This window comes from Chelon labrosus (genome assembly GCF_963514085.1).
Source record: "Chelon labrosus genome assembly, chromosome: 7".
NCBI lineage: Eukaryota > Metazoa > Chordata > Actinopteri > Mugiliformes > Mugilidae > Chelon > Chelon labrosus.
In genome coordinates, this window is record NC_140343.1 from 10,327,430 (window position 1) to 10,471,608 (window position 144,179).

At 41.0% G+C, this 144,179-nt stretch overlaps 6 protein-coding genes across 10 annotated transcripts; 3 read left to right on the forward strand and 3 right to left on the reverse strand.

Moving 5' to 3' along the window:
- Positions 1-903: 903 nt before the first annotated feature.
- Positions 904-12,330, reverse strand: zmat3 (zinc finger, matrin-type 3; the record flags this gene model as incomplete). Its single annotated transcript, XM_084548996.1, has 6 exons — positions 904-1,388; positions 3,747-3,850; positions 4,979-5,145; positions 5,662-5,802; positions 5,892-6,616; positions 12,207-12,330. 6 exons carry the CDS (start codon positions 12,328-12,330, stop codon positions 1,180-1,182), a joined length of 1,470 nt encoding a protein of 489 aa, XP_084405122.1. The 3' UTR covers positions 904-1,179.
- A 6,240-nt stretch (positions 12,331-18,570) lies between these two features.
- On the forward strand, positions 18,571-37,550 carry pik3ca (phosphatidylinositol-4,5-bisphosphate 3-kinase, catalytic subunit alpha; the record flags this gene model as incomplete). The annotated part of the gene is made up of 24 exons (XM_084548092.1): positions 18,571-18,626; positions 18,883-19,051; positions 19,290-19,416; positions 20,198-20,407; positions 20,827-20,921; positions 21,117-21,272; positions 22,225-22,470; positions 22,963-23,048; positions 23,529-23,634; positions 25,095-25,247; positions 25,405-25,539; positions 27,812-27,936; positions 28,133-28,214; positions 28,412-28,576; positions 28,878-28,981; positions 29,096-29,267; positions 29,772-29,878; positions 29,978-30,099; positions 30,561-30,639; positions 30,771-30,941; positions 31,102-31,219; positions 31,730-31,881; positions 32,380-32,542; positions 32,647-37,550. 24 exons carry the CDS (start codon positions 18,571-18,573, stop codon positions 32,752-32,754), a joined length of 3,207 nt encoding a protein of 1,068 aa, XP_084404218.1. The 3' UTR covers positions 32,755-37,550.
- A 702-nt stretch (positions 37,551-38,252) lies between these two features.
- kng1 (kininogen 1) lies at positions 38,253-44,896 on the reverse strand (the record flags this gene model as incomplete). The annotated part of the gene is made up of 8 exons (XM_084547614.1): positions 38,253-38,610; positions 39,885-39,983; positions 40,071-40,181; positions 40,289-40,458; positions 42,642-42,717; positions 42,871-42,987; positions 43,365-43,511; positions 44,831-44,896. The coding sequence occupies 8 exons, from the start codon at positions 44,894-44,896 to the stop codon at positions 38,284-38,286; spliced, it is 1,113 nt and encodes a 370-aa protein (XP_084403740.1). The 3' UTR covers positions 38,253-38,283.
- A 1,875-nt stretch (positions 44,897-46,771) lies between these two features.
- Positions 46,772-51,889, forward strand: lamp3 (lysosomal associated membrane protein 3). The gene is made up of 7 exons (XM_084548047.1): positions 46,772-47,113; positions 48,477-48,593; positions 49,558-49,640; positions 49,976-50,098; positions 50,700-50,772; positions 50,859-51,029; positions 51,402-51,889. The coding sequence occupies exons 1-7, from the start codon at positions 47,053-47,055 to the stop codon at positions 51,539-51,541; spliced, it is 768 nt and encodes a 255-aa protein (XP_084404173.1). The 5' UTR covers positions 46,772-47,052; the 3' UTR covers positions 51,542-51,889.
- A 129-nt stretch (positions 51,890-52,018) lies between these two features.
- mccc1 (methylcrotonyl-CoA carboxylase subunit) lies at positions 52,019-69,136 on the forward strand. Of its 2 annotated transcripts, none has more exons than XR_014699158.1 (20): positions 52,019-52,416; positions 52,947-52,990; positions 53,494-53,633; positions 53,781-53,876; positions 53,976-54,097; positions 54,247-54,394; positions 54,481-54,602; positions 54,689-54,800; positions 55,291-55,372; positions 55,459-55,586; positions 55,674-55,857; positions 56,080-56,189; positions 56,298-56,514; positions 56,611-56,697; positions 57,332-57,381; positions 57,585-57,722; positions 58,465-58,572; positions 60,656-60,727; positions 60,837-68,776; positions 69,104-69,136. XR_014699158.1 is itself a non-coding variant. In XM_084547913.1 (20 exons), the coding sequence occupies exons 2-20, from the start codon at positions 52,361-52,363 to the stop codon at positions 60,972-60,974; spliced, it is 2,154 nt and encodes a 717-aa protein (XP_084404039.1). In that variant the 5' UTR covers positions 52,157-52,174; positions 52,306-52,360; the 3' UTR covers positions 60,975-66,011. The 2 variants fall into 2 exon arrangements, 1 of the variants encoding a protein (XP_084404039.1); XM_084547913.1 differs by lacking the exon at positions 69,104-69,136 and having other exon boundaries at positions 52,157-52,174; positions 52,306-52,416; positions 60,837-66,011.
- atp11b (ATPase phospholipid transporting 11B) lies at positions 66,132-114,489 on the reverse strand. Of its 4 annotated transcripts, none has more exons than XM_084547911.1 (30): positions 114,063-114,489; positions 106,022-106,138; positions 103,329-103,418; positions 101,237-101,317; positions 100,819-100,926; positions 99,227-99,355; positions 97,033-97,136; positions 96,288-96,335; positions 96,040-96,104; positions 95,617-95,698; positions 95,373-95,523; positions 94,131-94,328; positions 93,620-93,778; positions 93,009-93,196; positions 92,159-92,227; positions 91,879-91,952; positions 91,612-91,715; positions 90,808-90,989; positions 88,390-88,593; positions 88,061-88,214; positions 87,870-87,972; positions 87,631-87,776; positions 87,340-87,399; positions 86,957-87,084; positions 85,600-85,738; positions 83,738-83,803; positions 83,031-83,134; positions 82,122-82,287; positions 74,168-74,325; positions 66,132-69,500 (listed from the first exon to the last, which is right to left on the reverse strand). In XM_084547911.1, exons 1-30 carry the CDS (start codon positions 114,087-114,089, stop codon positions 69,419-69,421), a joined length of 3,486 nt encoding a protein of 1,161 aa, XP_084404037.1. In that variant the 5' UTR covers positions 114,090-114,489; the 3' UTR covers positions 66,132-69,418. The 4 variants fall into 4 exon arrangements, with proteins under 4 accessions (XP_084404037.1, XP_084404036.1, XP_084404035.1 ...); XM_084547910.1 differs by having other exon boundaries at positions 74,041-74,325; XM_084547909.1 differs by having other exon boundaries at positions 66,132-74,325.
- Positions 114,490-144,179: the final 29,690 nt, after the last annotated feature.

Consider the following 144,179-nt stretch of genomic DNA (forward strand, 5'->3'; position numbering starts at 1 on the left):
ACTCAAACATACAGTGCCGATAAGTAGACATTCAGTCATTGCACACACTGTGTACAAGAGTCCTGATAATTATTAAATACATTATAAGAATTTACAATATATACTATAGGCTAACATTAACCAAAGAATCAATAGGATCCATTTATACTGTACTATATTTACATGTATCGTTAAGTTAATTTATTTACAGTCTTTGTGGATTCAGTACAAGAAGAGAGATGACACCGAATATAGAAAAGCCCAATCGATACTGCAGATTGGTTTCCACAATAAATGGCTAGCCAAAGCTTACTCTTTAGCCTAATCCCTTCCGAAAGGCACAAACAAGGCTAGCAAGGGCTTAGCCTTTAGCCTGATACACCCCAAAGGACCAGTAAGAGGTCGGCTGAAAATCATATAACACTGCATCTACTGCATGGTGTTCATTGTGCTTTGTTTTCTTTAATTAGCAAGTAGCGCTTTGGATTTTATTTTCTATTACAAAGATGCTGAATTGGCTCTTGTGTGGTCAATACGTGGCCCTGAAGTCCCTGTTGCAGAGGTGTTTAAAAAAAATGAATAAATAAATAAATAAATAAAAAGAAATACTTGTCGGGGTAATTAACACAGAAGAATATGTCTTAAACTAAAACTTTGTCCTCAGTGATTGTTTTCCCAAGGAGTCCTGAACCATTGCACGTCTTTCTTTCTTTCTTGATGCTTGAATCGTCTGCATGATTGGCTGTTCTTGCTCCTGATGACCACTGTTCCTCTCCTTGCAGCCCAAGTAAGCCAGCATATTTCTTTGCATTACATTTACATTCACTGAGTCTGAACGCACCCTTCGGAGGACGGACGACCTGAACAAGTATTGGGTCAAAAATATGTTTCAGTGCCTAGAAAATAGATTTTTTTTTTCTTTCTTAGTTGCATGTTAATTTAAATCCGATTATAGCATCATATGGTGGTTTGCCCATCAGGACGGACTTGGAACGACCCTCTACTTAGTGGACTAATCAACACCACAACCAATTTATTTAGTTGAGGATTTAATTAACTGTTTTCTAGGCCTGTTGGGCTATTCACGTGAACATGCCCCTCATATACGAGGCAGCATTTGGCTTTCCTGTTCTGTGGTCTATCTGCTCTATCCTCTAGTCCCTGTCTTCGCTCTTCCCGCCCCTCCCGCTCTCGTGTCTCTTAGCTGTAGCCGAGGTTCTCCATCTCGTGGCGGTATCTCAACTCCGACACTTTTGCCTTGTGCTGCTTGCTCTCCAGGTGCTGCCGGAAGTCTGTCTCCTGCTCGGCTCCGCAGTTGCACATGGAGCAGTAGAACTGTCCGCTGGGAGTCACGCACATGGCCAAGTCCCTGGGGATGTGCTGCCTCGGCCTGGGGTTGTAGTATGGCCCTGGGGGTGGGAGAAAGAGGAGAGGGAGACTGAATCGTCCCAGTTTTTGGCTACCTTGACATCTGGAAGGACGGTGCCTTCATTCAAATTCCGGGTCGCAGGGAGGCGGGGCTAGAGCCTGTCATTGGGCGAGAGGCAGGGTACACCCCAGGGCTACCACAGAGAGACAGACAACCACTCACACTCACACCTACAGCCAATTTAGAATCACCAATTAGCCTAACGAGCATGTTTTTGGACAGTGGGAGGAACCCGGAGTACCCACTCAGACACAGGGAGAACATGCAAACTCCATCTCCAGAAAGGCCGACGGATTCGAACCCAGCATCTTCCTGCTGTGAGTCATCAGTTCTTACCACCACGTAAAACACTTGTGATATTCCCATTAGCCGCTGTATGCCAAGCTAAGATTGCAGTCATAGTAAAGACTGACCATTTTAGCACGCTAAACATCACACTTACCCTTAATGTGTCAGCCTCTCATAGATCGTATTGCCGGCGAGGACTCTCGATCTTATTGCTCAATAAATTACTTACACAAGTTGATTGATCACCAGAGTGGATTAATCCACTAATTGCTTTAGCACAAATGTTAGGCTGCGGATCACAAAACCACCTTTCAAAACAGCTTTCGCAAACAGACCGAACGGGCCATTTAATTACAGTCTGATCTATTACTGCTGCGTGTGATAATGACACAGGTTGTCTGGGGTAACAGCAAGGTGGACCGCTGGAAAAGGCTTGTTTGTGTGTGTGTGTGTTAACGCCACAGAAAAAAAAAGAAAAGGAGATAGAGAGAAGATAAAACAACAGTGAGAACGCAACCGCGGGACAGAGAGCGAGCTATTTCAGGGTTTGTCCATCAAGAAAACTGATTAAATCAGAAGAGTGAGAGAGAGAGAGAGAGAGAGAGAGAGAGAGCGGTAATGTGCTGTATGATTTATCTGGTTTTATCTTGAGTGCTGAATGTTTTAGTCTGCGGAAGGAGAAGGAGTCAGACGCCTCAAGAAAGACAATTCTGACGTCAGCAGAAAGAAAGTCTGACGTTAGCCGACCTGTTACACAAAGTCTAAAGCAAACAAATGTGGTTAAATAAAGGAGCTTTCAGGTTAATAGTGTTGTTTGAACACTGGTGCAGCCATGTTACTCTCAGCCAAACAGTTGAGCAGCCTTGCTTTTCCGAAACACCAGAGGAGGCTGATAAGTGGGCGCTTGAAAATGAAATCACATGACAGAGATTTACATCATTATTTCTTCTCTCCTCTCGTTGCTGCAGTGAACAAATGATGCCCTCGAAGCCTGATGAAACTAGTGGAGTGTTAAATAAGAATACTCCGCTAAGCTGTCTGTCTTTTAAAATTAAAAAAAGTCTGTTTTCAATACAAAATTTCCACATGCAATTCTATGGTTTTAGGAGTATTTATTAGCGCTCAGCATTTCTTTTTAACCTATTCTGACGTCAGCGAATGACAGAACTGCTGTTGACTTTTTTCTCTCTCTGCCCCAAGGGCGCTCACTAGCGCTCAGTCAGCTATCAGAGCTGAGATTTCATTCTGGACTGGACTCCAGACTTCCCATTGAATGTACATACAGATAACACAGAGAGAGGATGTAGTGAATTAGGGAACATATCAAGTTTAATGCAACATAAATAAAGGCAAAAGGCAACGGAGAACTGGAGCGTCCTTTGAAGAAACACTCAGCGCCGTCGGGGAAAAAAAAGAAATACTTGACGGCTGACTGCTTCTCAAACCTACAGCTGTTTGTTTATGGTCAGATGACATTTACTCGGGTCACGATTGCACCATTTGTGCTTGCTTTAGTACATTTTATCCTGACATAATGTTCAGAGAAGAGACTGAATGTCAGCTTGTTGTTGTTCTGTCCCCCCAAAAAACAATACCATTGTGATTTTACAGATCATAATCAGCAGCTGTGAACGCTGTTTGATTGGTTAAACAAACAAAAAGCCTGTATTGTCAGACTCACACTAGCTGGGACTCTGTCAGTCTCCATATCCAAATGCAGGGAGCACTACTGAGGACCGTTTACGACTCTGTGGTGGCACCAGCCGCACCCTACGGAGCGGTCTGCTGGAGCAGCAGCATCTCGGCGGCAGACAAAAAGAGACTGAACAGACTGGTGAAGAAGGCCAGCCTCTGTTCTGGGTTCTGCCCTCTTGGGCCTGTGGAGGTGGTGGGTGATCGGAGGATGGAAGCAAAGCTGTCATCCATGATGGATAACCCATCCCACCCCAGCCATGGCTCTACAACCAAGCCTGTTTCCAGTAAACTCACCATGTGTATAATTTCTATCTTATCTTAAAAGATCTTATCTTTGTTTAGTTTAATAGTTTACCTGGCATGGAGGCAGGTATCTGCGGGCTGCGGCGGTTTTTCACCAGTCGGTACTCACTGCCGTCTTTGCGGTTTCTTCTCGGGACCACCTCACTGATGCTTTCTCTGTAACGGATGGAGTCAGAAACACAGCAGCTCAGTCGACATGGTGAATTCAACGCATTAAGTTCTATTATCTTGTGTAATATTATAAGTTGGCTGGCTAATTAATGACTTGTGTAAAATGTATCGTTGGATTTATGTTCCTCACTGGACTAATTTAAAATAATTTGTGTTATTTCCTGGTTTAATTTTGAAAGTTTCTTTCCTGGAGCCTCTTGTTATGCTTTATCACCAGCCAGTGAAGAGAATAACACTGATGAGCTCATTATGATGTAATGTTCTTCTGGGAAACCTGGGTCCTGGCATTTCTGTGGATGTAAGTCTGATACTGTACGTACAAGTGTGCCCCAGATGGCAACGCCAAGGTGGTGTTCTTGCCTCCTGCTGCTACGTGTTCCCCTGATAATTGACACAAAGGCAACCAGCCCTCCAGGTAGTGCAAAAGAAAACCTGATTCATCAGTCAAGATCACCTCCTTCCATCGCTCTGTGGTCCAGTTCTGAGCTTCACATGCTCATTGCGGGTGCTTTTAACACTGGACAGGGGTCAGCATGGACACCCTGACTGGTCTGCAGCCACACAGCCCCATACAAAACAAACTGTGCGTTCTGACACCTTTCTATCAGAAACTTGAGCTATGGAAGCTGGTCTGTTGGATCAGACCACACAGGCAGGCCAGCCAATTTCTAATAGATACTGACCAGTGCAGGCCAGAAACACTCCACAAGAGCTGCAGTTTTGGATATCTAATCTAAGTCACCCTAATGTGGCGCTTTCCCTATGGCATCCTGTTTCTAACATCGCCTTATGTATCGCACACACTGACAAGTGCCATGATTGTGACCATTGATCACGGCGAGTCGTAATGTGTTTCCCTTCCTCTTTACTTGCCTGAATCCTTGTGTCTCTCGTTAGCCCTTGTGGATTTTCTACGCTGGATTACTAATTATGTTTTCGACTCAGCCTGCTTGAACTTTGCAGTTTACTTCATTACTAATTCTACCTAGTTTCCTGAGTGCCGTCTTAGAACGGAAAACCTTGCAGAAGAAGACCAGAAAGATGCTGAGTAACCCCTGCAGACAAACACGTTTACGCTAACTTCTTAAAAACTAAAGCCAAAATCCAACCTACATGTTACTGGAGTTCTGCTGGGCCTCAGCCAGCCGTAGTTTCTTGGCGTGGTTCTTGCCCTGGTAGTGGGCCTGTGCAACTGCTGGTGAACTGAAGGAGGCGTCACACAGTTTACAATAGTCGTTCTCTGTGGCCAGGATGACCCGCGGCGCCCCCTTATACAGCGACTGCAAAACACGGGGACAAAGACGGACAGTGTTTGTGGTCAGAGGAGCCAGGGAGCAAACATTGCGAAAGAGAAGAAAGAAATGTTTAGGTCCAGTGGGAGGAAGAGGAGAACAACTCTGTATGATTTCAACTGGAAAACACTGCTTAAGCTTGAGAACATCATCAGGTAATAAGTTAAGGAAAGAAAGGCGAACGTTTCCTAAATGTTCACTAGACATATTTCAAAGATTATTAAAACAAGAAACATTTGGGACTTATTAATGTCAGTTACGTACAAAATGGGCAGTTGCAGGTTTATAATACAACACTTTGGAGAAGGTATTTTCTATTTAAAGTGCACCCACTATTCAGCGGCGAGAGGATGAAGTGAGAGACTCTGCTGTTCCCTTCCACCTCCTCAGAGGGAACAATTTAAATCAGCAGAGAGGCCACTTCAGCAGCAGAACGCCCACCTTCTCAACTAAAACTGTACCATTCAGGTGGCTTCGTGCTGAGTTGCGGGGTTTGAGCCTGACCTGCCTGCCTGCGTCACTGTCGCTGGATCCTGAGCTGAGGGCGGTCTGGCCGGACGTCTCCAGGACCTCTGGGATCCTGATGGCGGGTGGCTGTTGACTGCCAGCGTAGAAATTTCGTAACTTTTTACTGTGGTTCTTTCCCTTGATGAGAAGGAGACACGCTTGTGTTATATATCTTATGTTTTTTATATATAAGTTGTGCATGTTTGTAAGTGTGTAAGTCAACAGACCTGGTAGTGAGCCTGCGCCTGCTGAGCAGAGTTGAGGGTAACGTTGCAGAGTTTACAGTACAGTGGTTTACACAGCTCTTCCAGCCCCAGAGAGTCCTCCTGCTCCTCCATCCCTAGAGAAGAGCCCTCATCCTGGGGCTGCTCGCTGGCTGGGGCTGCTTGACCTGGGAGAGGACCACAGATGAGGTTGGACACTGGGGCTGGCATGAGCGCCAGTCCCGGGGGCCTTGGGGGCAGCTGTGAAGGATCAGGGCCGGGAGCAGGAGGTGAAGACAAGGGGCTGGGAGGGAGGGGAAATCGGCAGGCTGTGGGCGCCACGACAGGCGGGGGAATGAGTGCTTGGGCGGGGTTAAGATGTGGAGGCCCCAGTGTTTGTGTGAGGTCCATGGGTGGAGGCACTATTGCTTGTGTGTGATCTACAGGTGGGGGTCCCAAGGTGTGCGGCATCGGTGGAGGCCCCATTGGTTGAGCTGGGGGCATCGGAGGAGGTCCTAAGGCATGTGGTGGGGTAATGGGCGGCGGCCTTAATGAGTGAGCTGCAGTCAAGGGAGGGGGTCCTAGACTTGGGGGTCCAATTGCCTGAGCAGGGGCAATGGGTGGAGGGCCAAGGGGCTGCACGGGCGCCATCGGCGGAGGTCTCAACTGGTGCAGAGAGTCAATGTGGTGGAAAGGCTGCTGGGGATGGCTGAAGAGACTCAAGGGAGGCTTCAGCATGGTTTCTGGACCTGCGGACAGAACGAGACATTCACAAAAAGATTTGACGAGGAAGTCAGTTCCTAATGACTGAAATTGACATTAGCAATTTTTATATTGTGTTTGCTTTTTTTACATTATGGGTTTTTGTTAGATTATATTCAAGAAATCATTCAGAAATTAAATCAGGAGGTTCAGCCACTTATGTTTCTATCAGGATTAATTTAAACAAACTGAGGACTCCATTGGCTTTTTCATAGCGCCATCATAAAGACTTTAGTGTATGACCAGTCAATTGTTCTTTTTGTTTTTGGCCAAAATCAGAAAATGTCAGACTGTTAGAAGTCCAAACTGAGCTGGTTAACACGGTAAACCTTACATTGCCAGTTTGAACACGTTAGCATGCTGATGTTATCATTTAACACAAAACACTGAGATATTGATCTGGTTATAAATGTCATGTTTTCTGTCACGTTTTCTGTCATGTCTTCTGTTCTTGGGTTTTCTGTCATGGTTTAGTTTCTTAGGTTTGTTTATTGTATTTTGTTAAGTTCTTGGTTTTTTATAGTCATGGTTAGTGTTTAGTTTTTCTGTTCTGTTTCCTGTTTTATTTTGTTAGGTTCTGGACTTCCTGTTTTTGTTACTTCATGTCTTTTTTCCTTTTGGTTAGGTTATTGGTTTCACCTTGTCTACTTTCTTGATTTGCTTCACCTGTGTATCGTCACCCCTGCTCCTCGTGTGTGATATATAGCCCTGCCTTCCCCTTTGTTCCTTGTCGCGTCATACGGTTTGTTAGCCACGTTTCGTGTCACAGTTTGTTCATGTTCCATGCCACAGATTTTTCATGCCACGTTTTAGTTTTGATAGTGTTTATGATTTTTGTTTTTGGAAATCCTGCCACGTCGGCAGCGTCCTTGGTTTTTGTCAGTTTGGTCTTTTTTGTTAATTAAAAACCCTTTTTCGTCTACTTCTGCCTTCAAAGTCCTGCGTTTGGGTCCAAAACTCCCAACCTCAGCTACCCCTACTTGACAATAAATAATAAAATATGTCTAATAAGTGTAAAAAAATCCCCTATTTTGAGGGTTAACCACATTAGTTAAATACCAAAACTAGTAAAGATGGGATAAACTTTGTAGGATGAAAAGAGGAAAAACTAAGGTATGACCTAGTCTGTCAGATTAGCCTCGAACCAAAGATTCAGGGAAATGAATCAGTTGCACAGCCGAACAAAAACAAGTCATCTAAATGTCTCTTATTTTGCAGAGGCACATGTGATTTAATTATGGGGATCAGAGCGTTAATGAATGCGATACAGATGCAGATTTAGGTAAACATCATCCATTGACAAACCATGAAGTGGACACTGGCAAACAAATCCAGGGGCAAACGTACAGCGACGAAGAGGAGGCATTTGTTTTTTTGAGCCTCGAGGCAGGAGAGATGTAAAGAGATGGAGCAACAGAAAACACATTCTCAGACAGAGAGGCTTCACAGTCCAGTGGACATCACAAAGATTAGGCTCGAGCCGGCAGCCCCTGCAGTCACGCGAACGGGACTTTACGTATAGTATACGTCCGTGCGCTTGCACACAAACAAAGACAGTGACAATAAAATTCTCACAGCCTGAAGTATGACCATAATAAGCTCATACAGTGTGTGTGAATAGACTGTACTGTATAGGCATGGCTGTGCGTACTGTATCAAAACAAAGGCTAAAAAAAAAAAAAAATTGTTCATTTGTTCATTTGTGTTGCAATAAAACTCCATTTTGTTTGTGTGAGAGAGAGTATAATGACATATATTGTCAGGTCAGTAATAGGCCAACAGCTGTGTCAGAACTCACTGCGCTGGAAGCTTTCATCTGGAATCCAATCGGACGCCCGAAGGCAGTGAATCATGGACCCAAAATAACACCCTGGGCTGTTTGTGTTTCCGACTGCTGCTCGCTGTCAGCCCGTCCGTCCAATCTGTCTTGCCGCATGTCTGTCACCTGGCCCGACTGACCTCAGGAGAAAGGTATGCTGGACAAAGCACTGACCTTACTATAGTCCTGTCAACAGCAAGATGAGACTGTGGAAGACTGAGCAGACCCAGTGTGGCGCCTGTGCGTTAATCAGCCGAGCTTATGCTTATTCATTTGCCCGTGAATAAACATAAAATCACCACTTATTGGCATGTGCAAACGCTCTTTTAATATATCCTGATCATGAAAGGTTTCCCATACTTGGTTTCCTGCTTGGAAGATATTTTCAGGCATCCTCTGGGAGCATTAACAGTGATTTATTTGTAGTAAACAGTAGAAGATGTGGGCTGATATTGGCCAGCGTGGACCGATGGATGGACAGTTAAAGAGAAACAGCTCTCCAGCTTTCGTAAACAGAAAAATGAAAGAAGTAACAGCGAAAGTGCATCACGGACCCACCTAAGCGACGGCGAGTTTGACACCAAAGATGGAGAAAGCACTTTTTTAAAGGTTTGTGCTTCAAATCTTCATACGTTTTCACTGATTATTATTATTATTGCGATGTCGAATTAGACAACGCCTCAATCCGGAGCCATAGCGACCAACCAGTCACACACTGCACATCATCAGCCTTTAGCGAACCCTACGACCCTGACGGAGACAGCAGCGGTTCAGCACCCCCACACTGCAAGGGAGTTGACCCCGTTTTTTTTCTTCGTGATCCATTAAACACTTCACAGAGCACATTATGCCGCCACACAATAGATGTAAGTCTTTTAACTGCATGCGTTGCATTTAATTATGTCTGTTTGCTACACAGTTATGTCAGTTACAATGTGAGATAAGCTGGAAATTGTTGCGTCAGCTTCCTGCATAATATTTTTTCGTTTATTCCTGATCTATCCTTTGTTCCTTTATCTGAAACGTAACAACAACATCATGAAGCCATTACTGTGTCTGAAGCAGAAGCCAATAGATTAAACGAACCAACCGTTTTTGGTGTGATGAAATGATTGCACCTTTTTTTGTATGTACATTTCTGTACATTTGCCAGCATCACACTTCTTCTGTGAGAATTTACATACTCGACGTCACCGTGCACTCCCATCTTACTTTTCCTGCAATTCAGACCCTCAAAACTGGCAGATCTTTCCTTGCATCTCTTAACTTGAAGCTCCTCACTTCTAAGGGCTCCATCATTCAAATCTCAAAACATGGTCACTGGTGCTGAAGCCCTTACGGCCAATCTGTCTTTGAACTCAAGAGATAAAACCATCAAACCATCAAACAGCTTATTTTCCCGAGAGACATCAAGATTTGGGGCATGTGCAGTCTTTGCACACGCTAAACTCAAGCTGAGGGAAACTGGTCTTAATTACGACACACATTTGTGAACATATTTGCTTTTTTGTTTTTTTCTAACAAGGGAAGCAATCTTGCCGCGATGGCACTAAGCGCAGGCGAAAACCTGGAAGAGGCCAAAAAAACTATTTAGCAGATTGCAGACATGGCAGCCAGAATCATTAATAAATATGTCCCTGTTGGATCCAAACAGGATCCTCTCGCAGGAAAATGTTTGCAGAGCAAAAACATGCTTTGAATGATACCGCTGCGCACAAAAGTAATAAAAAGAAGATTGATGCTCGACCTTTACTCAGAACATTTCAAAGGCTGATTTGTGGCACTTAATTAACATACAAATAACAGAGTCGTCAGAAAAACCTAAATGCATATCTGTTATTTTATTGTGGCTTTTTTCTACATTGACTGTTTGCAGTGTATTTCTTGATGGCCCTGATGAAGGCCACGGGCCGTGACGCGTTGGTCTATTAAAGTCGTTCCACGCACTACAAATACTCCTGGAGCCATGACCTTTCTGCAATTTCTTTTCCTTCTCCTTCTTGCACCTCGGTAGTAGGTGAAGTTGCACCAGAAACAAAGACCCCTTTTGGTTTTTCATAGTTTTAATTTGAGCAAGATAGGTCAAGGTTAGTTTCCTCCCTTCCTCAGAGACCCGCATCCCCTCCCACGCAGTGCAGTCTACAGAGCTGCAGAACATACACATCATTACGCCACTGGATCTTGCTGCAAAATTCGAAAACATACGTCTGTCGCTTTGCATTTGAGGTTTTGGAGAGAATGCAATCAACTTTGCAAGTCATAATCAGGCTTGTGTAACTCTTATCTGAAAGGAGCAAGTTAGAAGTAGCTGCAAAATTCATCCTCTCTGCCAGAAAGTTGGAAACAATGAACGCCTAACTCGAAACAGAATTAATAATAATCACTTGTGAGATTTTTATTTTATTTTTATTTTTTGGCTTTAGTCGAGAGTTCTTGGTTTGCAGGTTTGGAGCCAAGACACACAAAAATGTCCTCTCCTAAAGCCTGATAATCTCATGGCCTCCACTGAGAATCTCTATATAGGCCAAGCATTCGTTTTCTCTGGAGTTTTTTCATGCAGTACTCGGTTGTGTCACATCAATTATGGAGCGATGAAAAGCACATGCCTCCTGCACTTATTCTATCTGCTTGATCTGAACTGGTCAAGCACTAGCACACTGCAAAGACCAAGTATGTCCAACTGTACTTTTACTGCGATTCACTTACTGCTCTAACACAGTAAAGCCGCTTTTACACGTCAGTAGCTTCCTCGCTTTCACTTTCACCTGTTTTTATCTAATGGAACCATCTTTGATCTCTTTAATGATTCAGAACAATTCACCTGGGCCGTGCATTAGGCTGTTATTACTACAGCTTACTGATTCGTATTCATTCCTCCTAATATAGAATACAACTAGACATCTCATCTGTCTTCTGAAAGGCTAGATGTCTTGATACTGCAAGAAACAAGCATGCATGAATTTATGAATCCAATTATTGATTTGATTTCTTAATTTATAACTCATTAAATATCTGAGAAGCGTAATCCAACTCAAGTTGTGTGCTTTTAAAATTCTAAAATGATTTTTTTTTCAGATGACTTGTCTATTATCCGGTACTTTTCCGCCCCCATAAGCATTTACATTGCAATAATTACAGTGACATTCATTCTCAATGTGACATTTTCACCATCACAGAGAAATATGTGTGCAGAAGACATATTTAACTGCATGCATCAATGTAGCTTCATGGCACATACTGGCCTCTAAGCCCCTAAAACCAACAGGGAAGCTAGCAGCCTATAGCTCTGCAGGTGCAATGAAGAAATACTTACTGTATAATTGCCACATGTCACCATCAGCTATAGATTAAGCAGTGCACAGGCTACAGTAGAGAGAAAATCTGACAACTCGAGAGATGAAAGTGAGCATTGCACTGAGGTTATACGCTGTTTCGTATTACAGGCAAACCTGGAGGCTCCCTGGAGCCTAACACACAGCTCTCCTGCAGTGCAAGAGAGCATTAGAGTAACTCGACATCCCTCAGATTTTTCAGAGCAGCCTCCATGCTTTAAATGCTGAACAGAATGTAGGCTGGTGCACCACTCAGCGTGACATTATGAGGATGACAGCAGCACCAGGGCAACCGGTTTCCTCATCTGCAAACGTCCCTTGCTAGATTTTCTCCATCCCCGCACATTAGCGCATATAGACTGCTGCTGGCAGTGAAAGGGGGGGGGGGGGGGGGGGAGAGATCCTGAATGGCAAGCCTCTCCTTACCTGGCAATCGGGCGAAATAATGGCTGCTGTCACCGTAGCTGACAGGCGGCGAAGTGTAGTTTCTGCAGTAATCTGCACTCTGGTAGTACGCTGCATCTCCGCTTTTAAGCTGCAGCGCCATCATCGCAGGAACATCCCTCTGCCAACTTCTCCTCTCTGAAAAAACCGGGCGGCCAGGCAGGATGACAGTCCCTACCAACGCTCAGGCACCGGGGGCTTTCACCGGAGGGGTGTCCTCCAGAGGAGCGCGAAATCCAGGAAGCCACATCAGGCAAGAATACATCTAAAATCTCAGCTTGTGAGCGTATTAAATATCTATTCTTATATTAAATATCTAAAAATATGCTTTCGCAGTCCAGTTTTCTTTTTTTTATCTCATAAAAGCTGCCGAGGTTCCTCCACCTCCCCCCTTTCCTACTTGGTACAGTCCATTTCCGATGCCACTGCTGCTTCTTAGCATGGGTGGCAATCATGACACATTGTATAAATATGTTACACCTCTGTGGTACACTAACATCACCCGTGCTGGCAGAGTCTGCAGAGAAAACAACCGTAATCACAATGTAATTAAAATGCTAATGTGATAGGAGGGAAATGTAGTAAAATCCTGTAATACTACAGGATAAAAAGAGCCGATTAAAAAATAAACTGTATTATTATTATTATTATTATTTGTTTATTTTTCTACTGCTGTTGTGTCCTGCTACATATATCATAATATTATATATATATGTATATATTTTAAAGATCCATCTCATGGGATTTTCCTGTTAGTGAAACCTTAAAATACTGTTCAAGCTTCCATGTTTATTGTAGGCCTAGTTGTATTTATTTTTCATTTTTTTATGTGTATTTTTATGCATGTTTAATGTATTAATATTAATAAATAATATTTATTTATATGTATTTTATGTATGTGCAATATTATTTTTTGTGTATGAGTAACATTGTAGCCCCATTTGAATTTTGTTCTTATTCATTCTTTTTTTTTTTTTTTTTTTATCTATTATTTATTTATGTTTATTTTATTTAAATAGTTTCCTTTCTTTTGTACGTTAACTTATGTTATAAATATTACCGAGTACTTTACAAAAACTAAAATGTGCCACGCCCACAAACACATACAGTTACTTTCATTTTGCAAATTGTTATGATTATATGCTACGTAATACAATAGGCAATGATTTATTTTTTATTTTTTTTTTGTGTGTGTGTGTGTGCGGTTTGAAATATGAAACCTCTCACCATAAACATATCGCAGCGATATATCCCACGCAAGTTTCACTCTCGGTATGTGTTTGTGTGTGTGTGAGAGAGAGGAAGGGAGGAGGGCCCCAGACAGACAGCGTGGCTGCTTTGTCGCAGCAAGACAACTTATTCAGTCGACCAGCGAGCTCATAACATCTTCAGGTGGGGGTCTCTTTCTCACTGAACATGCGGGTCTGTGTTTATTTTCTATAGCCGGACACCTGTGCGGTAACACTAGGAGGGGATTTATTGTCGCTGCGGAGGGAAACGACTGCTGCTGCTGCTGCTGCTGCTGCTGTCACGGATAACTGGCGCAGGAGCCGACAGACAGCTCCGCTTCGCCCGGCGCCGGGAGCCACCACCAACCGGCTGTTTTGGAACCGGAGGGGTGGGCTAGCTGAACGGCTAGCTAACCGTCATTAGCAGAGGAGATTCTTAAAGCGTTAAAACGAATTTCACGTGTTGACGCTCGTCCTAAATGGTGGGTTATTGTCCCAAAAGAGGTACATTTGTACATTTTATTAGACATTTTGAATTTTACGAATGAGTTTTCCAGTGAGAGGATGACAGGGATAGCATTAGCCGTTAGCTAGGCAACAACAGAGCTAACCGTTTCGAACTCATGTACGTTAGTCACAAAAAAAAACATATATATATATGTTTCTAGTGTGAAAGGGGTTGTGTGGCTACAGTGGCTGTGAATTGATTATTTTAATTATTTTATTGTTTTGTACGTGGATCGATGTTGTGCCGTTGTCATCTCTTGAGCTGTCATTCCCAAATAGCTAACCTGCTGCTGCTAGCCACTGTGCTACAGCTACTGATGCAGACTGTGTGTGTGTGTGTGCGTGTTTGTGTGATGTTGTTTGTGTTTTAATTAAAATCTTCCAACAAATATTTCAGTGACAGCGCGACGATGGATTGAAACATGAAGGGTGGAACTGTCCCATCATCTAAATAAGGAGGGCGTCTCTCTTTGGTATGTTTCACACGATCATCCCTCTTCTATCTTTATCTTCTGTTGACATTTAAGCAAATACATTTGTCTATAGTTGATATTGCCAATTTTATGGACTATAATATCAGAAAAAAAAAACAGAAAAACAACCACAGTTTCGCATCCCGCTGCTGAGCAATGTGGTGCAATGAAAAAAAAACACAAATTTATGAAGCTACAGTATATCTTCGAGAGACTGAGCCCACACAACTATTGTGTAGAGCTGTGTGTCTGTATTCAAAGCAAGCTTGTGTCTAGGCCAATGTTTCCCCACTCCCCACATCCTGTGTTGTGAGGAAGCTTCCTCTTTTGTCCTAAAGTGCTTAGCTGCATCCTGATCAGGGTCACAGATCGCAGAACTGCTCAATGGGTGTTTTGTTTTAACTCAGGGGTTTCTGATTTAGCTTGTTTTTTGGGCGCATTCAGTAGTACCCTTCTTTTGGAAATGGAGTTGGATGGTTTCCTTCCTTTCCACTTTCTTATATTTTTGTCTTTGGCACAGCTGAACTTGAAGAGGGTTCTACCGTCCCCTTTTTTCTCAGTATTGCATGTTATACTTAGTGCAGTTTAACCTGACCTTTGTAACACTTTATATTTGCGACACTACCACTTCCTAGTACTACCTACTTCTGGCTTTCCCAGCTTCTCCAGATTACAATTTCATTTATGTTTTCAAAGTTTTTAAACAAATTTAAGGGGTTTCATATAAGATTGAATCATTGGCATTTCTCTTTCAGTTTTATCTTCAACCCTATCTGAGCTTGTTGTCATTTTTCTGTGTTCTGGCACAAGATCGCCGTGTCTTCTTTCTTAGTCATAGCTTCTTTTTTTTTTTTCAATTATCAGTGAGCACAACACTACACTACTTCAAACAAAAACATGATTTGTGGTGATGTGACTTAGAAGCTGAAGGTTGTCCAAAAGATTTAATTCTGCCATTCTTGTCACGGATATGCCCTGTGGAGTCCTCCCAGCTAGGAAGACCCCCCCAAATAAATTTTCAAAGTCTGGCACAGGAGGGCATCCTGCCAGGGGCCTTAACCACTCCATCTGATCTGGAACACGGGGAGCGATGTTGTTGCATGCCTCTTAAACAGAGCAGGGCAACGTGAAACCGATATTGGTATTGTGAAATTAGATAAAACATCACTTGGGGGTCAGATTATTGTATTGATAAATCTTAAGTGTTGTTCCTTCGTGATCTGAAAGGCTGTATTACACTTAAGTGTTTCCTCAACTCGGTTAAGTGCTCTTGTTGAATGAACAGCTTCTGCCTTCTTGACTGTTATATCCTTATCATTAATAATATTTTTTTCACAAAGTATAAAAATCCACCAGCCCTACTTCAGATTAAATATTGTTCAAACACATGACTACTTCCTTGATCCCTTCATTAAAGTGTTACAGAAGAGTTCTTTAATGATTAAGTATTTAGTGATGGGTTGATTCAGTCCTCATAATCTTGTTATACATGCGTAGTCAAAGTGATGGAACATCAGGAAAGTACATGCCAGCACACTAGTATTTCAAGGAGTTGTGATTTGTCTTCTTCATTATTATTACTAGCTATATTTGCTTAAGAGATCTAGTTTTCCTTTTTTTTTTTTTTTTTTTATGATTTATTATTGGTCATAGATTGGCAGACATTTAAATGATGTGTAATATTTCTAAGAGCCTGCACAAACATGTTGTCCCTCCGCTGTGTCTCAATCTGCTGTTGAGTCACTGTGACTGTGTTGTTTTTGTATTTATAAGTGCCGGACCTCAGCTGTCTGTCTAAACTGGTTGTGTGACTGAAGTCCCAGAAGACCCTTCATTTCCTGGCACTCCTTGACCAAAGGTTGAATAAGCCAATATTAACTGGTAAAAAAAAAAAAAAAAAATATTCCAGCTATTTTTCATGACTAATTTTCCTTGAGAAATTGGGAGTATTGTATTCATCTCGAGAATACCTAAACTTTGCAATAAAGCAGCCATATTAGACACTAGAACACAAAAAATCATCTCCTGTTTCATGGTATTATTTAGTATTATTATACACCGATCAGGCATAACATTATGACCACCTTCCTAATATTGTGTAGGTCTCCCTTGTGCCTCCAAAACAGTTCTGGCTCATCAGAGAACAGACATGGGCCTTCTGAGGGTGTCCTGTGGTGTCTGGCAACAGGATGTTATTACTGGGGGCCTTTGGGTCCTATGGGTTGAGGGGAGGGGCCTCTGTGCATCATCCCACAGATACTTGATCAGTTTGGGATCCAGTGAATTTGGAGGCCAGTTCAACACCTTGTGCTGTTTTTCATGTTTTTTTTTATTTGTTCCTAAACCGTTTTTGTGTGTGTATCCTGCTGGGGATGGCTGCTGTCATCAAGGAGTGTCATTGCTATGGGGGTGGGGGTGCCTGGTCTGGTCTAGATGGGTGCTACATGTCTAAGTAACATCCACATGAATGCAAAGTCCAAAGGTTAACCAGCAGGACGTTGTATTGTCCCAAGATGGTCAATGTTATTTACTTCTCCTGTCAGTGGTCATAATGTTACGTCTGATCGGTGCATATTTATCTTCTGTGTATAAGAGGATGTAGGTAGTCTGTAGTCTGAGTCACTAACTTTTATTACGCCCCATTAATACTTTGTTTAACCTAATCATTTTTTAAAAGATCTTTCTTTTTATCTCTTTTTAGACATTTATTTTACAGTATATTAGTTCCCTGCTTCTCAGTCTGAATTCGTTTTATTCTCTTCCTTATATGTTGAGTAGCTCTGCTGATGTGATATTAGTTAATTACAGTCTTATGAAGACCTTTTGCACAAAGTTGTCATTTTTACATTCACTTCTCAAAGGACACTGTCATGTGCAACAAAATCTGTGTTTTTGACTGATCTGAATGGACATGAATCAGTCAGCGTGAGGACGTCTGGCCTCGCTTTTCTTAGCACTCAACAGGACTGAATTGCCATTTAGTTCCACTTTAACTCTTTTTAAATGACTGAACGCAGGGAGTTGAGGGCAGAGATTCACTGGTCTGAAACCAGACTGGGTCAATCTTCTCTTGATTGATCAGGGTTGAACGGAGGTCTAAGTGGCATGGTGCAGTTGCTTTGTGGCCGTCGTTACAGGACTTTCCAATCTTTTAGTAGGGATTGGTGTGGATGGTGTAGGAGACATAAAGCATTGTTAATGTTAATTTTATTGTAAGGTTCGTATTGAAGGTCTTTTGCTTGATCTCAATATTATAGTACCACTTAGGTGCTCTTTGTGCTTGGTGTCGATTGGGGAAGGACTTTCAGATTGTCCAGATTGCCATTCATCAGAATAAATTGGGTTTGAACTGAAAGGTGGGTCATTATCAGATGTCTAAAGAGCTCATACAGCCCCTTAAAAATAATTTGTCCTTCTGTCTGTCAGCCCTACAAAGGCTAGGTTTCTCTCATGATTGTGCCTCATTCTTTATATCCCGGAGAGAAGTTTGACTTGACTTGGACCAAACAGACATGATTGTCTGGTTCAGATTTATTGTCTTTCACAAGAGCAGTGGGGAACTGGAGTGACAGGCTTGTTTAGATAAAGTCATTGTTATAATTTCAGTTTAAAATGAATGCATAACAACATAGAGGTGTACAGCTGCCTCTTCACATTGCTCTGAAGATGTGCACTATGGGGCTTTGTAATTAACCCTTTAAAGCGAGTCTTTCTAGTAATGTCCTGCAATTAAATATAAATTAAACCTCTATCCAAAAACAATCAAACTTGCAGACTTTCAGTAATATAATCGAACTATGTCAGAGTCACACATGCCATTCGTACTCTACGGACAGTCCCCGAACTCGTTTTAGTCCTGCTCATGTGTGGTTGATTGAACTTTTCTGATTAATGGAGCGAGTGCAGCCGTCAGTTTTTAAAGTCACATGGGACAAACAATGAGTGCTAGTTATTGTACATAGGGCCGTCAAGTAAACCGTGCTGAATGAATATACTTAAGTTGTATTTATCAGCTGAAGAGGACTTTCAGCCTGCGCCTTAAACTTTGTTGGTTGGAACTTGGTTCTAAGTAGTTTTGTCTTTCAGGTTGTGCTCTGAAGCTTAACTGTGTGACTGAACTGGGAGACAGAGAGGAAGATGCCACCCAGGCCATCCTCAGGGGAGCTATGGGGCATCCACCTGATGCCTCCTAGGTATGACACACCACAGTGGATGCAAAAGTATTTCTGTAATTACTACTGATTATATAATTGCTAATTTTGTTTCTAAATTTTAAATAAAATCAAACTTTTCCATTTTGAATTTATATATCCAGTCTTGACCAGTTGTTATCTGCCCCGTTAATCAGTAAAGTGGTTCTGAATTGTTTGTTAGAAAAACACTTAATATGTTTGGTCATTTAAAAAGAGATATTGATCGTCTTCATAATTGTGATGTGCGTGTCTGCAGGATCCTGGTGGACTGTCTGCTGCCTAATGGGATGATTCTGACCCTGGAGTGTCTCCGTGAGGCCACGCTCATCACCATCAAACATGAACTGTTCAAGGAGGCCAGAAAATATCCTCTCCATCATCTCCTCCAAGAGGAGACATCCTACATCTTTGTCAGTGTTACACAGGTGAGAACTCACAATCTCAATTTGAATATCAGGTAAGGACACGTTCTAGAAAGAAAGAAAATACAGTTTAGCTTTAGAAATGCTCAGAAACGCAACATGTTTTCCTCATTTCCCAAATCATGTATTCTGCACCTGCAATGCTGTCAACTCCTACAGCAATTTATGACTGGCTTTTATTTTTAAAAAGGAAGAAACAAAGTGGAGTACTGAACACAGCTTGTTTTTTCCGCTCCTACAGGAAGCAGAGCGGGAGGAGTTCTATGATGAGACTCGGAGGCTGTGTGACCTCCGACTCTTCCAGCCTTTCCTCAAGGTCATTGAACCAGTTGGCAACAGAGAGGAAAAGATCCTCAACAGAGAGATTGGTGAGAGTTTATTTTCCTCTAATAGTCTGAGTTCTGTTCTGGCATGTTTATTTAAAAAAAGAGATGTAGTTACAGATGACAAATTCTAAGATGGAATACAGGAATAGTTCATTTTTGGTTCTCTATACACTATTTATAATCGGTCTAAATATGGAAAGAGGAAAAAAAAAGTACAGACACTAAATTTCACTTTATCTTCACTGTATTTTTTTTAGAAAATATACCAAGTAAAATATTTGAAATTATCTAGACAGGGTTTCCACGCGTCCTGGAAAACCTGGAAAACCTGGAAAATGATTGACCAATTTTCCAGTCATGGAAAACATATGGAAAATGAGAAAAAAAGGTCAAATGTCCTGGAAATTATTAAGTTATCCTGGAAAAATATTTATCCTTCCCCTGCCTTCTGACTGAATGCAAACGGGTTAAAAGTTATGCGCATGCATGTCTTCTGGGCAACATACGGCACGGAGCTTCTCTGCTTCTAGCCAGCGCAGTGATTTTGTCGCTAGCTTCAGCAGAGAATTTCTGGCTTTAGCGACTTTTCAGACCCCGCGCCTTGAGACAAAATTCGGGACTACGGTAAGTTGAAAAGTGCCAGTGTCGCTAATATCATTCCAAAGAATGAGCGGGACAGGGGAATGTATTAGTGTATGACATGATAACTTGTCTCTGTAGCAGCTGAAAATGTCCTGGAAAAGTCCTGGAAAATAATTTCAGGTCAGGAGTGGGAACCCTGCTAGAGGTTAAGCTGGCTGATTGTTTTTTTTCTTTCTGTCAGGTTTTGCCATTGGTATGCCTGTGTGTGAGTTTGACCTTGTGAAGGACCCCGAGGTTCAGGACTTCAGGAGAAACATCCTGAATGTCTGTAAAGACTCTGTGGAGCTGAGAGATGCCAGCGGTCCACACAGTAGAGCTCTGTACGTTTACCCACCCAACGTAGAATCGACACAAGAACTTCCCAAACACATCTATAGCAAACTGGACAAAGGTAGGCAGCCTACGAGACAAAATGAAGACAAAATTAATGTTTATTTTTACGTATTTATCGCTTTATTGTTGTTTCTTTGATTGAAACTCTTCAATGATTGTCTTTTATATAAAGCACATATGAAGCTCTTAAAAACGGTTGCAAGCAAGTGAGCATAGTAATCTCCTGTCATACCTAATTGCTGTAGCTAGCCTTACAGGTGATCTATTGTTATGAGTGTGAAAATCAATGTATTGATTAAAGAGCTTTTAGTGGGATGCTATTGTGTTAGAACAATAGTAAGGAGCCACAGTACACGCTTCAGTAGCCCCAGACCTCAAAATAATTAATGTCAGATACTGTGTTGCTGCAAAAAAATTTATTGATTTTTTTCCTCAACCTCTGTCTGTTTTTTTTTTTTTTTTTTGTCTTTTATATAGGTCAGATTATTGTTGTAATATGGGTGATTGTTTCTCCGAACAATGACAAACAAAAGTATACATTGAAGATCAACCACGACTGCGTGCCTGAACAGGTGGGGTGAATATGAAGTCATTCATTAGAGCTCTTTTACGCTGTGCATTTGATTTGAAAACACTACAAAAGTTACACCTGTTAGTTTGCTGAGTGTATGAAAATAGAAGTCCCTTTATAATTCAGTTCAGTCCAGTAATAAATACAGCCCTACCGACCTCAAATGTAAAGTGTCTGCATGTGTCATGTCCTAAAGGTGATTGCAGAGGCCATCCGTAAGAAGACACGCAGCATGCTGCTATCTCCAGAGCAGCTAAAGATGTGCGTTCAGGAATATCAGGGTAAATACATCCTCAAAGTATGTGGCTGTGACGAGTACCTGCTGGAGAAGTACCCCATCAGCCAGTACAAGGTAAGAGACATGTGGGCAAGTACAATATACACACTCAGTATGTTATTCATGGCTTCCCCAGTTAACTAAAAATATGAAAGCCGTTAAATTTGTAAAATCTAATTGCCAGTCTTGCTATAATGTAATGGTTGACTGATTCAGGCACAAATAAAAATGACTTGTGATGCTTTCAGACTGCAGAAAAAGATTTTTATAGTTCACATTGTTGGAGGAAGTGCTCCCCTGTTCGTGAGCAGTATTAGTTCTGAAACTACATTATTAGAGTCCTTTGTTCCTCCTCTATACATGACCTGTAGTCTCACATCCCAAGACGAACGCTGACATAAGTCTTCGCCGATTGGTTGAACGTGTTAATGCAGCACTGGCAGCTGGCATTTTAAAAATATGTGTCGACATATAAAGACACTGATCACACCCAGTAGCTCTTAAAATTAGCCTTAAGAAAGAGAGAAATAGTCACAGAGATAGACCGTCGGTGAAGGCCAGGCTTTATTAAGCAATGACGCATTGTTGTGTGTGGTTGTGTATTGCACAGAACTATGTGACGGTGTCAGATATAGTCATTTTCTCACTTCCCTTTTTGGTTTGGTGTTCCTGAAAGTGTCTTTAAATGACTATATATATATATATATATATATATTTAGTCTATACATTGGAAAAAGGGTATTTAAATTATTTTACACCAGAAGGTCTGTTTTAAATCTCTTGTTTATTGTATTGTGGACATGTTAAAATGTCTGCATTGGTTTCGTTAAAGCACAGAGCCAGATTTGAAAGAGACATGTCCACACGTGCCAGTGTTTCCTCTTCGGTCACTGGGCAGCTGCATGAAAGTTACCGATTGATATCATTGGTTACACTTGGACACGGTGTAACACTAGCAGCTCAGTGAGACTTTCAGCTAACCATCCTTCTCTGTGTCATTCCCCCCCTTCTCTGTCTCTCCCTCTAGTATATCCGTAGTTGCATCATGCTGGGCAGGATGCCTAACCTGATGCTAATGGCTAAGGACAGCCTGTACACCCAGTTGCCTACAGACAACTTCGTCATGCCGTCCTACTCCCGGCGCATCTCCACTGCAACATCGTATATGAATGGTGAGGCAGCTGCCAAGTCGCTGTGGACCATCAACGGGACTCTGAGAATACGCATCCTGTGTGCCACCTATGTTAACGTCAATATACGAGACATTGACAAGGTGGGGGCAACCAGAAATATACCAGTGTCTGTGTAGGTCAGTCACAATTAAACAACAAATACTTTACTGCTTATCAGACATGATGCTGGTATGGGTGGTAGGAGAATAATAGGTATGAATTTAAGTTAAAAAAACAAACAGTAGAGTGATAGGTATTCTAAATATACATTACACAACAACAAGATTCGGTTTTGGCAGTATCCGTTGACTGTTTTCTCAGTTGTTCACCATGTCCCATGTCCAACTTCCTGACATCCTGTTAAAACAAACAGTCATTGTCGAGGCTTCATGTGAACAAAGACCTTTACAAAGGGAAAGGAGGTCTGGTAGCTCATGTTTGTTTACTGTCTGGAATCACATGAACCTAACACCACTTAAGAGTAGTAAAAATTCAGGCTTACACTTCTAAGGTACCGGCCAGTTAATGATTGATACGTTATCTTGTTATTCTCTGACTGTCTCATTTGTTTTCCTCATTCTCTGTACTTTCAGATATATGTGAGGACAGGCATTTACCATGGAGGTGAGCAGATGTGTGACAATGTCAACACACAGAGAGTACCCTGCTCTAATCCCAGGTAACTGACCATTATTCAGGAAAATAACTTCTTAATTCACTTTCACGTTATTCGTCCTGCACGCAGTCTACACCTCTAATTTACCTAAATAAGTTGGAGGCAGGAGAGTAAGTTAACAGTTTAGCTGCTCGATAGTAACACTAAACTGACATATTATGTTACTGCTAAACCTGTGTGTCTCGCCACACTTATACTGGAGGACAGAAATGCTGTGTAGACGAATGCTCGGGGGAACAGACTTCTATTAAAACAACAGAAAGTATTGAGATGCCTGAAATTTGTTTTGCAGAATCCTGTGTATAAAGTTGCAGTGTTTGTGAGCACTCAGTTTTCTGTCAATAAGTCATGTGGTAGTCCTCAAAGATTCATTTTTTGGCCAGTCTTTGGTGATTTAGCTTGAGATTTAGACCACATATATGATATTTTCTTGAATAGAAATGAATTGGTTATCTTTGTATCTCATTGTCATACTCACTACAGGTGGAATGAGTGGCTCACCTATGATATGTACATCCCAGACATCCCCCGTGCTGCCAGGCTCTGCCTCTCCATATGCTCTGTTAAGGGCAGAAAGGGTGCCAAGGAGGTAAGACATAACCCAGTGACTGAAACGAATCTGTCATAGTTGCAGAGACGGAGTTGAATGTCTTTTTTTTGAAGGGCAGACAATGATCTAGCTATTATCACCTAAGAATAGCAGATGGCCTTTGTCAGAACAGTGCTCACCCCTTATATGCCTATAGGTGACGTTAGGCGGTCTGCCCGTTGTGTCAGCCTGACTCGGTATATGTGTCTAAGGAGAATGGAAGCTGTGGTATCATCTTTGGCTCTGTTTAATTACTAATCAGCCATGGGCACTGGGGTGGCAGAACACCTCGACAGAAACACAATCGGCAGAGAGACTTTTCCATACATGGTAGAAAATTCTTTGCTTTGTGCAGCTCACATTGAGGGCATGTTGTGAAAGAGGCGAGTTGCTCTATTTTGAACTCGTATTGGAGTATTTAAACGAAAAAACTGACAGCAGAAAAAGGGAAAAAATCAGATATAGCTAAATTAAAAGAAGAGCTGTCGGCTAAAAAAATTAAATCATAAAATGAAATGACGCAATCGACAAAAACAAGTAGTTTCATAATATATTTTTATAGTGAAAAGCTGGAAGAGAAAGGTGTGTGTGTGTGTGTCTGAGTGTGAATGGCAGACATGGATATTGTAACAGACACCCGGGGTGAGCCCTGTCTCCTGCCACGCCATGCTCGGCTGAGGTCAGGTTAGCGGATGCTCTTTCATGCCCCAGCTGAATTAAAGATAAACACTTTTTTTAACATCAGCCCTTTGTTCCAGCACTTACTATAAATAGGAGCATTTCGACTGGCTGTCTGCATGTAAATCTATCCGCCGCTGTCCTGGCATTTGTCACCTTGTTCCGTCGCTGCCCTTCGTGAGAACTCACTCCCAAGATTAAGATGTTATCCAAACATTTGTCTAGCATTTGTGATTGTGTATCAGATAAAAGCTTTGACAGAAATAGTACAGTTAAATTGTGTTTTAATTGAGGATCAAGAATCAACAACAGTATTAAAAAAGCAGCCACATTCACATACTCAGCCTTTCAGAGTCTATAATGGCAAACCTATCATTATAGTTTGGAAGCTGACATGATATTTAAATTTTGTTCAAGGACTTTAACATTAATTAAATGCTACTAAAACCACTGACAGCACAATAACACCTCTAATGATCCTGTCAAATCCCATGTATACAGTAATCAACAAACCTCTACGTTAAAGGTAAATACACACATACAGAGTTTCAGCAGTATGAGCAGTGAATTCCCAGTTTTAAGATTTAGTAGAGTAGAAATCTGAAATTCTCTTTAGTCCTCAATGACCCTGTTTGTGAATGTGAGTATTACACTAAGGATTATCTGATGTATACCTTAGTCTGAGTCGCTAAAGAAACCTTGACTTCCCAGATTTTGTTTTTGTTAAGTCTCTCTGATTCAGGATGATTGTTCTCCTCTGTTTGTCCGTTTTGTTTGACCAGGAGCACTGTCCACTAGCTTGGGGAAACATCAACTTGTTTGATTATACCCACACTCTGGTTGCAAACAAGATGGCTCTGAATCTCTGGCCCGTCCCTCACGGCCTTGAAGACCTCCTCAACCCCATCGGAGTCACTGGGTCTAACCCCAATAAGGTGATCAGCACCTTTATTTTTTTATTATTTCTACAAATTCATATGTGGATTGTACCAAAAATGGCATATAAGAAGGTATCAGATTTTCATATTTCATTGAGATTTCATTAATTATTTCATAAGATGACGGTATTTGTTTTAAATCTGTGTTGTCCAGGAAACGCCATGCCTGGAGCTGGAGTTTGACCATTTTAGTAGTCCTGTCAAATACCCAGATATGAATGCAGTGGAAGATCATGCAAACTGGACCATCTCAAGGGAACTGGGGTTTAACTACAACCTCTCGGGACAGGTAATATAAGTCACAGCTGTTGAAATCGTGTAGGAACCTTGCAGATGTGGGACTGCATGAGCGGTTTACTCCAGTAAACAAGGAGTGTGTGCTAAATGTTATCACTGGTGACGGCAGATTTGAGTGTGAAATCATACAATAAAGAAAAAATACATTAGTTACAACCTCAAGCATAAGAAACGGCCGACATGTGAACTGGGATATCTTAACACTGGGTTGTGAGGCCTCAAATGTGCTTGCTGTTAAAGGCATTCCTCTTAGTGGGACAATCTGCTAAATTAGCCGAGATAGTAATTAGATGTTATTATCATCACAGGACGTAGTACGAGTCGGGCAATCCTCACATGTGACACACGTGTCCTGAATAATTTAACACATCATCTCACACTGTTCACATCTTCTCTCTTGGTGCAGCGTAAGCACAGCACCATGTGTGTGCTGTCCGAGACAAGCTGTCACGTGTAATTATAGTTAGGTGTCATTGAGTCATCTGTATTATATAGTAGTGTATATAATATTATATAATAGTGTTTACAGTACAGCAGGTTTTGTGAAAGCGGTAACTCAACAGTTAGAACACACTTTAGGGCCGATTGGTTTGTGTATTTTTGGAGAATGGCTGTGACCACTCAAGACATTTACGAGGCTCTGCTAACTCTTCAATTATCCAAACCACCGAGACACAGAGGACTTTTCTCAATATGCATTCTTGCCTGAACACATCGTCAACTTGTGAAACATCCTCAGTCCTTCCCATTGGGCGGTAACTTGTGTGTTCCTGGGGCAGCCAGGTATCCCGAAATGCATTTTAGGGCTGGCGTCAAGAACACAGCTTTTTACCAAATGACCGTACTGTTGATAAGTTTGTAAATGCCCAGATATTCCAGAAAGACGCTTCCATAATTTTCTTACGTGCTCAACAGAGACTTTTTAGATGCTGAGGAAAGGCAAAGAGGTCGTGGTTTGGCGTGGCTGTCTGCTGGCTGAAGCAGGCTCCAATCATAGGAACAACCCTAAATGAATGATGAATCGAGACCTATAATTAAGTATAAAACTCACCGCTGACTCACACTTCGCAAACTATCCCTAACTAACCCGTCACTTTTTTTTTTTTTTTTATGCGTAACTCAGTAGAGTCGGTGTACGTTACTGTCTTCAGTTATTCATGACGGGGCAGATGATGCTCTGTCTTATCAGATTTCTAGATGATGTGTGCCATGAGGACGGTGACTTCTGACGTGTTGATGTGGCACATGGTTTGTTTTGCCTCGTGAGAATGTGATTAATGTGCAAAATGTGAGGAGTTCCCATCTTGTACTCTTCGGTGCAATGATAATATTATCTGGCTTGTTCCTGACCAGAAAATGACTTGATTGCACATCCAGCGTAGTTAAAATCTAAATTAGCTTCATATTTGTACTGTCAGGAATCTGATTGGTTTTTGATAATGATCGGGTAAAACCTCTTTTGCACAGATTTTATGCTTGGCTGACCAACATTCAGGATTAGAAAATATTGTCGGGGTATTAACCCAGAGCCCTAAAATGAACGGTTTGATTTTGGTGTCTACAGAAAATATTTCAGAATTGCTCTGTTATTCCGCAGTTGCATTTACAATATACACTCATTTGCCAGTTCATTAGGTACACTAGTGAAGATAAATGCAAACTAATGTCCTGTGCTAAATCTCAGCTTCATGAACGTTATGGTATTCAGCATTTGTTTAAAATAACTAAGAGAACTGTCGCTTCAACTGTGTAGTACTACTGAAGTGTGTTGTGATTTACCCACACACGTTTCTCTTATTTTGGCAACCCCATTTTAGTCAACAAGTTAAATAACAGAAACCCCGTAAGAGCACCTCTAAAATGATGATGATACTGTTGAATTACCACCTTTCTTACCGTCATGAAGGGGGATTTAGTGCCAGACGGTTGCATTAGACTGCATTTGTTTTCACCTGTGTACGTAACGAACTGCTATATGAGTGTAGATTGTGTTGTTTTGCAATCATAAATGCGTATTTACAGTTGATTTAGAGATGGTAAAAGAGGCTTTTTGTCTGTGTTTAATAAGTTCATTGTTACTTGTTTCTATCCCTCGCTGTGATGACTCATTTTAAATCATCCTCAAAGCCCCTAGCACGGTTGTTGATGTTGTGATTCTACTACAGATTTGTCTGCTGCATTGCAGCTTGATAACTGCGGATCCAGGGTAGATGTTTAATGTTGGTTGTGTAACAGTGTGGTTTCATTTCTGACGTGTGTTTCAGAGCAAACGTGTGGCCAGAGATCACGCGTTGACGGACAGCGACATTGAGCAGCTGAGGCAGCTGAGTAACAGGGACCCCCTGTCAGAAATCACTGAGCAGGAGAAAGACTTTCTCTGGAGACACAGGTAACCTTCCTACCTGGAAATGACTCCACACTACTTTACATAACTCTCAAACTCTCAAAGCGCCACTTTTGGTAAATCGAAGCTTACACGGCATGGAATAGATTTCAGTGACTCATATAAAGCTGTATGTAAATATTAAATTTGCTGTGTGGTTATGACATTATAAATCTAAATTTTAACTTTTTTGGTTTCTAAGGCACTACTGCATGAACATCCCTGAAATCCTTCCCAAGATCCTTCTCGCTGTCAAGTGGAACTCCAGAGATGAAGTAGCACAGGTAACTTCAGGCCATTTCATACTTGCTTGTTGTATAAATATTCTTACATATGACGTGTGTCTGATAAATGAGCTGGAGAGGACGGAGTAAATGATGGATGTACAATGCTCATCTGGCTCATCCCACATGGTTCATGTGGATATTTGTCTCCTCTTGATAAAAAGTCATTCATAGTTCTTGGCTTGTGTGTTTCCCAGATGTACTGTCTGTTAAAAGAATGGCCATCAATCCGTCCTGAGCAGGCCATGGAGCTGTTGGACTGTAACTATCCGGACCCCATGGTCAGGCACTTTGCTGTACGCTGCCTTGACAAATACCTGACTGACGATAAGCTGTCTCAGTACCTAATCCAGCTGGTGCAGGTATGTCTCATAAAGTGCTGAATCTATTGAATTCCCTTGAAGAGCTGACTGTTGGAAGATATTGAGTCTGTACAGTCCACTTGTGAAAGCCTCTCTTCAGCCTGAGTGCCTTTGACATCCTTTCTTATATCTGTCAGAAAGTGGATTTTGTTTGTCCTCTTTGTCTTTCTTGAAAACCGTCAGTGCTGTAATGCCTCAGGTTGTATTTGTGTGTACATGGAGGGGAGACATCATAGCGTTAGAAATGACGATGATCTCTGAGCATCTTGTTCTTTCTTTCCTCTCTCTCCAACTGTTCTAGGTATTAAAATATGAGCAGTACCTTGACAATCCCCTGGTCCGTTTTCTCCTCAAAAAGGCTCTGACCAATCAAAGGATAGGACATTTCTTCTTCTGGCATCTGAAGTGAGTCACCGCTCATGTGCCTTCCTTTCCTTTCACAGACTCATTCCAGAGGGCTAAAAAAAACTCATCTCTCCTCCCCGCTACTGTCTCATCTAACTCTTTGTGGCTTCACAGATCAGAAATGCACAACAAAACGGTGAGCCAGAGGTTTGGGCTGCTGTTGGAGTCTTACTGCAGGGCCTGCGGCATGTACCTGAAGCACCTGAGCCGGCAGGTGGAGGCCATGGAGAAGCTCATAAACCTCACTGACATCCTTAAACAGGAAAAGAAGGATGAGACGCAGAAGGTAAGGAGGCTGCAACACATCCAAACACAATGGAACAGTGTGAGTTCATTGAACTTCATAGTTTTTAAGACCTATATTAGGAAAAGTACGGTTGTATTAACCATCATACAAGTCTGCTGGTAAAATTGTCTAATGTCTATGTGCTGCTTTTATCACAAAATCCAGGATTTGTCAGTGGTTTCTCTAGTTAATTAACTAAAGCTAGTTCAGGAAATTTCTTCAAAACTGACACCATACATAATTCTTTTTAATTACGAGTCATTTTTATGTTGAAATAACCTAATAAACAACCTGGTTTTTATGTTTGAGATCTTTTGTACGTTCTTAAAATGACATCGGAATTCCTGACCAGTTTGCTCATTCAGTTACTCTCTGGTTTTCTATGCATACAGATGCGCTCTCTTTTAGAGGATTACTTTGTTGATGTGTATGGATGCAGGTGCATGTTTGTGAAGAGACATTTGTAATATTGTGGTTGTGTGTGTTTGTGTGTCTCTTGTGAAGGTCCAAATGCGGTTTCTTGTGGACCAGATGAAGAGACCGGACTACATGGATGCTCTGCAGAACTTCACCTCTCCTCTCAACCCTGCACATCAACTGGGAAACTTGAGGTCGGAACATAAATGGAGCTTGGGTGTTTATGTGCATAAATGCAAAAAGAAAAAGAAGAGATTATTTAACAACTAGAATCAATTTTAATGCGCGCACAGGTTGGATGAATGCAGGATCATGTCGTCGGCAAAGAGGCCGTTGTGGCTGAACTGGGAGAATCCCGACATCATGTCAGAGCTGCTGTTTCAGAACAATGAGATCATCTTCAAAAATGGAGACGGTAAACGCACACATACAAACACATGGCCTGTCTGAAACAACACATGCTTACATGAATGTCATTGAATTTGACATTTAACATAAAAGCAAATCAAATGTCTAAATAATGATGCTGATAACACTAACAACAACAACATTTTCATAAACCTGTTATGATATTTATCCATATTTAATATATATATTCTTTGTATTTAGTTGCCTCTTAGTTCACATTACAGAAGAAGCTCTGAAAGCTTCAGCTCTGTTTGCGCAGGAAGAACGGTTCACTTTTCCTTAATTGTGCTATAAAGTGACAATTCCCAGCTCCAAATATTGACACAAGGGCTGTTTATAGGACTGAAGAGCTTCTTGGCTGGCTTGTTTTCCTATTCTAATCAGATCGGCTCATCTTTATAGTGTACAGGTTGTGTTTAATCCCAGGATGTAATTAACTTCCTTCATCGTGTGTGTTTTTTTTTGTAGACTTGCGCCAGGACATGCTGACGTTGCAGATCATTAAAATCATGGAGAATATTTGGCAGAATCAGGGCCTGGACCTGCGGTACTACTTTCCCTCCCGTTACCTCCCTCTCTCTATCCCCCTCTGTCTTTGTGCTTTTCTGCATCCTCTCACGCTTTCTAGCTGCAGCCAGCGCACAAGCTTAAGAAACTCTGCTTTGTGTGCGTCTCCAGGATGTTGCCCTATGGCTGCTTGTCGTTAGGAGACTGTGTGGGTCTCATTGAGGTGGTCCGCAGTTCCCACACCATCATGCAGATCCAGTGCAAAGGAGGCTTAAAAGGAGCCCTGCAGTTCAACTCAAACACTCTGCACCAGTGGCTCAAGGACAAGAACAAAGGCGAGATGTGAGTTCTCCATATTATTTCTACAACATCTTCAATGTCCATTATCTGTGGGATATTAAGTTTTGTAGTTACAGCCCCAAATACTTCTTTCTGCACTTTTGTTGCGTAAGTAATTCACTGGTATATGTGCTTATTTGTGAATTTGTTTGTGTTTGTGCAGGTATGACATGGCTGTAGATCTGTTCACAAGGTCCTGCGCTGGCTACTGTGTAGCTACATTTATCCTGGGGATAGGAGACAGGCACAACAGCAACATTATGGTCAAAGACGATGGACAGGTGACTTGTACACACATCAAAATATGGACCAACCTGCACCCTCTGGTGGATTTTCATCAGTTTTAAAGAATCTGACAGGGATTTGAACATGTTTAAATACATTTGTGGTTTAGACAGTCTTTCCATAAATGTTCCCCATTTACCTCAATAATGTGATGAAGCGATAAAGTTTTTGCTTTTCAATTTATCCACACATCCTCTTTTCTTGCCTTTTCTATTTCACTTGCAGAAATGTTAAATATAAAAGAGAAATTACTTCATCATTTAGTCTGTTTTATTTCGTTTTGGTTTCTGTATTTCCCTTAATGCTTCATTTAACAAATTTGGTGATTTTTTTATTATTTTCTATTCAATAGAAAACCTAGTTTAAGCTTGGAAACAAAGTGTTTTTGCTCATCTTTATAAAATAACTTGATATTGGTGAGGTTTGTGCCGGTGTAGATTTGACGTCAGTGGAGATTTAAAGAACAACTTCCTCTACTCTCCTTCTTTGTTCTGCTCCTCTCTCAGTTGTTTCATATAGATTTTGGACATTTCCTGGATCACAAGAAGAAGAAATTTGGCTACAAGAGAGAGCGGGTGCCCTTTGTACTGACACAAGACTTCCTCATCGTCATCAGCAAGGGATCACAGGAGTGCACGAAGACCAAAGAGTTTGAGAGGTACTGCAGCATTTTCCCTCGTCCCTCTGCTTCATTCATCCAGTCCCTCTGTTAGTCGATGGTTCCTGTTTTGAGACCAGATAACATGAAAGGTTTGATGTTGTTTGTTTATCTTAAACTGGCTTTAAAGGACGACAAAGTGTCACGTTGTGCGGTGTTTGTGATACATTTTCCCCAGTTTCTTCTAAAGCCGATCCTTATATGTATATTTAGTAAATTCACAACATGCGAGCACGATTATACTAATGAAAATAAACATCTTGAAACCTATGCATGAGCCACTGTAGGACGAGGCAGTTTGATCATGATTTGTCTGAACCAAACTATCATAGCACTTAAGTCTCCTTCAGATGGCAGACTGGACATGAAACAGATGTCCTCAGCTGGCTTTGGGTGGGTGCCACTGCCCAACACTAAGCGTCATGTATGCTGTATTTTCTTGTTGATCACTTCTCCGCTCTGCAGCCACTCAGCAAGTCTTTGTTTGTCTCCCTCCAGGTTCCAGGAGATGTGCTATAAAGCTTACCTGGCCATCCGGCAGCACGCCAACCTCTTCATCAACCTGTTCTCCATGATGCTGGGCTCTGGCATGCCTGAGCTGCAGTCATTTGATGACATCGCCTACATCAGAAAGACGCTGGGCCTGGAGAAAAGTGAGCAGGTAAGTGTTTTTTTTTTATTTCATATCCTCCTGTCTGCTCTCATTATATCTTGAGGCCTTGGAAAAATCTCATACTTGGCTCTCTAAACTCTGCACCGGTGCAGGAGGCTTTGGACTACTTCATGAAACAGATGAACGACGCTCACCATGGAGGGTGGACCACCAAGATGGACTGGATATTCCACACAATTAGACAGCATGCACTAAACTGACTCCCACGCCGTCCCGACACACAAAACCCCGCCATGGTGTATGTACTTCGCCCAACACAGCAGTCTTTCAAGGAATTAAGCTTCACAGCAGACACCACATATATCTCACTGATGATGGACGTCAGGAGCTGAAACAGAATTCTTTCTTTATTTTAACGAGGTTCCCTTTTTTTTTTTTATTATCAGCGTTTTCCTTTGGTCCTGGAGATGCCCTCACGCTACCGTCGGCTTGTTTCATGGTCTACACGAGAGCATTTTCCTCGTAGATGTGTCCTACCTGGCTAATGCTCATATCGCTGGCTACTATGCTTCCTCTTCTTTCTTTTTTTTCTCCTCCCTCCAACAAGAACAACCTGGCAACCCAGGGAAGTCTTAACCCCTGCCTCTGCTGCTCATGGAGGAAAAACAAGAAATTGAACAAGCTTTATCTGCCAAGGTTTCTATGTAGCCACAAAGTAAGTTCAACTTCCTTCCCCTCTGCTGTGTCAGTACTGCACTGTTGCTTCACCCCCAAAAAGGAGTTACTTGTAAAACTTTTTTTTTTTATCTTATCACTGCTAAGAAGATGGCGGGCACAACGAACTGTAAATTATTTTACGTCATTCGGGTTTTACTCTTATTTGTTGTACAGTACAGGATTACTGGTGAATGGGAGCTTCTATGATGTCTTCCACCATCCTCATGGTGAAGTTGCCCTTTCCGAGATGATTGGACGTCCACTTTCCCACATGCTAACTCTTTGCGTGGAGATTTGAAATGCTCAAAAAGAAACTGCTGAAGAGTCTTTGGCCTTGTCGAAACAGCCCTCCGTCCTCGGGAACATTTATTTGTTGGTGCGGCTCTGGACTCGTGCGTAAACTTCAGGGTGATGATGCCTCTCCATCAAAAAAACAGCACTTAGAAATAACGAAGTAATATACAGATTTATTATGACTTTTTTTTAATTTATTTATGTGTCTAGTTTTTTTTTTTGACTTTCAAAAAAAAAAAAAAAAAAAAAGAGTCAGCCCCTCACTCAGCTCTTCAGAAACGTGCTATTGTTTTGTATATACTTTGAGTTTTATATTTTTGTGTTACCTTGCTTGCCGCTTCTTCTGACCACCACGAGTGCAGCTGCTCGCCCAGGTTCTCTCCATTATCCAGAGTTTTTCCTTATGTTCACAAATTCAAACTGCTGATGCCTTCCCTTTCCGCCTCTTCCCTGTTTAACTCAAACATCTAATTCGCCCTTACCACTTGTTCAGTTTGTTTCTTTGTGACTAGTTTGCAGCCCTGCTCGGAGTAATTTGTTTGGGAATGCAAAACGGAAAGACTGAAAGTGCCAGTCTCACATTTTGTGAATAATGGGACCTATATATATATATATATATATATATAAAAAAAAAGCCTCTGGCTGTCTGTTTTGTCGGCAAGCAGAGGCCCAGGGGAATGTCACGTCTTCCTCTTGATAAAATGCCTTGGCGTCACAGCGCAAACACTCCACAACACTGCGCACTGTTAAGCCTCACAAACTCTGCCTAAGCAAGTTCTAGTAAACAAGCCATGACAGCACCATTAAATTAAAAAAGTCTTTTTTTTTTTTTTTTTTTTTTTTTTAAGCTTAGGTTAGGTTGATGTCTTTAAAATCTTGACTCATGGACAATTTGTGTTTTATTTTACATTTATTTAATCTTTTTTATTATTATTGTTATTGAGAAGACCAGTGTTTGAGCCATGTTTAAAGATTAAATTACAGATTTTGTTGCAACTCGGATAAAATGGGAACGGTTACGCAAATATAAAGCAAGATGGAGCTGTAAAAGTATTACCTCCACCTGAACGTCCTTCTTATTTGTTGATCATTCGGGAGGCAGAGAACGAAGAGGAAAGAAATGGATTTTAAGCATCACTTTAGCCGTTTGACACCTTGGCTCACTGGGGCAGGGTCGGTTTGTCTAATTGACACAAACACATTTCATATGACTAATTGTTTATGTGTGTGTGCTACAACAGGAATTATACGAAATGCTTACAGGAGGAAAAGTGCAATTTTGGTAAATATCTAGAGAAAACTGAGCAGTTACAGATTGAAAATGTTGTCTGTATCTTTGGTGACGAAAGGCAGAAATCTCAGCTTCCTGGGTGACAGTCACCGGCTCCATCAGTTGAACTGAGAACCTCTCACCTGGTGCACTTTTCTCCTTTCTGAGGAGAGACTGACGTATTTCACGAGAAATGGCAACTTGGGAGTAGCTCTACAAGCCCCCGCACGCTCAGTTGGACGTGTTTAGTTTACCCTAGAGTGCTCGAGTTGTCCGTGGGTGGTTGGCGGTGGGGAAGTAACGGAAAAAGTTTGCACTTTGCCAGTTAAACTGCTGATTGTATTGAAAAGCCAAAGTTGTGGTTTGTTCGGAAGTGGCGCACATGTGTGATGACTGCAGCTTCAACGGCTGGAATGTATTTATTTGCTAACCCTATATGTGCTCGTCTTCTTGTGTTTTTATGTTTTTTTGCCTCCGTCAGGTTTTTCTCTCGAGTCAGATGCAGTGCCGCTAAAACAAACACACACACACACACACACACACACACACACACACACACACGTACACACACACACACTTACACACGTACACACACAGTAGGGTCATCAGCAACTATTCCTTTAGTTTTCTGAACGTGCCAAATCACTGACGCCTGTGAAAGCTAACCGCTGGAGTGGCATCATGCAGTAAGGCATATCAGTTAAAAAAAAAATAAATAAATAAATAAATAAAAAGGTCAGGGTTTGCACTTATTAGTAATTCTAGTTCTCAATGCCTTTTTGTCCACAAGGACTCTGTAAAGAAGAAAGTTAGCGTAGTGTGCATGTTTCTCAAGCAGCATAAACCTGTATGTATGATGTACATTTTTGAAGCAGCATTATTAAGCAGTGTCTATGTACAGTTACCTTTTTTTTTTTTTTTTAAATGATGGTAGGCCTCGTGTGTGACAAACCTGTAGAGCTGTGACTATTCTTTCCCATGTATCCTCCCAAACGATGCCTGTTTGCTTGCCCATATGCATCAATCAGCCTTTCTGCACGGGTTGCAGAGCTTCATTGGCGGGCCCCAATGAAAAACACAATGTATGTACCTACATGTCCACACGTCTGTCTGTGTGTGTGTGTGTGTGTGATGACGCTTGAGGTGATGGTGTCTTTAAATGTTTTGTAAATGTTTTCCCTGCTGGCTGATTTGTGCCAGAAAAACAAGAAAGATGAGAAAAAAAAAAGAAACAAGCTAAAAGTTTTTTCATTGTAAGGAAACATAAATGAGGGGAAACCTTTTTTTTTTTTTTTTTCTTTCATACACGCGTTTTACTTGAAGTGCCATGAATCGGACCCACGGCTGTGTTTTATGTGTGTGAAAGAAAGAGAGAGCGAGAGATTGTGACCGTGCGCTGAAGCTGTTTGATATCAGTAGTAGTGAATGTTGTTGAGATTCACAGTCCTGCATTTCACAGCGAAGACGCCAACGACTTCTTGAGCTGACGAAGGATTGAAGTTGTGTCCGAATTTCTAAAATCATACGACAGCTATTGGTAAATTATCTCACAGAATGTAACAGCATCAAATAACTGCAGATTTCCATCAGCGCCCTCAAAATCAGCATCCAGCTCGATAGCTCGCCTGGACCCAGACAGTTGCACTAGATTTCTTCCCTCCCTAAGGTTGAGGCTTTGATAGCACCCGTGCTTTTTCCCCTTTATTTATCCAGTGGCTCAACAAAGCTCATTATGACAGGATCAGGTTTCAGGAGACAGATTATCACGTATTAATACAAATGGTTCTTGATCGTCTCACTTCTCTCTTCCCTCTCGTGTGCAGAGAAAAAGTTGATCTCTTCAGTTTCTTCCTACAATCATTTGATCTGAGCTCTCATTCAAAGACAATGTGTGGACGTAATACAATTTTATCCAGTGCAATATCACTGCAGTGAGGTCAAGGTAAAGGTTTTGCCGTCACCTGATGGCCGGGTGTTCACGTTTTTGTGTCCACCACCTGAATTTTATTTCGTCCTTTTTTTTCTCTTTTTTATTTTTTTAAACACTAACTGTGTTTTGAAGAGCTCTCGAATGGGCTGTGGACAGAACGAATGTCTTGGATCAAGGAGAAAATATAATAATTCAATCAGATTTTCAGAAAAAACGACTAAATGTTCTGTTTTTTTTTTTGTTTTTTTTTGCTGTATGCAGTACTTAAACAAAACTCCCATTACACCGTGTCACTAATGTATTTCCATAACGTGCCATGCTGTCAGAACTTTAACCTATACTATGAATGAATGTATAACGGGCCAATGTATTGTTTCCCCATAGCCTACCTGCATGAGACTGGGTGAAGATGAATATTCTTGTTACATTTTCTTTTTCTACTTCATCTGAAGATCAGCCATACTGATGTTTATAAATGAATGCCTTGCGTTTGCTCCTTGTAGTTTCTAGGGACAACCCCCACTGTAACTTGCTTTTTTTTTTTTTTTTTTTGTCCTTTTTCTAATTTATAAATATATATTGTTTCTCGTTTTGACGCCCCGGTCACGGAGTAAAGGTTTGTACCCTGACTTACCGACCGACCGACTGACTGACTGGTCATCTGAGTGTCCTGTGAAGATGAACAAATAAATTTGTTAAAGATTCACCCGGCTGTGTTTGCTCTTTCACTTTGCCCTCTTTACAAAATAAGTCTTTACTGAAAACAAATCTGTAAATTTTCCTAATGATGTTAAAGGTTAAATGCATATTAGGGAATTTATTTTCCTAGAGAAGGATTTCCACCAATGTAACATTACAGGAACAAAGGTTTAGTCTTTTGTCTTCAATGTTTGTTGAATTATTTCAGTCCAACTGTGAATCTGATCGTGAATCGTTTAAAAAAAGAAAAAAAAAAAGGTTCAGTGACTTTGTTAAAGGAAGAAGTCAGTGGATTTTGTTAAAAAGGTTCGGTACTGATAAACGTCTCAAATAAAAACAGCACACAAACAGTTTTATAATTTTTTTATTATTAAAGATTTTCCACTTTGAGAGTGAAAATCCTTTTTGTTCTTTTTTGTTGAGTAAACTTAATCACTCAGAAAACTGAAACTGACGCTGCTTGCTTAACCAGCAATTTAACAATTTTTTTCTTTTGCTTTTAGATGAGTTACAAGAACTAGAAACTGGATTTCCTTTTTTGTTTTTTACCTAAATAGATTCTTTATAATGTTAAAAGTGACAATCTTGCTCTCTTTGGCAATCAATGGTAACTGCAGGTGTGTTTTTGAACCGTTTCACTGTCTGTTCACGCCTTGTAAATTTGTGTGTGAATGGTCATTTGGTGAAAGTAACTTAACAGATTTAAATGAAAATCTATCACTTTAAATCACATACATCAATGAAGGTGATCCTTCCCAAAAGAAATCCCTGCAGTATAATCAAAAACAAAAATGAACCTTCTCAGAAAGTGTGAAAGGTGAGATTTTTTTTTTTTTTTTTTTTTTTTTACACATTAATGTGGTTCTCTTGAGGATAAATTTACGCCAGCAGGTCTACATCACTGAAACCTCCCGTAGGTTGAGGGGCTGCCTCTCCGGCGCTTGTGGGGACTGGAGGCGGCCCCTGGACGGGGCGGAAAGGTTTCCAGGGCTTGGATGGGCAGTGGAAGGGGTGGTCCTTCCCAGCTTCTGCATCTGCATCGGGCAAGGCGGACGACTTGGAGGCTGTGGTGTCCTCCTCGGATGACTCGGTCTTGGGACTTGACTGTGGGGGTGCAGCTGTAGCTGAGTCGGGGGAGGAACTGGGACGTTGAATGAGCATGTTCCTGAGTGGAGACCAGCCAGGGGGGCGACGCCTGGTGAATACCTGAAGAGAACAAAGAGCCATTTATAATTTCTCAAATGGACACTGCTGTCTTTTGAAAATGAAATTTTCTGAATAAGTTTAAGTACAACATAGATTTTAATATCGCCTACAAAAAAGGGAAACGTTTTCAGTCACTGTCCTGCAGGTGACATCAGGACATCTAATTAAACCAGAGGTCAAACTCATTTTAGTTCAGGGGCCACATACAGCCCAATTTGATCTAAATCTCAGTCAACAGGAATAGGTGCCAATAGTATCGGAAAAATTGCATTTATGTTTTCTAAGCAATATTCGCACTTTGCAAATTCATCCTATGGGGCAATTTTGACCAGTGGGATATATGTTTTACACCCCGTATTATCTGATGCAGCTTCCTTTCCTTGGGTTTTGCTGACATCATGTTCTGGTTGCAAGCATGGACAAGTACAGAATGTAAAATAACCATAATCATAAGTATTTATTTCTTTACTAGCAAGCTTTTTGAGGAAAGCCATAGTTAGATGTAAAAATAGCAGCGAATATTGGACTTGTAGCCTTGATGACTTCATTCTTGGGTTTTCTAAAGAGTTGTTTTTTTGAAGCTCGACGTGTTGGATCCGGCTGTAGCCATCTTGGCAGCGGCCGACTCTACCTATCTCCAAGTTAAACAACCCAAATATCGGCTGGAGTTTGAGAGGATCTGAGACGACGCACTGCTTATTATGCGTAACTTTAGCTTTTTATATAATTTGAATTATTGTGTTGTATAAAATCCAACCTCATGTACAGTTGTTATAATTAGAGAACGTAGCTAAAGAGATCTGTACATGGTTATTAACATGTTTATTTCTGCTGTAAAGACATTTAAACACAGAGTTTTACAGGGAGGGACTCAGTTTAGAAGCCAGTCATTGAAGGATCTACAGTTTTTGGCACTTGTGTCTTAATTTTTTTGCCTGGAACGTGGCTGCAGGGAATAGTTTGCTAACCTGAGACCGTGAAATAATGTCAGATGTGCAGTTTTCTCAGCTTGCTGATTAGTTGTCACCTTTAACCACAACCCTGCCACCAAACAGGGACTGTCCAACCATAGCTAAGGAATAATAATCAAGCCCGGAAACATCTTTTATTTCTCAACAGCTGCTTGCTTTAGCGAGATGTCCACGTCAAAGCTGAGACAAGGCGACATCAAACCTTTCCATGACATGTTAGGGTAACATTTCTGCCCAGCTCTTTAGCAAATTTCTATAAAATGCTCTTTATGAGGTTGCCGGGTTGTGAAAAGCGTGTCTCACCGAGGGAAGAAGTGCTCCTGGTGCACACTGAATCTGTGCAAGTGGGGCCTCAAGTCTCCATGGCGCTACATCCACTGTGGAGTTACAGTTCGCAAACTCCTGCAACACGTTAAACACACAATCAAATAAGTTGAATAAGCCTGGAAATGATCATGTTGTGCGATTAAAATGGGATTTCTTGCTTACAACATTCTCGTCATCGGGGACACACAGCTCGTTGAGGTCTTTGTGTTCGGCCTTGCTGCATTTGGTCTTCCTCATATCAAATCTCAGCTTGAACCTGAAACCGGCAACCACCTACAGGAAGACATGCACACAGTGTATAGATAAATCTAAATATATAAATACATCTTCGTTATATTATCCTCCTCCTTTCCTCTGCTATCGGTTTGCCCAGCCCGTACCTGTCTGGTGGCGTGGGCGACGTCGTTAAGGTTGAACAGGTGGGCAGAGTTGGACATGGCGTTGTACTTGGAGATGGAGGCTGACAGAGGAACCTTGAGGTCCTCTGAGTTCTCGTCGATCTCCTCAGGGCAGCCCAGACAGGGAGCTTTCTCTGGAAAGATGTGGTCGTCTGGAGAGGAGAAAAATCGTGATGAGCTGAAGTAAGAGGGCAAAAATCGAGATGGCAGACAGCACCTGTAAATAAATATACCTAAAATTGTTTAAAATGTCTATTGGCGTCCACTAAGTTTGACTTTCTCATATCTAAATTATTTAAAGAGCCACAATTTCCTTCAACAGATGAGCTGAAAGTGCAAGACGGTACACCAAATAGTCACAATTCTACAACAGGCCTGAGTCAAATTGCAACTATTCGCATGCATGAAAATATGTTTTTTGGTTGTTTTTGCAGCCTGATAGTCAAACACATCTGAAGGCAAAAACAAAATACGGTGAGGCATAACATTATGACCACCTTCCTAATATTGTATAGGTCTCCCTTGTGCCTCCAAAACAGTTGTGACTCATCAGAGAATGGACATGGGCCTTCTGAGGGTGTCCTGTGGTGTCAGGCAACAGGATGTTGTTAGTGGGGGGCCTTTGAGTCCTATGGGTTGAGGGGAGGGGCCTCTGTGGATCATCCCACAGATATTTGATCAGTTTGGGATCTAGTGAATTTGGAGGCCAGGTCAACACCTTGTGCTGTTTTTCATGTTTGTTGAGTTGGATGCAGCCTGTATCGGCCTGTGTCAGGCTGCATGCTGCTGGGGATGGCTGCTGCCATCAAGGAGTGTCATTGTTATAGGGTGGGGGTGCCTGGTCTGGTCTAGGTGAGTGCTACATGTCTAAGTAACATCCACATGAATGCCAGGTCCAAACATTTCCCAGCAGAACACTGAATTGTCACAAGATCGTCAATGTTATTTACTTCTCCTGTCAGTGGTTTTAATGTTTTGGCCAATCAGTGTACAATGAATATGAAAATTCAGTGCTGAATGGATAAAACTGTTTCTTTCTTCCTGAGTTTCCAGCTTCTCTACGGCAACTAAAAAAAAAAACAGTCCAACGATCTTTTGTTCTGGTTTTGATCCAGACAACTATTTAGTCCAGTCTATAGGACATTCAATGACAGCTCTTCTTTGTACAATTACACAATTTTTTTACATGTATAAAAACTAAAGCAACACCAGCTCTATCACTGAAATAAAATGCTGCCAAGATATTCCAACACCTCCGTGTTTTAAAACCAGCCCCAGTTTTATTTCCTTAAGGCCATAAAACCCAACTTTATTCTCTAAAGTGATTTCCCAAGCCGATCTTTAAGAACCCGAAAGAAATTTTGGACGCAGGATAGAGAAACACAGAATCTATTTACTGTACGCCTACGTTGGGCAAACAGATTAAAGTCTACACTGCCTTTTAAGGAGCGATAAGTTAATATTGTGTTTTTCCCTTTTGCTGATAACGACAGATAATGTTGATGTATTGCACAACTGGCGGCCCTCTGTTTCCCCTGCGCCCACCAGTGCATATATTCCTCACTGACTCACTGTTTTCTCAATGAGAAATAGGCTGTCATCTGATAAACATGAGAGTCATGGGGGAAGAAAAACCCTCAAAACATAAAAAACATGCATTAGTTTCTGTTCGTTACACAAGAGGAGCCTTTATGGGTCGATTCGCACACAGATCCCAACATGACAGGCCGCTGGTTTCAGTTTTAAATGAGGTCCCAAGTGGAAATATCTGAAAATAATGAGCATTATTCTCAGAGATGTGTCCAAAATTATTTGGTTATATGTATATTTATACATTTTGGCCCATAGGCTATTTTACCTTTTTTTTTTTGCCACAAGTTAGATAAGAACATTGACACGACTCTGACATCTCTACAGCAAATATAAAACCAGTTAGCTTAGCTTAGCATAAAGCCTGGGAACAGAGGGAAGCAGCTACATGGTTCTCCCAAAACTGAACATCAAAAATTTAACATGTGTTTAAATCCAGAAGCTGGAGTTCAGCTGCAATCGTTGCACTATTATCTCAAAGCTTTAAAGCTGCTGAACCAGGCTAGCTGTTTCCCTCTGTTTCCAGTCTTTATGCTAAGCTAAGCTAACTGTCATTAAAAAAACACATGACAGCATTTAATTCTCTGCAAGAAACTTTTTTCTGATCAGTTAAAATGTTTCACTGCCATCTCTGTAGGCTGCACATGTGTGTTTAAAAACTATAATCTGACGCCAGAGGATTAAATTCTAATGAGATCATCGTGTTTATTCATTCATTCGTTCATTCATTTATTCATTCACTCACCCAGCACGCAGTCCACCTGTGTGGTGTCGGCTTCTGTCTCTGTCATGGTGACAGTGGCATTGCATGAAAACGGCTTCTGGAGGGGAAAAGCGGGGGAAGATGATGGTCCAGATGTTCAGTTGCAGAAACATGGAGTGTATTCATGTTTTTAAAAGACTTTATTTCCTCTTTTCTTTTTTTTTTTTCTTCTTTTTTTTTTACGTAAATAAATGGGGAACAGTTTTGTTACCGTGCGGCCATGTGGCAAATAGTCGCAGTCCGTCCAGGCTTTGCTGCTCCCTGCAGGGCAGTCACTCCTCCTGCTGGAGAACTGCAGCGAGTACACCGAGTCTGAGCCGTTCTCCGACTGGAGACACACAAACGCAATCATTATGTACCAGAGGTCAAAGGGTCATGGCATGTTTTCCTAGGATTTCTTGGTAATCGTCCCACAGCTTTGGTTCCTCCTGTTTCGTCACAGTCTAAAAAAAATACTTAAATCAGTTTGTAATCTTTAACACAGCGCTGACTTAACACAGTTTAGTTGATTTGCAAAGAGACATTAAACTTATAGAATAAGCAGGAAGTGAACAGTTGTATTTGGAGCAGTTATAACAGCCACAAATGTGAAGTCCGTGCACCAATAATGCAACAAGCAAACATATAAAGTCCAAACCAAATGATGAGGAATTAGTTGTTATTGCTGCTGTGACACATATCAGGGTGGGTGAATTTCCCTTGTACCTTGCTGGCCGTCAGGACCTGATAGAGGGCCAGCTTGTGACCGGTGCTCAACCTCTCGTTGAACTTTTCCAAGGCGCTGTCGACGGCCTTCTCTACAGACGGGTCGTCGCAGAAGATCAAGACCCCCGGCTGGACCTGCACGGGATCCTGCACAAGAAGAAGAAGAAGAGAGAAGAGTTCGTAGCAGCTGAGACAATTATTTAAAAATTCACATTTATTTTTGGTGAAATATTGATCGCATCAAAGGAAACCTATTCTTTGGTTAGATAAAGCATTTGGAACATAAAGCAGAGGTCGTTTACTCAAGTGCTGCACTAATGTGCAATTTATACTGTCCTTGATTACTTTTGTTATTTTAACTAGTTTATATTTTACTGTATTAAGTTTTAGCACCAAATTGGACCCTTTTTTTTTTTATTGTGCTTTCCTATAGATTAATCTTCGTAGATGTATGTGAGGCTGTTTAACATAACTGCTTCCTAAAATTTGTCTTTCTGTTGATGGATTAGTTATATATTAATATTAATTCTTATAAAGAATTGGTTTGAACTGATTATTTTGCTTAAAAAAAGACTTAAAGACTTTTAATTAACAAGTTAATCATAAACCACTGATTTTCCTCAAAATGAACTGCACCTCATGCAGATCTGTAGTGTTTCATGTAGGTAGCAGACATGGTTATCAGTCAGAGTTGCTTCATTTCAAAAGGTCACAACCCACAAAAGTTTGGAAATAAAGAACGTCACAGATTAAGAGGATTACTTTTAGACATTTCTTTGACACACTGGTTTTATGTCTCTTCCTATTTGGTGTTAAGACCTTAAGTGTTTAACTCCGTTTTACACAAACCATATAATCAGCTAATTGAATATGAAATAAATTGACCATTGTGCTTTCCATGATGACAACAATTTTTCAGAAATGTTATGTAAACCTTCATTTTAGGGACTAATTCTGCATCATTAATCACTTTCTTTCATTGCTAATGGGTTCTTTGTAATATAATGTTGTGTTTGCATCTTTATTTAAAGGAAAACTCTCCTTGTGTGTGCCTGGCTTTGGAGTCTTTTAGATCTGAAAAGGCTAATATGGCCAGAAAAGCAAAATCCCTATTATTTCGCCCTGAGTATTGTCTGCAGGCTTTGTATTCAGGGCCCCAACAACTTGACTGTTTCCACAAACACAAATCCAGTCTAATCTGGAAAACTGGAGGCTGAGCAATATCCAGAAAGTCTTTATTAATAAAGCCAACCAGAAACTATAAAGCTGACTGACCATACATCATCCTCAGAGGTCGTCTCTCACATTAATCTCTGATGCTGATTTTTTTAGCTCATCAAATCTCTGAATCTCACAGATTTTAATAATATATCCTCATTTTATTTAAATAAACAATCAGAATACATCATTATCGCGATCAGCAGATGAGTAGTTCATCCCTAGAGGTCCTGATAATTCCCCCTTACCTGCCCGAACACTGAGCTGTGAAGGCACAGCAGGCCCAGCACACACAGCCCCACACTGCTCCTCATCGTCTGATCCTGGTGGACGTTCTGCTCTGATCTGCTGCGAGACACGAAATAGAAATCAGACCACTTGATGAACAAATGTCGTGGCAGAAACGCAAGCGTGACAGCAATATTTGTGCTCACACTGTTCTAAAGGCCTGCTGTCGATCCTGCTGCTGGGCTCAGAGAGGAACAACTGGACTCCTGTCCACACAGAGGGATGGACGACTGAGCGAAGTTCTCCAGAAACTGTAGGCGGGAATCCCGAGAAAGACACACAGAGGGACACATACGCGGGGGACAGGAGGGCACAGAGGACACGTACATTAATGCTCACAACGCTCAGTCGGTAAAAGGAGAGTAAATGTTTGCTCTTTTGTTTGCTCTCCTACCTGCTGAGTCAATACAACAGTCAGTATCGGACAGAGAGCACGAAAGGAGATGGACTAATTATTTCTGCTTAGAGACACTGACAAGCACACGTCTCACACATTAAATCACGTACAGTACCGACTGTGTGATAGCAGAAATGGCCCCAGTGTATGAGTTTAGGGGCCACTTTGTGTCTCATCAGTGTTTTATGTGTGAGTGTGCGTGTGTGTGTGCGAATGCATGTGTGTTTTAACTAGTACTTTGTCCCTGTCGACCTTTAGCCCAAGCTGATCCGATTTCCTCACCGCTCGTCAGTGAAGCGAGGTGAAACGTGCTCAGATGTTGCTCTGCATGTGGTTGTATTGGTGCGGTTCCCAGACTTCATCAGGTCTCTCTGAGCACAACATGACAACATGGCAACATTACTGCATGCATCCCTGGCTCGTCATTCGCTCGGTCGCCCTTAAAGAACCATTTTAGCTCCATTGAGACGATCGTAGACACAAAGTTTGTCTCTGTTGTTGCATCTTTTTGTGAGAGTGTTAAGAAAAATGTGATGAAGTACAAAGCAGATTTATTAATACTGCATAATCCTGCCCCCTTGTGGTTACATGTGAGTATAACATGCAACACAGCTCATAAGGGCACTCAGAGAAAAATCATCTTTGTTTAAATGGATCATTTTACTTCTGCAGTACTTAAACAAGTAAAACTAGTTACTTTTTGTTACAGGTTAAGTTTAATATTTAGGCAGTTAGGAGTTAGATGTGAAGATTGGTGCAACTTTCATGTCTGTGCAGTAACTACCAGGCCATAGCTAGCAGCTGGCTACGCTTAGCATTCATAGAAACAAGGGAAACAGCTGGTTTGTCTCTTATAATCTACTTGCTGAAGGTCACAGAAATCAGTAATGGTATTAATATTTGTATATTAATACCTGAAAACTCATTTTTTTCTCTTTCTTTTTGTTTTTTACTTTTTGAGTTACAAAGACGTGAAAGTGCGAGCAATTATCTATTAACTCAGAAAGAGTACTCGACAAAATGTTATTTTCAAAATAGACAACAGACATATATATGCAACCTGCATACGTCACTTGACCTGTGACACATTACAGTCACTTCTGTAGCCTGTACGCCACAACCCCCCACCGTTACCGTGCACTGTGTCTGTGTGCAGTGGCTCAGTACATGGAGTAGGTTATTCATGATCCAGAGGGGAAGCAGTTTGATCCTCTGCATATGAAAACCGAGTTCCTTCCAATGTGCTCTGAGTACCAACAGGTAGAAAAGTGCCATATCAGTACGAGCCATTTACCAGTTTTAAAACATGATTGGTTTTGTCACCTTTACCATCGATTCAGAAGCTCAGACACCTGTTGCTCGAGTAACCCTTACGTGAAAGACACCTCTCAGCTTGTGCAGTGTTTTGGATTTGGTTTTTCATCGTTCATTTTTTTTCTTTCTCTGCTGTATTCTGCTGCAGATTTGGTGAGAAATGCAAAATCGAGCATTCATAATGTGAAACATTATCAATGAAGCCGGAGTAAATCATTGTTGAACTCAGTCAGTGATATGTGTGTCTGATTCAGCAACTTCTCTGTTAAACTGTTTTAAACTTTTTTTTACTCATCAGAGGTGTCGGTGCTGAGCCAAGTGGCAGTTTTTGTCCCGCCTCCCCTGACACTTCCTTTGCACAGTCACTTGAGGTGTTAAAGCATTTCAACAGTTTCACATTTACGAGTAAAACCACAGCTGCAGCTCTTCTTAACAAGTTCAGTGTTCTTCTTTCTCTGTTATTTCCTAACTATGATGCTGAAGGGTCACACGGGTGGATGGTCTCTTTTCTTCATGGCTGCCATTTTGCCAGGTAAGTTTGATAAATATTCAAATTTCATTCAATATAAACCTGCTCGACCTCGGCTTCGTCTTTTCTCTATAATTCAAACATTTCATCAATTAAAGCAATATTTGGGCATGATTAAAGTTCCCACAGTCTTACTATTCAGTGGGAGGTGCAGCTTTGTGACTTTATACATTCTGTACATAACAAATTTATATATATATGATGCTTTTCTGGTTTCCTCTCCCACACGGCAGCTGTTAGTTGTTGGTCTTTAGTCATCATCTCTCCACTGTGTGGTTTTAACATGACGATGAGCAGAAGCTCGTTTCACTGCTTCCACTAACTTACACTCAAATATCTTAGAAGAAGAAATTCTCACACAAAATAGAGGTTTTGCACTCGCAATACATTTATTATTTATTGTGAACTGTTGCGCAATTGCTGTTTTTTATGATATGCTTATGGTCTAATAACTAAATATACCCCAGACATTCACCTTCAGTCCAGACTTGAGGCTGTTGAGGATGTTTTTTGCATCGTTTCCGTTCCTAGCTTTGACCAGATGCACAACTTGCACACCCCCCCCCCCCCAAAACCCACAGAATCACCCCATGTAAACTGGCATTTATTTTTATTTTTTTTAAATAAGACAGCGTTGGAAAACACTATCATCTGAGGCTTGTTCATGCGATGTCACTCAATTGTGTGGCCTTGACCTTTAGAGAGGCTTTACACCAAAACCCACTGTGCAATAACGGTGAGGTCTGGTGAGCCTCTGGCCACCAGTGGGTTGGTAGAGATGCACTAATTGTACAAAGAAGATACAGCTCAGGTTAGTCTGAACAACATCCACTAATTCAGGTGAGTACTGGGTCGCTGACAGACCCTAGTCATTCAAAGAAAAGTCAAGAAAAGTCAACAAGTTCATTTGTTTTAGTTTTATTTTAGATATACAGTACATAATCCGGATTATGGATAATCGTCATAGACATCCCTGATTAAAGCTTTAATTGAATTGCAGTGCAGACATTGACATACAGAGGAGTCTGCTGGTAAAAAATAAATAAATAAATAAATAAAAGTTCTGGCTCATTTGAGGGTTGTTGAACAAAATACATAAATTGCAATGTGGAGTCTGCAGTCTGCGTTAGATTGCCAGTGTAGTGGATCCAGCACACTTTTCGCTCAGGGTTTAACTCATGTGTGATCATTCATGTGATCATATTTGTATTTGCATTGACAGAACAGAACCCTCTGCTACTTGAGTTTATTAAAGCACGCTGCAGTTTACCAACTACATGGTACTCAGTCTAAACGACCTATTTATGTAACAGTAAAAAGAGAACGTAGGTGATATATCAGAGTTACAAGTCTCTTTATCCACCAGGTGCCCACCTCCGGAGAAATGACAGCTCCGTCAAGCCTGCTTCCAACTCCGAGCCGCCCTCTGCGCCTCTGATCTACCGACCAGTCCTGCAGCCGTCTGAGTCCGTGCCCCCAGCAGGTACACACAAACAAAAGAACCAGTTCCTGCAGCAGAAAAAATCTAAAAGGTGTTGAAATGATGGCACACGTAGAGGTGGAACCAGAGGACGATGCAGTGAAATATTTAACACCTAAAGAAAATTTCATCTTAAAAGGATGTGAGATGTGGTCTGAACAATGTACAGAGATTTTAATCAGTGAGTGTGAACTGTGAGAGAGATTACACATAAACCCTAACCCTGACCCTAAATTCAATGTGGTTTGAAATAATCTGATATGAGTGCAGATATAGTTGTTATGAGTTCATATTCACTGCATGCACTGGTTGATTTAGTGAGAGCTGCACTATAGCTGAGATTGTGTGCTTTGCTATAGTGGCTGTCTACAGGATGTTTTGTCTAATACGTATCATAGCCTCCATTGACAAAACACGATACACGATTTAATGGAGTTTAACAGATTAGAGAGGTGCAAAATAATAGGCCAACAATTTAATTCTACAAAGACGTTTACACCGTTAACGACATTACTAGGAGATTAATCTAGATGCGCCGTTAGGGCCCTAAATGTTTGGACACTGACACATTTCTGTTCTTCTAGCCGGTTATTAAAACATACTGCGGTTAAAGTCTGAATATAGACAGAAAATAAAGACTTTCAGCTTTAATTGGATGGTATTCACATCTGGATTGGAGGAAAAATGTGGGAATTGTGATTTTTTTATGATTTCAGTGACAGACGTGGATTGTCCCTTTTTATATTTTTTTGTCTGTTTAACAAATAAAAGGGTCTGGGGTTGTTTCCAAGTGTGGCCAAGTGCACACCAGTTAGTTCACTTGCATTTATTGACAGGAAAGTTGACAGATGAGATTAAAAGCTGTGAGCAAAGAAGACATTTAGTTCATCCGTTTACCACATCTGTGAAGTATTCATTCAAATATACAGTACATATTTCTGTAGTCGTGTGTTTGCTTTCTGCGTAGGAACCTTCATGCTGAAAGACCTCTCTGGGAAACCCTGCATCAAAGCCACCCTGGGAGCGGAGTACATAGTCATCGAGAAGAAGGTCAGAGGCTGCGACTGGCTCAGCACTCTGTGTGTGATTGTGTGCATCCGTCAGCGTTGTTTTTTTGTCAATAGGATGCTGTCTCTCTGTGCATCGGTGTAATTTTCCTGCATTTCAGCATTAAAGTGTGTGTTTGTATCAGCATCTCTGAGCGAGGTGTTACAAGTTGGTCTCAACGTTCAAACTGAAAAAAAAACAAAGAACTTTTTTGAATGAGACGATCGTTGTGTTTTGGTGCAGATTTAGAGCACGAGCTACAGACGAAAGGGAGGAGAGATTATGAGTCGTAACTGTTACTTTTGTATTAATCTTTCTTTCCTGTGTGCGCTGAAAAGACCTGGTATTTCAACTTGGACCCATCCAGAGTCAGAGTCAGCGGTCACTGTGGAGGAGAATTTGCTATTCTCTCTCTCACTCTGCAAGACAACAGTGGCAGTCTGCAGATCAACTTCAAAAAGGTACCAACGTATTCATTTCTCTGTGCATGTTCTCACACAGTCTTCAATGGTTTCCTGCAGAATCTGTGTCTTTTCCCACAGTCTAATCGTGTGCAGGTTAGGAATGATATGTATTATCATATTTCTACTAGTATTACTACTATGGCAACAGAAAAACAATAAATAAATGAGGTATTTCATTATTGCATGGATAAAAATGACGCAAATTACACAAGTACAGATGCAGAATAGGGCAAAAAAAACATTAGTATGTCACCAGACTGATTACAGTTAAAGTTAAAATTGTTCAGTTGTTGGGAAAAAAAGAAAAATTAGGCTTACAAGCTTTTCAGAAAGTGAAAAATGAAAAACACTGTTAACGTTTCAGACTATCACATGATGGGAAATCGAACCATATCAAGAAAAAAGTGGTGTTTCTTTTGCTCGTTTATGGAAACCAAATAAAAATTGAAGTAATAGTTAAAGAATCCATGTTAATTTCATGTTATAAGAACATTTCAAGATTTCAGGTTCACGTCAGGATCAAAATGTTTACAGTCTGCGATGGGATCTCATTCGTTTGGTTCTGAATCCTCTTCAACATCTGTATTTTTCTCACCAGGAAAAGAAAGTTTTCTACGTCACCCAGCTGTATGCGAACTTGTCTCCTCAGCCCGTCTGCCAAGGATGTCCCAGTAAGAGCAGAAACATAGTAGATATTTTTGATCTGGGAAAATATCCTGCAGACACTGAGAACTGTGTTTCATCCTCTGCCACACAGATAAGACTTACATTGGTTTGTTGTCCAAAAAGAAGTTGTTCAAAACAGCCAACGGTCGAAGCTTCAGCTGCAAATCCGAGAGTGTATTTTCGCTGTCATCTCAGCTGAAGATCAAACTGGTTCCTCTGAAGATGCAGGCCTTCAGATTGCCCAGTGGACAGTATGGAAAAGGTGAAAGAGCAGATCGTTTGGGACTGGAACGACTCCCAAGGAATTAAGTTTAAGACTTGAGATCAAGTTACTCCTAAATAAGAATTTGGAGAAATAAACAAACATATGATTCTATAATTTCTGCAAACTTAGCGTTTACATTTGTGTTTTGTCTCCGAGGCTCATTGCAAGTAAAAGCACGTGAATGAATATGAGGTTTATAAGGTTTGTTATGCATAGAAATATACACATTTTACTTTGGACACATACATTGGGTCAGGTTTGATAAAGTAGACAAGTAGACAAAGATAGTGGCACCCCATGTTTTGCATTTGTTTGTATGGCCTTTAAGATGGGCTTGAATTTCGCGCCTCTACTTTTCTCCTGTTTCAGAGTGGGAGTGCTGGGCCGACTATAACAAGAGAGTCATTCCCATCATCATCGGAGCCACGGTGGTGGGTCTCATCCTGATCGCTGTGCTGACCTTCCTGATCATCAGAGATCGCCGCAGACGAGGATATGACAGTGTCTGAGCTTCCTGTGAAACTGGACGAACTTTATACTCGGAGCTACAAAAATATCTCCCACTCCTCTGTCTTGGATTCAAACTTTTAATTCAGAAAGTAGAAACAAAGACCGGCATTTCAATAATTGTTTCAGCAAGTATTGTTGGCCTCTGTAAACAACCTGACAGATAAAAATGATTGGATAACGATGTTTATCCAGGAGTAGCCCTCTAATTTGGATAGACACAGCAGCTGAGATTATTATAATTCGTGACTTGAATCGTGACCAGAACAAAAAGCTTAATAATAATAACAATAATCCACATTACTTAAATTATATAATACTAATGATGAGTTGGTCCTACAAAAGATATTACTGTTACGTGTGTGTAATTTCAAAATTAAAATCTGTTGAATGTCTTTGTTATTTCGTTTCTGATTAAATAAAATTAATGTTTTTATTTTTGTGTGATGTTTTTTAAATTATTCATTGGACGTTTAAAGGGGAAACACCGCCATCTTCCGGCCATATTTGGTAACTGCACCTTCCTCCCCCGCCTCCATATCTCCTATTCTGATTGGCTGAAGACACTACGAGTCCTCGGAAAGGTCATAAATAGTAATTATAAAGTTCAATAAAGTGTGACAGCGCGTTTTAGTGTGAGTGGAACATTTCAGTTGCTCAAATACATGTCGTTAATTTAATTCTACTGTATTTTCAGCCGTTGAATGAGTAACAAACGATATAGGAGCCGTTTAATATATAAACCGCTTCGCTTTTTCTTCCTCAGCTGGTCATTCAGCCAGGTAGCTAGCTAGCACGGCTAGCTTTAGCAGCTGGTAGCTATGGCTGCTGTTATTCTGAGTTTCCCTTCTCTGCATGGTTTGAGGATATTTACACAGTGAGTACATGAACGCGTTAAATTTCTGTTATGTCCGAAAGCACACTGCCTTCTCTTCGTCGCTCTTCGATATTTAGCTAGCTCAGTTTTAACGTTAGCTTAATGCTATCAAGTTTGCAAGCCAGCCAGTGTTATTCTGCGTCTATGCTAGCAACTCAGCTGCACTAAGATTATAATATATTCTGCACACGGTGATGATTTCTGACCTCCTCGAAGTGTCGTTATTTTTGCTTTAAACATTAAGACGTTTTTAAAACACTCTTCATCCCGTGAGCTGCAAGAACAGATAAGAGCAGAGCAAGGTTAAATAAAGGTAGCAGACTGACAGCTAGCTTGGCTAATGCTGCTGGTGCAACATGAATACTTCTAATGTCCTGTCATTCAGGAGTTTTAGCTTTATAGTTAGTATAAATTATTTAATTTGGCGTTTTTACTTAAAGGTGTGCAGTTTGCATTCGGTTAGCATCTGTCCATCCTTTACCAACCATCTAGAAATGAATGCTACTGATGTTGTTTCCTCCTCTTCTCAGAAAACTGTCATGGACCAAAAGAGGCGTGAGGCTTGCTTCAGGAGGTGAGTAAATCATAACACCTGTGTGATGCATGTGTGTGAGTTAATGTGTAAACTGAGGCTTCCTCCATCTGTTTGGGACTCAAACTTTAAATGATGTCTTCTCTGGAGACACACTTGGTAAAACATGTATGATAATTTTCTGCTAATACAAGAAAAGTCAACTGAACTACTAACTTATTAAGTATTCTAAGCGAAATAATAATTGTTAGAATTTCTAACACAGACACACCCAAATAATGGTCCACAAAAGAGAAAAGCAACATGAAGACCTGCTAGCAGAGCTTGTTTAGCATGTTTGTTTTGCTAACAACTTAAATTGCTAATCCATTATCAGAATTTTGTATTATGTATTTGATATTTTAAAAGCTTTATAAGTACTAGTTGGTGCAGCAGTATCTGTGCCGTGGTTGTTTTGATAAGTGTGACTGTGCAGATTAATTCCTAAAGACCTTGGAGAAAGCCTTTTAAAGCTTCTCGTGCTACTGAACTGTTGTACTCTACAGGAGTGGGAAGGATAGAGAAGGTGCTGATTGCCAATCGGGGCGAGATCGCGTGCCGAGTGATGCGCACAGCGAAGAAGATGGGGGTGCGCTCGGTGGCGGTGTACAGTGATGCAGACAGACACTCCATGCATGTGGCCATGGTGAGACACTTAATGTTTTTCTCTTCATGAAACACAGCTCTGTAATCTCCACTTTCTGCAGCTGCTTAATGAATATTAGTACAGTAAAACGTCATGTTGCTAATTGTTGTTTTACTTTTCTGTCTTCTATTTTTTTTATAAATATAGGCAGATGAAGCGTACCACATCGGCCCTCCACCCTCCCAGCAGAGTTACCTTTCCATGGAGAAAGTTTTGGAAGTGGCCAAGACGTCTGGATCACATGTGAGTATTTCAGCAAAAACACTTCTTTAAATGCAAAATATTCAGGGTTTCTTAGTTGCCTCTACCTATTCTTTATCTAATCTGTGCTTGTGTGTACAGGCGGTCCATCCTGGCTATGGGTTTCTGTCAGAAAACACAGAGTTTGCAGAGGCATGTAAACAGGAAGGAATCATCTTCATTGGGCCTCCTTCTTCTGCAATCCGAGACATGGGCATTAAGAGGTGACATAATATGTCCCTTGTTGCCAGTAATTATCACTTAACGATTAAATATAGTATAAATGTATGAGATTAACAGCAGCAAGTACAAGAACAAACACTTAAACAATGTGTGTGAATTAACTGTCATTATTTTGTGTCTTGTGTCTCAGCACATCCAAACACATCATGTCAGCTGCTGGGGTACCAATTATAGGCGGTTACCATGGAGAGGACCAATCAAACGAGAGGCTGCAAGCAGAGGCCGTCCGGATTGGGTACCCTGTGATGATCAAGGCTGTCCGTGGAGGCGGAGGGAAGGTGAGTAAGAAGAAGTTGCCAAAATAACTTTCAAAATAACAAAGTTTCTTCAGCAAACTTACATTTTTTTTGTGTGTGTGTTTTAGGGAATGCGTATTGCACAATCAGACTCGGACTTCTTGGAGCAGTTGGAATCGGCGAGACGAGAGGCCAGAAAATCCTTCAATGACGACGTCATGCTGGTCGAGAAGTTCGTCGAGGACCCCAGGTAACGAGTCGCTTGCTCACTGTTTACTAGACAGTGACTGAGAAGCGCATTTTGTCTTCAGTTTTGTATCGTTCCGTCTCCTGCAGGCATGTGGAGGTCCAGGTGTTTGGGGACATGCACGGTAACGCCGTGTATCTGTTTGAGAGGGACTGCAGCGTCCAGAGGAGACATCAGAAGATCATAGAGGAAGCACCAGGGGTGAGTGAGTGAGTGAATTAAGACAGTCACAGAGATACATTGTTGATGAGGAACCATTTTGACAGTTGCTGTCACCCGTCAGACTAAACCTAGTCAACACCAAACAGTGTCTAAGTTTGTGAATTTATCATTTGAATCAGTTTCTTTTGCAAAGTTAAGACACATCTAGCGAAAAGGATGCTGACCTTGAGTTTAACTTCTGGATTTGTTACATCACTTTTTAGGAAAAGTCCCTATTGTTGACATAAACGAACTGTTAGCATTGGCAACTCTGGTGATCAAACTATTCTTATGGTCAAACAAGAAGATGGAAATCAGTTCTTTCCAAATGCAATGATGTTAAATAAAAGCCCTTGGTTGGCTTTTTTGTTTGTCATTGGAAGAGGTGACATTGGTGTCTTTCCTTCACTGTTAAAATGTGAAGCTAGACCACTTATTTAAGCTCTCTGTTGAATCATTTCACTCTATCATCACACATGTACTTTTTCAGCCCGGTATAAGTGCTGAGGTTCGGAGGAAACTTGGAGAGGCAGCAGTTAAAGCAGCCAAGGCTGTCAACTATGTCGGGGCAGGTGAGATATCAAACTCCACTCGTCGTAGCTCAGTGAATCGGACGCAGAACATGCAGTATATTCATGCAATTTTCATTCCCATTCAGGTACGGTGGAGTTTATAATGGACGCACAGCACAATTTCTACTTCATGGAAATGAACACCAGGCTGCAGGTGGAACATCCCGTCTCTGAGATGATCACTGGAACCGACCTGGTGGAGTGGCAGCTCAGGGTGAGAAATCAAATAGATATTTTTTGCCTCTCGTTTAAAAAGTTTTATTGACAGAAATATGTTATGCTTTGTTAAAATCTCCTCCAGGTGGCAGCAGGGGAGCGTCTGCCTCTTCTCCAGGATGACATCATCTTAAGGGGACACTCTTTTGAGGCTCGTATCTACGCCGAGGACCCGAACAACGACTTCCTTCCAGGAGCGGGACCTCTGCTGCACCTCTCCACGCCTCCACCGGACCAAGACACTCGCATAGAGACCGGAGTCAGGGAAGGTGGGGAATGAATGGCGCATTAAAGGATTAAATTTCCCATTTGCAAATGTCTGCTTGATGTATCAAACTGGACGATCACACAAACAAACAAAAAAAATTATGTTTCATAAAAGATGGGACACAATGAGAGAAAGTAAAAAGAGATCAGTGTGTAGACAGTTCTCAATTTGTTCTTCAGGAAGATGCTAATAAAGCATCTTTTATTCTGTGTGTGTGTTACAGGGGATGAGGTGTCGGCACATTATGACCCAATGATTGCCAAACTTGTGGTGTGGGGAGAGGACCGATCAGCTGCTTTAAAGAGGCTGCGGTACTGCTTACGACAGTACAATGTAAGGCACTCATGCTCTCAATTCATGTTTTAGAAATTAATTTAAAACGAGCAAGGAGATACATGCACAATGCCTGTAATTCATGGTTCTGGTGTATTGTCTTATCAGATTGTGGGACTGAACACTAACATAGACTTCCTACTGAGTCTTTCGGGCCACCCGGAGTTCGAGGCTGGAAATGTGACCACCAGCTTCATCCCTCAGCACTACGCCGACCTCTTCCCCGCCCCGAGAGCGCCCTCCGGGGCAACGATCTGCCAAGCCGCCCTGGGCCTGCTGCTGCAGGAGAGGAAACACACGCAGGAGTTCACGCAGACGTCCACCGGTGAGGGGAGAACACTCTCTGTGTATAAGGAGATTATTTACAGCCCACACTGAAGCTGAGTAGCTAATCATATATATGTGTGTGTGTGATTTCCAGATCCCTTCTCCCCTTTTGGCCTCAGCAGCGGCTGGAGAAACAACATCCACTTTAATAGAAACATGACACTACAGCTGGGAGACAAAAGTAAGAGATGTGCTGTGGTCCTTTACTGCCCACTAGTGTTCAGAAAGGGACGTTGAGAGGGTGAATTAAAAGTCATACATCAGTTTTTCTTTAATTAATTTCTGCTAAAATAATCGATGATCAGATTTTTTATGACCAGTTTTCTGTTAATCTATTTTGTATGGTACAAAATAGCTGACCCTTTCTAGAGGGAAGTCAAAATTAAGGATATTTGAAACAAATTAAAGAAAATAATGGGCTAATTTAACTCTCTAGCTCTAAATGGGTAACTAGCATCATTTCTGCTAGGCTTAGCAACAGTGGCTAACTGGAAAATATTGTCCGTCTCTCTTCTGGAGACGTGAAGTGTGCAGGTCGACAGGCGTGAGTTAAATGTTGTGTTAAATCGTCTGGAGGACTGGTGCCGTGTGTTCGTTTTAATTAGTGCACGAGTACGGTCGGAGCTGACTCATAGCCGTGGATCTAATTTATTTAATGACTGAATAATTAAGTCAAGGGTTGGTCTGGTACGTGACAGTTTTTTAATGAACTCGTGTTCATTATTCAGAGTTTCTATTAATTGTGTCTCCGCATGATCTAAAGTAAACGATAAGTCAAGACTCTTAAAACCATTTCTTCACGTTTGTGTCTCTAGAAGTCGACGTGGTCATTACGTATAACAAAGATGGAAGCTACAGCATGCAGGTACTCCACTTTTCTTCAGTCATTTAATTTAATTTATTTTTAACTCTCTATTATTTTAACTCTAAACATATTACAAGAAGAGACGTGAATATGTATTGTGAAGCCCTGAGGTGTAGTAGACCTCTGTGGTTAGTAGCATGAGTTAATTCTGTTTGAACGAGAAGCGAAACTTATTCATCACACCTGCTGTCTGCTTCTTCCAGATTGGTGAGGAGGTGTACCATGTGACAGGGGAGGTGGAGGAGGAAGGCGGAGCTTCGTTCCTGCACTGTTCCGTCAATGGAGTGATGTCCCGTCCCAAACTGGTGATCCTGGACAACACAGTGCACCTGTTCTCCACGGTTTGTTACTAGCACTGCAGCAGACACCGGAAACACATACGTAATGTTCTCATCACTGTACTTTACAGATTTATGTCAGTGGCTGCGTTTGCGTGGATAATATATCTTCAACTTGATGGAAATCGTTCTGTTAGAGAACCTATTAGATGCTAAATAAAGGGGTCTGTTTTTATTCTAAACAGGCTGGACACAAATGTCCATGTAGACACATACAGGGATGCATGGATTTGTGTATTTAAACTAGATTAAATTAAACGAATAAATTCAAATTAAGACAAAAACAAACTCCGCGCAAGAAATCACTAATATACTATTTTACGAAATGATTTACCACAGTAGACCACAGCCCCAAAAAATGAAGCTTCGTGTCCCATCAGACAAAGCACAACATGAAGTGCACACAATGTTTAGTTTAAAGAAACATTCAGTTTGTGACAGGAAACAAAATGTGTTTTAAACGCAAGGTGACCACCGTTTAGTTCAGCATATTTACATCCTATTATATCCTATTTACAGCGTATTTATTTCAGATCATATCAAATGTCCCCAGTCCGTTCAGAAATAGATCTTCGCCTGTCACATCACGCACAGTCCCCGTTTCCTCTCTTCAGCTATTGTCATCCTCCGTGTCCGTTATCTTGAGGCAAACTCTCAGCGCCTGACATCAGAGGAAATTAGATCCCGTTTGGATCCTCTTAGCTCTGCTGTCAGTCACCTGTCGCTTCACTTTCTTTTCCTGCAGGAGGGCAGCTCCCAGGTGTCTGTCCCGGTGCCCAAGTATCTGGCTGGTGTGAGCGGGTCTGGAGCTCAGGGGGGAGCCGTGGCCCCCATGACTGGAACCATAGAGAAGGTGAGTTTGACTTTAGAGGGGTTTTCATTTGATCATGCCAACAGAATATGTTGAAAGTCCTTTTCGACTGTAGATGGGAATTTATTCAAATTATCCTTCACATCCTCCAATTCAACATACAATGCTGAAAAAAAAGCAAATATAACATTTTAAATATCTAGAGCCATTCAGTTATATGACCAGATTATAATACTGCATTTCTTTCGGTCTCAGGGCTTTGGACAGATTAATAAAGACTAGATTTTAAGGTGTCCTGATGTTTAACTAAATCTACACAAGACATCCTAAAATGTGAAAATAATTTGACTTTTTAGAAACTACACTAATTAATGTCTCTTGCCGAGAATAACATGAGATGGTTGCAGCCACTCTCGTGTGTGTGTGTGTGTGTGTGTGTAATTTTAAAAATGAGATACAGCCAGCAGGTGGCTAGCTTAGTTTAGCATAAAGGTTTGAAGTAGGGGGAAACTGCTAGCTTGTTCTAACTAACTACAATCTATCGGTACCTTCAAGGCGATTTAACTTAAACGGCAAGAAGCAACCTTCAAGTTATAATGTGTTTTATAATTAGCTTAAGATAACTGAGCATACACACAGTATATTAATTATTCAGCCTGCTCATCTATAATTTATTTAGAAGGTAAATCATTACATTGCCAGTTGTTTTGAAATATTAGGTTTTTGGTTTGTGTGCGAAGTCTTTTCATGCTCCAGTGTTTGCTTTAATGCTCAGCTTGTTTAACAAATGTGAAACGCCATTTTGCCGCACCACACACTGTGACACCACAGGGTTAGTTGGCATGATTTTAACAACAGTGGACAGTGAAAGAAGGATAATTAAAACTGGTGGTAAACGATGAGACAGGGGTTGAGGCTGAGGAGCAAAAGGGAGGTCACAGTTGCATTCCTTCTGAATGAAACAAGATTTACAGAATTAAATCAAAGAATAAAACAGTCTGTTGAAACTGTTGAAATAGAGGAAAGTACTGCTGCGCTGGCAAGCGGCACGCAAAATAAATGAAGTCCTTTGATGGGCACTAATGCAAGGGTATGCAGCAAACATCATTTTTTTTGGAGTAAAGCGGAGTTTACATTTTTACAGGACATAGACGGTGTAACCTACGCACGTAGCCTACGCCGGTACAAGCCATTTATACTTGAGTGCTCGTCAGTCTGGCTCACTCTGTAAAAACACCAAACAAACGCTAGTTGTCTGTGTCTTTTTTACCAGACGGGTTAATTTTTGCGTCTGCTTCCCGCTTCACTTTCAACAATGGCGACTGAAACTTTCACCGAAATTTCACGAAAGACGAGTCCTACAAATGTTTGTATCGCCGAACCTCCTCAGTTAACCTTTCCTTGCTGCAAATCCATCTTTACTGATCCAAAACAATCAATTCGAAAATTGCGGAGATGGAAATACTAAAGCGTAAGTACACTACCAACCAACCACAGCTCTCGCGGTGTTGGAGGTGCACGTCAGGCTACGGCGCTAGGGTCTGCGTAGGGTTGTCGCTGTAGCTGCGCCTCAAATTGACGCAGGAGCCTGAACCGCCTATAAGATTACAACGATGACAAAAAACTTTGAGTCGGGAAAACTAGTTGTTTGCTAATTGAACATCCTTGTGGACTAAAATAAAGTTTCATATATGTGCATCACGGTGTAATTTATAGAGTGGAGGATAATGTGAACACGTCTTTTAACTGTTGTAACTGGCTGCAATAGAATACTAAGCTACTGAGGATAAAATTGAATCTGGGAAAATGAATGCACTTCTTTGCCTCCACCTTATTATTATTATTGTTTGTATTTATGGGGGACATCTCTGAGGATATTACTGTGCAGCTCTGATGCTCTGGCAGCCAGCGTAATGAGACTGAAGCAGACGTGATAACAGCCGACCCAACAACTGGAAAAGTATTCAAGATGACCGGGCCACAAATTTAATATGAGAGAGCAACAAAGACATGAGTTATTCTCGTATTAATTCGTTGTGACTTTTTATTCTCCTGCGGAACAAAGACTAGATGTACTCTCTTCAAACGGACGCAGAGTAGTTTGAAGCTGTTGTTTTGTGTTCAGGTGCTGGTGAAGGCTGGAGATAAAGTGGAGGTTGGAGACCCGCTGATGGTCATGATCGCCATGAAGATGGAGGTGAGGCTCTCACTCTCTCACCTTTTAATCAGTCTGAATCACAGGGACACACACTCTCTCCGCTGAGCTGCTAACAATGCTGATGTTTTTTTTGTCTTGACCTCTGCAGCACACCATCCGGGCGCCAAAGTCAGGTGTGATCAAGAAGGTTTTCTTCAGCGAGGGCTCTCAGGCCAATCGCCACGCCGCTCTCGTCGAGCTGGAGGAGGAGGAGGTGGAGGAAGGGAAGGAGGGGAGCAGCCAGTAAACAGACAAGACGCAAAATGAAACCCGCAAACGTTCAGACAGGTAGGAGAAGAGAGTCGACAGGTGTGACAGCTGGAGGGGGAAGTCGGATTCCTGCTGCGCGTGAGTCAGGATCTGAATCATCTGATTGAGGATGAGTTTGGGGGTCGGTCTGAAACGGACGAGACAAAGACACGTCACTAGATTCAGCAGTAGAAAGAAGAAAGTATGAGAAATAAAACGTCTCCAGTTGCCTTCGTATGCCGCAGGTTATTGCCTTCATGCTGATTTCTGCTTTTTTGTTCTTTTTGCTGTTTGCATTGAATCAATTTTGTCCTCTTTATGTGTCTCCATGATGGTTTCTGTCTGTAGTATAATGTTAATTTGTGAGAGTACTTCTTTATATGTTGAAAGTAGCAAAACTAAACACTATCTGGGCACATTGGAGGCAGATGCTGGTGGGAGAACTGAATTATGGCTTTGAGGAATAGTTACTGAAAACTGGGAGAAACTCCTTCTGCACTTCAATTTGTTGATGTGCATTAAAAGCTAAATCTGTGCAAGTATTTGTCCTAACTCATGAAAAGTGAACGTTTTCAAATTAAACAACTGGATGCAAACTTTATTTTGAGCACGTAAAAGTATTTTCTACCGGGGTTTATTCTTCAAAATCCACCCATCCTGTCCTCCCAGACCGACTCCAACCTCTCCATCATTTACACCTGACACATCTTCTTCTTACAGGTGTCTGGTTTAACCCCTCATCATCATGGTATTATCAGTACAGAGAGGAGGTTTATGTTTGAATTGAGGGTTAAAAAAAAACAAAACACACTCCAGATTATTACTCTCTCTCTCTCCGATAAAAGTGACGACAGATTTGTCTGTGGGTTTTAAAAATAACCCCTGAAGGATGAAATGTCGGCCACAGAGAGCTTTGAGCTGACAGATGGCTTGTTCCTGTGTAAATCCACCAACGGTCGGCGATCCGTCGCGCAGATGTTTCTGCCGAGCCGCTCTCTTCTTACTAACTGGTGTGATATGAGGCCTTTTGTAGATTAAAACTGTAAACACGCGTGTTCATTTCCTGGATTGTTTGTATGACGGATGATCAAAAGAAAGTAGTGGAGTAGTTAAATACTGTAATAAAATGTTTTTTAAAAGTGTACACGGCCTCATGTCTTACCTGAGGGAGTTTTGTTGGATCTCAAATCTTTGTTTTGGTGAATTGTGGCATCTTCAAAGCCTTAAAGGCTGTTACATACGACACGAGACATGAGAAATTTGTTTTCTCTTCTAGGGCTGTGAGAACAAGAAAAAAGTTTGTTTTGGCCAAGTAATTTATACTTCACGAGAAACTCAAACGTCGAACTCTGGCCAGCTCCTCGTAGGGCTTCCCGCTTTTCTTACTATTTTCTGATGTCGGCCAGATTAGCTCACATATTAGCATCTGGGAGCTCACGGAGTGGCCGCTAGCATTTCCGTGTTTGCCACGCCCACTTCCAATTTCTGACCAAACACAGAATAGTGACTGGACACCACACAAGAAAAAAAGTTCTTCCCCGTTGATGTGTCAAGAACAAGCTGTGCGAACAAAATGACGTAGTTTTGGAGCGAGAACAAACTTCTCATGTATGTAACAGCCTTTAATCATCTGTGCAGAGGTCTAAATGTAGTGTTACATCTTTATTTTCATAGAAAAGCTCAGCGTGCTGTTCTTTGAGAGCTTGTGCAGATTACAGATTTAAAAAAAAAAAAAAAAAAACACTCTAGCAAAACCTGTGGATGTATGACATAGATCTGAAGATCTGATTTGTAGATGGTGTTTACCTGACACTTGAGTCAGAAAATCCCTTTCCTGCTGCTGGTTTTGCTTCCTCATACTTTCCCTTGTACTGGCTCACCATGATTGTTTCCTGTAACTGTTTCACATCCTGGTTTTAAACATGTAGTTCCTTCAAAACTGTTTCATTTAGAAAAAAATACTTAAAGTAGTAGAGGGATTAAAGAAAGCTGGTTTGACGTCCAGAAATCTAAAATAAATTAGTATAAAACTGAGAATTATGTGGCTTTTCTTGTATTCTGAATGCAAAAATGTATACCATATGCACTGATCAGCCATAACATTATGACAGGTGAATAACACTGATTATCATGGCGCCTGTCTGTGACTGGGATATATGCAGTATATATTATAGCCATGAAGTGAAAAAGACATTACTGTGTCCCAGTACGCACTAATTAAGTATTCAGTATGAATAACAAATAAGACATTATAAGATTAGTTACATTGTTAATTTTGTCAGTTTGTTGTAGTTAATTTTTCACTTAATTCCAGCTGATTTTACTTTTATATTCACTTAAAATAAACACCTAAATATTGATTTATTCAACCAGTGTTGCCTTTAAAACGCGTCTGACAAACAAGCTTAACATAATTCTCAAATTTGAAAAAGTTTTAGTTTTTGTCAATTACATATAGAACCTGTTTATTATTCAAACTGTCAGTTTACCAAAGTTAAAAACTTAATTTACAAAGGATTAAAATAGCTTTCCGTCTTCAGGGATCGTCGACTGACCTTAATGACATTCTATCTCTTATTCATTAACCGCTTAGAGCATAGTGTCAAACATAAGGCCCGTGGGCCAAAAGAGGCCCACCAGAGGGTTTAATCTGGCCCGCAGCATGAATTTGCAAAGTGCGAAGACTGTAATTTGTCCAGTGAAAAAAACAGATATCCCTAATTTGTCCTCTGTTTTAGTATGAGAAGTGGACAGAATACAACACTGAGACTAGACAGCAGACAGCAATGTGCCTAAATTACACTTATTTATTTTTTGGAAGGATACTTCATTAAATGTACACATTCCCCTAATTTACTTATTCTTCTTTGCACTAAAACAAATGGAAAACAATCTGGAGTTTTTGTTACTTATAGGTTATTGTCCTATCATCTTACTGTTACGGCCCACTTGACGAGTTTGACATCCCTGATTTAGAGATTTCTTGTTATTTCTGCTGTTGGATGCTTTGTTGTTGTTGTTGTTGTTTTACTTCTGGTCAGTTAATGTCAATTTTTCCTGATTGCACTTAAATGAATGAACTCCAAAAAAGCAATTAAACAAGTTTGTTAAAAAAATGTTTTTATTTTGTAAATATAGCGGCATCTTCAGCTATAAGATAGATTTGCAGACAGGAGGAGGACAGACAGGACAGACAGGACACATCATCAGAGATCAGTCGACAGAAGAAAGATGACGGTGGTTTATTAGACGATCGTCTGGTGCTGGAGGATTTACTGACGGGAGGAGGGAGGAGAAATTACAAACTGTTGAGCTCTGACATGATCTGGGTGAGCCACAGGACATCCTGCTGCACTAAACTGATGGGGTGACATTTTCCCTCTCTTCCTTTTTATCTGATTTGAGCCTTAATCTGATTCTGTCTTATTAAGAGCGTCCGTCTGCAGTCAAATGTTTCCAAGAGCAAAGATCACATGATGTCATTTGTACGCTTTTAAAGAGCAAAATTAATCAAGACTTTTTTTTTTCCCCCAGTGTGAACACCCATGACCGAGCCCCTAACCATTTAATATACGAGCAGTATTTCTGAAAGCAGGAACAGACTTTAACACAGCTCTTGGTTCCCAATTAAACTCGACTGCTGCCTCTGATGGACGACATGATGATAATCAGTGGTGATAAAATATTAAATCTCCCTTCTGAATTATGTGGCTGAGTAATCTCCTGCTTCTAGAAATACCCCATAGGTCCAAGCACTGCTGCTGCTGCTGCTGCTGCTGGATCTGCTGCTGCTGCTGCTCCGTCGTTAACAGAGCTCAGATGACGTCAGCGCTGCAGTGCTTTAGAGAATCTGGACCAGGTTTGCACACAACATCTTTCATTCTTTTCCTCGGGTTGAAACAGCCGTGAAAAGAGCCGCTTCTGTGCCTCAGGTGTGCAGTCTGCGTAAACTGTTACTATGCATGACATTTAAATGTTTTCTGAATTGCTACTAACGTGACTCAGGAGACTCAAATTATGGATGAAAATGCAAAACTAAATTATATTTTTATTAAAAAGTGTCGTCCTAAAACAAAGGAAAACTGGACTTGTGCCTTCTTCAGTTCTGAATCCAGTTGCTTTTGTTTTAGTTTTAGTTTCAGCGTCACCTGGATGACTGAGATTCTCCACAGACATGTTGACATTCAAAATAGTTTCATCCCAAATTGACCTCTTTATTGCGATGTGGCTTCCATTTTTTGTCAAATAAATGCAACTGACTTTAAAATATCACATTAAGAACCAAAACAATGGTAAATGATTGTGAATATTTCTTAATAATCCTTATTAACATTATTTAAACGTGCTCTATTTTTAGGTTTACTTGTGTGGCATTTATCGTTTTGAACGCCTTGTTGTGCGCACACTGACCACCAGGGGGCATCAGAACCGCACTAACACTGCAGGTGTCTCTTTGCAGCCTTCAGCCAGGACACTGACTCCTCTTCCCTTTTCGTCCATCTCAAGTAGAAACTGGGCAACACTGACACTCGTAAACACTGAGGTAAGAGGCTGAACTATTATTTTTTGACGTGGGTGAACTTTGAGCGGTATAACATCCTGATGTTTGGACCAGTTGTGATATTACAGGAGTATTTAGGTGCAACGTGAGTTTGTGTAAATGTGTAACGTCAGTATTAACTAGCCTCTGTGTGCAAAAAGCAGCACCAGTTTTGCTATTAAAAAGGCACCAAGCCCGTCTTCATCTAAAATCCAGTTCCTTAAAGTTGATTGTTTGAGGAAAAAAGTAAAGCAGTAACAAAAGATAAATGTTGACAGACAAAAACTAGATTTGTCGAAGCCAGACTGATGGATAAGGCAGGACTTGGAAAAGCTGTGAAAATATGTATTATAATAACAGGAAGCTCCAGGGTGTTGACTTAAGAAGATAAGGAAGCGCCAATAAATGCACTACAATATTTATATATATATTTTTTTAACCCATATTGTGGTTTAAAAATCAGGTTCAGAATATCTCAGTCTGTGCTGCATCAACTGTTTTTTTTTTTTAAAGGGGTACTCTTCGTTATATCATGCACCAAAGTGAGACAGTTAAGGCAGCAGGGGGTGAGACGTCCTGACTTCTCCTAAAAAAAGAAAACTCATTTACACGTGCTCTCTTCATCCAGGTGCAGATGCATCAAGGTAGATGTTTTAATAGCAGATATGAGGTCAGCTGGTTCAAAAGGTGACTTCCTCGGTAAATGTGTCCTAAAAGGTGCAACGGTGTGATGGAGCGACAGAACTGAAAGTGTCGTTTTAGCTCTTATAAATATATCACGTCGTTTACAGATACATAGATATGTAAAAAGGTTTTTAACACAAACACAGAAAAAGAGAAAAAAAAATAAACTATCGCAGTAATAAAGAGATATTCCACCGTTGCACCTGAACAGAAAGGAACAACATGTAGCATACAGAAAAATAAACAGAGAGATTATTTAATGAGTTGACTTACAGGAAGATGGCCGACTCCTTTTTAAACATTAAAAGGGACAGCCTTTAGCTGAAGTGGGGTTGTAAAGGACGAGATAATCATAGTCAGCGTGTTATCAGCTGTAGATGATGGTCAGCAGGAAATACGCTTAAAAATAAATCGGTAGCAGTTCAAATGTACAGTAAATTTAGAATATTATTCCTGCTTTTACTTTAATGTCAGACATTCTTTTCCAACAAGGAAGTAAGCCACCAGACTCCATTGAGAAAAACGGTAATTTTACCTAAAATAAAAGAACAATCAACGATCACTCGATCTGTTGTCATGTATTATTGTGACTTAACGTGCAGGTTTGGATTCAAACTTATGTGTTAAATCATTGAAGCATCACAGTGGTAAACCAGTCACTCCTCATGTCCTGTGAGGTAAAATCGTTGTTTTTCTAAATGGAGTCTGGTGGCTTTGAAGAGAGCGATAGAAAAGCTTCGGCTCCCCATTGGGAAAAGAAAGTTTGACAGTTCATTAGGCACACTTAACAAATGTTTTCTAATAAACCGTCCTGCACTTAATTTTATCTTCATGAAGCTTAGAATATTCTTATAATATATTTGTTTAAAGTAACAGAGAGCTCCTGATTCAACTGTGTTTTCATTTTAGAGGCAGTGGTTTGTGGTACTGTTGAATTATACTGTGTTGTTCTGACACGTTTCTATTATTTTGACATTGAAGCCAGTGGGCTAAGCTAAATAACAGAAACACATAAGTGTTTATTTCAACCCAGCTTAACAGCACCGCAAAGTACATCCTCCAAAATGATCCTCCAGTTGAATTACCACCAGTTTAACATGAACTGAAGCTAAAATTTAGTGCAGGAATGCATTTATTTTGGCTAGTGTACCTAATGTTTTGGAGAATGGGTGCATATCAAATATTTAAATTGATATTTTTGTCTCTTAAGAGGGTGTTTTGGTGGCTACAATACATTTTACTGTCTTGTTTGCTGCTTCCACCTTCTGCTACAGTTAATCCACTGACTATGGGTATCTACCAAATACAACTCCACAGCAGGAACGTCCCACGATTCTTCATGTACTGACCAATGTGTGGTTGTTGATGTCAAGTTTAAAACGGTTGTCTTGAATGATATTCTACATCAGACTTCTGTCAGTAACCTCCCTCCTTGAGGAGTGATTCTCCTCAGAAAAGTTTAATTTCAACTTGTTTTGTATAACGACAGAGATGTAACCCTGTAACCTACAGGCAGCATGCGGCCGCTGAGACTGTTCAACATGATGTACCTTCAACCAACATGGCTGCCATACAGAGAAACACAAAAAAGTCCACACACACACACACACATACACGCACTTCAAGAGCAGGTGGATAGAAACACACACAGCAAAAACAATGTAACAGCAAAAAACATGATTCAGATGATTAAAATGGTGACAATGATTATTATTTTTTTTTTTTCTCCAGAGAAAAAAACCAATAAATTCTGATATGTGACATGTGCAAATGTTCTGCTTTTCCTTTCCTTTCTCCGCTGAAAGTGAAACATATTTATATTTCTGAACGTAGAGACATTCTGCCGTCTGGGTCGACATGCGTCAGCCATGATTTGGAAAAGCATCTCAGCATTAAAGCCATTTTGGTACCATTACCCGACTGGACACTCGGGGGAAATATTTTTAGATGAAGGGTTCCAGCCTCGCGCAGATGTTATGAAACGTCATTACATCCATTTTCCTTTGCCTTGAATGCGATTACAACTAATGCTGAGATGCTCTTGGTCATCTGGCTGATTTAAATAAAAAAAAAAAAAAAGGCATTCAAGGGGGACGAGTACAAAAACAACAGGCTTCTATCTGCAGTACCTTCAATAATCTATCAATAATATAACTCTTCAAAAATGTTATGGCTTTTTAAACATCCGGCCTCTTTCGGAGCGACGCAGCGGGGACACGAGAGGCCTGAACAGTCAAGACGAGAAAGCAGCACGAACAACGACTTCCTAACAATATAAGCTTCTGTACAATCAGGCACAAAAATAAACACTTTCTCTTTTTAAACTCCAGTTTGAATCCTTTGGTCTTTGGTACCACAGCAGAGATGAAGCTCCGTGAGAGAGAGAAGCAAGCCAGCAGAACCTCAGCGTGGTTCTGGATGCTACGGGACTGTGGCTAATCCAGCCTTTTCCCTTTCCGTCCGAATGAGACACGAAAGTGCAGCAGTGGAGCCGGCCGCTCAGAGACACAACTTTGTGTGGCAGTTCATGGAAGCAACGTGACGCTGAGCCTCAGCTGCGAGCCGACACCTCTGAGGTGAACTCCCAATGTAGTCTGCAGAGTTTCTGTCCTCGCGCTACATGAATATTCCTGGTGTGACCAAACAAATGAGTCCGATGTTGAGGTTGATCATGAATAAACCAACTCGGTTACGCGTCGTCAGTCTGCAAGGCTTTGAGCAGGACTGATGACGGGCAATAGCTTACATTTGTAGCAAAAAGTGCAGCCAGGAATCTCCATTTTGTGTCTGTTCAGACGCAGAATTTGTTTAAGTAATGCAAGAAAATGTTCTAGAAAAATAAACAGCTCCATGAGATGGTAGATAAATTTGAACCACTTTTAATTTATGTGTGGTCTTTTCAGATTAGGCTGCAGGTGAATCGGACCATTGACAGGATCTTCCAACATGAGGTACCGGAGCTCCACAGATGTCACGTTTGATTTCCTTGAATAAAGCATCTCGCCTCTGATTCACTTGAGGACACAAGCAGACGATGGATAAATCAGCCTTTTGGTTCCTTATCCCTCTGTCTGTTGCATCCAGCTGAGTTTTACTCTTGAAGTAGGTTTATAAAACGGTGGCAGGTGGGGGTGGGGGGTGTGATTATGACTCATAGCGCAGTGGTAGCTCTCCCCCCCCCCCGGTTCTGTGTGTGTGTCAGTCAGCGGCCCTGGGAGTCAGCAGTGGGAGGCCTCGATGGGCGACAGCGTCAGGATGCTACGGTCGTTAGAGTAGAAGTTCTCGGCGTCGCTCCAAGACCTGGAAACAGGCAGCAGTGAGTGAGGGTTAGGAGGCTGCCGCAGCGTGGCTGGAGGCTGTCGCTAGCTAACACGCCGCTGTCCAAAGGTTTGAGACTAGTACCAACACAAAACCAGACTGGAAGTGAGCGACGGATGAGTGAGGAGTTAGTAATGGGTGTGATGTTGTTAGTGATGAGTATCAAAAGTCTCACCTCAGTAACGGCTCTCTCAGAGAATTAAAGAGTCTTGAAACTATTTTTAGTAATGGACCCGCTATTATTCACTTACGTTTTGGTTATTTTACATGACAAATTTACATTATTTAATCAATAAGGTGATGCAATCTATGTCAGATGTGAGATTTGAGTGCATTTCAATTAATAAAAACTATAAAAATAATAAAAAAAAGAATAATCTAAGGAATTTAAGCTTATTTAGAAGAGGTGCAGGATAAGTACAGTAATTTTTCAGCTCCAGGTGAAATCAGGAGGAAATATATGTGACCAGCTGAGGTGAGACTTGAGCTACTCAACTCAAATCAACACAATACTTAACTACAAAGAGAAAAGAAAACATGAGTAACAAGCATCAGCGACATTCTTGCCTCATTTATCCACTCCTGAATAACCGTCACTATTGCTGCATGTGAAATATCAATCTGAGCATTCTTTGTTCCTTCACTATAAAAATATATGCTCCAAATATATATATGGTATAAAATTATATATTCTAGGTATTTATTTAGAGATCAGTCCTTCCTTGTTATTAGCTTAGCGATGCTGGATCACCTTTGGAAACGTAAACCGCTGATAAACCTTTTCAAACACGGACACAACATGAAAGCAGCAGCTTGCCACTGTTCGAATCCAACGTTTAAGGTCACAACAAACCAACCCAAGCTGAACCAGAGCTTCCACCTCACAGCACTAACAGAGAGGCCGTGGCTTAACATCCCTGACGTTCAAACAGTATCTCTGTCTCATCTCCACGTGACTGCAGGAGGGAAGCCCTTAACGTCTCCACAGCTTCTACGTGCTAGATTGTTTTGCCAGGAGCTACACTCATTTTGACGTTGATTTTTTTTTAAATTTCTAAATGTCAACAGCTCCACTCGGAATAGTGACCTTTTAATTTTCACTCCGCTCTCTGAGATGAAGACAACCGTTTTAAGACCTGGTAAACAGAAAAAAAAAAACGGGGCCACCCAGGGACTTTAAATAGGCTCATGACTCAAATGTTGCCTCGACTGGAGGCGCTCTCACGTGCCAACATCGCCGGCTCGGCTGTCTACCAGGGCTGGGGTCAAACGGAAAACTTCTCAGTGCTTAAAACCATCTCTGCTCCGCGGGTTACGACGGACCGAGAGGACATTAGCACCCAAAACACTTTGGGGGATAAGCCAGTGGGAACATGAACCCATGAAAAGAACAGAACAGGCGGATTTCTGACAAGATCAAGCACACAGGGGACGTTAACAGCACATGAATAATTAATCTCGAAACAACATTATGTAGATTTCAGACACAGAAGGACAAAGACACAGAGAGGACAGGGAAAGACAAAGAGTGTGCGAGGGGCCACGAATACATACAGGTTTACATTGTATACAAAATACCAAAGGCAGCAGCAGCCCCCATGCAACAAGACAGAGTCCGGGCATTCTTGTTTTGTAGCCTCTAGTAGACAAGTGGAGTGGAGAAGGTAAACGCCACCCAACTGGAACTACTCCGGGTTATAAAACAAGCATGCCCTAAATGTTGGCCTCTTCTCAGAAGCACATATAAGGCTTCAGGATCCAGTAGAAAAAGATTAGTAGATACAGGAAGTAGCAGAAAAACAGATGCTCTCTGAGACTACACTTCCCAGCAGCCTCTCTGGTTTAGGGTGTGATCCCCGTGTGAGAAGGGAGGAGCAAGACAGCAGCTGACTCTCCATCCATTTCTTTTTCAAATTATAATTAAGTTAGAAAAGACAAACAAACAGCTTTTAATCAAGATATTCAAACAAACTAGAATCGAGTTTTTAAACTGTCTTCAAGTGAGTGAATCTCTCTTGACCTGCATATTTCCGTACACGTCAAAGGTCTCAGTAAAATTTGCCTGACATCTGGATGGAGACTCAGCTGCCTGGACGTGACAACGACACTCAGCATCTTTCTTCTTTATTCCGAAAGACATCTTTGACTGCTAACATCCGTGTCTGTTCCTGCTTTGTCGCTCCTAGCCATGATTCAGCTGTGGCCGGCACTCAGTGCTGCAAATACAGGCCAAGTCAAGCAGCCAACTACAGCTGGGCTTCCAATAAATATCAGATAAATACTTTATGTATTATATAAGTTGTAAATATGTTTGCTATATGTCCCTTCCAAGGCATTGAGCATACAATAAAGGGACAGGTGGATATATATATATATATATTCCCTTTCCCCTATGGCAGTATCCTAGCATTAAGGCCAAACGCGGGCTGAGTCTCGCTGCTTGTTAAATCGTTCATAGTACTTTCCCGTTTTGTTTCCCTAAACCCAAAAGGTGAAGGAGAGAGGGAGGAGGGACAGAAGATGTGTGAGGGGACGAGGATTAAAAAATAAACCCGCAGATTCAGCCCCAAATTCTGTTAAGTCGACTATAATTTTTCTATTTACAGAATAAAGCACGCCCCAAGCCAAGCATTTTATACATGTTAATTGTTTATGTCCATCCTTTGGCTGCTGTTTGCTCGCTTGGAAGAATCCAATTGGCTGCTTCGTGCCAAGGTCAGAAAACAAATCAATCACTCTGGCAGGAAGGAATTCATCTAAATTGAATCATGCTTTTAGTGGCAATTTCTACCCTGAAGCAAAGGGGCTTTGTTTCCTCCAGTGAAATGACCCTGACAATAACTGAGATGGATCATTTTATGGTCTGAGATATAATGGGGGGTAAAAATGTTAAAGCATGGGGCCCAAATTCTGCTCTCCAAAGGCTGAATCTAAGTTTTCAATGATTATCAGATTCCAAATATGTTAATTATTTTCATTAACACGTGACCGAATGTAATGTCATCAGAGCCACTTGCAGTTCTATATCTCTGTGAAGATATTTTCCGGATCTATCCGTTTCTGATGACAGTCCTATACTTGACCACAGCGAGTCTGCAGGTTGCTGTACAGAGGGGCTGAAGGGAGGACAGGGAGGACCAGTGCCTCCCCTGTTTGACCTGCATGCAGTCATAACCTTTACAAACACACATAACAGTCATGAACGAACGAACATGCTTGCCCACACCAACTCAAATCTGTGCAAGATCCACTGCAAAAGAGTCAAAGTACAAGAATGCTACATCTTCATTACGTTTCTGATCAATACTGAGCGTCCCAAGCTGTTTTGAGGATTATTGATTGCTCAGCAGAAAGGGCTGATCAGGTCGATTAATCAATGACCCCCACAGAGTCACTGGGATTCAGGTAAAAAGACACAATACAACACAGAAAAGTGCAGACTGGGCAGACCGGCAAACTGTGAACTCAGCTAACCAGCCTTAAAAGCTGCACCAGGCAAAAAAAACAAACAAAAAAAACAACTGTTGATGTTTTTATCATCCTTTATCACAAAGTGGACCTGCTGCACAGAAGAATGTTCAATCTGCAACTAAGAGATCCCTTAGTGCAGGAAACTGACATCATGTTTCATCATTACTGTGCAACGAAGGCCTTATATTTCAGTTACCCCTTTCTCTTTCAGGGCCACAAAAATGCAAAATTGCAGAGTGCAGCCCGAAAGCCAAGTGGCCACAACTTAAGAAGTGCTTTCACAGCGCTTCAATCACGTGTACGTCCACATTATGATTCCACCAGCTAATCACTGTCCGTCTAACCCAAGCACTCCAGTGAACAAGAGGAGCTGCTGGACAATACAGGGGTAAAGCTGCTAAGTAATATAGTGGTGGTGTCATCTGTTAAAGTGCATTACAGATCAGACAATTTTCCTCGAGAACTGTCTCATCGGACCGAGTCCCCGCTGGACACCACGCTTCGATTTTAAGAGTATTACAGAAGCGAACAGAGGAGGCAGACAGGACAGACAGAACAACAGATCATAGCACATGATTAGGACATGGACACATGGGCTACACAGACAAGACATAGTGAAGTATAGTGACCTATTCAAGCACTGGAAGGAGCTTAATAAAAAAATACTATAAATCAAATTCTCCCTGGCTTGACTGTCAAACATCCACATCTGCATGCTATGTAGAAGGTATGGACACTGTTCAGTTCAGGTCTCTACAGTTTTGGTTACAAGTTGCACTGATATATTTCAGAGAGCACACTCGTGTGGGTGTGAAGTTAAGCACAACCTTCTGTCTGGTTGATCAAAGTGTTCAGACTCCAGACTTTTCCCAACACCGACTTTGATGGAAAAGAGAAACTCATAAGTCCACGATGGCTCGGTCCACATACCTTCAGCCTCTAACCTTCGACGGCTGTCCCAAAGTCCTGATCATGCTGCACCCTAGAACCAGTCTATGCCCATCTGAAACCCGGCTTCCCATAAACTGCTATGAATCTGAGCAAGACTTACAGTAGAGTCGCTGTCACATTATGGACTGCTACAGTCAGGAGTGTAGCCCAAATTTATGACACCCAGAGCTGGACTGGGTTCATCAGGATTCATAATTGCACTTTCCTGATGTAGTGGTCCATCCCACCTGTTGCTAGATGAATGGCAACTGTTGGCGCTGGCCTTGCACTGTCCGGTCATTTGCTCCAGGAGGTGGGCCAGGCGGGAACAGCCGCTCTGCCCATGTTGGTAGCAGCACAGGGACTCCATACAGCTGAGGGACTGCGCCTGGGGGGCTGGTAGAGACTGGAGGGAAGGCAAAGATGGTGGGAGCGTAGAAAAAGATCAAGGTGAAGAAATTTATGATGTGAATAGTTTGAGAGGCATGAAGGGGGTGAGTGAGACAAAAAGAGAGCGGGAGAAATGAGTGGAGAGAAAGAAGAAAAGAGAATAAATTAAAACCAACACAATACAAGCTGGCTGTCATTTCTGACGGGATGATAAGGACGACTGCAGGATGACATATTACATGCTGTCACAGCAACAATGATGTACAGGGAAAACATTCAAAACATGCTACACAAGGATTTGAAATGGTGCAATGTTGAAATACAAAACTCATTAAACCTAAGAAGCAAAGAAATACTTGGGAAAACAGACCAAAAGACTCAAAACAAATATGAAAACAAAAAATGATACGGTTCTACTTAGTAAAAGTTTATTCTACTGGCTTTATTCTAGGTTTTTAATGGTCAGATATCTTATTGAAGTTATGCTGTGCAACATCTACAGCACAATGAGGATACTAAATGCGGTTTTCCTCTCTCCACACTTCCTAACAGTAGTCGATTTTTCTCCTCAGACAGCAAAGACATAATACTAAGAATATACAATTCCCTCTATAGCTGTCTAACGTTATAAACCTTTGGGCTGTGCATTCATTTCACGGCAGTGACTCAGAATGAACCTGTGGTATTATATTATTAAAATAGGATTTTGGAGTGGTCATTCAAAGCAAGATGAGCCGTGTCTTTTTAGCAAGATCAGATCTTTCTTGGAAATCTGCTGTTAAACCTGTGATGGCTCAATTCAGGGTCCAAACCACATCCATTAAGATAAACTAACAAACTTTTTACTGTCTGCATAACATGGCTAGAAACAAATTTCGTGACTAATCACATTTTTCAGTGTGTCAGCAGATATAGCTGAACGGAGCTGCCGCCTAGAAACCTATGGGATCAGGTGGATATGTTGACCTGAGTCAGCACCTGAGAGACAGTGTGTGACGGAGAGGAGACTAAGTGACGACCATAGAGACGAAGAGGAAACAGAGACAGAGGTGTGAGGTTACAGACATGTAGTCTGCGTTGTGTACTGGCCTTTAACAGGGCAGCAAAATTACTGACTAACCACAGACTTTCCCCTGGCTCTCGTTAAGTTTAAACTTCAAAATAATTCTCTCAAAAATCTGCCACTGAAAGTTAAGTTCAGGTAAAGTTTTAAATCCTGATATTTTTTTACCATAAGGAGAAAATACTAAGATGCTTGGCTGTAGTCTTGTAAACATTAATATTGTCTCCTCTACTGTAGTGCATAATTGTCCTTTATTTGTTTATTTGCTGCATGTGTGAGCCACATATTCCACATTCTCTGTCTTTTCTCTGCGGCAGAAATCTGAGACACTGCTGGCATGAAACCAAACTTCCGCTTCCTGGCTGGCAACAGGACAAAAACAGGAAATGAATGACAGTGCCAGGTGCTCTGAGGTCATACATGAATGGTAATCAGGCTTATATCACAAGATCTTTAGGAAATAAAAAAGGCACATTTGTGTTTCATCATAGAGACTAGACGAGCTGGGGCTTCAAAATCAGATTTTCCAAACACACATCGACTCCAAAACCACAGAACAAGAAGCCAAGCCACAGCTGCAACCATGGACGGTACTGAACCTAGATCAGTGTTTATTCGTTGGTGAAGTGTCCTTGGTGTTTCTAGGCTGGTGTGTCCATTAACTCGAAGATGACTGATTGAGCTTGCTGGAGCCAATGAACCACTACATCAGTGAATGGAAAACCAATCAGTCACCACAGGGCTTTAAAATCACAAGTATCAACTTCTAGACGACGTATCAGCTGAAGTGAAGATTTAAACAAACTTTTTAGTGCCATTACCCTTTTAGTTCTAGACCAGCCGCAGCCAAATAATGCCCACATAAAAACCAGGGTAAATCAAGTGATTAATAGTTCTCTTGTAAACATTTCTCAGGAACGGATAGCAGAATTGAAGGCTTCGCTATAAAAATGACCAAGGACTTAAGTGACAGCTATAAGGGTGACGTCATCATCTGGCTGACTGATTATAATAGTTATAGAGTTCAGCTCAGATCTTTTTTTTCTTTCTCGTTACTCAGCACATTCTGGTTTAGTCCAGGACCATGGAAGGAAAGTATGAAGAGCCCTGCAAGATTGTAAAACACATTGGTCTGCATTTGAAAGTGTAATTATCTTTGCTTATTAGTATGATATATGTTGCTCACGATGAACACAAAACACTGAACAAAACAATAAATCACAAATAAATCATACTTAAAGCCATACTTTAAAAGGAATCATATGGAATATTTACAAGCAAACAATGATATCTTATTAAGTATGGTGGGAGCAGACGGTTGAATGAAAACATGGCCAAGACAATGAAGTCTGCATGCCAACAGCATTCTCTCTCTGTCTACTCTGAACCCATACCTGATCAATAACAGTGAGGGGTGGATTGAGACCGGGTTAGGGAAAGAATGGGCACAATCATGGTTGGGTAAGGGAGGACAGGGTCAGTCACATCTGGGCAGGGAAGTATGAGGTTATCCATTGGAAGGTAGGGAGGGGTGGACTTAATCATGATTGGGTGGGAAAGCATGGGGTCATTCATATACAAAGAGGGACAGACAGAAAGACATATAGTATTTGTACATGTGTAAATAAAAGGGCAGCTGTGACATACAGCCATGGGAGAATGATTGAAGGTGCAAGTTGCTGTAACGTAAGGGCAGTTGACTGCAGCCATGGGGGGTGGGGGGGTGCGGAGGGTTGGTTGGTCGTCGGGTGAAGCCATAATGCCAGGGCAGTGACAGTACAAGAGGGGGGGGACAATGGGAGTGAAGTACATGTATGGTACTACCTAGGGGAGCATGGGTCTGGGCCGGGGGCAGCAGGGGGAGGATAAGCAGCTAGCAGGTGCCAATTGTCCTCCCCTGGGCTCCGCTGGGCTTTAACAGGGTCATATTCTGGGCCGACTGAACCCTCACCCTCTTCCATCTGAAGGACACAAGATGCTTACAGTGAGCCCTGCTGGCTAGTCAAACAGCTCATCCACCAGTCAACCAGGTAGACTGTTGGTAGGCCAGATAACGACATAACAACATAAGCAATCACACTGCGGATAAATCCATCTCGGTCATTTAGTCTTATTATTGAAATATGTCAGTTATATGGATGACCAGATTAGATAGTTCTCTTTTAGAGATTTTCTCTAGTGTGTACATGTGTCAAAACATGGTCCTATTTCAGGGAAGGATGCTTAATCTGAAAGTTTAGAAAGAGTCTCATAAAACATTTTACGTTTTAGAAACTTGAGATTTTCAGTCAAAGACTAAACGACTATGGACACAGTGGATACGTTTTTCAGTGCTGCTTGTTTACCAACTAGCGGATTAAATAGTCAGTAAGCAAGCGGTCGGTCAATCAGTCAGTGAGTCAGTCCAGGCTGCACTGAGGGGGCCAGTTAATTGATAAAAAAAAATCTGACCCTCGTTCCACAGTGTTCTCCAACACACTTGTACAGACAGTACACAGAGACCAAATCAAAGCTGGCACTTCACAAGTGACCTCATCAACATAACGACCAAGCCGAGAGCATTTTTTTTTTTTGGCTTACAAGGCAAAAAAGACCAGCTGCTTCCTGCTTTCTGAGCATCTCTGGTCTTATTCCCCTGCGTCTGATCAAAACCGCATTTTAATTGGGACTGTGAGATTACCATAAATCACTAATTGAGAAGAGGTCTTTGAGAAAATTTGAAGGGGCTGATTAGGTCACTGGAGGAGGGCTTTTACATCCTCAAATAAAAAGCAAAGACAACTGAATGTACTAGGTAGAAGGCCGGTAAGCTCAGAAATAGCTGTAAAACTAGGCGACAAATGAGAAGAAAGAAGCTTCAGGCATACAAACAATGTCTCGAGGGAAGTGCAGATAAGAGCAAATCTATTAGAATCCAAACCAATTAACCTGCTGCTGAATCTATCAAGAGCTACAGAGTAGGCAAACAAAGGTAGACCAATAAGAGCCCTCTGGGGTCTTTTGTGATTACCTCGATCTAATCTTATTAGGAGAAAAAAAGATTCTGAAAGGTTCTGGATTTACTTTGAGAGAACTGAATAAATTACATTAACATGAGTATAGCACTTTGCTTTTGAACCCAGTAAGAGCATCATGTATAGCTCTACCGATTTAACAAGCAAATTACTCAAACTGAGGCAATAAGACCTCTTTTGCATAATGTGCTCTGTGCCCTCACTCAACATAATGTGCAGGACACTCATGACCTGCAAATCTGTGTGTGTTGCTGCTCACCGAGCTTGTGGGATGAGACCTGCTTTGTCTACAATTTTAGGATGTCGTGATTTAACTTTATGCTCATTTTGGGGGTGTTTTTTTGTTATTTTTGTGTATCTGAACAACAATTGACTGAAATGTCCCCAATATACTATCAGTACAATTAAACCTGACAACTAACTAAAGTCTAAAGCCAAAATAATCATAAATTGGAATCAGGTAGACACCACTGATTTTAGAGATGTGTACAAACTATCAACGATCAACTACAAATCTGCAAAAAAACAAGAAACACAAGCTATTATTTTTATAAATATGGCAGTAAAACTTCCCAGTAAATTAACATGCTTTATCAGTGTAGCATCTGATTTAACATGTTATATCACACAATACCTTTCATAAAGGCTTGTTGACATGATTTGGACAATTTAAAATAAGTAAATTATCTCAATCAAGATCATGTCAAATTTTAAAACATAGTTTTTTGGCATCATCAAAGAGAGCTCACACTATTCTTCGGATTTTCCGTGCAGACGCTTCATAGTGATATGTGCTACGACAGCTTACGATCTTCAAGCCATCACTTTGAAAGTAACACAGCCGTTTGTCATGCTTCTAACATGACAGTATCATGCTGCTGTAGTAGACGGCCCAGACCACTTCACAATTCTGTCATGCAGCTGTAGTGGATTTACAGGTTATGTATTCTGTGGATCTGCTGAGATCATGCAGGTGGACAACTTTGAGGTGTGTAGGGCGTCTCAAGTGGTGGAACTATATAGCGTGCCTTTCGGCCGGGCATTCGTCAAGAGGATGGACCATGCTTTATAGAAACAGGGGCGGTTGGATGGGCTGCACCATGCGTCTGATTGATGTCTCACGTTTACATGTTTGTGGCATGCCAGGCTGTGGTTGGATAACCAGACCACTTGATAACGGCAGGAAAGGGGTGGGGAGGGGGGTTGGTCTGACCAGTTGCCCTGATGTAGGAGTACACAGTACACTGTTTGGCCTCAAATAGGGTTTCTGCATCACATAATTTCATCCACATTATAATAAGTCCTGGGGCAAAAGTCAAAATTAAGTCAATGAGGGTTGCCACGTGGTTTGACATTCATTCACACATCCATTTATCCATTTGCTCATGCACTGGGTGGGTGGGTGGCGGTAATGACAGAACCATGCTGTGACAGGCGGGAGTGAAAGAAGGTCCCAGAATACCTCCTCTATGCAAGTATCTGGCTAAAATGCAAGACATGCATTGGCTAAAATGCTTGATATCACATTCCTCTGCATGACCTGCAACCAAACAAGCCCTCCCCCCCAAAAACATATTTCTACTCCCCGATCACAGAGAATGCTGATTGGCTTGTTCAGAGCATGCAGTGACAGACATTAAAACGAAAGGGCCCTGCTCCAAAACTAACAGCACAGAACTCTGCAGTTGTGGTACTGTCAGTGTTAGAAAAAGGCCTTAAAGGAGCTTAAAAAACAGAAAAAAGTCCAGACCTGGGAAAGACAGCATTTCAGTTTTGTGCGTACCATCATAAACAGGAGCACTTACTCAATAAAGCAATGTTTTTCAACGTGTGAAACTCGATAAAATAAGTCAATGATTTGATCAATTCTGACACCTGTATGTCATATAAAACTCAAGCAAACAGAACTTGGTGGTTTTGATGGCTGGTTAGCATGACATGATCCAAATAAATAGAAATATTACATTTGAATGAAGCACTCCTGGAATATTTGACGCTTTAATTAAATAAATTTTGGGGATGTAATTTAAGCCCAGGGCTGAATCAGTCTCAGATCCTCTACCTAATTTTGCCCAGCTGGCTCTTGGCTCTGGACAAAGGCTGCAGAGCGATGAAGTCATCACCTATCGCCACACGGTTGGAATACATCTACACCAGGAGAGTGCAGACAAAGGATAGGAGGGAAAAACACACAGACAGGTTAGAAATCAAGCTCTCAGACACACACACACACACACACACACACACACACTCCTAATAATACTGAACTCACTCTTTGAATCACACAGAAAGACAAAACAGGACAAAGGTTAGAGTGGAAACCACAAACACCACATAGGAACGGAAAAGACAGTTCATTCTTTTTTTTTTTTTTCCAGAGAAACAAGAAGAGCATTTTCAAAGGAGGGCGGTTAGACTAAAACAAATTGTCTCCAGCTGGACAAATCAATACACTAACAGTGTGGGCCTGCCGAGAGCTGACCACACACACACACTGTGTCTATGTGGGTATATCTGTGATCAGAGGGGAGTCATGCGGTGTGTGTACAAACACCATGCTGTTCCTGTTAAGAAGTGAGTTACTCATGACCACAGAGGCTGAAAATAGTGAACTACATAAACTATGTGACACAGAACATTTTCTCTTTGTGTCTAGATTTTGAGTTTTTCTTGACATTTTGGTTTATTTTCTCCCTCCAGGCTCTTTTCACATTACAGGAAATATAATTTCCCCCTTTGCGATACAAGTAGGAATAAGTATTAAATCTAACACTGCACGCAGAAGACAGTTTAACAACTGGAAGGTGGCTTTTCCTTTGCCATTTCGAGACTTTAATTAGTTTTGAACCTTTAGACCTTACAGAAAAGTACCAAACCTATGTGTTGAGGTTTTATAGCGTTCTTCACTTAACTTTGGTAATGAACTAGCTAGTTCTCAACTGATTTAAATGTAAAAATCAAATGAAAATACGCTGAGTGCATTTCTGAAGATGTTGTTGCAGACACTTTTCAAAAGTACAAGAACGTTGGGAGTGTGGGGCACAACATTAAACACTGGCATTTGGTCATGTACTTGCAGCTTTTGTGTCTGTCGATCTCCTCAATAGGATATAATCGGTAAACCTACTTGTTACTACAACTCGTATTCAGGAGTGATGACTTAAAGACCACATATGCAAGAAAATCACAATCAGTGTGTGGCTTGAATCTCCTCGAAGCTTACTATTGTTGCAGTGTCGCACTGATACTTGTCAGTCCCTTTATATGTCACCAACTTTGTTGCATAGTTGTCTGCATTACCGCCACTTATTGGACTGGAGTGGTACTGGTTGTTGTACAGCTGGACTACTTTTGTCTACGTTCAGACCAGAAATCCGGACAAAGGGTCTGAAGAGTTCCTTGAAAGACATTCCAAGTGTTTTCAGTACTTTTGGTGGAAATACAAGTTTGGGGAATAAAAAAAAATCTGCTGTTCCAAGAGGGGCTACAGCAGGGGTTACACTGAAACTAAAACCAATGTTAACTGCTGTTACCAAGAATAACTAGAACACACCATGTGCTAAACACATCTCATTAAAACCCAGCCTGTTTATCTTGAACCCTTTGAAAGTCTCATCCTAATCCTCTATTGAAAAGACATTCATCACAGAGCTTCATAGACAATGACGAGTCAACGTCTTGCCATCACACCCTCCACTTTCCTTTTGGTGTTTCTGAACCTCATGCCCTATTTACCTGACTCTTCTGTGTACTGGTGGGCCGCAGATGTCTGTAGAAGACCTTCTTCACCACATCAGGAAAGAGGCATGTTATGACAATGATGATAATGGCAAACCAGGCTGAACCGCTGGACAGCAGCTGTACGAAGACGAAGTACATGTCCTGGGTATGGAGGAATGGCCTGGAGAGAAGAGAACACACCCAATGTTTATATACTCCAGACAAAAGAGGAAAGATAACCATTTCTATTGTTCTCAGTGTTGGAAAAAAGTCGGTCTGTCCACAAGTGACAGTAACATTCAAAGAAGGCTTTAAAATAATACTGGCAGCCAGGCTCGACTCATTTTGGCCTGTTGACCGTAAATTCTGGTTTCACTGGCAGGAGAGGTTGTGCTCTTAGAATAATTTTATTATTCCTGGACACCAGAGTTTAATAACCGGTGAAAATGTCAGACTACAAATATCAATTATTGTCCAGCATCATCAGGGTGGCTCCTAAAAGTCTGGAAGCTGAGCGGACTGGTTGAAGTGGTTAAGATTTATCGGATACATTCAACAAACTAATGGGTAATCACTGGGGATTCTAATAAAGACTCAGTGACATTTCTGCCATGGGACAAGACTGGTTGTTCCTTCTGGAGGCACAGCCAGACGCCAGAAGGTGATCTTTTTGGGAAATATTGAATTAAATAAGACTTTAAATATAGGTCAAAAATCGAATCTCACTTAACTATCACTGAGCTGTTGTTTTGCTGGTCTACATTATACTGAAATGGTACATAATACGACTCCAGACTATGGCACAACCTAAATATTAGGATCACATCATGGTAAATAATTTTTAATTGTCAACATTAATTTCAACATTTTAATTTTAGTATTCATTTACGGACTAAAGGAAACGTTGTAAGAGGCTGTTCTCACCAGATAATGCCTCCATAGAAGAGAGAGAAGATGAAATAGAAGGCAATTGAGCCCCACGTCACAAAATGGTTCATCCACGTCCAAAATTGAGTCTCCAATGCGAGCTGTCATCACATACACACATAGACAGACACACAAAGAGACACAGAAGCACAAGAGGAAGAGTTATAAATACATAAAAAAAAAAAAAGCTAGGTGTGAAACACTGATACCGGGACAGGAATTGCATCAATAAATACAGCAATCTGCCACTATGCTGTAAAAGGGACCTTGACCCCAACCTCTGAGAAATTACAGACTGCAGTTAATGGCCACTGACATCATCTTCATCACACCAGATTGTATTTCATACTGAGACTGTAAAAAACAAGTGTGTCTCTGTGGATATAAACATGGTTAGGTCCATATCATCCTAAAGGTGCACTGAATAGTTTTAACACTGCAGAGGAAAAGAGTCAAAACATGAATACATGTATAAGCTTAACCTGACATATGGTCAGTTTGTCCGCTTTTATTTTGTTTTGTATTTGTTTTTGTTTTTTACGAAGTCCTCATTGATTGCTAGAATTACGTCTCCAAAACCACCTTTCAACCCACTACTAATAGCACTAGTGACACATTAGTGATAAACCTTGCCTGTCCAGCTTTATCATAGTTAACATAGATAACATTCAAAGAAAAAGAGCATCACATTTCATGCAACTTACCTTTAATGTCACGGTGATGACCATAACCGTAAAGACCAGCGTTCCGAACGTCCAATTTCCAAACATCTACAAAAACAAACATATACAGCAGTTAATAGAAGTTAGTTGTATTTCTTGGCAATCCATCATTACCCAGCAAGACTTCATGACCAGAAACAGAAGCTTGCCATCATGCACAGACAAGCTTAGGAGCTGTATATCTGATAACAATCAGCCCCTGTGTTCACACTGAAAGTTTAATACTCAAAGATTATTTCTCTAAAGTTACAGTTGCTCATATTTACTGATGGAGTTGCCAAACAACATTAAACAGTAGTCGGGAGAGAGACAAGGTGAGCAGACTTATGCTTTGGTTCACACAAATGTAGAGACATCTTCTACAAGGTGGTGGCCTTGGTTAACAAGTTGTGTGGTATTATGGTGCCTATAATAAGATCACACCCTCCAGCTGTGTGACTGCCCCCAGTAGCTCCACTCATAGCTTGAGATCTGTGGGAGGCATTGTTTTTGTTGCCAGCCAATTCAGGTCTCTGCTGGAGTCTGAACACTGAAGGCTAATGGCAAGGGGGGTAAGATGTATCCAAAGAGACACACAAGAGGAGCAATTCAAGACCCCCTGAGAGGAGGCATTCTTCATTTCTAGTTTATTTATATCACAATTATAAATCGAACTAAGTTCCTTAGCAAAATACTTTACAAACACGGTCCCCTGGGTCTCAGTTATTGAAAAAATTACTTGTTGTAGTATATGAAAAAACACACATTGTGACACTTTTGATGAACCTGTCTGTTGTGCAGATTTGTCATAATCAATACAATAAGATTAACCCTTTTTATAGCTAAATTTGAAGCTTTGGTGTTATATATTTTGAACTAATAAATCTTAATCTAAGTGATGTCCTGTTTTTTTCTGTCAGTAACGTGACGACCTATTACTAGTCAGATACTCCTGATTCAAAGTGTGAATGGGGACAAAATTTTTCGAGGACAGATGTTAAGACTGTGTTGTAAGGAATTCCTCTCACTGCAGGTGAGAAGTTGGTTGTTAACAGACTGTAGTCAGGTAAACTGCAGGTGTGCACTATCCACAGTTTTTTCAAAAGAAACACCTGAATTCCCAATCAGTCATTTACAACTGACGAAGATACTTAGATAAATGGTGAAGACCTACTGTCGGTGTTTTAGCTTTGTTTTTAGATAAATAGCTGATTACATCAGCTTTCAATGAGCCAGTTTTACAACTGCATCACACCGAATATTTTCAGTGTTTGAATCATAGTGCAAGACAGGACACAAACCCAGCTAATATATAAATACAGTGCAGAGCAGAGGTATTGAAATACATCCCATTCAACAGCATCTTTATCAATATTTCATCATCCAAAAAACATGTAGAGGAAACTTCCTGAGGCTCCTCTTATTTACCCCCCAAGGAGACATGCATTCAACTGTAGAGCAGACTCTTACCAGCTGCCTGTTAGCTCGCAAGATCTGAAGACATGCACAGCGTGAAGGCAGAAGGAAAAAGGCATAATCAAGAAAAGATGGAAGAAAAATACAACCAAGAGAGAGAAACAAAAGTGAGTGCTTTCAGAAATACCGAACGTCACACAGAGACAAAGATGGCAAGATATGCTGCAAGACAGAAAAGAGAAGGAAAGAGGAGATTTGTTAAACAGTCAAAGAAAAAGAATGAGAAAGAGTTGGATTGAGAAAGAGCACGACAGATCAAGGGACGACGTGGCCGGCAGAAATACCAGCAGGTAACCGGGCCCATCAATGCAAATAACTCATGGGATTTAGGAAAATCCTCTCAGCAAGACTTCTAGGCGTCGTGGGATTCCACCATAAAGACCACATACCTGTCCATTGCCCATGAGTGAGGTGTCTTCTCCCATCAGTATGTACGATCCAAAGAAGAAGATGAAGGCGTGACAGAACCCCAACAGAGTCCAGTACAAGAACGTCCGGAAGGACAGCAGAGAGTTCTTGCTGATATCCCTGTAGAATATTAATAGTTTAATTTTTTTTTATTTCTGAGAGGATGCACTGTAACAAAGTACGCTTTCATGTTCCACTGTGATGAATAAGTTATACTAGTTTGTAATTTGGTGACTCAAAAGAAATTAATTATGGAACGAGCAGCTTACTTAAAATGTTACATAAAATACCAGTCTTTGGCCAAAAGCATCAGGTCGTGTACATTTGTGTTCACACAGCATAAAACCAAATAAACTCTAAAGCTCTTTTCAGGTTATATGGAAACAGCTGCTTCCTGCAAACAACAATCAATAATACACTGCCTGGCCAAAAATAAAGTTGCCACCAAATAAAAAGGTCACACACTCTAATATTTTGTTGGACCACCTTTAGCTTTGATTACAGCACGTATTCGCTGTGGCACTGTTTCGATAAGCTTCTGCAATGTCACCAGATTTATTTCCATCCAGTGTTGCATTCATTTTTCACCAAGATCTTGTATTGATGTTGAGAGAGTCTGACCACTGCGCACAGCCTTCTCCAGCACATCCCAACGATTCTCAATGGGGTTAAGGTCTGAACTCTGTGGTGGCCAATCCATGTGTGAAAATGATGTCTCATGCTCCCTGAACCACTCATTCACAATTTGAGCCCGATGAATCTTGGTTTTGTCATCTTGGGAAGAAAAAATCCATTGATGGAATAACCTGGTCATTCAGTATATCCAGGTAGTCAGCTGACCTCATTCTTTGGGCGCATAATGTTGCTGAACCTGGACCTGACCAACTGCAGCAACCCCAGATCATAGCACTGCCCCCACAGGCTTGTACAGTAGGCACTAGGCATGACAGGTGCATCACTTCATCTGCCTCTCTTCTTACCCTGATGTGCTGGTTCCCCACTATCCTTCCAGTTTTTAATAATGCGTTGGACAATTCTTAACCCAATTTTAGTAGTTTCTGCAATCTCCTTAGATGTTTTCTCTTGCTTCTTAAACAGACTAACATCTTTTCCGCGACCACAGAATGTGTCTTTCGACATTGTTGTTTAAGAAATGAGAAGCTACTCATTGCATCAGTTGGGGTTAAATAACGTGTTGCCAGCTGAAAGATAATCGCCGTATGCAGTAATTATCCAACAGGAAGCTCGTACCTATTTGCTTAGTTAAATCCAGGTGGCAAGTTTTTTTTGGCTAGGCAGTGTATATGGCATGTATCTGAACAGTACACACAGCCTCACCTGTAAAGGCCAGGTTTATTCTGCAGTACGTGAGGATGGACCAGCTGCTCAAACAAACTGTACACCAGGATCGGCAGCGAGGTGAAGCAGATGTTGTACAGTGTCAGATAAACACTGTCATACAGAGTCTAGGTTGAACAGGGACAACAGGTCACTCAGCACCAGCTCATTAGATAAGACTGATTAAGCCAAGTCATTCAACACAGACAGAACAGAGACAGATATGCTGGGGGAAAAAATTACAGTAACACTTTTGTGTGCCGGAGACATATCATATATTACAGGTTATTAATGCTGTATATCAAACATCAAAATCAGGAACAAAAAAAAACAACAATGATAAATGAAAAAAACAGAGAAATGAGAGCGATAAAGAGACTTACTTGTTGTGAAAACAAACAGAAGAACTGGTATAAAAACTGGGGCGTGATAAAACACACATTCTAGAAAAGACAGAGTGAAGGAAAGAAACATTAAAAATGTTGCACTGAAAGGAGACACGGCTGAACACACTTTTGTTAACAGCTGATGTGAAAGTCCATTAATATAATTTGTAATGCACTCCTTTAATGACCTGAGTGGCTATCAGGGGGTTGGTGTGAAAGGGAGATTTCAATACACCAATATTATAATAGCCACTGAAAGGAAAAATAAAACCCGCTGCCAGATCTTACCTTGTAGAAAAAGTACTGTACAAGCGTAGCTATTCGAATGTAGTAGAAGTGACCGTGGACCAGCAGTAGCTTAGCCAGGAACTTAAACCTGGCAATTGCATAGTCACTGTTTCTCACGGCCTGACGACCCTCCTTCCCCATGATACCTGGAGATACACGCATGTAAATATTAGAGATGAACGCAAATACAGGGGATCTTCAGACTATACTGTCGGTGAGTGTACGTGCTGAGTGTTTACCTATGCCCACATGGGCTTCCTGTATCATACTGACATCATTGGCTCCATCCCCAATAGCTAAGGTGATGGGTTTCTCTGGAGATGTCTTCAAAAGACGCACCACCTACACAAAACCAATTAAACTGGATGAGTTTTAGGCAGCCTCAGTTTTTCTTAAGATTCACTGTATGAACTTCTCCCTCAGACAATACCTTAGCTTTTTGCAGTGGGGCCATGCGGCAGCAAAGCACAGCAGAGCAGTTTTTACACACTTCCATAAAGAGCTTCTCGTGTTCCCTCAATGCTAAAGACAGACTGGCCCCATCCACAACCAGCCCATGCTGAATGACATGGTCCTCCTTTATCCTGGAGACAAAGAGCCCAAAAGAACCCAATATGAGGAGCTGAATGCAGAAAAATACTTAACTAAGCATGTAGCGAGCCATTTCTTTGAAGTCCAATACTATCCTCTTTCTTTCTTAACCGTTCACAGGTCTACATACGGTGAATGTAAATATAATGTAAGCAAACACAAACTCACCTTCTGGCCAGTCTGCGGAGCTGCTCTGCACACTCATTGTCAGATCGCTGCTGCAGGAGCTCCAAGATATTCATGGTTCTGTGGAAGTGGCCACAGGACAGGCTGACACTGACCGCCGTCTCATGTTTGTCTCCTGTCAACACCCACACTTTGATTCCTGCCAGCCGCAAAGCCTCGATGGTCTCCTGGACCTTGTCTTGAAGTCTGTGGGATACAAGGGAGAGAGATTATATAACTTGTAACACGTACTGTATGAGCAAAATATCCAGTGATTCCTATGGAACTTCATTATGTCGATCCCCAGGCGTAAAGAATATTAGAATTTAATTGTTGTTCTTTGGCCAGGCCTTAGGGTAAGCTTGCAACTAAACCACAGTGTTCATAACTCGATACACCCATTCAGGGACTAGAAATTACTAAATATTTCCCAAAGCTCTTTTTTTCTAACTCTAATATCAGCGAGTTTGAACGAAACAGCTTCAAAACCAAACACAAACTCCATTATGATTAGACTAGAAATATATGAAATTTCTGAGCACCGATGGCTGTGTGTTTGACCACAATTTAATAAACCCAAAGAATAATAACATTGATATAATCGAGTTTTTACCAGGCCCTATCACTGTAACATTCTCCAGATTAGAACGAAAACAGGAAAATGTTAGTCTTGTCTTCCATAATACACAAGGTCCTTTGATTTTGACTGTGTGTGCCTGAGGAGGAACTCATTCCAGATACACACACAGCAGTGGAGAGAAAAAAAGTAGAGAGATAAACAAAGTGTTAAACAAAGAGAGCCCCATGGGAGCAGCAGATGGTAAGTGGATGCAAACTCATATCAACGTTCATTGCCACAGAGATTCAGTGAGGTGATGTCTTCATCTCATTGCTGACTGTACATTGTTTGTTTGCGGGAGATTGTCCCTCCCACTGGGTCTATCTTGGTGTTTTCTAGTGTTTTACAATGCCTCCTTTTTATCTTTGGAGTCAAAGTGAGTTTGATTCCCAAAGCAACTATTTAATAAAACATTTACTGTTTTGGTTGCCTACTCATCGACAGTTAATAGCTCTAAAAGACTGCACACAGAAACTACAATGACAACAAAATAAGCTAAAATATACAGATTTTCTGGGGATAATAAATGGCGATACTAAATTCTATGTCTATCTATCCAATAGCTGATAAAATATCTGGACCTGTATTAATGCGGTGTATTAAAGTTTCGGTACACTAAAACCACTAGCCAGTGTGGCTAACAGGGCACAGGGTGAAGTTAAACAGTCAACTACACCACCATAACATTAAAACCACTGACAGGAGAGAGGCTGAAGAAGAGTTTCTACCCACATGCCATCTGCCTGCTCAACTCTGAGCCTTAACCGGACTTAAATACCACTGCACTTTACTCACATACCTGCTCAATACTGTAAATGTGTGTATATATACACAAACTACCCCCCCTCTAAGTTTACACTTGAGTTTTACCATCTATATTTTATTCTATATTACAATCTATATTTTATTCTATTTTTCTCGGTGTACATTTACACTTGGCTACAGGTACAAGAATAAATTTCACTATGCATTGTACTATGTATAACTGTGCATGTGACAAATAAAAACCTATCTATCTAACATTGACTATCTTGTGACAATACAATGTTCTACTGGGAAACTTTTGGACCTGGCATTGGTGTGGATGTTACTTAGACATGTAGCAACCACCCCCACCCCATAGCAATGACACTCAGCAGCCCAGCAGATCCCAAACTGATCAAGTATCTGCGGGATGCACTGGAACAAGCCTGATCCACAGAGGCCCCTCCCCTAAATCCATGAGACCCAATGACCCCCACAAACAACATCTGTTGCCTGACACCACAGTTGTGATGAGTCACAACTGTTTTGGAGAAACAAGAGAGACCTAAACAATATCGGGAAGATGGTAATAATGTTATCCCTGATCGGTGTACAGTACAACGTACTATCACATGACATAGTTTGCTGTTAAAGTTAACCATGCTGAAATAAAACATATGTTTCTTTCCAAACAATAACTACATGGGATTTCCTCACTGCCGATGGCAACGCACGATTAAAAAGAAAACACATCACTTCATACTGACGGCTGAATATCACAGTAATGAGGCTGTAGATTTCAGATGTTTTATACTATTCACTTACTCTAAAGGGATGCCAAATACTGTACTACTGTTACTTTTTAAAAGCCAGTAACTCTTAACTCAAAATCAACTGTATCAGTTAGGATACTGTAGATTGTATATACCCAACTATATTTAAAACAAGATGATTTATAAATCTCATCGACATATCCATCAGGGATAATTTATGAGGAAGAACTGTTTTTAGAAGGGACGGCACCAATATATTCAAATTTATACTCTGAGTCTGCATACTTGTCCTCCACCCCAGTTGCTCCCAGGAGCTGCAGGTCTCTCTCGATGTAGCTGAAGGCTTCCTGCAGTCTCTCCTCCCTCTGCTGCAGCGCAGTACGGGCAGCGGTCAGACGCTTGTCCACATCTATGTACTCCTCCGGACTAAAGTGGCGACACGCTACCACCAGAGTCCGCAAACCTTTCTGTAATGTAAAGGAGAGGGTGGGTTATGGGTCGAGAAAGATAAACAGGAGAAATAACAGAATTTCAGGAGAGAAAAAGTACATTTATAAAACAAGATCATGAGGAGGTCAAGAGGATGCTGATAGGAACAGAACGGACAGCAAAGCAGAGGGAGAATGAACAGAAAAACAAATTATCAAAGCTTAGGTTTAAACCACGAAACCACCCAGAGGGGCAGACGACCACAAATCAACCCAGTCCAGAGCACTGACTCCAGGGTACTGACGTCTGACGACATGATGTGGGGCCCGGATGCGTGTGTGTTTCTATGTGTGTGGAAGAATTTATAGTCTAAAGGGAACAGGGAGCGACAGAGCCAAAAGCAATCACTGTAAGAAAGTCCAGACGTACGCACACAGATGCACACAACTGTTAACATATGACTCAGCAGTCAAATATTTAAAGGGTTGATTTTTAAGTTAAGGAGGAATTATTCCTGGAAGTGGCAACTGTGGATAAAGTATATAACATTCAGCGTTCGTTCATTCATTCTTAAAGGACAGGCAAAATTGACTCTACCATACGCCCTATGGGAAAAAGCTTATTTATAATCCTATTAAAAGAAGAAAAGGTAATTCTCACCAAGGCAAACTCGTCAACGTGTAGTCTCGTCTTTTCAATCTCGCCACTGGTAGCGAAAGGCAAGATGGCCGACTCTGCCCCCTTAGTGAACAGCACTGTGCCTCCTAGAAAAGCAAAACAGTGAGAAGAAACCGTAATATGTAAGTAAGCACTTGATTTATTTAAGCAGCTTTGACGATTTGCAGTCTTTTCTTTGACTGTATGATTAGTCAATATTTTGTTGATATCGATAAAAATCTTGCACAGTTGTAGCAGCTAAGCCATTACCTGAGGGAGTCTGCAGTATGACGCTCATCCTCCTGCGGTCAGCATCAAACTCTAACACATGGAGCAGTTTGTACCTGAGAAACCAAATAAAGACATTGATGTTTACTTCAATTTTTTTGTGGATAAATCATGAAACAGTAGTTAATTGCCTTGGATTGGTAGGTTTAACTTTCACTTTTGTAGATTGCACAAACATTGAACTAATGTTGAAAATACCAAGAAACACATTTCTTTATATGTTAGGAGATGCAAGAAGTAGTAAAAGAAATAAGTGACATACTTTTCTGCCTTCCCAAATGCTTTGATTTCCATTATATCTCCGTTGCTGCCAGTGAAGGCCACACCAATCCTGAGAAAGCAAAAAAAATATTTGAAGAGTGAAAATGTTGCTGGGTGACAAATCAAGTTGGAGTGGTTTTACATTTAGCTATAGCACTCCCCTTAGGATATTCAATCATTCATATACACATCAGCTGACTATGGTTTATGGTGTATGTTTATAATTCAGGAGCAAAAAGTCTGGGCGTTGTAAAGATGCGATAAAAGTCGAGTAAAAGAGTGTTAACTGAAATTAAAAAAAAAATAGCTTAGTCAGCTATTAGCTATCAGCTTAGTGGTTTGAAACACTGACTTCCTGAATCATCATGAAACCTTAATGTTTAGTAAAACAATACAGTACAATGGGCCTATTTTTAATCATTACAAGCTATTTTCCTGCTTGAGGCTTTTTGTAACCACTCCCTCGACACTGAACTGCTGCCTGTGCTATATATCTGTGCCACAGAAAGGAACAGGTGGCCAACAGTTCAACCTCCACAGGTATTCCAATGTCATTTAGCAGCTGACACAATCAGCAGAGGTTGTACAATTTAACACCATGTCAAAAGTAAGGATTTATATTTGTTAAAAAAGGAAAGAAGCGGACATAATAGCTCGTGTTCAGCTGAAGCAAAGCCAAAAAGACTCTGAAACAGATCAGGACAGACTCTCAAAACATATGTTCTTGCATTATTGGAGGTCCACACATGGATAATAAAGACTAGAGTGTGAAACCACAGGCCCTTAAGAGTAAAACTTAAACTTAGACCATTTCCTATCTGAAACTAACAAAAGCTGTAATGCTACTGCACCTCTTTGTTGCCTCTACTAATGCTTTCTCATCTGGTGAAGAGGCATAGTATTCCATGTGACTGGAGGAGAAACCGTTGGCGTGGGAGAAAGGGTCCCCTCCACCAACGAGACAGTCAGGCTGGTCGTAGCTGATCTGAACCGTGTGACACAATGACACCGCCTGGAGAAACAGCAATTCCTCACCAATCTGGTTGGAGGGACAACAAAGAAGAAAGATGAGGGGGGAAGAATAAATAATATAAAGTCTTAGACAGCGAAGTACTGTGTGTCACTTTAACCGTAAGCCAAATAAGATTCATAGAGGAAGGAGTAGAGCCTATAATGCACACACTGAATGTAAATTTGAACACTCTGTCCTTATGTTTACAATGATGAATCATATAAATTCATAGGCCTTTTAACATTTCTACTTCTGAGGAGCACAAGTGCACATTTCTTTTACTGATCACCTGAATGGCCTGAAGTAAAAAAGAAATGCATACATTTTTAAAATTAATCTTTTAACATGCTATGGCTCTGCATGCTTGATTGCAGCAATAGAAAACAGTGTATAAATACAGCATATGTGTGCCAAAAGAAAATGAATGTAAGGAGTATGCATGCAAGTTACCAGGCGAGGCGTAGAACCATCTGGTGAATCATCTGTCATTCCCTCTGGAACTAGTTTGCCATTAACTTCCCGGTACTTGGTTCCGTTAATTGAACACTCGCGGAACTGCATTTCATTTTCTGTTAGCGTACCGGTCTTATCAGTGAACACATACTCCACCTAGGAAACAGAAACACACAGATGAACACAGGAACTGAGAATAAATAGTGGTAAGAATAACATATATATATATATATATATATATATATATATATATATATAATTATACTTAGAAATTTAGTATGACCAAGCAGTATGTATACACAAACAGAAACTTGAATTACAGATTAATTGTATGTGTTTTAAATCTCTTCGTATGTCCATATTTATTGCAATACTTCCTGCTGTGAAGTATATTACTAAGGGACACACAATCCAAACTTTTTTTATGCACATAGCATTTTAAAACACTCATTTATTTGTTTTGTTTATACATATTAGAGTAAATGTATGTATCTTAACTTCTCCATACCTGCCCTAACTCCTCATTGAGGTCAGAGGTGTTGACCTGAGCTTTCTGGTCACTTTCCTCGTGGTAAAGGTCCAGATCCCAGCCGATGAAAAAGGAGCCCAGGAACTTTTGCATCTCCACAGTAACATAAAGTGAGATGGGGATGATGAAGTTATAGAGGACCAGAAAAGCCAAGAAGTCTGAGATGAACTTTAAGATCTGAGGGAGGAAAAGAGACATTTTATAAAACTGTGGCACAAGAAAGAGTACAATACAGCAAGAGAAGTCAAACTAGCTGTAATAAATCTAACAAATGTAAGTAGTCTGCATTGTTGTAAACTATAAGAATTTAAAGGAATATGTTTCTTTATAAAGTGTTTCTTTATAAAGTGTCCCTTTATAAATCTGAGCCACACACAGAATGATGGGACCACAGCACTTATCCTTCTAAATTAAATCAGACAGAGTAATTCATTCCCATTAAGGAGTTAATTACCTCATGTGACAGGAAAGGAGAGTGAGAAAGAAGCAGACAGAAAGTAGCAGCTATACAAAAAGACATGTTTATGACATGCTAGACAAGGAATGAGTTCATATCAAGACATTATAACAACTAATAATGCTACATTGTGGTGCGAATTGTTTTGGTTGGACTTGGAGATTGTAATCTTCAGGATTTCAACTTATAAAAATTCCCTGGAGAGAGGAGACAGTCATTGATAGAGAGTATACCACTGTTTACAAGGCTAGCAGGGTTTTGGAGCATCTGTTATACTAAATCTAACAACACGGTCATTAATTTGTTGCTGGTATTCCTCTCCGTCTCCAGGGAGGAAGCTGGCTAGTGCATAACTGTGACTTTTTATCTCTCCCTTTTCACAGCACATACAGACTTCTGTTCTCTCTGACTGATTAGTGCTGGCAGGTAGGCTGATACGCCAGCAGGACGTCCTAGTGACAGGCGCTTCCCTACTTACGCCTTGTCACAAAATCTAGAGACACTAAAAGCAGCCCTCTAGCACCCTTCTAGGTTTTTGTGTGTGTGTGTATATGTGTGCACATGTGAATTCAATGCAAGCCCTAATTTTTTTATATCTTCACTTTTATTAATTTATATCAGCAAAGAGAACCAGAGGACGTGACACGGGAACAAAGTTCCATCAAAAGCCCATCTTATCTCTGGGCCTGATAGCCTGCGCTACGTACAGAAGCAAACCATTAAGAATGCATTCCTCTGATACTTTAAAAGCAAAGCAGACTAACCGGACTGCTGTTTCTTTCCTGCTCAGTCTTTTGGTTGTAGAAAGGCTCATTCCATTTCTCCTCAGCCTGCCAGGCATATTTGAGGATGGTGCTCAGGATGGCCTCGAACAGCAAGATGACCAGGTAGATGATTAGGAAGGTATTCATTGACCTAACACAGAGGGATATTATACAGTTTAAAGTTTCATTAAAGCACATCCTAAAACAATATTTTGCTTACTCTGAGAAAGCAGGAAGCACTCACTTCTCTACTGCAGAGCGTTTCTGGGACTTGCACTTATAGTTGAGTGCCATCTTGGACTCCATCCCCGTGTAAACTGCCACACCTGCAACACAGCAGTTTGTTAAAATATGTCTTGTCCATTATACTTGTGATTGATTCATGAGAATGTGTCCACAGTAGATAGTTGGCTATGCAAAAGCAATGCAACATTATAAACAAATACTTAAAGCTCTAGCTTCTATAAAGCCTGCAGATGAATCCCTTTTAAGATTTAGCTTACAGAAAAGAGCCTCGCCCACTGAGCTTGGCTTATTCCTAACACCCAATTCATTTGGGTGTTTTCCATTAGAGAAATGATTAATTTGCCCACATAGATGCTTCACTTTTGGGTGAAGGTCTGCGTTTGTAGCACTGTTTCTTTTCAGTTCCTTGATTATAACTTACCATAAATCTCTTTGGTATTTTTCAACCTGGCTCCGCGCAGCAGCAAATTCTCTGGACCCAGAGGCCTGAGAGAAAAGTAAACAAACCGTATAAACAGAGATAAAGATGGATATTGTTATAGCTTTTACATACCCTGAACTAACATACCATTGCATTTACATGATAGTGTAACCTTTATATTAGTCCTTACACTAATACCAGTCATACTGGGATGCTAATTTAATAGCATTGGAGAAAGCTGGTCTTACCTGACTATCTCCTCCCCATGCTGAGTCACAGTAATACGACCAACAAATCTGGAAAACACAACAGGCATTTCAGGTGAGTGGACTGACGAAGAAAGTAATTGTGTGCCCTCATAGTACTGGAGAAAATATCATGTGAACACAGGAAATCAGAGAAACATCTTTACATGCACTTCAGTAGCCCAGCTACTGTAAAAGGCTCAGTTTTCATCTTTATTGCATTTTCTCTGACATGCTGTAACTTTATTAGATGAATCCATCTGCAGTCTGAGCTGGTTCAGAGAGTGTTAAGACAGTGACAGCACGCTGGAGGAGGGGGCAGGGAGAAAACTGCCACAGAAAGAAGCGGCACGATCTAAAAATACACTGATCGATCCTAAAGCAGCTAGCTTAATGACAAGAGGAAGAGAGGATGTTGAATGGGGGATGAAGCAATCTCACCCCATCATACATTAAATGACACATCACTGGCAGGACATTTACGCCGAGGCTTAATTATAGTGGATTCTACAGTAGGTTCAGAAGAAGATTGTCCTAAAGCAATCCCAGAAAATGGAAAGAGTAAAATAGTTTCCCAGTCTATAGAGAAAAGAGAAAATACTATTTTCCAACATCCAAGAACAATCATTTATTTGTCTTTATCTTTCTTTCTAATGTTCTAATGTTTAATTGGAAGTATGATATAAATATATTGTGTGACTTCACAATGGGTTTTTTATACTCTCATCCTGAAGGTTATGCATGTTACCTGTACAGGTCAGCTTCCGGTTGTTGACACTCCACCACTGCCTGCAAAGCCTCCAGCTGGGACACTGACTGACAGACAGATGTCTCTGCCACAGAGTAATGGGTCTACAAACACAAAAAACTCAGTCAAATGCTATTCAGAGAAGTATTGCTAATAAGTCAGTTAATAATGTCTTAAACCATGACATCAACAAACAATATGTGGGTGAACTATACGTTCTCTTTATAGTATCTCTTTACCGGGGGTTAAAAAGTCTCCACCAAAAAAAAGGTCACACACTCTAATATTTCGTTGGACCACCTTTAGCTTTGATTACAGCACACATTCACTGTGGCATTGTTTTGATAAGATTTATTTCCATCCAGTGTTGCATTCATTTTTCACCAACATCTTGTATTGATGATGGGAGAGTCTGACCACTGAGCAAGGCCTTCTCCATCACATCCCAAAATTTTTCAATGGGGTTAAGGTCTGGACTCTGTTGTGGCCAATCCATGTGTGAAAATGATGTCTCATGCTCCCTGAACAACTCTTTCACAATCTGAGCCCCATGAGCCTCTGAGCCTCTCTTCTTACCCTGATCTACTCTGGTAAATCTGGACTCATCAGACCACATGACCCTCTTCCATTGCTCCAGAGTTAATCCCTTGAGTTCCCTTCTCATTGTACGTGTGGAAATGCTCTTACTTTCACTATTAAACATATTCTTCCTCGAAGACGATGGTTCCCCACTATTCTTCCAGTTTTTAATAATGCATTGGACAGTTCTTAACCCAGTTTTAGTAGTTTCTACAATCTCCTTAGATGTTTTCTCTGCTTGATGCATGCCCATGATTTGACCCTTCTCAAACAGAGTAACATCTTTTCCATCTTCCACAGGATGTGTCTTTCGACATGGTTGTTTAAGAAATGAAAAGCTACTCGTTGCATCAGTTGGGGTTAAATAATCTGTTGCCAGCTGAAAGACAATCACCCATACAGTAATTATCCAATAGGAGGCTCGTATCCATTTGCTTAGTTAAATCCAGGTGGTGACTTTTTTTTTGGCCAGGCAGTGTATGTACTAAGTCATGGGTTGATTTTCCCAACTGAAAACTCTGTATCTTGAACAGTATCCTCAGTGTTGACTAAAAGGGCAAAAAGGTGCAGCAACGTAACTTTTCAAAGGAGACTTTAATGATTAATTCAATTCTTTTATTTGATTTATTTTATATGTGAAAACTAAACTGTGCAAACTACTCTTTTTTTAACAGGATGCTGTACTGGAGTGTCTAAACACTTACAGTAGGAATTCTGGCCAATTAGGCCATTTTGGATATTTGCATTTTTTGAATATTACTGAAATCATTATGCATATCATACTGTAAATTCTGAATAATGTGCCATTAATAATAATATTCGCTATTCTGTAAAAATAAATAAATCACTCAGTAATAATTGTTACAGAGGGAACCAGATATGGGTAGAACTTGCTTTGGCAACTGGTGTTGTCCAATTACAAGAAGTACTCTTTTGTCTGAGTTCAACTGCAGGAAGTTATTGCTTATCCGATTTTTAATGTCATAGAGGCAGTTGCCATGTCTCCAAATTATGTGTCCAAGAGGAAGCACAGATAAATAAGGAAAATAAAATTGGTTCTAGGCACTAATACTGTGCATTACCCTAACAGATGCAACTGACAGCAATTCTATATCTTACACTATGTCTATACCTTAAAGTGTAAAGACTGTACACACACGTTTCTAGGTCAACAATAAAAACCCACCACGCTGTGTAAATAAACTGTAGCTGAAGCAGCTGGATTTCATTAGAGAGACAATTAAGTTACATATCCTTTGGCAAGACTGGGGGTTGTGGGGTGGTGTAGGGAGGAGAGAAGAGGATACAAGAGGAGTTTCTAAATACAACATTAAGAAGTGTAAAATTGTTAACAAATGAAAAATTGAATGAGCATCAGTGGAACGGTCTCCATGTACAGAGCTTTAATATCAGGATAATTAGCCTTAAGACCCAGGAAGCAAGTATATCATCAATTCTATTTTCCTGTGCACCACCCCAAATACTAGTTGGACCACTCACTTGTTGCAGTGGCTCAGACCACACAGCAACCTTAATACGTGTACTATCTGACCACTTTCTGCATGTACTCCAGGATGCCTGAATGTGAGTTATGTGATTGACATCGCATACAGACCTTAAGATTGGTCTCTCCATCGAGGCTGGCTGTGGTGATGTGACAGGTGCCATCTGCACGATCTGACGACAGCAACGCCAGGTCAGCTGGGAACGTTTCATCTTTAGCCACACGTACGATGTCCCCTACCTGCAGGAACACTCGGGTTAATACTGGTCAAATTTTAAAACCATGACTTAGACAGAAAGTTAAATTAATGTGCGAAAAAAAAAGACCATTCTCTGCACTTGTATGAGGCTGTTTAACTGGGTTAAAAGATAAAAGGTACACATTTGCCTTAATTCAACAACATACACGTTCCTACTGGCATTTAAATTGCCCCTTGGGGACAAATAAAGCGACTTCAGTAGTTTTGCTTTTCCACATATTCTAATTTCTTTATAAGATAAAACAGGGTACTCCATTTGTTACTGTCAATTTCCTTAGAAGCTATGTGAGTAAATGTTATCTGTGAGTAAGAAATAAAAAATGTCACACTGTGACTTTGACTCTGCTGGCACTGCAATCTCAAACCTCCACTGACACATAACAACTCCGTACACATCTGTGCCTTTGCAATTTATAATCTCACTCCTGTAGACAGCAAGTCTCTTGGCTGTGACTGGATAAACAATTCAAAGTGTACTTGACAAGTTTTAAGGTTTATTTACCTTTTTAGAACACACGTCATTTAAGCAGCATGTGTGCTTCAAATATACTGTGACCTCAGAGGATTTGTGTCCACTATAATGTTCTGAATAAAAGGCATAGCATGGCAGAAAAAAAAATATTGCATCTTTGAGAAAAGAGGAAACAGCAAGAACTGTTCATGCTAATATAGTAGGTATATTAGAAGCATGCAAAGTAGCTGAAAAAAATCTGCTGATTGCCTCACATACTCATTTACTACTACTTAAGACCACGACAAGTGCGGGCTACAGCAACAAGTAATTTATGATTATGTTGCCACCACGTAAGACCTGGGCAAACATATAATCAGGACACAACTAGACAGCTGTATTCGTAACGGCTCCACAAGGCAAAGCAGGCACGGCCCATACAAGGAGAGAGAAGCGTTTCATTGGAGGCAAAATTAGTAAATGCCCCCGGGTGCAAGATGAGTCGTCTTCTTAACATACCATTAAAAATGACATATCCTATAAAAAGAACATAAAAAAACAATTTCATGTGGCCTTAAATGGTCATTTGGCGTGTGCCACATTGTTAGAAAATACTAACCTAGAGCATTTGTAGTTAGATGTGTTGCAAGCACCATTAACAAAGCATTCCAGTCACGTTTTGTGCTCAACACTGTGAATGTCTCAGGTTCTTTCAAACGTAACTCAAGACACAGAGCTCCTTTCATTGGTCAGATTATATCTTTCTATGTCTTTCTATCACTAGCACTAGGAATTTAACAACCAAGTCAAAGTTAGTGAAAGTTAGTGCAAAAATCAATTTTAAGAAACTTTAAGGTAAAGCATTTCCCTATTAACAAGCATAGCGATTTACTTTGGTAGAAACTTTTCTGCTCTTGATCAAAGAGGACATCTCTGAACTGGAATAACTGGCACAACAAAGTTCCTTCAGAGTGTAGCTTTTTGAGATCTTACCCTGATATTCTTTGATCTTGTCTGCACCAGACTTCCACTGCGCACCACAAACACTGGAGCTCCATTCACCTCATTGTCGGCCTTGTGTCTCAGCCAATCCTCATAGCCCTATAAAGACATCAACTGAAGTCACATAACGCAAAAGACAGATGGTTTATAGAATTTATTGTGTGACATGTTCATGTGTTGTTGGTATGACTAGTCACTGATCAACTGACCAGTTGCTCAAGTAATTCAAAAAGCACCGTTTATAATGTCAAGGTCATTACTTGACCGTTGTCAAAATTTGTTTATATTTTACTGTGGAAAGTCGTACCATGTACCAAGTCAAGAGAATATTGAATTTAGTTGAAACTTTATTTTAGTTCCCCATTATCAGGCCAACAAAGAGGAAGCTACCATGTTTCTGTGTTCTCACCTGTTTTATGGCAGTTACTGCAATCACAAAGAAAAGAGGCAGACCACTGGTGATTGGGGAAGTTGGGGTGTCTATCATTAACTGGAAAAGAAAAGAGAAGACAGAATTTAAAAAAAAAAAAAAAAGGGCGTGACCTATTTGAGAGTAAACAAGCAAACTAGAAAGACAACAGAGAGAAGTAGAGGCTGATGTGTCAAACAGGAAACCAGCTTAACTTCCCTCAAAGGTTAACCGTCACTGAACACAGAGCTAGTCACATTTGTACATCCATCTTTGTCAGGAGTGTCACCGATATCACGCCCTCTTTCATCCCTTATCTTAACCATCAAAACTAAATGCCTTCACTCAACCTAAAAAAAAAAAAAAAAAACTTTAAAAGACTATCAGGAAGTCACAGTCAGCCAAAACATCGTCACTTTCCTCCAACGTCCCAAGACCAAAGTATAAAACTGAAAATTAACCAAAAATCTTAGGGAGATTAAAAGCTTCAAATACAACATTTACTGATACATATGGATCTCAGCTATCTCACCTTTACTTGGATCAGCGAAGGACACACTTTGTTTAGAAAATTTAACACAGTGGTTTACAAAGAGTTCCACAAAAACTGCTGTGATACAAAAACTGAAAGGCAAGGCCTCATCTTTTGTAAGTGTTAGTATTTCTTTTACTTTTGAGTCCTTTTTAACAGTTAAGTTACATTTCTAAAATACAGATTGTTTTCGCAGTTGACCTTTATTGTATGGCTGAGGGTACTGAGAGACAGGAAATAGGGTTACACCGAGTGTCTATGGTTAAACGGTGAACTATTGCACTGAACCACAAGAAGTTCCCATGGAAATAGAGGAGGTTTTGCAGAGGAGCTTCTAATCATTTAGAGAAACACAGAACACGAGTCTTCCTGGTGTTTCTGTCATTACTTCCTGGATTACGTTTTAACATTTTGTTGCTTAATATTAAACTACCAGTGCAGCTGTTAATACCTCATCTGCCGCCTTTAATAGAGAATGTCACTGCAATCATTCTCACATTCGCTTTTAAGTTGGTTTGTCATTTACAAATAAGTGAACACATATCTGTAAGAAAAATTACACAGGATAAGGCATTGATGCCACTTATATTAATGCAGCCAACTCTCATTTTTCAGTTTTAATTAAACCTTTTTGAAAATGCATATAAAAATTACGGCGGTGCAAATTACAGATACCCTTGAGTTTGTGACCACTAGTGCTATAATGCAGTGCTTTTATGAGTTGGTCCCCTATTTTATTTGCTCTCATAAGAGGGTTAGGCAATTCACATTCCTTTTATTGTGTCACACTGTTGCCCTGATGTGCAGGTGGCTGTAATAAACAAAACAAAAACAGCACAGGCAGGAAAAAGGAAGAATTATAGGATTGGGTTACATATTAAAATGTGAATCAGTCATTCAGATGTGTTAAGAGGAAGAAAATGTACTTAACTTGTCTGTTAGGTCTTAGAGAAGAAATGAAAGACACTGAGACCTTTTTTGGATTGTTAAAGAAAATACATTCATAGGAGGTCTTCTTATTAGAAGGGAGTATAATTGAAGCCTTTCAATGGTCAAAATGCCATCTAAGAAAAAGTCATGTTCACATTGCCAAGATAAAAAGAGGTCCTTTGTCCGTGATCTAAGACTAAGCTGACTTCAGCTTCAGTGACAAGTTGAGTGGTGAAAAGAGGGGCCTTTTTAGATGGAGTCAAGTCAATTGCTTTGGCTCCACTACACAGTCCCAAATAAATCAGGAGAAGGCTGAAAATGTGAAAGCCACATCCTACTTCAGCACAGGATGACTGATGCATAGTGAAGGCCCAATGCTGAGGGGCTGGCCGTAAAGACACACATATTACTAAATGTGTGGATGTTTTAATATAAAGACAGACGTGTCTTTCTTGTGGTCTATAGAAGTCGATGAGTCACTTTCACACTCGCTCATGCTCGACAGACACACACAAGTTTGTATTTAGGGCAGGAAAATTGAGATCACAGTTGACTGCTCACGATTTGAATGAGGAGAACGTCTATGTGCAGGAACAACTCATTCATGTGTTGCTTTGTGAGTGTTATTACCTGTACAAGGAAGATGATGAGAAAATAGAAGTTGGCTATTCTTCTGAACTGCTCGAACAGATTCTTGGGGACAAAATTCCAAACTGTGTACTGAAAGAAAATGAAACAACACAACACTTCAGTCATTATTTAAGACCTTTAAAATCCCCTTTGAATGACAGATGGAATTGCATTTGAAAAGTATGTATAAATAGAAGCATGACAGTCTGAATATTATGACCATGTGCATCCTGGTGCCATATGTGCCCCAGGTCAGTGACACACCCGGCCGTCCACGGGATGTGAAAGAAAACGTGATTCATCTTCCACTGCTCTGTGGTCCAGCTCTGATGCTCATGTGCCCTGACTGGTGAGCAGCAATGTAGCCCCATACAAAACAAACTGCAAGGCACTGTGTGTTCTGAGATACAGTAGCTCGCCTGTTGGATCGAACCACACGGGCCAGCCTTCGCTCCTCACATGCATCGATGAGCCTTGAACGCCCCTGACCCTGTTGCTTGTTCAATGTTTTACCTTCCTTGGATGAATTTTGATGAGTACTGACTACTGCAGTCCAGGAACACCCCACAAGTGCTGCAGTTTGGCGATGCTCTAAACCAGTCATCTCGCCATCACAATCCTTCCACTTATCCATATTTCCTGCTTCTAACATCAACTTTGAAGGCAAAATGTTGACTTGCAGGTAAATACACTATATTACCAAAAGTATTCGCTCACCCATTCAAATGATCAGAATCAGGTGTTCTAATCACTTGGCCTGGCCCCAGGTGTATAAATTCAAGCACTCAGGCATGCAGACTGTGAAACAAGACATTTGTGAAAGAATGGGCCGCTCTCAGGAGCTCAGTGAATTCCAGCGTGGAACTGTCATAGGATGCCACTTGTGCAACAAATCCAGTCGTGAAATTTCCTCGCTCCTAAATATTCCACAGTCAACTGTCAGCTCTATTATAACAAAATGGAAGCGTTTGGGAAAAACAGCAACTCAGCCACGAAGTGGTAGGCCACGTAAAGTGACGGAGAGGGGTCAGCGGATGCTGAAGCGCATAGTGCAAAGAGGTCGCCGACTTTCTGCACAGTCAATTGCTACAGAGCTACAAACTTCATGTGACCTTCAGATTAGCCCAAGTACAGTACGCAGAGAGCTTCATGGAATGGGTTTCCATGGCCGAGCAGCTGCAGCCAAGCCACACATCACCAAGTGCAATGCAAGGCGTCGGATGCAATGGTGTAAAGCACGCCGCCACTGGCCTCTAGAGCAGTGGAGACGCGTTCTCTGGAGTGATGAATCACGCTTTTCCATCTGGCAATCTGATGGACGAGTCTGGGTTTGGAGGTTGCCAGGAGAACGGTACATTTCAGATTGCATTGTGCCAACTGGGAAATTTGGTGGAGGAGGAATTATGGTATGGGGTTGTTTTTCAGGAGCTGGGCTTGGCCCCTTAGTTCCAGTGAAAGGAACATTGAATGCTTCAGGATACCAAAACATTTTGGACAATTCCATGCTCCCAACCTTGTGGGAACAGTTTGGAGCGGGCCCCTTCGTCTTCCAACATGACTGTGCACCAGTGCACAAAGCAAGGTCCATAAAGACGTGGATGACAGAGTCTGGTGTGGATGAACTTGACTGGCCTGCACAGAGTCCTGACCTGAACCCGATAGAACACCTTTGGGATGAATTAGAGCGGAGACTGAGAGCCAGGCCTTCTCGACCAACATCAGTGTGTGACCTCACCAATGCGCTTTTGGAAGAATGGTCAAAAATTCCTATAAACACTCTCCTCAACCTTGTGGACAGTCTTCCCAGAAGAGTTGAAGCTGTAATAGCTGCAAAAGGTGGACCGACATCATATTGAATTCTATGAGTTAGGAATGGGATGGCACTTCAGTTCATAGAATGAGTAAAGGCAGGTGAGCGAATACTTTTGGTAATATAGTGTATATCACACACTGACAAGTGCTACCAAGATGAGCAGTGTTTTTATAATTCACCTGTCATAATGTTGTGGCAGATTGATTGTAACTTTTCAGTACAGAAGACATGTTTGCATATTGTTATAATTACTATATACTGGCACTGCACAGTTGAAAATAAACCTTTAGTTTAACTTTTTTTAACTGTTCCTATCCCTCAAATCTCAAGACTTATAATCAGTTCTTCAATAATACTGGTACTGTGACTATCCGCTCAGTCATTTAATCAATGACAGCTATCACTGCTGGAGACAGGCAGGAGCCGCTTAGGATTGTTTGTCCAGTCAGTGTTCAAACTGACCTCCTAATCCTCTCTCTCTATCTCACACAACGTTTTCTGTTTTTTTCTGTACTGATTCTGCTATCAACAAATCACGTGGAAAGTTTATCTCTCTCCTACTAGAGAGATTCACACTAGTGCATTTCGAGGCGGCCCTGTGGGTGTAAGCAATCAGCTCATGGGTTTGGAGTTTTTGTAGGTGACACATTTTATTCAGCTATGTTTGATGTCGCTGCACTGCCAAAACATTGCAGGTCATTTCTTTCTGCAACACAGAAGTCTTTTGGAGTAGTGACACATAATTACTTGTTATAGTATGCAAGATAACACAGCTTCCAGTAAAACATGTTGACTACAGGATTCTGGGAACCTTCACAGTCCAAGCACCATGGGGAATATGTCATTAGTAAAATATTTCAGGCAGTACAACTTTTGGTACCTTGGATGAGATGATTCTGTTGTCAGCAAAGCGTTGTGGTACGTAGTGGCCATGCTGCGGGAAACGGTTTGCTACATAAACCGTCCTGGTGTCACTCTGATGAGGGGGGTCAAAGCCCTGAGTGAAGGGAGGAAACGAGAGAGAATGTGGAAAAATGTGGAGAGGGTGGGGCAGAAAAACACAAGGAAAAAAACAAGTTATTTTATAACTCTTAGTACATTCCTTATACTAGACATTTTTTCTTTCTTGACAGGCTTTCTTGAATATTAAATACAAGTCTACTTTAAATCAAAAGATATTTTAGTTTCATCTAAGTGGCTTCTTCAATGGTTTTCCCACCTGAAACTCATATGACTAAGATCTGTCAACGACCAAATACTTTATGGACATTGATTTGTCCATTAATAGAGCAATAACAGGACTGCAGACAGATTGATCTCAGTAACCTCTTCAGCAGGTGAGGCAACAAAATAAGGTTTCACCGTAATCTCTCCTAAAACCATGTAAAACACAAATACAGGCAAGGAAAACAAGACTCAGCTTTTCCTCGAAGATGACACACTTCAAATCCCAAGGACTAATCGCGGACTAAATTAGAATTGCAAGCAATTAACTCAAATGAGTGTTGGCTGGTGGAATATGAGACTGTGACCATACTTTAAAGTAAGTCATTTTATAGTGTTGACACTGGAGTGTGTCAAACTACTCAAAGTCTAAACCAAACTAAAATTGTCCCGGGGCAACATTTTGTTCTTCTGTTTAGTGCGGTTTCAGTCACTTTATAGTTGGGAGCAAAGCTATTTTTAACGTGCTATTAGATTTTCTAGAGCAGCTGAGGTTAACCGGGGCCCTGACGGATTCAACAATAAGAAACATAAAGAGAAGCAATACTAGATACCGCACTAGTGTTGTACGTCATACAAATGCAGTTCAGCATCAAAACAAATCCTCCTAGTCATCTTATCCTGAAGATAGTTTACATATACACTCGTTTGCCAGTGCATTAGGTACACTTGTAAAAACCAATGCATTGTAATATAACACTCCTGCATTAAATCTTAGCTTCACAAAAGTTAGTGTATTCAGCATTTGTTCAAAATAAAGAACTGTTGATTCATCTGTGTGTTTTGATTTTGGAGGATGAGGTTTGCTAGTACTACTGAATTGTGTTGTGTTGTACCGACATGTTTCTATTATTCTGACGACTCCATTTTGGTCAGTGGGCTGAGCTAAATAACAGAAACACCTTTGTGTTTAATTCAATTCAGTTTAGTAGCAACAAAAACTACATCCTCCAAATTGATCACACAGTTGACTTACCACCTATACACAGTTTCTTGAAGGGTGATTTAGTGCAGAGTGTTGCATTCGTTTTCACTGGTGCACCTAATGTCTTGTTAAGTGAGTGTATGTGTATGTGTATGTGTATGTGTATGTGTAAGGCCCTGGTTTAAGTTTACACCTGAATGAAACAAAAGTCCTACTCCAAAACAAATGTACTGTGAAAAATAAAATCATTCCACACCGATTAAACTAAGTGCAGGCAAAAAAGATTAGGTGAACTGTCATGAGTTCATCACCAGTCTTTTCTTCTAACCACAGAAATTCAGTGACATCTGTAAAGTCTTAAGAAGTGGGTCATAGTAACAGTCAATGTGGGAAATTTAGACACTTTTATCAGATTACTGTTCTAATATATTCTGATAATGATTTCTCTGTCACACCCTACCCAACTGCTCTACTAAGGTTTCTTACAAGGCTGCTCACAGTCATGTGCAAATGTTGCATGACGTAGGTTTTAACACACACCCATGTACACACACACACAGGAACACATCCGGGCCACGTCACTCACTCTCACACCGATTCACCTCTGTTCAGGGACACATGTAAACTATTACTGCCTTTCTGTGCAACTCGCTCCAGCTCTCCATATTCTGCTTCTGTCTTACTAGTTTATAAATGACTGATCTCTACCTGAACCCATTGTGTATATATTCTTCAATGTAGCATTTATAAAAGTCACACAGTCTTTAATTTTTATGGTCAACATAATGAGTGCACAAACTTTGATGGCTTTCCTTAGCTCTAAGTTAATGTAAATGATCTTATCTATATTTATATGGAACCAGTAAAACCAACCATTTCTTTTTCACCCAGTACTTTCTCAATTAAGTTCATTGCACACATTCTGGGCAAAAACAGTTGTCTTAAACTCCTATGCTAAAACATTCAGTGGCTGGTTTGTGGTGATTTAAGAAACTGCAACTCTATGCATCAATTCTGTTCAACAATTAAATTGCATGGCTCCTTTTTACCATGCTCTACAATTTGCTTTGTTTCACAGGTTTAACACAGGGAACCACCTACTCAAACACACAGTATGTATACTGGAACCTGTCTCACCAGCGCACTGACCCAGTCAGCCCTGGCAAACAGTGGCCTTTCTCAAGTTTCTGACCAGGGAAACACACCCACAAGTAAGAAGTTCTCACAGATTTCAAGTAAATGAATAGCCTCTGGTGAAACCTTCTTACTGCAAGTGTAATAATATATCTTAAAAAACACCATAGTGAAATGTATGAATAGTAGAAGTTTTACAAATGAAAGTCAACAGAACATGAGAGCTATGAAGAACGTGATCATCCTGCATTGAATTCAGGTCAGCATACAGTACAGCACAGCTTAGAGTTGCTTCTTATAGTCAGAAAAACATACACAATACTATTACTGATTGCCAAGCTCTCCAGAAGCTGTTATATTTAAATATAATGCAAGTACAACATGACCTATCAACATATATAAACTACACAACAATTGCAGGTGCTGACAAGCCAGGAAGCGAGTGTTGTAAGCAAGAAAATCCAACATCTAGCAAAGCAATTGTTGAGTCACTGACATTGATCAATGAGCTATTACATCTTTGCAGACAGCTTATGGTAATTTTGTACTTGAAGACCGTGAACATCTTACTTAATACACCTTTACATAGTTGCTGCAAGGAACCAGACATTTGGTTGCCTGAAGATTTCCCACTCACATTCACCACCCAGTTTTCCAGACAGTCTGAGGAGTCAGATATTCGAGCTATGCACCACATCAATGAGCTGACGTTTAAGTTGCTTAATCATTGATAGCCTTCCTAACAGTAACTTAGTCTAACTGCTGGCATGTTGCACATAAACTGGCCTGTGTAACTGTAAGAAAGACGTGGACTTGAGAAATTAAGGGAAGCACCGTACTCAGTGCTTCCATAAGCACCCCATTGCAACTTTAAGACAGTTAGTGGGTGTGCTTTCATGAACTCCAGTATCTTGGATAAGCCTTTGTTTTGAGATAGTTATGCTAGCTGGAGTACTCTGCATGTATTTATCTTATCCCAGGTTCTGACCACTATCGACTACCCACACAAGCAATAGTGACAATACCAGAAACAATGGCCGAAACAAAAGCATCTCACTTCTGGAGCAATGATGAAACACATTTCACCCTTGGTGACAGAATTCATCTAGAGTGAAGTAATATGTGAGTTAAAAAAAAAAAAAAAAAGAAGGCTGTAATAAACAGATTATAGGACCCCTACTCAGTGGAGAAAGTCATAAACAAACATCAAAATTCACATAAGCAACCGTGATGCAGCAACTTCCATTTTTTACACAATTTTTAAATGACACGCTTGGTCACCTTCCTCTTTAGACTAACAAAGTCTGTCTTGAAACTGACTTTCCTCCACAAAAACACAACAAAAGCAGGCGAGTTACTTGCATATTTGTCATTAATTGCTGATTCGTGTTGTAAATACCACAAGCCCCTGGGAAAATGGCATGCAGTAATCAGTAACCAGGATACTATTAATAATCATGTAAGGAGGGGTATGAATACCCACATTCAAACACAGGCACTGTTGTCCATGCATTAGTGACACTTCACAATGAAAAGATGTAATATTTAAGAGTTTCTGGATCATATTGTTGGGGTTACAGTTGTGTCAAGGTTTTAGTACAAAGAAACAAGGCGGTGTGGAGGCTGACAATGTGGAGAAACAATGTCTAAGACTGATAAAAACTTAACCAGTGCCACTGAAAATCAGCAGTTTATTATTTTGTTGATCTACAATGTCTCACTTATGTGTAGCATAAGTGAATTGCATGTAACACAAGCTGTATTTAGCTTTCACAGGTGTCTACATTTACAAGGGGAGCTATGGCTACCAAAAGAACTGTGAACACATTGCCTATTTCCATGATATGCCAATTATCACTAACTGAAGCCTGATAAATACATCACTCATTAAAAATAAAATACAACTAGAGCAGCACTCAGTCGCATCATCTACTTTATTAATCCGCTGTTCATGTTCCAGATTAATCAGTTATCTGTTTTGTGAAGTAAAGGTTGGAAAACTTTTGCATTATAATTTCACCGAGCACAAAGTGACATCTCCAGGTGTGTTATTTTATCGATGACAGTCCATTGTCACGTGCAACAATGAAAAATATCAATGCAGATGACGGCTTATTTGACAATTAAGTGGTTCTTCAACATCTTGACATATTAGACAACCAGCAGTGATGATGAGCCAAAAATCTTATTAATGACTTTATGAAACGCAAACGTCGGAAGACTAAAAAAAGTGCTGATGTCACATTTGGCTAGACAGTGACCAGATAGATGTACGACATTAATTACGCCAATCAGCAGAAGCCCCAGAAATTTTAGCCCAATCAAAACAAGTAGATGGATTTAACAGGAAGCAGATAAGTTGCAGACAGATTTCAAAGAGGGACCAAATTTGTGTCAAGGAGCCATTGTGTGCTGTGTCACATATTGTTGCACAGAGCTATTAAACATATTAAGTGTCTGTAACACTTCAGCAAAATAGAAATACAGACAGTTTACTAACCACTACACTGGCTAACTTGTTAACACTGCACACAGCAGAAATCACACCTATTATTTCGTCAGCTAACTCTTGTGGCCACATCACTTTGAAGGCTGACAGGCAATTACTTCCTGCTTAAAGCCTACAAGTCCCAGAGTGCCTTGGGCGAATCATTGCCATGAACACTGGCACCGCAATACAACCAAGGCAATGCACTGAGACTTAAATCAAGAGGCGTGTGATGTAATGAGATGAGCTAATTGGAAAAGTAAAAGGGCAGAGAGGTAGCTGCATAAAGATCAAGTGACAAAGACAAAGAAATACAAAGAGGAAGACGGCGGAAAAGCACAGAAGCACAGAGACTGTCGGTAGTCAAATGTTCTGGGCGGTGCTTTTGATGGTATATGTGATGACAACGGCAATAATAACCTGACTACAGACATGTCGAACTGCTAACAAGGTGTGACAGAAAATGAATGCCCAGGAGCAGAGTTACATAAGATAAGGAAGTATTCTATTACGAATGACAACGGATAGTTACTTACCAGATGTTTTACTTCTTTCATGTTCATGAAAGATCCTTAATATGAATATGACTATAAAAGTGTAGGATTTCGTGTCAGCTCACCAGGCTTAGGTGCAAAGAACATGCAGTTGTCTATATATATTAGTGTATTTTCATTGAGGTCTGAAATAAAACTCATCAAGCAGAAACTGAATCAATAATTGATACAGAGGTAATGCATCAATGAGAGCTAATATCCTCTAATAAGCTCGGTTATCAGAGGATATTGCTCTCATCTCATCAATCTGCCATCAGACAAGCAAGATGTTAACGGATATTTACAGTTAACAGCGATTAAGGTCTTTGTCAAGAGGCATACGTCACATTTTATAGAAGTGAGAGGAACTAGCCTAGAAGTTAGCCCCGACTTCCCCAGCCCACAAATTTGTAGTGGGAGAAAGTATGTCTGGAAAACACTCTCTTTTATGAACTTTTTATGCCACGGCAAAGATCTCTTGGGGTAATAAAATAATTTTGCCGGGCTTTATGCGGTGATAGAGAGAAGAGTAACAGCAGCGTAGTCATAAACGTCATGTGAGCACCGTTGGGCTGAACAAAAAAGCTCTGGTTGTATGACTACTTCATTGAGTGCAGATAAATATTTCCGCAGTATTTGTCGAAACTGGGCCCATAATGAAATCCAAATGGGGTGTGACCAAATTCCTACTCTAGTGTGGCTAGAAATTGGTAGTCTCTTGCATTAAAATGGAAGCTGTCCGGCAGCAAGATCACACACACACACTTTTAAGATCTCCCGAACATCCCAGTGTTCTTTTACATTGTTGTGATGGGAATGAAACTATTGCTCCCTTGGAAGAAGTAGGAAATCAATATGAAAACTAATAGTCAGCAATAACAATAATGGTCAGAGAATGGTCAGCAATAACATATTGGCTGCAATTAGTGATTCTCCAAGGGGAATACTGGCGTGGACAAAGGTTGCCATGTCTTGCTCGCAGAATGATATGTCAAGAGTTTTCCCACATGTAGGGCTTTTACGATGTAAATGCACCAGCACTAGAATGATGTCAGAACCGCTTAGGGAAGAAATCTGACATTAAAAGTCAGCCGTACTGCCATTTAGGGCTCTCATACATCCCCTTCCTTCTTCCTTTTTCCATAATGGGGACCCATGTCACTATAGAGGAACCGACGAACAATATAAGCGTGAATAAGCGTCACAGCACTGCCTGCCAGCTGATATTAAGGTCAGAAAAATGTCCCGCAACAAACTTTTCATTTAGGCCAGTGTTAAGATGCACTTTAATTACACTTTTAATTAACCGGGCAGGTCAATTAGATGGGGATGGGTCAAATGAGCTGAGCTAACTCAAATTAGGGGGAGGCTACCATTTCTAAATGGACAGAAAGTCTCTGCGGTGCTCTTAAAAAAAGTGATGGCAGCATTTAATCTCTTAAAGCAGAATGAAAAACTGTACGTCCTGCAGACTGCAGCCAAGCAAGAGTTAAAGGGTTTATTGAGTGTCTTTATAACTCAGCCGCAAGTACAGAGGGTAGTCAGTGAGTAAAAAAAAATAAAATAAATCAACCTTAACATTGAATAAACAGTGGCTGATCTCGTGACACGCACTCATTCATTGGTTCACATGCTCGCATACCACCTCTGCTTCAATTCGCATTAACTGTACGCTGACGCTTATCCAAACGCTACGATGTTTAAACATACACCACCACAACATCTTTGTAAGTATAACTACTGCAGGATGCCTGTGCTGGCAGCACCAGGTAAAATCAGAATGAAACAAGTCTCATTTCCTTGACATGAACCATTATTGTGGTTTGAACGCTCTGCAGATGCCTTTGCCCGCCGATGCGTCATCACAGATATGTTTGCAGGAAAACAAAAGGAGACTTCAGTAAAAACAGGCTGCTCTCTACGCGATAGGTTCTTTATTAAGAAGCTTGTTAAATATTAAGCCGGTGTTGAATACAGACACCAGGTGAATGTTTTAACGTTACAACAACAATAGGAATAGGAAGTCAAAAGTAGAGTTAAAAATAACACAGGTTAATGTTGGTTATTATCTTCTGGAAACTGAAATGACACCTAACCACATATTAAAGTTGTTTTATAAAATCTTTTAACTTGAATAAATGCGTTTATATGACTTTTTTTTTTTTAGAATAGTTCGTGAACACTTGATAAAGTGAAGTTAGCAAAGTTTTACCGTTGTTAGCCGGTAAGCTAACAACGGTTGGCTTAGTTAAGTTTCAGGTACATTTCATACGGGAAACCATTCAACAGTGGCTATAATGCTAGAAAACTTCCTAAACTCACATTCAAACCCAGCCCTTGTCTGGTGTTAATGTCTTAACTAGTTTGCTTTTTTTAAAAAATCTATTGTTTGGTAAATTAACGACAGCTAGCTAGCTACCGTAACCTGTACCTGACTGACATCTTGAGCAGTCGAATGTTTTGGACACATCGACAACAGCTAATTAGCTACGTTAGCTTGCTAAATTTTACCAAAATAAAGTTAATATAAATCTCCACAGGCTAAACCTTTATTGTGTTTGGCGCCTGTCTGGGTGAACTGTAAAAAGGCTAGCGTTATGAGGAAGGTAGGCTTTACCAGCTGCTGCCGTATCCACCGTAGCATCCTCGCAGAATAGGCTCAAAGTAGCCAGCACAGCCGCTAGCCGAGCGCTAGCAACGAGCTACTCCAACAAAACCGTCCCGAAGCATAAATATCTCCACCGAGAGGCAACTCTTGTCGGTCGCATTACGCGGCGCACTCAGGCGGTGCAACGGCGCAGAGATACACATCCAGTCTCTGCCATTCCGCGGCGATGTCGCCACAAATTATTCCAGGTAAAAGTGACAGACGGCTGGCCACGGAGTCCCAGTGAGCTACGCTGCTACATCTCTGCCCACTGCCACGATCAGTTTCACCCTGCCAGCACAAACACTGCTCTGTGCGGATACACAGTGCTCTCTGACGGCCTTTCAACGCCCCCTGCCTGTCTGTGTTCACCACAGATAGATACATAGACAGATAGATAGATAGGATTTACTTAAATACTTTTATCTAACTGCAACTGTAGATACATCAACTATATTTTATACAGTTACAGGTTTCATTTATTGTCTATTTGCAAGGTATATTCAATGAAATCCAAGTGCACTACCTGCAAATGGTGCTTCTGCGTAAAAAGAAAGATATAAAAGGAAAGCGCATTGCACAAATTAAACAGATAGATGCCCTTTTGAATAGGTCAGAATAATATTGCACAGTTTTGGGATAATGTTAAACAGTTAATATTGCAGAATAATGTTGCACAGATTAATATAATACTCTATGGGTTGGAGTAATGCTGCACAAGTAAAATAAGAAAAGAAAATAAGCAGCTAGGGGTTTATGAAATATAACTCAGGTGTGAGGCTTCAGTGCAGAGTTATGTTGGGTTAAAATAAAATGTTCCAGTCACATTAACTGGCATAGATAAAAATACAGAAATGGATCACACAAAGTTTAGAAATCATAAGTAAAACGACAAGAAAAAATCCTAGGTATCGGAAGTTACTGTAAATACTGATTATATAAGTGTATGTGTGTGATGCAAGACTGTGCGTAAACTTAAAGGACAGAAAAATAATCCTAATCATCATAGGGACAAATGGTCAAATTCAAGAAGATGCAAGTTGTGTAAATCAGCAAAAACTACAATTAAATTCAGGTGCACTACCGGAAACGGTGCAAGCATAGACAAAGACATTCGAAGATATGAGAAAATGGCCTGTTGCACAGTTCAGAATAATATGGCAGAGGTTTGGGAAAATGTTAAACAGATTAAACAATATCGCAGAGGTTATTGCACCGGTTGGAATAATATTGCACAGATTAAAACAACATTCTATTGGCTGGAGTAATATTGCACAGGTAATATAATAATAATAAAAAATAGCCAGGGGTTCATGAAATATAACTCCAGTGTGAGATTTCAGTGCAGAGTTCAGTGCCATGATGCCTTCGGGGTAATAACTGCTCATCAGTCTTGTGGTCCGTAGCCTGTATTGCTTCCCTTAGGAGAGCAATTCAAACAGTTTGTGTGCTGGGTGGTATCCTTTAAAACGCTGGATGTCTTTCCATAGACATGTTAATGGTATCCAGACTGGGCAGCTGTGGGCCGGCGCGCTCCTCTGCAGTTCTTATGACACTTTGCAGGGCCTTCTTATTTGGTGCCGAGCCACAGGAGGATCCCGCGGGTAGGGACGCTCTCAACGGAGCAACGGTAAAATTTAATTTCAAGCTATCCTCACTGTGTGATTTATGAAGCCCACAGTAAATGTGTGGACTAGGAACAAACTCAAAAGTAAGACTCAGACTCACTGTACAGCAATTAGTTTGTGGTAATTAAATTTTTATTTTGTTTTGGAATATGAAAACACACACACCACTAAATCACAAATAAATTTAATGAACTGGAGGGAATGAGCCCCCTATTTGTTTTTGAAATGTTTTCAGTAAAATGCTTTAACATCTCAGAGGACGGAAAAACTAATAGATAATGTAATTATTCCCTTTGGCTGCTTCAGTTTCGGGATCCTGCCGATAAAATGATTAATATGTGTAAAATTTGCATCTAACTAACTACTGTAACACTTTCTTTTACCTGTTAAAATCTGTCATCTTCATAGTGTGCTGCATGGTCCCGAATCCATACTGTAGATGCTGTGCATGCATACAGTATATTGCAGTGGTGCAGTCACAATGCAGAGTTCTCTATAGTGCAAATTGCTAATACTATATACACCAAAAAAGAGATAATGCAGGACTCTGAGTCAGATTGCTTACTTGGCATGTTTCTCAGGACTGTTAGAGATAGAGCCAACAGATCTAAGTAGTGTTTTTTAGATTTCTTGTGCCAGGGCAAATTTGTTTCTCATCTCCTGGGGCAGGTCCTAACTGAAAACGAGCTGAAACAATGGTCCTTTAAGCTTTGTGTCTTTCTTTCTTTCTTTCTTTCTTTCTTTCTTTCTTTCTTTTTCTCAGCCATGTTTTCCAGTCCCCTTGTTGTTCCAAGATTTTGCTTGTAAGGCGTCTCACATAAAGTGAGGTCACCCCAGTATTAGTCTCTCTCTCTGTCTCTCTTTCTGTCTCTCTCGCTCTCTCTCCTTGATGAATCCATTCGTGTCCCTCCCTCTTTGTAGACTTGGCTTGCTGTACATCCCAATCAGTCAATAACGTATAGAGAACAAATGAAAGCAGGCAGGGATGAGAAATGTTCAGACGATTGGAAATCCCAGTAAGTGCTGCACCGTGTGCTTCTTAAATAGCTTGATTATCCTGTATGCGATTGAAAACATCGACATGATATTCCCACCAACTGCAAGGAGAGCAAATGGCAAATGATAATGATCCAGTGTAATCAATGTGTTCCAGCAGCTATATTTGGAACAGAACAGCTGCAGCTGCTCAAGCATGTCTTCTCGCTCTCCGGCCCCTTGTGAAAGTGAATATAGACATGCATTTGCCTGTTTCTGAATTGTTCCCTGTACCCTCACCTTAGGTCCTTGAGGTACTAGTGTGACTCATCTGTTAGTGACACGTATCCGCCTCACACTGGCCTCTCTGTCACGAAATCCCTATTTTAAAAAAGCTGAAAACAGTAAAGCTAAGCCAAAGGCCACCAATATGCATTTATCTCGAGGATTAAGACAGCTTTAGGCCACTCTGCGAGTCAGCAGAGTCAGGCACAGTGTTTGTAAAATCTTGCCCTCGAAGCCCTCTCATCTATCTCACACAACAACCAGTGTTGCGTGCCTTATTGTGTTTTTTTTTTTCTTCTGCTGCGCATCCAGTAACAGCAGAAATGTCATAAAACTCATCTTCAAAAGAGTGATTTACTCTTGCAAATCCAGTGGATAATCCGCTATCTGCCTGTGCTCGTATGTGAGACCAGAGGCCAGCGGTTCTGCCCATGTGACTGTCAGGGAAATCTGTGGTTTACACTGACTTACATAACGCCACTGCAGCGGGAACATCTGGGAACTTCTTCCTCACAGCTGTCCCTCAAACAGTGTGTTGTTTTTTAGTGAGAGGCTGACAGGGACATGCATATTATTGTTGGTGTTAAGATGAAAACTTCTCAAAATGTTATCATATTCAGGGAATGAGAAAAGGCCGCTGAAAGGAGCACATCAGAAGAAAACATCAGTGAAGCCCTATAATTTGCAGTTAATACTAATAACGATTATTCATTTGCACCACATAATGTTTTAGACTCTTCTCACAGACATTGTGCTGCATTAGCTGAAGTAATTTCACATGTTTTAAGCTTCGCGATGCATAAATCAGATCATGTACAGCGGTGACTGCCAGTTGAAATGTGTGCTTAATGCACATCTCTGTAGCCGAGACGAGAGTGCAGGCCAGTGATCCATAATGCCCCCAGTGTCTGTCACAGAAATGGATGGCAAGGCCCCCGATAATGTCTGGCTTCCCTCCCAGCTTTGTATTGAATTTAACTTATGCTGCAATCTTGCGAGTGCTTGTAATGAAGGGCCAACAGGTTAGAATGGTTTACAACACCGCACAGTGAAGGATCAAAATCACTTTTCCGAAGCATTCTAGGGAGTGTAATTTTAGCTGCAGCTGGGTGATCCTGACGAAGCGTGGCGGCTTCGTGCTTTTAGAAGATGCAGCACAACAGTACCTCCGTGCAACGATCTTGTGTGTTGTGGCAGAAGAATCCACATCACACCCAACAGTGTACGTAGAAATACTGAAAAGAAAGAGCTGCATTATTATTACTGATGCATTAACAAACAAGCATCTCTTTAACATATTATTCCTCTAGAATGAGACGAAAATGCTCAATTTACATACGCCAATTTGCCATAACATTATGACCACTGAGAGGTGAAGTGAAAAACACAGATTATTTCTGTATCATGGCTCCTGCAGTGGGTGGGATATATTAAGACAGCAGGACAAGATTTTGTCCTCAAAGTTGATGTGTTAGATTTGGGTAGCAATGGGCAAGTGAAAAGATTTGAGCGACTTTGACTCGGGCCAAATTGCGATGGGAACCTGGGTCAGAGCATCTCCAAAACTGTAGCTCTTGTGGGTTCTTGCCGGCCTGCAGTGGTCAGTACCGAGGAAGGTGGCAAAAGGGGGTGACTACACGATATTTAGCAGGTGGTCACAATCGTATGGCTGGCCAGTGTATAAGTGTACATGTTTAATTACTTATCCAGTTCTGCTGACCAACAGGTAGAGGCGTTTAACGGTAATAGAGCCTATAAGACCAGGACACCAACAGGTTTTTCTGCACAGGCTGAGACTTTAATTCCCTAATGAATGGAAAAGATGATGACTGATATATGTGACTGATTGTGAAATATAACCCAACCGTCTTGCAGGGTGTGAGGCAACTGCTGCTTCTTAACACACCCAAACCGTTCCCATCGTTTCCTTCATGTGCAATAGAGTATGCCGTATGGAGAAACACATAAGCATGAATTCCTTTCCTTTCCTGTCCTTTCCTGACAATATTGAGTTAATTCATCAGGCGTGTTTAACCATGCCATGTCTGATCCTCTTGGTAAATACACCAGCGCTAAGTGGCTTTCAATCATTACCACCAAGTATCCCTAATAGTACTAATAGGCTTAGGAACAAGTTCTCCCCCTCAGCCGATACCCCCTCTCTCCATGTAACGCTTGCTTGCTCAGGCCGCAGCTTCCAGTGTGTGCATTAGCGTCTGTCTTGTTGTGTTAGGATGAAGATCATTCTCACCGTGAGGACAGGGACTCGGGGGAGCCTGACTGAAACGGTTCTGCTGCCTCTTAGGGAAATGGAAAATAAATGGATTGGCTTTTAAAACCTGACGGCGGGATCAATAGCAAATGAGCATTAGTCCATGCTAAATAAATAAAGAAAGAAAGAAAACAGTGTTTTCAGATCAGGATGAGCATTTAAGACATTGCAAAAGGAGGTGGTAGAAGAAACAATGGGGGAAAGGGTTTATTCTTGTCTGGTGGTAATAATATTTGCAAATGTACTGGTCTTACCTTTGAGTATTTTCAAAGTAGGAGATCTGATGTGTGGTGTGAGTCTCCCTCTTGAGGACAAACGGAGGAGGTGCAAACATGAGGCTCAGTCTGCAAACATGCAATAAAACATTTACAGGCATTAAGCATGGGTAGCATTTGCAGTAGTCATCAGATGTTTGTGCCAACACATATCTGCTTATGTGTGCGATTCCTGCTTCCAGTCGGCTCGATTCTTCAAGGTTGGTCGAATCACTGCGGTCCCAGCATGTCTTGTGTGTGTTCGCTGTCTAGGTATGTGTGCATTAAGTGTGTGTATGTGTGGCCAGGTGGGTGGTATTGGGTTTCCTAAGCAGCTACTAGTTCTTCACCTTACACCCTGACCTGCTTAGTCCGTGACCCGGAGAGACGGGAGAGGGGAAGGGAGGGGGGGCTTCATCCACTTCACTGGACTTGGTCATGGATGACAAATTGTGTGTGTGTACGTGAGACTGTGTGTGTGTTTAATGAATGAAGTTGAGTCTTTATAAATAATCCAAATACAGTGCGGGGGGGGGGGGGTTCCTTTCACTGATGACCGCCAGGAGAGCCAGAGGAACAGCCAGAGTCCTGTCCAAATAAAATTATTCTTGGAAGAAAGGTGGAGACTTGATAAGAATATGTTGATAGAGAATATGTTTGTAAAAAGTAACGGTAATTGTTTGATTTCTGCCTTAAACATCTATGGGAAGTTCAGTGACATCTGGGATTTAAGGGGAAGGTAACGAAGGCCCTGGTTGGTTTAGTCTGCTTTTCAAACAATGAATTATGACATGATAAAACTGCAGCTTCCTCCATCTTCTCCTTCGTGTGCGTGGATCTGATGACGAAGTTGAGCCATCGTAGGTGAGCTGGACTCCGCAGATTTCACAAACCAGCTCTTAAATTGTTTCCATCAAATAAGCCAAAACATTAGTTACAATCTGTTGCTCGCATTTAAATCTCAGAGATAACTTTTTGGGGGCGATTCCGTGTCCAGATACCATAAGGCCATGCTGATACAGCACCCAAAGCCACCCACCGAGCTGGCTAAAGCGCTCAGTATCTCATGTCACAAGGTTCCCTCTTGAGTAAGGTGATGGTGAAGGTATGTGCGTGTGGGAAGCTGCTGCCTGGGCTTTTACTGCTTTTCGATCTGCTTCATTTCTACCAAGACAAGCAGCTGCTTGAAAGCGCGAACCCTCGCCCCTTCCATCATCCTGACACACACAAACATTCAAGAGAAGTTTGGTTAAGGGGCGAACAGACGAAATCCTTTTTGCCGCCACTGTCACACAAATGCAATCAGAGAAGATGATGTGTAAATACTTCAGAGTGCTCAAATAAAATCCCTATTTGGTAATGCACAAACTTTTAAAGTGATTTTCATTTTCTGTAACCGCTTGTCCTGTGAAGGGTCACGGGGGGGCTGGAGCCTATCCCAGCTGTCATCGGGCGAGAGGCGGGGTACACCCTGGACAGGTCTCCAGTCTATCGCAGGGCTAACACAGAGAGACAGACAACCATTCACACTCACATGCACACCTACGGCCAAATTAGAATCACCTAAAGTGATTATCAATAAAAATAAAAAAAGGACAACATGGTTACACTTCCTTTTGTTTCCACACAAAAACCACACTGACTGAAAACGACAAACAGAACTGGTAAACTCTGCGACGGCTTTAGAAAAAAAATAAACTAACCGACTGTGATAGAACCACCTGTGTCAACCATTCTCTTCTAGAAGAGAGGTGTATGTTGTTTTGTATTAAGTTACTGTGGCAACCCTGTGGCTCACCCACGAATGCGTGTGTTTGACGTTGCCACAGTAACATTTGACCCTGGCAACCTTGGCCTTTGGAGGCCCCTATGTGCTCTCTCTCTCTCTCTCTCGCTCTCTCTCTCCATCTCCGGGCCGCCCGACTTGCGGCTGACTGAGCGGCAGCTGGTTTGGACGGGTGTGTCTTTATGAGTTCAGACATGCTCAGTGGCATCTGGTTTGTTTTAGCAGATGGCTAGCTTAGCGATAAGTCGTCTGTGCTCAGCAAGTGCTGGAAGAAGTTCCCGATCTCCCACTCTCCCTCTGCTTTTAAAAGCGAAAACAGCTTAAGAAAAAAAGACTCTTATTTGTGTGCACCACCCTTTTTGTAGACTGTCTTGGTTCCACTGTTCTTGTTAGATTTAATATATATTCTGTAGTTTTATCAGCAAATATACTGTATTTATCAGGTAGAAATGTCCAGATCAAACTGTAGTTATAACATCTTGTTTCATTAAAAAAAGAAAAGATTATTCATAATGTGCTTAAAACAATAGCAGATGATAAATGTTGCAGATGGATAAGAGGGCCCTGATTTTTACCTAATATTTTTTAGTTTATTCCAGATTTTAACAGTTGTTCATACAGCTGTAGTGAAATCAGTAATAGTACAACAAAATGCAAGTTTGTTTGAATCGTGGAAATTCCCAAACAGTATATGGGGCTCTATTATGCCACTCTATTTGACATGTATGATGCCATTATAGTGCAACGTAGCAAAGAGTATAAATACTTCTTCTCTGAGCACAGTGCACATATATATGAACGTTCATTGAAGAACTAGAACTGTTTTTGAACACTCTGGGGTTTTTTTTTAGGAGACACAAGGAAGTAAAATATGTGTGTGAGTGTGTGTGTGTGACACAATAGCCAGCCAGATTACCTGTGTGCATGTGCGACTGTGCACATGTGTAAATGTTATCAGGGAAACCTCTGGTTGAACTCTCAGTGGATTGCGCAGATTCAAACTAAGTCAGCAGGTGTGTGTGTGTATGTGTGTGTGTTAAGGACTTGGCTAACATGCCAGTCGTCGATCATACATGTGGAGTTACTCTTTACCACAGAGCAGATTTCGTGATGAGCAGTGATTTTAAAATCCAACAAATAAGCGATTCCTGTGCTGTATATTTAAACCTCCTCTCCATGTTAGAGGCCTTCGCGCCCTGCATGCCTGCGGCGGCAAACCTGTCCGTCAATCAGCGATTATGAGCCTTCTAATAGTTGTTTAACTGGCAAGCCTTTCATCTGGCTGCTCTCTCCAGCTACATGACTTTAATGGCCCTGACATCATGTAAGCCGTAGCAGCTGGCTGTTTTGGAGCTCGAGTGTTCGTAGGCCGTGTGTGTGTGTGCGCAGATGAATGGGGAGTTGTTGGTACCTGCATGGTGGTGTGGCTCTAATCCATGTTTGTTATGCTCCAGCACCAGAAGAGAATGTCCTCCTCACACACTTACGGCACACCTGCAACTGAACGCACACACACACACAGACAGACTGAACTCTGGTGTATGTATAAAAAGTAGAAGTAGTTAACACATCCTGTTTGTGCAGGAGAAGCTATTTTATCATCAGAGGCAGTGATTAGGATCTTCAAGGGACCTACAGCTCAGTACAATATATTAGCAGCACTGCGACACTTTATGCAAATAAGCCTGAAGCTGAAACGTCTTCGCAACAAAAGTTCTGCTCAAGACGTGCTTCTGTGTAAGTGCACTACCTTCGGCCTAACCTTCAGCCCCTCAGCCATGTTAAAGTCTGACTCTAATGTCTGAGAATTGAGACATGCATACCAGTCAGTCAGTGGGCTAATCTAAGAGAGTGGCAGACAAGAGGGGGAGAGACCACCAACATAGTTACCGAGCCTATCTAAAGCCGTGTGTGCGAGCGGGAGACAGAAAGAGAGCTGTTATCGCTCCACACCTTTGATATGAGACCGAGTTTGAGCTGAAGTGGAAAGATTTGCACAGTTCGTTTCACAACTTCTCTTATCTGCACTGACTGAAGTAATGCCTGATACTACGGTTACTACCGCTACTGTGTATGTGTGCGTGTGTGTGAGGGAATATGAGTGTGTGCACGAATGAAATTTATGTCGTATTGCTGCAGTAGCACAGTATATTACATGGATGGACATGCTAAAAGTAAAGAGAGATCTCACAGGTTTTTGAGTTCCAAAATCCTGATTTTGTGCTGTTGTAGTTTCCGAGTGCGTGATAACCCTCGAGGGGACGATGATAACCTTTTCCGGAGGCGAACATGGCTCAGAAACCACTCAGATCCAGGTGTTGGGGTCAGATTTATTTCACAGACACAGATTGCCACCTGGCAATACTTGTACGGCAGGGTCAGATTCAGTGGTATGAGTGTAATTTTTAAACAAGGGTGCTCTGGGCAACTGATACCTCTGCTTGTTGCTTTAAAAAAGTGACCATTCACAGTTGAACAGTTTGACTCACAGATTCATTAATGCTTAAGTAGGTCATGTTTTTGCTCAGTTCCTTAAAGGGAAACCACGTTATTTTTTACATCCTGGAACTTATTTCTAGCATAAAATACGATTGTTTATTCACCCATATAACTTATGTGTCATTTGGAGTAATTCGGACAATATTTACATCTGCGTATATCCATATAGTGGAAGTGACTCGGGCACCACAACGTAGCTTCTAAATAACGCATTATCTGCCGCAAAACTCGTTCATTTCACCAATATTTTGTTATGAAACGCTTGTGCTATTCCCCGTTGAGTCCTGAGTTAGCATCTATTGGTTCTGTTTCATGGCAATTTTCTATTTTTGATGCATGTGTCATAGATCATAGCTTCTTCTCATTTAAAAGCTGATCCAGTAGTCCAGAATTTTAAACTTGCTAATTGAAGATTTTTGAATTAAAACCGGTTCAAACTAAACAGATTATTAAATTTCCAGCCAGCATGGAGCATGGTTGACACATCTGACCTTGCACTTGATATAAACTGGATCTTTATTACGTCACAAGTTGCAGCGGCCACCGTTTGTGAAGTCTCTTCCAGCTATGAATTGTTTAAGGAATCTTTAATTGTGCAACATATTTTAGGACATCTGAAGGTAGGCAATGTTACACACAGACTGACACACAAGCGATTACATGTCTGCTGCAAAAGAATCCACATGCAGACGTCACAAAAGAAGGTGAGTGAAGATTTCTCTGTTAAGACTGGACTAAACTAAACCAAAACACTTTTCTTACAGCGAGAGTATAAACATTTCCAGCCAGTGTGGGATATGGTTGACACATCGGACCTCACACACAGAAAGAAATAAATTGTTTTTAAATTACATTTTGCAAAATAAACACGTCACACCTGAAATTACAACTGAAAGTGTGCCAGCAATATTCATGCATCAGCTTCCGCACAATGTCTTCCTGTTTGTGTAGCTGATTGCTTTTGACTGACCGGTGTTACATATTTTTTTTTCTAGTGACATCTAAAAAGATTAATGGTGCACCTCTGTTGAGGAAATGTCAAACTTTGTCATAGTTATTAATGAAAGAATTTTACTCATAAATGTGTATACGTATATATAGTTTTTTTTTATAGAGTCTTTGCCAGTGCAACAGAATCCACATTTAGACAACGTAAAAGGGGAAATGGAGTTGTCCTGTCTGCTACATACGGAGTCAGGTGTGAGTTCGGAGGCAGACGGACCAGCATGTTTATCCGAAGCCTCTATCAAGCCCAGACCAAACATGTGCCGTACCTGCTTCTCCCTCTTTCCCTCATTTCCCCCCGTCCCTCTTTTCACCCCCATATCTTTTCTTATGAAGAGGCAGCGTGCCGCTAAACACCCACAGCAATCAAAGACAAAGCAGGAAAGCGAGGTGGAGACGGGGCTTTATGAAAAGTGTGTGTGTGTATATACCTGTGTGTGTGTGTGTGTGTGTGAGGGCTGCTTGGAAAGGCCCAAGTCTTTCAGTGGTAAATTGCATTATCTTCACGCTGTTTGCAGTGATTATGTGAAGGTGTGTGCGGATGTGATGAATGAGTCACATGTGCATATTGTTATGAATGTGTTTTCATTTTTTTTCCCCCTTCTTAAAAATACCTGATATTTAATCTGTTGACAATAATCATTAGTTTCAAGTTGCTCATGTCCTTGTGTTTGTTCGCGTCCCTTTGCTGCATTTTAATTGCATATTTGAGATGGTTCCAGCTGAGCACACAATTCTTATTTTTGATGTATTTAACAGCTAAAATTACAGCATTCCCAAATAATATTTCATGATTAAAACAATCCATCAAATAGGGAGTATTAAAGTAGCTTAAACTTTATAAAACTTATTTATATTGTTTATACTTGTTCATCTTCAAAGTGTAGATAATGTGTATTTGTCTCATTACTTCATTTACTTTCCTCTTTGTTTCAGATATTCTTCAAACAAGTACTTTATTAGCGTCCCTGGCAGCTTTTAAGATGTTTGCACTGATGTAAAACACAGAGCCTTTGCCTTTTGTGACTTTCAAGGCCTTAAACAGACCTTGATAGTGAGCAGTGACGAAGAGGCAGTGAGCATTTATTCAGCCGCATTGGCTGCTGGAGTACACACTAACTTTACAGTTCATCAAGTACACTGGTGAAAATGAATGCGCTCTGATATAAGGGTCCTGCACTAAATCTAAGCTAATGTTCAATTTGTCTAGAGACAATGTCAGAATTCAACTGGATCATCATTCTGGAGGATGTAGTTTGTGTTTCTTTTAGATTCTGTTATAGCACAACGCAATCCAATACAGCCTCAAACAAGACCCTACAAAAGGAAAACACGGTCGAATCAACGGCTTTCTCAGTTATTTTTGAACGCTGAATACCAAAACCTTCATGAAGATAATGAAGATTTAAAGAAGGTTATACTAATGCATTCGTTTTCACTGGTGTACCTAATGAATTTGCAAGTGAGTGTACTTAAACCATGAGGTTACAGATAAATCTGCTAGTTTCGTCTCCAGTAGTTCTTTTTCCAACCACTAGATGGTGACAGACACCAACCAATGAGCACAGGACAAGAACTGCTGTGGTATTCACCTCACTGTCTGGTTCATCCAGGTTTCCTAACTCGCTGACTTTTAACAAATGGATTCATTGGTATAGAGTTATACTTTGGCAGCAGCTGTCTTCAGTGACAGCCGCATACACACGATCAAGTTTAACGACACTGTTACAGATACATCTTTACCTCCTGTTGTGCTAGCACTCAGTGATTTTTATGTTTGTGCATGTCAGTCTGCCAGTTGTAACTGTACACCTGTAGGTAGCTGCTCTCTTTACACTAGCTTATACGTGCACACAAATGCACAGGAAATTCTCTCTCTGTGTGTTTACTTGCTGTTTGCGTGAAGCAGCTGCTGTCTCTTTGTGATGATGTTAATCCCAACAAAAAATGGAAACACACACACACACACAGTATGTGCATTGCACCTGAATCTATGAAACCCTGCCGTCTCTCCCATTTCATCCTGAGTAAATATTTGCGTCAAAAAGCTACAAAAGAAGATTTTTGTTTCATCTGTTGTAACTTGAAATGACTTTGTATGGACTGCTATAGTGTTTTTTATGGAAAAGAAAAGAAAAGGAGCTATAAGCAGGTCATTTTATTGTTTTAACATTGTTTTGACATTTGGATGAATGTTCAGGTTTTACACTCTTCCTGCCTTCACGTCCCACCCATGTGTGCCTCAGTGCGCCTGTCGCTGCAGTTGACCTAGACTTTAAAGGTGTTCAGATTTTTATTTTGCTGAGTTCTAGTTCTGTGAGAGTCTTTGGCCTAACAGCCAAATTTAAACAGAATAAATAAATAAAGCAGAACTTGACACTGCGCTCAACAGCCGCGCAACACACAGAAAAATCCAGATATCTGGACGAGATTGTGTCTGCGACTGGTAAAGTGATCTTCCCAGATTCATGGAAAAATAGGCGGAACTGCACAGAAAACAAGTTATTTCACACCACTGCAGAGAAACTGGCAAAACTAGTTTTGTGTGAAATACCTCTGTTCCCAGAAATCCTGATGCTTCTTTGCATAAAAAAGGGTATTGCAGTTGTGTTGATCCTCTTTATGTAAATCTGTCAATCTATAAAAGCCCTTTTTAATGTATGTCAGTATGGATTCAGACTAAATAAACTAACCTGAGGCTGAGACTAAGGGGTACAAATAGTGCAAATACAATGCGATTTTGCATACTGGTGTCAATGAAACTACAGGGGAAATGCACTCTACTAGTTGGAGTTAATTAACTCCTGAGATTTTCTAAAAGATCACACACCCATATTTATTCTAAAGTGCCCTTCATGTGTCAGTCCACTGAGTCGGTCACTTCCTCAAACTTTCCTTTTTTCCTCCCAAAATGCCAGTAGTGTGTAGCTGGAGTAGAATCTGGAGCCTGTGACGGCCAGCAGGAGGAGAAATTAGAAGTGGTGATTAAAGATGATGGTTGTTAAGGAGAGAGGAGAAGTGTCTTCTTCCTTCTCACTTTACTGGTCTCTATCTCTCTCTTTCTCTCTCTCTCTCTCTTTGCCTGTCTTACTCTCATCTTGGTCTGGCTCTACCATCAATAGGAGCTTTCACTTTGCTTTGCATGATAAATATGATGGTTGTGTGTGTGAGTGTGTGTGGTGTGTGTGTGTGTGTGACCGACAGAGTCCAACAGTCCACTCCAATGCATGAGTGGCTTGGAGCGTTGCCAGCATGTAAAACCTAGCAACAAGATTTGACTTGGCCTGCTGGGAGAGAGAGGGAGAGAGAGAGGGAGAGAGAGAGCTGGCATATACACAGCATGGGCATATGGATCTTTGTTTGTCCGTTTTGGACCATTTAGTCATTCTGTCACTCCAACTGGACTACTTAGCGAATTGGTGCTACTTCTGGTTTTGAATCACACACACACACACACACACACACACACGTACACCCATGTGCACAAACACACACACACACACGGCCGAGCCAAGGCTTGACTCTGCTGCTTTACAGTCTGTTACTGTTCACATGGGCTGAATGAAATGAAGAACCTTTTCCAATTAATCCTTTTAACCAACATGTGTGATCCCTGGCTCGCGCTGATGTGGCCTTCAAGCAAAGCGAGTCCTCGCCAAGTCGAGTCACTTCATAGCCTCTGGGGCCTTCCCTGACCGTCAACACTGAGCCGCTCCAGCATTTCCATCCACTTCTAAAGCCTCTAACACAAATGTGATTCATTCAGGTCTGACTTTTTTTCTTCTCTTCTTACCTTGATATGAAGTCGGACAATTTTTCTAAGTACTACCAAAAAAATAATTCTTGATATTGTTTCGTAAAACATGAAGGTTCAGTTAACCTACTCATTTTCAATATACAGTAAAAACTAACTGCTTGTCAGACTGATGTAAAGCACACGAAACCACCTCCGTCTGACTGTCCACGTGTGCTGAGGTGAAAAAGTAAAGGATTTGAACTTCTCTCTCAAGCTCTCTTGGTGCTGCTGCACCCTTTTCAGTTATACTGTACATGTGCATCTTCATGAAAGCTGAGGTTTGTGGACCATTTTCTCCATTTGAAAGGCTACTTTCCATGGTAAGCATGTTGAATAGTGTCATAACTGGCCTAGGCTGAAACCAGTACGTAAAATAAAGGGTGACTCCCCCCTTTCCCCAGCTCCCAAGAAGAACCAGAGCAGGATGAACTTGCAGTCCAGAATAATCTTTAATTTGCTATTATATTAAGCTTCAGGATGAGCATAGCCAAAAACAACAACCACAGAAGTTCTACCTTACCTATGGCCTACAGTCTTTCTCCTTCTAAATGCTGAACCTGTTTGTTGAGGGCAGCAAATCTCTGAAATGTACAAACTCTCTTATCAATTTCGTATCTTAAAGACTGATGGGGATGGTAACCAAATATGTGTTACGTGCAAGCGTCAACCTCAAGGGTTGCAGTTCCTCCAATGACCACTTGAGGCTGGCTACGAAATTGAGTAAATTCCTGCAGACCTCATTATTTAAATTTTACAACTTTACAGCAGAAAAAAAATGGTTTAGAGTCCGGTACAATAACGGTTTCAGTCTAAACACGTAGCTTTATAGCTAACTTGCCGATTCATGGCACCTTCTGTAACATGCTTGTTCTTGTTAAGGGTCGCGGGGGGGCTGGAGCCTATCTCAGCTGTCATCGGGCGAAAGGCAGGGTACACCCCAAACAGGTTGCCAGTCTATTGCAGGGCTAACACAGAGAGACAGACAACCATTCACACTCACATGCACACCTATGGCCAATTTAGAATCGCCAATGACCTAACAAGCATGTCTTTGGACAGTGGGAGGAAGCCGGAGTACCCGGAGAAAACCGACGCAGACACAGGGAGAACATGCAAACTCCACGGATTTGAACCCGGGACCTTCTTGCTGTGTACATTTTAATTAACTCACGCATAATTTATACATAATTAAAAGCTTTTAGCGAAAGACATGTCACTGACCTAGCTTTCTACCTAGGCGCCGCCCGTCCTCCTCAGCTCCACTTAAACTCGGCTTGTTTAGACGTTTTTTAATTAGCCAGGAGTCGATAAGAGTCAGGAAAATCCAAGATGGCGACGGCCAGAGACGTCACACTGAGCCTCAAAACTGCTTACCAGGAAACCTAGGTCAAGTCACACAAGTTTTGTCCATCTTTAAATACAGGGGTTGCATGTGTTTTACTGTGTTAGCGAGGGTCATTCCACACTAGTCTTCCTCTCCTCCTGCTGTTGTTGGACTTGCTAACACCATATTTTTACGGCATCAGAAACACATTTTAAACACATAACTTTATCTGCAAATACGCTGGCTGCACTTCCATCTAATCTACCAGACAGAATCAGATTTAAAAAGTTGCTTGAACTCCTTGGTGTGCCATTTACTCAGCGCGGCAAGGCGTCAAACAATCCCCCAGGGTTCCTAACAGCTCCAAACCTCTGCAAGAATTAAACCATTTCTAAATTAGCCCCGTTCAGAAATACTCTAAATCTGTCATGCTTTAACGTGGTGTCACATTCCCTCAGATTACCATCATTACAGTAATTAATGCTTTAATTTCTGGGTGTGTTTTGAAATGAAACCCAATGTGCTGTGATTTTAATGTAATATGGGACTAATGTGGTGCGGAACATTTGGTAATCTGGCTCCCACATGCCTTGGATCCGACGAATGGGTTTTATCTGCCGTAATGCCGTTCAAACACTGAGCTACTGTCTGTTAGGAGGAATATAGACTGTGAAAATAAACTTTGTGTACAAGTACTGGGACAGTTTTTCAGCATTTCTGTTTTTTTCCTGTGCAGAACAAGAGGAGAGATGAACCTGTATGATGTAGATTTTGAAGCAGGCGGAGAGAAACTAATTTGGAGCTTTAGTTCAGTGCTTCAACTAGCTTTTATATTTTATCCAGTTTATATGTTTGTGACTATTTCAACATCACAAAGGGAAAATGGATGAGAAATAATGGAATATGCAGATTTCATTACCTGTGATTTCTCTTTTTCCCAAATGAACCAACCAAACCTCTGAGTGAATGAAATGAATAAGCTCTTTTCTTGTCACCCACAGATGATTCGCTAACTAGGTTACAGTTTCACATAAATGACTTAATGGGCTGCACTTCGTGTGGCCTTCCCTCTGCCTCTCACAAAGTGTCTAATATACCCGGTTCATTCAAACACTCTTAGTCATAATGAATATTGCCAGTCGCGGGGCTACTATTGAAGCATACTATTAATAATCCAGAACACATGAATTACTCTCCGTCTCATTCGGTAGTGTAAATGTAATCCTTTGTCTGTGCTGGTTTGTGCCTTTGTTGTGAGGCTTTGTTTGGCTGTGGTCTGTTCATCTCACGGTTATTCTGTACACTAACCACTTAGCACTGCTCCCATTGGATCCACATCTGTCTTAATTCACTCGGGTTTGGTTTATGAAAACCTTATCCCGGACTTGATTAAGTGCTTTAGATGCTTAATTTAGTCTTAATTTAGTGAAGATGGCAGATCTTCGCTCAACACAGCACGGACACAAAAGTCATCTTAGGGACGGTTTTTGCTTGAATAATGGTTTATTTCCTTTGACCTGACTCAACTTTATACATAATTAGATAACTAGCTCATGACTTGTGCACATTTTGCATGAGTTACTCTAACCGCAGCCTTAAAAGAAAGGTTCAGCATTTTTCAAATTTGCCTCAAAACAACAGTGCGGTGGCCTGATTGACACTGGAACGGTCTCTGCTTGCTTTAATTCTATATCTTGTGAAGATAGGTGCATAAACTGTGTAAAGCCGGTGTTGTACTTTCTGCATCTGCAAGGGGTGGTTATAATGTTCTAGTGGATTAGTGTACACAAGACTTTGGGTAGTTATCCATACCTTCCAATTTGTTAAACTACAACCGGACCAACTACACATGCATCCATCAAATGAGCTAGAAAGAGATCATAAAAAGAAAAGCTCCAGACTGTTGGAGGCCAGCTTCGCCTCGGATAGTCTTTGAAATATGTATTTCTTGAGGGGAGTGGACTGAGGACTGAATTTTGTCCTCAGCCAACTTACATTAAATTGAATGTAAGTGGCTTTTGTTCGTTTCTCCCAACAATAGCTGCACACAGGTGTACAGAACAGAAAGAATACTTACCTTGCATTTCCAATTTAATCTATATTATGTATTTACCTATTATAGCTCAACAATATTATTGCTGACATCTGTGGATGTCGTAACATTAAAGGCAGAACCGAGCAGTCAGATAATCACATGGGTTCGATTGAGGACATGGATAATTTTTTGGATGTCTGATGTCTTTTTAAAATCAAATTTACACATTATCACCAAACAGTGAGATCATCGAAAATTGTATGCACTGTGAAACATGTCTGTACATAAATGGGCGAAGAGTTAAGGGGAGTCAAACTAAAACGTATTAGCCAAACAGGTTGGATATTAATGAAGGGTTCGATGTTTCAGGTTTGGTTTGATTTTAAATTGTATCTGAATGTATATTACTTCCAGAAAATACTGAAATTAACTCTACTTAAGAGTAGATTAAAGTTAATTAACTTTAATTTGAGTGTCACGGAAGAAACATGCTGAAGTGGTTGAACTTTATGTAGTTACTCAAACTAATGCAAGCAGTGCTGGGAAATCCTTACACAATCAATTCAATTAACTGAAGAATCCAGTAATTCTGATCAACCTTGAACTATACCACAATTTACAGTCATGACGCGCTGTGAATGCACTGAGACGCTCGCACTGAAACACCGCGTTAGAGCGTGGGGTCACATTAGGTTCATATAGCAGACGTGTGAAGTGATAACTGAAGCTGTTAACGGGGTGAGAACACACACACCAACACACACACACACACATGCATGCTTAGGGAGCAGTAGCCGTCTGCAGAGCATCCTTTGCAGGCCATTGTTGATGTGAGTGCACACATGCTGAGGTTTAATGCACGTGTGGCTTTATGTGTGTGAATTAGCGGTGACGCTAATAAACAACTGTTTACACCCAACAAGAATTTCCTGTTCCAAACAAGAGAGGGTTGGTCAGCGTGTTTGAGGTGGTGGCAGCGGCGGCGGCGAGGATGTTCCAGTCTAGTTACGCTGTAATCTGTAAACAGAAACAGAAACCTTTGTATTAGTCATAGCTGTGATCTTGGGTTTGTGAGTAAAATATTTGTAGTGCGTCTTTTTGAGCACATGGACAACAGACGTTGTGAAAGATATTAAATGTAAAGCCAGACTAAAGAATAAAGTTAACTGTCATTAAATGGTCGTTGTTGGTACAAATGGAACTGGCCTCCAGTGGAAGTTAGTTGTTCACCATGTGTATTTCTTCCTCAGTGCAGTAATATGATTAAAATTATATTTTTATTAATCTGCCTCCAAGTGAAAATAACATCAGTGTCAATAAAAGCTGTTATAATGAGGATGTTAGAGATAATAATTATGGTCCATAATTTTCCAGCAAACCTTCTACACCTCAGCTATCCATCCTTCACTCAAATCAGCACACAACCCCCGTCCCTCAACTCAACAAAAAATGACTAATAATCAGTTTAGGCTCATGCATCAATTTGACGGCGTAGCTACAGCAACATCCCAGACCCTACGCAGACCCAGATAACGTCGTAGCCTGACGTGCACCTCCCCAGAAATGTAACTACACACCGTGGAAACGCAGACCGCAAGAGCTGTGATTGGTCCACTTGGTAGTAGTGTGTTTCTGATTTAGTATTTCCAGCTGCTTCTCCATCTCCGCAATTTTCGAATTGATTGTTTTGGATCAATAAAGATGGAACACATCTAGGTTAACTGAGGAGGTTCAGAGATACAACCATTTGTGTAGGACTAGTCTTACAAGTTTCAGTCACCATTGTTGAAAATAAAGCAGGGAGTAGAAGCAAAAATTAACCCGACTGGCAAATAAGACACAGCGCTGACTAACGTTTGGGTGGCGTTTTATAGTGAACCAGACTGATGAGCACATGAGTACGAATGGCTCGCACGTGCATAGGCTACATGCGTAGGTCGCGTAGGCACCCTGAATGAGCATTAAAGGCTCTTTTTGGTGCCAACACTATATAACACTCACACATAACTGCTTACAATAGTGTAGCCCGCCGCAGTGTAGGCTCTGTGTAGATTCTCAGGAAAAACAAAACAAAATAAGCTTTACAAGTCTGTGTATCCATTACCTGACCTTGCTTTGTCCAAAAGCTATAGGAAACACCTAAATTAGCCACACTAATGCACTGGTTGATATGTCCCATCAATACAATGAACCAACACACAAGACATTTTATTTTGACACAAACTAATGCACACCATCCTACAAATACGCAGCTGGAAATAGTCACAAACAACGACCCTAAACACCAAATATTTGTTGCCATTTTTTCAAAATACAGATTTAATTTTATTCATTTACAAAGTACCCGATCATTTCACAAAACATCTCAGAACACAATTCAAGACACTACACTATTATAGAGACAAACCCAACACTTTCCCCTTTAGAAAGACCATGGCGACATGTCCTCAGTAAGAACCAATGAGCCCAGGGCTGAGATCTACTGTATATACACCTATCAGCCAAAACATTAAAACCACTGACGGGAGAAGTAAATAACATTGACCATCTTGTGACAATACAAAGTTCTGCTGGGAAACTTTCAGACCTGGCGTTAGTGTGGATGTTACTTAGACATGTAGCACCCACCTAGACCAGACCAGGCACCCCCACCCCATAGCATTGACACTCCTTGATGGCAGCAGCCATCCCCAGCAGGATGCAGCCCTCAACCCATAGGCCCCAATGATCCCCACTAACAATATTCTGTTGCCAGACACCACAGGACACCCTCAGAAGGCCCATGTCCATTCTCTCATGAGTCACAACTGTTTTGGAGGCACAAGGGAGAAGTACACAATATTAGGAGGGTAGTCATAATTTCACGAGACGTCATCATTAACCTCTAATCTTATTTTAGTACAAAGGAATCTCTAGATATGCAATATATTATCAGTCTGTATTCATTGTGTACACAGAACAATGCTTATTTATTTTATGATTGGGCCACAAAGGAAGGTTTACGCTGGAAACGGCTTTGTTAGAACTGAAAATGGGGAAATTAGCGAGCCCCACTTCAACCAGCGAAACCCAAATAACAAACAATTAACAAGATTACAAGATTACTCATAGCAATAAACACAGCGCACCGTTCCAATTCGATGATTCAGACCATGTAACGCTTTTTGTCGCTTTGCTCATCTTATTGTTTTGGGCTGAGCGAGCAGAGCGAGGGAGGAAGAGCTGCCTCTGCTAACATTGGAGGAATGTGACAGCTACAGTGGGAGGTGGGTGTGTGTGTGTGTGTGTGTGTTCTGATTTTAAAGCATCCCCCTCCTTAAACACCCATGGATGACACAGCTCACTGATGCATCTCGCTCATTATCATCACACACACCAACACACACACTAATCTGTCTGTCAGGAGAAATGCCCGGGACAGACGCTCTGTGTGTAGTAAAGTAACCAGTCGCTAGAAAATCATAATGATTTTTTATTTACCAAAATCCAAAATAAGTGAATTTAAAAGAATAATTAGTGGCCTAATCTTCTCCAAAATACATCTTTAAATGAAAACATCACTTACATTTTAAAAGTGCGTAGTTATATACTGTCTGTTACAAGAAAATGGTGCAGATTTTAAGAATTATTTGCCAAAAACAATTTCATAACACGATCAACCATATGAATTTGAATTGGCTAGATTATAACATAAAATAAAAGAAACAGCTAAATGTCACAACATTGAAAGAAAATGTTCTTTCTCTTTCTGTGTCGGGTTAATGATCGTAACTGTCATTGTTAAAAAAAAAAAAAAACTCACCTTGTGTCTCTTTGGAAAAAAAAATAATTTTTTTTCTGTTTTGTCTAGTTCTCACACATGCCCACATGCATAAAAGCACCATCGCACAAACACACCCTTGCACTTACACACTCATACAGGCCTGATTAATGGCACCTAATTAGCAATGGTAATGACCAGGTGTCTGAGAACCAGCCAGCTTCTTCCAGAGCGAGGGGGCCGATGGAGGGGGAGGAGGAGAGTGTGAGTGTGTGTGTATGTGTTAAATGTAGTGTGGTGTTCATGGGGGCTCCGGTTCCCAGAAAATCTATTCCCACTGACTGTCACTCCCTCTTTTCCCGTCTCACCCTCTCTGTGTCCCGAAAGCACACACACACATATGCTGAAGTAAAGGCCAAGATCAATTAAGGTTTTGGGCAACTACGATGGGAACAGAGCTGGATGGTGCTGATGGTCGTGACGGGGGTGGGGGTGGGGGGTGCTGGGAGCTGTCGTTAGTGATGGTGTTTATGTGTTGGTGTGTGTGAATATGGCTGCTGAGTAGGGACATAAACCAAGGAAATAAGTGGATGGATTATTTCTTGTAACCTCAAAAACCTCAAACCCAAAAATGGATTAAAACATTTTTTGATATGTGTGTATTAAAACATTTTTTAGGATCTAAAAAAAACGACTTGAAATATCATCCAGAGCATCCTGGTTCAGCTGATCAGTGTTCTCGGGGTAAAGCTGTCAAAGTTAAAGCACATTCATTTAAATGCCGTTTGTCAGTTAATATGACTTTGGGCCAAACTGTAGTTTGGGAAATCAGGAAGTGACCAAAGCTGCAGCAAAGCTGTGGAAAGCAAGCAGAATCTGAAGTACAGTCATAGTAAATAGTTATCTGCAGAGGGCATTAATAACAGCCAGTATCATCCAACCTGCAAAATATCTGAAAAGTAGCAGAGGAAGAAAGCAAGCAGAAACAAAGGAGCAGAAATAGATAAAGACAAGGGTATTTTGGACGGCAAGTTTGATTAATTTGCATTTGCATTCATTGAAATCAAGCGATTAATCGCGATTAAATATTTTAATCTGCTGACAGTTCAGAGGTCTATCAGTTGTTGAAATTCTGCATCACCATTTACAGCCAAATAAAAAAAATGATCAGATCAAATATATCCTAATAACTCTCATAGCACTCACACTGAGACAATGGACTGCATATAAAAGGTGAATGTAGCTATATCCCTCGTTGCTTTGTGGTATACTCTTTTGAAGTTCAGCTGTCACAGTTTTTTTTTTGGCGTTACCAATTAGTGTGTAAAGCAGGATGCATTCGTTATTCACGTTTATAGGGACACTAATTGGGATGCTTAATTTCCCCTTTGATCAAAACACCTTCAATGTATTGTAATAATTTTATTTAAAATTGTATATAAAGTGCATTCAAATTTGGAGGTCATTAAAGAAAATTCACAAATTAACATTTACTTTCTGAAAAATATTCGCCGTCTGTGGAGGGTGTGTTGTCTACAAATTACAAAGTACAATCTATTCAATTAAATTTTATTTATATCGTGTCAATAACAATACGAATCGTCTCAAGACGCTTTACAAAAACCCAGCCTGAAACCCCCAGAGCAAGCCTGAAGGCGACGGTGGCAAGGAAAAACTCCCTTTTAACAGGAAGAAACCTTGAGCAGAACCCAGCTCATATGGAGGGACCCATCTCCCTAAGGCCAACCGGGTAAAGACAGAAACTAGAATTATGACTGAAGCGAAAATGGATTTAAAAAAAGCTAACGAATAACAAAATTGCCTGTGGGAAAAATTTCTGCAACAACAAATGTTAAGAAATGAACTGTAATAAGCAGTTTGGACTTCTGCGTCAATTTGATGTTGTAGCTATGGCGACAGCCCAGACCCTACGGATGTAGCCTGACATGCACCTCCCCAGAAATGTGGAGGCGTGTCGTGGCGACGCAGACTGCAAGAGCCGTGATTGGTCCGCTTGGTAGTCGCGTATATCTGCTTTAGTATTTCCGGCCTCTTCTCCATCTCCGCAATTTGGGAATTGATTGTTTTGGATCAGTAAAGATGGAACACATCGAGGAAAGGTTGACTGAGGAGGTTCACCAATGCAAACGTTTGTATGACTTGTCTTCGGCGAAATTTCGGCAAAAGTTTCAGTTGCCATTGTTGAATGTGAAGCAGGAAGGGTCAAAATTAACCGACTGGCAAAAAAGACACAGTGCTGACTAGCGTTTGGGTGGCGTTTTTACAGAGCGAGCCAGACTGATGAGCACACAAGTTTATATGGCTTGCACCAGCGTAGGCTACATGCGTAGGTTACACCTTCTATGTCCCGCAGTACTTTAAAGGAGCCATTGTGTAACAAAACTGAATCGTACGAGTGACTTCACTTAACAGGTCTCCCAAATGACGCCCATCACCCACACATTATTGACTAGCCGTGTCAGTAAAGCCAAACACACCTCTTGTACTCCTCTTTGAGGCCCAATTGGAAACTAATTATGGAATTATTTACAAAGGTACAAACACACTAATTTAGCAGATATTAATTTAGTTGATGACATCTTACAGGACATTTCGAAACAGAAGTTGTCAACTTTTGAATAAGTGTTGGAGTTGGAGATTTTCTTGGAGCCAGCACTTAGCACCCACTTCCAAACTGGCTTCACTTTTCACTATTCAGACCAAGCGGCTACGTTTATCTTTTACATACAATCAGTGGATGCGAATTGGCCTCATAGAAATGAATGATGGATTTCAGATGCTGTTTGACGAAGCACTACCTTTTATAGCATTCTAATTTACAGTCTAATACGATAAGATCCACACTCCACACAGATTTCTAGGAACTGGATTCTTTTCCTTGGTTGCGAAACTCTCCTTGCCAGTTTTGCACGGGTTATTCAAACACTCAGATGTACCAATGAACACACACACACACCCACAGAGACAGGCACACAAACCCTCCATCAGCACACGCAAATTTGCAGACAGACACACACGCACACACACAGACCTCCTGCTGTGTAGGATTTGGTGATAACCAGTGTTAGGTAGGCAGGTGAGAGGGTCATATGGCAACAGTGGGAAAAGCTGTTATCAGCCTACCCTGTTCCCACACACACACACACACCCACACTCACGCACACACTGGTTTATCACCCGCTCTCGTTCCCACACACTCACCTTACATCATTACCTGCCTGCAAGAGCCAATCAGCCAATCGCGCCCCGAGGCCGCAGTCAGGTGACCCGATCAGGAAACCCTAGCAGCGGGATGGGGTTACACACACCCCTGCTCTGATAACAGCTCTCTGTCTATCCCTCTCGCCCTCTCGCTCTCGCTCCCTTTCCTTTTCCCTGCTCTGCAATTTACAGATTCAGTTTCACCTTTGCTTTCATGCTAAGCTGTTGGATCCCAAAGCCTGATGAATCTGTATGTGTGCGCGCGCGTGTGGGTGTGCTTGTGTGTGTGTGTTTGCTGTTCTCGGGTTAAACACTTTGACATGGTGGAACAACCGACAGCAAACGCTTGTTTCTTATTTTTCCCTTAATGTCCCAAATGAAAAAGGTGGACACGTCTATAATTAATACTCTTCACCTGTATGCGTGTTTGTGCATATTAATACATAGATGCACCATTTGCACTTTCAACTCTCTACAGATACTTACTACAGCAACATAAAAAGAAAAACGGCACGAAGCAATGTAAGAATAATCAGATGAAGAAATTATAGTTGGGGATCGAGACAGAAGAGGTCATTGGTTTACAGTAACATGCTCTTAATGTTTGTTTCTTTCCTACCTTCTTCCTCTATCATCAGTGGCCCTGATTCAGAGGTTTATATTCTTTTTACATTTATGCTCATTGTCGAGCTTCCTCTGGCCCCTACAGAGACACTGAGATCTGATTTATTATTTTTTTCACGAGAGAGAGCGTATTTAAAGCATCCAGAGGCCGGTTAGCACTAGAGGGAGACAGAGAATGAGATTAAGAGCAGACAGACTTTAAACCTGAACCATGAGCAGATACACTGTAGATGTTAATCCGAAATGACACCAGTGATATTTTAGGTTGATGTTACACAGCGCAAAATATGAACTGACGTGATATCCTTGCATGCACTCGTAAAAGGAACATAATATGACATGACATGACAACATATGTAATATGTACAATCTATTGCAAGCCAGTGCAACAGTAGTGAAAAGTTACTGTTGTGTTTATCTGAAGCTTTTGAAGAAATTAAAGTTGGAAAAAAAAGCACAAATCACTAAGAAACACCTAAACGTTCAAGACATGAAAAGAGGTCAGTAGTTTACAATAACACGCTGTCTTGTTTCTTTAACACCTTCTTCCTCTATCATCTGTGCCTCCCTTTTCGAAGGTTGCATTTGTTAATCTTTATTTATTGTGAGGAAACTCTGACTGTTTCATACTCACATCAATAACGTTTCGCCTTTGTCGGCATTATCAGAAATGTGTAAATTCATTTAACTGTTCATAAATGAAGTCACAGACATAGCGCACGTTATATACTACACGGTGTTTCGACTTCTTTGGTTCCTATTGATCTACATATAAAATACGACAGCGCAACATCACCACCAACTGTGGTAAGCAGTTCATAAAATATTTAATTCAATCAACGCCTGTGTAATGGTGTAAATGAATAATAATGGCATTAAAAGGAAGGCTTTATGACAGAAAAGCTGCAATGGATTGCATTAATTTTTGCAAAGTGTACCTAATAAAATGGCCACAGAGTGTAGAGCTCTGTTAACAGCCGCGACAGAAACAGCAGCTGAAGTTTCAGAGATCTGTACAAACAAGATGCGTCCTTATTTAATATCTCAGGGGCCTAATAAGTGCTAACCTTATTTTAGTCATAGTTTTGTTTTAAATAATACCGTCCAAAAAGCAGCATGTCCTGAAAATCCATGGCAGTTTGCACCATATTGCATGACATGTACTGTACTACATAAGTGGCAACCCTTGTGAAATACAGAGACTATGTAAAATCACATGCTGCAGATATTATCTATCTCATTTGGATAAACCTGGACACAAGTTCGATTTTGAAACCCGTGTCATCATCTCACGGTCAGTAACCTAATATTGATCCATAGTCGTGTTTCCTGGTCCATGGAGGTGCGGGCTGCAGCGGTGAGAGATTTGTCAGAGAGGCGAAGGTTATGGTTCAGTGCTGTGATCTGCTGACAGTGAGTGACAAGACCCCTCTCCTGTCTCCTTATGTGTAACAGGAACCCCTGTACCTGAGCGTAGCCCTGACCCTCTGACCCCTGACCCCACCTGCCGGGTCATTCTCATGCCACCCTGACCTGCTATGAAACCAGAGAGCGCTGTGGGGGAGAGGAAGTGAGCCTGCATCAAACACTCAAATTTGGGTATTATTAAAAAATTTTTACTTCATAACTGAAATCAGATATCTGGTCTCGCCGGAGGGCCCAAAACATAGTAGATAAGAGGATGTAATTAGCATCAATCAGCAGTGGAAGAATTGGTGGATTCCATCATAATCTACAGCGATATTTATTTTACAATGTAAAGTTAGAGGATGCCATACAATTTCAATTTAATTTGTTCCTACATACGTTTAAGTGAAAGAATGAATGCCACATATAAATCCATTTATTGACTTCATAAATTTGTACATAGTTCTCCTGGTTAATAGAGATTCTGTTTTTCACTGTAATTCAAGCCATTAAAGGGGAATGTTTTTTACAACCTGGACCTTATTTCTGGCATAAAATATGATTGTTTACTCACCCGTATAACTTTGGTGTCACTCAGAGTCATTTGGGAGATATTTAGAGCCAACAGAGCGCCGTGTATATCCATATAGTGGGAGTGACTGGGGCACCGAAACGCAGCCTTTAAATAATGCATTATCTGCCACGTAACTCGCTCATTTCACCAATATTTTGTTACGATACCCTAGTGCTATTCCCCGTTCATAACAAAATATTGGTGAAATGAACGTGTTTCGCGACAGATAATGCATTATTCAGAGGCTGTGTTTCGGTGCCCCAGTCACTCCCACTATGTGGATATACGCGGCGCTCCACTGGATCTAAATATCATCCGAACGACTCCAAATGACACCAAAGTTATATGGGTGAGTAAACGATTGTATTTTATGCCAGAAATAAGGTCCAGGTTGTAAAAAATGGTAATTCCCCTTTAAGATGCCCATTTCGTCCTACGTCTTTATTAACAAGCATGTAACGCAGCTCTTCTTGTGTTTTTTGTTATTCGTGCAACTGACGGCTCTGATGCAGAACAATTGTATATATTAAAAAAAAAAAAAAAAAAAAAAAGCAAGCTAATGGAGGCAAAATATTTTCCTTTCATGCGTTTTAACATCGATTTCCACCCAGGATCAAGCGGAGGTGGTTGGAGCATATCCAGGCCAAAATGGGAAAACGTGCACTAACAGGGCACTCTCACACTAATCATACTCACGGCCATTTTCGAGTCTTAAATTCTTTTATTTTTTTTTTATAGACGTTGCACTGAGTAACAAATTAAGTTCACCCAAAGAGAGAACTTTTTTTTCTGCTGGACAAGTTGAGGGCAAACAGATGCACAACGCTAATAAATCTACTTATTTTTCCTGCGAGTCAGAACACTTGACTAAATAAACAAACACGACCCCTGTGTTAGCTTCCGTCCCTGAGATGGAGGAAAAAAAACGCCAGCCGATCAAGGTCCCCTCCCACCCAGTGTTTATCAAAGCAGCTGGAGGGGGCTGAATGCAGCCGTCACCTTGACGCTCACCAAAGCCGCGGAGCAAGATGGAAGATCTGCATCTCGGAGTCGCGGAGGGGGGCCCAAGGTCAGCTGCCGGAGCTGTTGAATCTCTTCTTGTGTGTGTTTATGTGAGCGGGAGTAAGTGGCGGTCGATCAAGACTTCTGTCTGGCACTCGGGCTCTTGTTCGCAAGTGTCTCTGCACGTTAATTAGAGATGCAAAAGGAGCAAATATTTCCCGGTAAAGCACTCAGTCGGTGGCAGAAGATATTAACCCTTCATTTATTAGAATGAAAAACCCTGGATGGAGCACTTTGTTATGTTTTTCAAAAAAAAGTGGAACTTTTACCCTTTTCTGATAACCGCATTCAAATTAAATGGCAATTCAGGTTCGAGGCAAGAGTTGAATATATATTATTTAAAATATATAGTTTGTTTTTAACAACAGCAGCCCAACCACAAACTCTACCTTTACAGAGACACTAGTTTGACGACCTGGACCTTATTTCTGCCATAAAATACGATCGTTTACTCACCCATATAACTCCGGACTCAACGGGGAATATCACTAGCGTATCATAACGAAATATTGGTGAAATGAACGAGTTTCGTGGCAGATAATGCATTATTTAGAGGCTGCGTTGCATTGCCCCAGTCACTCCCACTATGTGGATATACGCGGAAAATATATCGTCCAGATGACACCAAAATTATATGGGTGAGTAAATGACCGTATTTTCTGCCAGAATTAAGGTCCAGGTTGTAAAAAACGGTAGTTCTCCTTTAAGGGAGGCAGGAGTAACTTTATTAATATAGTGCTTTTTAAAGTTGTACTTGTTCATCAAGCCTACAGTTGAAAATTAGCCTGCTGGCTAACACTGGCACATTTACAGAAATGTTGATTAATGTGCACTGTCCTTAAATAAATAAATGGAATGAAATGAAATGAAAGCCACAACCTCATTTCCTCATTTCAAGATTCCAGTTCTAAGCCCTAGATCTCCACTGAAAAACAAACTGCTTGTGCTCCTAAACCTCACCCTGGCCTTTAATACCTGCGATTCTGAAGTCTTTCCCTTAAACTAAATGGTTAAACTGGTGACCAAATTTGCTTGCCCTCACGTGGAAGGCGACTCTCCCCAATGTGAGAGCATTAACAGGCCTTCTCTGGAGTAATCACATTGTCACACTGTCCAGTCCTCGATTGTCTTGCGATTTGGTCCCATCAGCGTCGCAAAGTGGGACAGGAACGAGACCAGACTGTCACCGATATCACAGACCTCTTATCAAAATATTTGATATCTAGCACTGGTCAGCCCTGTTCCCATCGCAGTCCTCTGGGGTTGGGTGGAGGAACTCCTCTCATCTCCTCTCCTCTGGCGTGGCGTTCCTTGGAAACACATTTGTCTCGATTAAACTTTAAGAGCATACAAATAAGATCAAATATGGACTTGTGGAAGAAAATCTCCCCGAAATTATCAGAAGATAGTGCGTGTGGGGCACAAGTGGAGGGAATACCTCTAGATACTGATCTACTGTAAATGTATGGAACGTATCCTCCAAAGTGAAATAGAAAAAATAGTATAATAGGGAAAACTATGTGACTGTGGTGTTTACAGTGTTACAGTGTGATGCATTATGCCTGGCTCCGCTGTTGGG

Excerpts from the sequence above, each read along its gene's own strand:
- lamp3 (XM_084548047.1), top strand. The coding sequence starts at position 47,053 with ATGATGCTGAAGGGTCACACGGGTGGATGGTCTCTTTTCTTCATGGCT. Across the intron at positions 50,099-50,699 it reads TGCAGATCAACTTCAAAAAG|GAAAAGAAAGTTTTCTACGT; the intron begins GTACCAACGTAT and ends TTTTCTCACCAG. Across the intron at positions 50,773-50,858 it reads CGTCTGCCAAGGATGTCCCA|ATAAGACTTACATTGGTTTG; the intron begins GTAAGAGCAGAA and ends TCTGCCACACAG.
- mccc1 (XM_084547913.1), top strand. The coding sequence starts at position 52,361 with ATGGCTGCTGTTATTCTGAGTTTCCCTTCTCTGCATGGTTTGAGGATA. Across the intron at positions 54,603-54,688 it reads AAGTTCGTCGAGGACCCCAG|GCATGTGGAGGTCCAGGTGT; the intron begins GTAACGAGTCGC and ends CGTCTCCTGCAG. Across the intron at positions 60,728-60,836 it reads TGATCGCCATGAAGATGGAG|CACACCATCCGGGCGCCAAA; the intron begins GTGAGGCTCTCA and ends TGACCTCTGCAG.
- atp11b (XM_084547910.1), bottom strand. The coding sequence starts at position 114,089 with ATGCTACGGTGGATACGGCAGCAGCTG. Across the intron at positions 90,990-91,611 it reads ACGTTGACGAGTTTGCCTTG|AAAGGTTTGCGGACTCTGGT; the intron begins GTGAGAATTACC and ends TTTACATTACAG. Across the intron at positions 87,777-87,869 it reads GGAAGCCCATGTGGGCATAG|GTATCATGGGGAAGGAGGGT; the intron begins GTAAACACTCAG and ends GTGTATCTCCAG.